General features: G+C 36.3%; 1 pseudogene; it reads left to right on the plus strand.

The window, feature by feature from the left end:
* Positions 1 to 10730: 10730 nt before the first annotated feature.
* On the plus strand, positions 10731 to 108021 carry LOC123950442 (annotated as a pseudogene).
* The last annotated feature ends 36158 nt before the right edge of the window (positions 108022 to 144179 follow it).

Consider the following 144179-nt stretch of genomic DNA (forward strand, 5'->3'; position numbering starts at 1 on the left):
TCGGGCTCTCTGCATGGCAGTGAGCCTGCTTCCCTCTCACTCTCTCTGCCTGCCTCTCTGCCTACTTGTGATCTCTCTGTCAAATAAATAAATAAAATCTTTTAAAAAAAAAAAAAAAGACCTGCGCTCTAATCCTGCATCTTCAAACCACCTAAGTCTTTGATGCCATCTTAAAATTGAGCAAACCTGTTGTAAAAATAAGAAGCTAGAAAAAGAAAATTTGATATTGTTATGTTAAACCATTTCTATGTTTCAAGTGTATTGATTAAATATAAATTATTTTAATAATTTTCTCTTTATTCGTTAATACCTTTTGAATGTCTATATCTGTGATGTATGTGCTCACACTCTTGACTTCATAGGTCATCAGTACTTTTCTATTTATTTTATGATTTTGTTTCAGTTTTTTTTTTGAAATGGATTGAAATCTATGCATCAGAAATCATTATGGAAAAATTAATATCATTAAATGTAAAGAAACAAAATAATAAATTTATATTTATGTACAAAAGGATTATTTTCTAAAGCATCCTCTGAAAATTGAGCAAAAGAGAGTGATAGATATAGATAGATTTTTGTCTCATAAAGAAGGAAATAAATTGCATCCTTCTTTAGGTACTTTCCAAGTACCTAAAGTACTTTCCTTCTTTAGGTACTTTTCTTTAGGTACATTCTGACTTGGTTCCATTAAGATTGAAGTACAATAAAATGGGATTGTGTAGAAAATGGTCAAGAGGAACAACACCATTTTGGAGAAGACAGCCAAACAGTGAGGAATTTCTGTGTTTTTTCCTAAGAGAATACATACGAATATTTGTATACAAACCTCTAGATTTCTGCTTTTTTTGAAGTATAGTTGACATACAATGTCAGAGTTCCATTAAAAAAATTGTCCAAGAACACTTTTTCCCAAGAACATTCTTATTATTTTGAATATATGCACCAAATTCCATGCATTTTCTATTTATAATAAACATAGGGATTGCTATTAGCCTATCTGTATTTAATGTCTACCTACAATTTTCCAAATTGTGCTCATTTTATTTGGAAAAAAAAAATGTGCCATGCTAGTTATCAGATGGCAAGTTATCTCATAGAAATCAATCTCTATTTTAAAATTGCTGAATATTTTAAAAATCCAAGTATGTCCCCTGTCTGGCCCTTTAATGGGTACTTGTTGTCTTTATTTGTTTCCCTTAAAAGTCTGGTGATTGCTGAAAGAAAAACGAAAAGTACATGTACTCTTCATTGAGGCAGAAAAAGCTCTAATCGTAAAGTTTCTGACCAGAACAGGGTCACCTACACTTAAATTTTCTGTAAACAAATAAGTGCTGAGATAGCAGATAGACTTCCTTAGTGCTTTTTTCCCCTAGTAAAATCAGTTTGAGATAAATTGCAAGATAAATAAATGTCAAATAACAATTCCCATGACTAGTATTTGAACTGAATTTAATGATTATTATGAAGACAAAGCTGTGATAGGCCTCTGTGTAGAATGCTTAAAGGGGGACAATATGAAATGATTTTAGCTCGGAACCATTTTAACAAATGAATATATTTCTTAAATTGCCACATCAACCAACCCTTCTATCTAATTATGGCCAGCAAAAAGGGCTACAGATTAAGTATCCCAAACCCTGAGTCATTATTTTTAGTTGACATGTCCCAATATTCAGTTAATAGACCCAAAAAACATTTCACTCATTTCAATATTCTAGGTTTCCATTTTTCATTTGGTTGAGAATATAGCAGGAAGTTGCAATATAACAGGAATGTTCCAAGTCAGACATTCTCTAAGGATTTGATTCAGACTCTGATTTTATTGGCCATCAATACTTGAACTATTTTCCAGGCGAATATTCTCATGGTTTCTTCTCAGAATAAAAATGTAAGACAACTATCACCCATTGTTTACAAATGATTTAGTAAGAAAAAACATCAGTAAAATGTGTGCTATAGCAAACAGTGGAATGGTCTAGGAACATGTGATTCTCTAGTGCCACCTAGAAAGCATATGCCTCAGTACTGATCAACACAGACCAGGGCAACACCGTTCTCAGGGAGAAAAGTCTTAAATTCACTGATTATCAAAAGGAATTTTAGAGTGACACTCTACGGAAGTATTTATGGAGAACATAAGAATATAATTTCAATGTTTTAAAGTTTATTTGGGTATTAAACTTGTCCTTTGGAAAGCTGTATACCTGGCAACGTTAAATCAGTTTGTTTCCTAGTAGACATACATTTGTTGATACTCTGTCCACTTATTTTGAAGGAACCTTTAAAAAGTATGATAAAACTTGAAGCTGCATTTGCTCTCTGCTATATATCACACAGTCATCTCCATTTAGTAACCATGGAGGACATTTCTCTTTGGGAGGATATAGTGGTATTTTACCCACCAACACTAACTGCATTTTCCTTTTTGCACTGGATACCAAGGTTCTCAGAGCCATACTTACGGTCTACTTTTAGGAAATGTATAGGTCTTCATTGACTCTCCTATACCTTAACTATATTACTGGCATCAGCTCTCTCTCAAGATCTGCCTTAATTCCTTTACCTAATTTTAGGGTATTCATCTGGTCATACTGAATCTTCAGAGGCTGCTATGAATCCAATTTTGAACACTGAGGAGTTACAAAAATTAGTTTATACATTTTTCCTTTTGCCATACCACTTTTTGGAGATTATGAGCTAAATAAGGAATCATCAAAAAACTTTAGAAAGTCCAGAGGTTTATTTTTTATTTATTTTCTTTTTTGCCTAAAATAGTCTAATGTGCTTTTCTTTTTTCTTTTTATTAAATCTTTTATTTAAACTCAATTTAGTTAATATATAGTCTATTATTGGTTTCAGGGATGTTCAATGTACTTTTCAATCATTAGTCAGCCCCTTAGAAATTCACAAAAATACGATTATAATCACTTATTTCAGGCAAAGGAATAAGACAGCTTTTGCAAAAACAATCAACCTATAAAAAGAGAAACATTCAAAGAAGTAAGTTTTGTGCTTCTATTTTTGTGTTTCATGTAGTACCAAACAGACTGTGGCAAATACGTGTTAACTGATTATTCACTTTTTTGGCATAGATGTCCTTCCTTTGCAAGTGATTAGTAGTCATCTCCAACAAAATGTCCCAGTCTCTCACATTCAGGATGTCCCCAAAGTAACGTTATCTTCTGCATCTCTTTCCTAGATTTTCCTATATTGTTGCTGCTAAATATGGAAGCACAGAGAAACCTTTAACTTTAACCTTTCATCATCCCGTAGACACAACAAGTTGTACACACTGATTCTAAGTCTCCAAATCCTCTGTTATTTCTCATTTTTAATATTAGCATTCTACCCCGGGCCACCACTACATTTGCTTGAGTGTTCTAAAACAAAACAAAACAAAACAAAACAAAAATAACATTTTCTGTTTTGTAATCCAAGGCAAGGGATTCTTCTCTAATGAACTCAAATAAAAAGGGGGTGGGTAGCTACTTAAATATACAAGGGAGTATTGTAGGTACAGAGGACGTGAGAAACCAGACCTCACTCTGGACATTACATACTGTGGTTCAGTAGGTTGAGCCTCTGCCTTCAGCTCAGGTCATGATCTCAGGGTCTGGGATCCAGCCCTGCACTGGGCTCTCTGCTCAGCAGGGAGCCTGCTTACCCCTCTCTCTTTCTGCTTGCTTCTCTGCATACTCGTGATCTCTGTCTGTCAAATAAATAAATAAAATCTTTAAAAAAGAATCTTCTTTCATACAATGCCAATCTGGTTTTCAAAATTTATCTCCCCATTCCTTTCCATTCACTTTGCACTTCCACCCCAACCTCACTAGTCATAATTTTTTGATATATCACTTTTTTTTTCGCCTTCTGTGACTTTCTTCACACCACCCTTTCTATATAGGCCATACCCTGCTTTTAACTAAGCTCTTGTATTCCACCATTGGTGCTTTACAAATCCAGTCTGTAGTTTGCTAGTGCTGCCCAGTGAAGTACCACAGACTTGGGACTCAACAGAAATTTTCATCACAGTTCTGGAGACTAGAAGTCCAGGATCAAGCTGGTGGCTGTGCTGATTTCTTTTAAGGCTTCTCTCCTTTTCTTGTCTTTCTTCAATGTCTTCACATGGTCTTCCCCCTATGTATCTGTGTCCTAATCTCTTCTTCATATAAGGATACCAGTCATTTTGGATTAGGACCTCTCCATATGACCTCTTTTTGCCTTGATTATCTGTTTAAAGGCTCTGTCTCCAAATGCAGTCATGTTATTTTAATTATTTTTTTAAATTTATTGAGATACCATTGACAAACAACATTGTATAGGTTGAAGATATACCATATGTGGATTTGATACATTTATATATTACAATATGATTACCATCATAGCATAAGCTAACACCTCCATTACTGTCACATAATTATCATTTCCGTGTGTGTGTGTGCGCGCGTGCTAAGAACAATTAAGATCTAGTTTCTTAGGAACTTTGAAATTTATAACAAAGTGTTTGCCTGTAATCACAATGATATGTTACTACATCTCCAGGGCTTATTTATCTACCAGTTGCAAATACCATCACATTCTGAAAATACTGGGTTTAGGATTTTAACATAAAAATTACAGGGGGACATAATTCAGCCATAATACTATCTTCCAATTTTTTATGTGTGAAAACACTAATTCAGGTCTTGTTGAAAATACTCACCCAACCCTTCTTGAAATAAATTGTGGAAATATAACAGTTTCATCATGAGTATATTGCATAAAATAGAAGAGAGATATGCATATTTTAATATCCTTTAATAGCGAGTACAGTAACCTCAAATACGTAATCTTAAACAATCACATACAATTAAACTCTGTGTGATTGGGTGCCTGTCTGTATGTTAGCTCAGCCATCATGCTGCTGTGGAGATCTTTCCTGGCCATGTTCTAAGATCTATCTACTTGCTCTCACAATCCCACTGCATGTACAGGCATGTCCTTTTATTTTCTTTGTTGCTTTACTTGTTGCATTTCTCCATCACTCTATTTTAAGTACCAACAGGACAAAGAGCTTGTCTGTCTCACACATCCATCACTGAATCAGCTGTTCCACATCCACTACTGAATCAGCTGTTCCAACACAGTGTTGGGCACATTGTAGGGAATCAATGACTTTCTTTATTAAATAAGTGGAGGAAAAGTAGTGTCAGATATTAAGAAGTAAAATGGTACGCAAGTGAGCAAAAATGAGGCTGTTAAAAGAACAATTGAAAAAATCCAGTAATTCAATATATCACAATAAATCCTAATTATCAATGTACTGTAAACAGTATTTTGGAGAACAATAACTTTTTTTTTTTCAAAAGGGAACTGAATAATCACTAAGCTGGTAGGGAGCTGATTATAATTTAAATAAGATGATAGGGAATGTGTTACCACATTGTCTACAAACATTTTCATATCCATGGGGGGAAAAAAAACAATCATGTTATCTACTTTCAATATATAAATATTAAAAGTTTTTTCTCTTTTCTTTAGAATTTGTTTATCCTCCAGAAAAGGATTTCTTTAATATATTGACAATATATAAGTATATTATCATTAGATTTATCTAAATTTATCCTTCTATCTCTGTATATATATACAGACGTCGTTATAAATATCATTAAAGTAGTAAGCCGTCCATTCTGTGACTATAACAAATAAGGATGTCACAGTAAAGTTTTGGGAAGAAGACCCATGCTTTTAATCCCATATCCTTTTCATGAATCTAGTTCATTGATGCAAAATATTAAGCCATTGAACAAGAAAATAGATTCTATGCTGGAAGTGGTTTCTTTAGCGGTAGGAAATTTGTAGCGCTGAAGACTAGGTTGAGGATAAAGTTCAAAATAACCACTGAAAAAATAACATAAGGATTTAATTCTTTCCCAAGGGAAACTGTAAAGAAGAACACATAATTTAATGCTAATCTAAAAGATAATGAGAGTTAACTGTGGAATAAAACTTTCAAAAAGCTTGATGTACATGTAATCTTTTAGCTGTTTTTATCAAAATCACAGCTGAAATTGCAAGGGGATTTATATATATCTTTGTATTCTGCTTTAAATATTTTTTATTGATTGTAAAGAATTTTGCATGGCTATGTGTTCAAATGGCTTTTGAATTGCCACATTGACACAAACTTCCCTTTTCCTTCTGAGTTTAATATAATAAGGTTCCAATAAAATAAAAAAATGAACTTAGCAACAGGTGAAAGGCAATGCCTTTGTCATTTTAACAATACAGATACACCTTATTTCTTCGTTTAAATATTCCACACCTTGTTTTTGCCACTTTCCTTCTTTCAGTTTACGTACTCAGACAATAAAACTAAATGTTATATTATCAAAAGGATAACAAAATTATTTGACTCAATTTGAAATTAAAGTTGAACAAAATGACAATAATTATTTCTTTTCTCCAATTGCTATTTGGTACTGTTCAAATGAATTAGAAGCTTTTTCAATTTTATGTACTCTGTATGCCAGTAGGTGGTGGTAGTATTTCCTACAAGCACTACAATGCTGTTTTCTTTAGTAAATAACCCCAAAATAGAGATCATTTTCAGATCTTCAGAAATTCCTAGAGCAATACAGAGACTTCAGAGATAATCTTTCCTAAGTTGTATTCCCAGACTCTGTTTAAAAGCAAAGCTAGGCATTTTAATCAGTGTATCAGATTTTGGAGGGTGGAAGGGAAAGCCTCTAATAAATTGGGGGGGGGCAGATTTAATTCCACAGCATTGACCATTACATTTTCTTTTCTAACAGATGCCAGCCATTAAATTGGAAAATTGAAATAGAAGATAAAAGGTGGGTATGCGTATCCAGTTAGTGGGTGATTTTAACCAGATTTTCTCCTTCATCATGGCTCATTTGCATTAGGAATACTTGGAAAAAGACAGCTTTTGTGGACTCTTTTCTGTGTTTGTTGCTCCTACAATGTAATGCTATTCAAAGGGTCTGATTGTGCATTCAGATATCACATACATATTGCCCTGAGCCGGGGATTTCCTGTTACTGTGAACGATAAAGATTCTTTCCTATTTAACGTACAATTCACCCATTGTGTCTACATATGTGAAAGGGCACCTCTGTGGGATATCCATAAGCCAGGAAGAGACCAAGAAATGAGGGCATGCAGTATGTGGCAGATTGCAGAAAAGAGGTACAGTTAGGAAGGGGAAGCAGAGAGGCAAATTCTAGAGATCATTCCGTAAAGCAGCTGACTTGGTTTGAGATGGGACTGTTTGGAAAGTTATCTGGGATTAAGGGCCTTCTGAACTACATTTGTAATGAGTTTGCCTGATCTTAATTTAATCTAACTTTCAGGAATCTAAAATACCCCTTCCAGTTCTTGGTCCAATTTTATTTTTAGAAATCAGGAACTGGAAGAATATACGGATACATGATTCACATTTAGAAAGCCAAGATCTCTTTAAATTTAGATATAAAGATGGGAGGAGAATAGTTTAGAACCATGTTACTCTTCAAATCTGCTCCTTGGCCTCGCAGACTCACCTGGAAACTTGTTAGAAAAGCAGAACCTCTGGACTTGCCTTCCCCCAGACCTATGAAACTTGAAATCTGCTGTTTCACAGGATCTCATGAGGATTTAGATTCCTTCGAAGTTTGAGAAGTACTGATTTAAAAGATTCCTAGTTTACAGAGCTGCTTATTCTTTTGTTAGGGTAGAGAAAGCAAATGTTAAGTGGTCCTTTTTTTTATCACACACAGTCTCAAGAGACTATCTCACTTAGAGTATGACCTTCAGTCACTCAAGGGCCTCATTTTCCTATCTTCACCCTATTTGGGGATTCTGTTTATACTGTAGTAAAGAATTAAAAGGAGGGGTGCCTGGGTGGTTCAGTGGGTTAAGCCTCTGCCTTCAGATCAGGTCAAGATCTCAGGGTCCTGGGATTGAGCCCACCATCAGGCTCCCTGCTCAGCAGAGAGTCTGCCGCTCCCTTTGCCCCTCTCCCCTGCTCATGCACTCTCTTTCTCTCTCTCTCAAATGAATGGATAAAATCTTAAGAAAACAAGCATACATTTTTAAAAAAGAGAGAGAATTAAAAGGGAAAAAAAAAGAAAAAGAAAAAGAAAAACGGACAGATGGCCAAACAGAGGGAAAAAAATCAGGAGGGTGCTGCAATTTTAGGGATGACTGAATCTTAAAGATCATTTAGTTCCTTGGTTCCCCTGTCTAAGCAGCCAATGGTGGTGTCCTTACATATTATGCTTCCGTAAGGACTTGGTGACTAAAGTGTCCTGAAAAGCTTTGTACATAAAAACTGGTATTGCAGCTCTTTTGAAGCTGAAAGCAAAAAAAAAAAAAAAAAAAAAAAAAAAAAAAATCCCAGATAGGATTAAGCACCAAAATTTTGGAAAAGTGGTTATTGGCAGCAGAATGGAAGCAAATTAAGCTTGTGAGTACCATTGAGTTTTTAGTTGTTCTATAAAGTTAAAATGAGTCTGGAAGTGTTTAAAATTAAGCTTTTTAAAGCAATTTAGTCAATTATTATTGTTAGAAATGTCCATCTATTTTAAAAGGCAAGAATAACCCATTATGTTACTGTATCCATTCCCACTTTTAAACTTCTTGAGCAAAGGAAATGCAACAATAATTGTCTTCTAGTTTCAATATCTTCCATGATATAAGAATGACCCCCAATATTTGTACCAAATAAGTATTAATACAATTTTTAAAATTTTGAACTTTATGTAGTTTATTAATTCATATTTCCTCAATTTACAATAAAGCTCACTCCAAAGTTATTTTGCCTAAGATATCAAAAGAAATGTAAGCAATAATTTGGAACTAAAGCAGTATTATACTGCGTATTCTAGGACCTAGTGTGACACATTTCTGATAGAGAAAAAATGCAAATAACTACCTGTTGTCTTATTTTTAACCAGAATATTTGCAGTGACATCCTGTTCTGATTTCAGTTTATTTTTAATCTCATTTAATGGGAGAGAGCTACTTTCTAAAATGGATTTGAGACATCAGGAGTGATTTAATCAATCTTCTACTAAAGGAAAATAGTTTATTGAAGTGGAAAATTCTTAGTGTTCAGAATAGTCATTAGGATTGGTTGCTTATACTAAAGGAGTCTTCCTTATGGGTTTCTTTAATTGCCCTCAGCATAACCCAGACTACAACCAGCCTGGATAATCTTTCTTGTTTCCCCTACCCTGAACCTTTGTAAATGGTTTATCTATAAAGAAACCCTTCTAGAAATATCAAATTTTGAATATGGCATATGTTTCATTTTGGGACACTGACAGATTCAGGAGTATATAAAAATAATTTAAAAGAAAGATTTAAACCAAAGGAATTGAGGTGTTTGTCAAATAGCTTGTTAGTAGCAGACCTAGAGAAAAATCCCTTGATTAACAACCCCTACCTCTGCTTTTTCTCTATAATAACGCAGGAGATTAGATGCAGAAAGAATCACTTCCTGAGTATATTCCCCACTCAGTGCATTCAAAGAAGATCATGATCCTTATCTGGAGGCTATGCACTATCCTGGGTCAGTTTCTCGGAAAGGCATTCAATGGCCCAACACCAGACCAGACATACTAGAGTGTCCGCCTGACATAAGAAAGCACGATTTCCCTTAATATAGTCACCTTAAATTTGACTTAAATGTAGTTCATGCAACACATTCAGTATCAATGACTTTTCATGGCTTTGTGCCTTTTCCTACTTTTTAAAAAGATGCTAGAGATAGAAAAGGAAGTTGAGATCAGTTTACTTTTGCAAAAACACACATGAAATCATTGATGAAATATTTTTCAGACCATCAGTTTTTATTTTAATATAATTGTTTATATATACCATGTAATAGCCCTTCAACAAAGTAATCGTGGGATAAAAAATCAATTATTTCATAAGCTGTCTGCTCATTTTATGTACATACAAACACATACACTTTATTTACATATGCATTTACACATGTACCAGCTACATATATACAAACACATACACAGATGCATATATTCATTCAGTCATCCATCACACATTAAGATGCATTATAGCCCTACACTAATTTCTCTATTTTGAGGTGAGTGGAGAAACTCAAGTTACAAAAGCCTGGAGAATCAGAGTGACCATGTTCTCTTGGAAACCAGGGCAGGGGGAAGAATGTATTAGGTCCTAAATAAACACTTGAGGATTAGTTGAGCAAAATTATCAGTAGTGAGCTTCTCTGGAAACACTGCTTACCATTCCAACATTTTAACTTTGTTATTTTCCATTTTAAATCCACATTGGTGTCAAGAAGACTTTCTTTAAATATAATAAATACACAGAGACATTATTAAACTTTGTCAACTAGTACATTCTCAGGATTATCTAACCTCAGGGTAAGGAGACACAGTGATGATAGAGCACCAGATATTGCTACCGAGAGTGGATAGACTTGGTGGAAAATGAAGCTAAATGGCCACAAAGTCAAATTTGACTTTTCCCATAGGATAACCCCAGCCCAGTTCTGTGAGTATCCAAAACCCTACTTGGAAGTTTTCTTTGAAAGCCTCATTAAATAATTCTGGAGCTCACTTTGCTCTTGTGACTTGAAAAAAAAAAATGGTATCATTTCACTGCTCTTTAACCTTACATTAAGGACATACAACCAGCAGCACAGCAATAAGTCCTAGGGCTGTCCTCTCTAGGCAGGGTGAGTGAGGTCTGTCCCTGAACCCATGGCGCAGGAATTGGCATCTACAAAGGAAGTGGAGGAGGCCTGGGGGTGGAATCACGAGATTGTGAATAAGGTAGGCAGGCATGAAAAGTCACTGTGCAGGAAACAATAAAGTCATAGAACTGGGTGTTTGTGCAGCACGTCGTGTGGGAGTAGGAGAAAAAGTCTTTTTTCTTGGTCAGGAACCAAGTTGAACAGTTTGCAAAGACCAGTTAAGTCATCTGAAGTGAAGCAGTTGCTGCTGCTTTGGGGCCCAGTTGCCTTTTCACACATGGTTTAGCTTATACTCTATTCCTTGGGTGGAGAAATAATAAACTGAGGTTGATCAAAAAAATGTCTCTTCCTCCATATCTGTCCATGTTGACTCAATTCTCATCATTTATCCCTTTGAAATCAACTACGTATTCTTTCCTGCTCCATTTTTTTTTTCTTTTGCTCCTCAGAGAAAAAGGTGGCGATCTTAAGGAATGTTGCATTCAAGGCCTTCACAGACACAGAGAATAATTAGAAGGTGTCCTAACTACACATCCCCACTAGCAGGGAGGTATCCATCAATGGTGTTATTCTGAGGTTTGTGAAGGAAGGCCTTTTTCCCCCAGAATCATCTAGGAATCCGTGCACGGATTAGCCATTACAAGTCATGGCCATTTAACATTTTTCCTTCTTTCTTCTTAAACAGAGATATATTTGTTTAAACTGGAAAACATGATGTTGACAAGAAACAAACCAAATTTCATTTGTGTGAGGAAAAGACATTTTATTAATGACAACTTAATAGTGCACTCTATGTTTGTGTGTGTATATATGCTTTATTTCTACTTACTTTGAAATGATGTGATCATTAATTTAAGGACTCCTTAAAAACCACGACTAAAACATGTTTTTCTTCTCTAATTATAAAAGGACTGTATTCTTCCTATCCATGAGCATGGAATGCTCTTCCATCTTTTTATGTTTTCTTCAGTTTCTTTCATGTATGTTCTGTAGTTCCTTGAGTACAGATCTTTACCTCTTTTGTTAGGTTTATTCCCAGGTATCTTATGGTTCTTGGTGCTATAGTATATGGAATCGATTCTCTAATTTCCCTTTCTATATTTTCACTGTTAGTGTATAAGAAAGCAACTGATTTCTGTACATTGATTTTGTATCCTGCCACATTACTGAATTTCTATATGAGTTCTAGTAGTTTGGGGGTAGAGTCTTTTGGGTTTTCCATGTAAAGTATCATGTCATCTGTGAAGAGAGAGAGTTTGACTTCTTTTTGCCAATTTGAATACCTTTTATATCTTTTTGTCGTCTGATTGCTATTGCTAGGACTTCTAGTACTATGTTGAATAACAGTGATAAGAGTGGACATCCTTGTCGTGTTCCTGATCTCAAAGGGAAGGCTGTTGGGGTGCCTGGGTGGCTCAGTGGGTTAAAGCCTCTGCCTTCGGCTAGGGTCATGATCCCAGGGTCCTGGGATCGAACTCCGCATCTGGCTCTCTGCTTGGCAGGGAACCTTCTTCCCCCTCTCTCTCTGCCTGCCTCTCTGCCTGCTTGTGATCTCTGTCTGTCAAATAAATAAATAAATAAAATCTTAAAAAAAATAAAAAAAAGGGAAGGCTGTCAGCTTTTCCCCATTGAGGATGATACTCCCTGTGGGTTTTCCATAGATAGATTTTATGAAGTTGAGGAATGTTCCCTCTATCCCTCTACTTTGAAGGGTTTGAATCAGGAATGGATGTTGTATCTTCTCAAATGCTTTCTCCGCATCAATTGAGAGGACCATGAGGTTCTTCTCTCTGCTCTTATTGATTTGTTCTATCACATTGATTGATTTGTGAATGCTGAACCACCCTTGCACCCCATGGATAAATCTTACCATTGTTAAAATGTCTATACTGCCTAGAGCCATCTATACTTTCAGTGTCATCCCAAGCAAAATTCTACTGGTATTTTTCAAAGAGCCACAAATCCTAAAAATTGTATAGAAGCAGAAGAGACCCTGAATTGCTAAAGAAATGTTGAAAAAGAAAAACAAAACTTGGGGGATCACATTGCCTGATTTCAACTTTACTACAAAACTGTGATCACCAAGACAGCATGGTACTGACACAAAAACAGACACATAGACCAGTGGAACAGAGTAAAGAGCCAGATATGGACCCTCAACTCTATGGTCAAATAATCTTTGACAAAGCAGGAAAACATATACAGTGGAAAAAAGTCTCTTCAATAAATGATGCTGGGAAAATTGGACAGCTCTGCATAGAAGAATGAAACTTGACCATTTTCTTATACCATACACAAAGATAAACTCAAAATAGCTAAAAGACCTCAATGTGAGTCAGTAATCTATCCAAATCCTAAAGGAGAACATAGACAGTAACCTCTTCAAGAACGGCCACAGAAACTTCTTTCAAGACATGTCCCCAAAGGCAAAGGAAACAAAAGCAAAAATGAACTTTTGGGACTTCATCAAGATCAAAAATTTCTGGACAGCAAAGGAAACAGTCAACAAAACAAAGAGGCAATCCACAGAATGGGAGAAGATATTCACAAATGACACTACAGACAAAGGGCTGATACTGAAGATCTATAAAGAAATCCTCATTGGGCACCTGGATGGCTCAGTGGGTTAAGGAATTGCCTTCAGCTCAGGTCATGATCTCAGGGTCCTGGGATCAAGCCCCGCATCGGGATCTCTGCTCAGCGGGGACCCTGCTTGCCTCTCTCTCTTTGATGGCCTCTCTGCCTACTTGTGATCTCTCTCTGTCAAATAAATAAATAAAAATCTTAAAAAAATAAAAATAATAAATAATAAAATTATTAAATAATTTTATAATAAAAATAATATAATAATAATAATATAATAATATTATAATTATATATAATATATATATAATATATAATATTATATAATATATATATAATATATATATTATATAATATTATGTATTATATATATAATATATAAAATTATAATTATATAATTATATAATAAATTATATATATATAAATATATAATTATATAATTATATAATAAAATATATAAAATAATAATAATAATATAAAAATAATAAAATAAAAATAATAAAATAAAATATAATAAATAAATAAAATAAATAAATAAAAAAATAAAATAAAAAATAATAAAATAAAATAATAAAATAAAAAAAATAAAAAGAAATAATCAAACTCAACACACACAAAACAGATAATTACGTCAAAAAATGGGCAGAAGACATGAACAGATATTTCTCCAAAGAAGACAGACACATGAAAAAATGTTCATCCTCATTAGCCATCAGGGAGATTCAAATCAAAACCTCATTGAAATACCACCTTACACCAGTTAGAATGGCCAAAATTAACAAGACAATAACCAACAAGAGAGAATGTGGAGAAAGGGGAACCCTCTTATACTGTTGGTGGGAATGCAAGTTGGTGCAGCCACTTTGGAAAACAGTGTGGATATTCCTTAAGAAATTAAAAACAGAGCACCCTATGACCCTGTAATTACACTACTAAGTATTTACCCCAAAGATACCAGTGGAGTGAAAAGAAGGACCATCTCTATCCCAATGTTCATAGCAGCAGTGGTCACAGTTGCCAAACTGTGGAAAGAACCAAGATGCCCTTCAACAGATGACTGGATAAAGAAGATACAGTCCATATATATAATGGAATAGTATGCCTTCATCAGAAAGGATGAATACCCAACTTTTGTATCAACACAGACAAGACTGGAGGAGATTATGCTTAGTGAAATAAGTCAAGCAGAGAAAGTCAATTTTCATATGGTTTAAATTACTTGTGGAGCATAAGGAACAACATGGAGGACAGGGGAGATGGGGAGGAGAAGTGAGTTGGGGGAAATCGAAGGGGGAGACAAACCATGAGAGACTGTGGACTCTGAGAAACAAACTGAAGATTTTAGAGGGGAAGGGGTGGCAGGTTGGGTGAGCCTTGGGTGAGTGGTGGTGGGGCACATATTGTATAGAGCACTGGGTGAAGTACATAAACAATGAATTTTGGAACACACACAAAAAATTAAATTAAATTTTTAAAAAAGAACTATATTCTAATTATAGGCATTAAAAAAAAAAAATAGAACACAATCCCACTCTGGGAAAACCACTACTGATACTGTGATTTATTTTTTCAAGATATATATATCTTTTCAAGATATATATGTGTGTGTGTGTGTGTGTGTGTGTGTGTGTATATCTTCAAGATATAGGTATATATATAGGTATATGTGTATACACACACACACACACCCCTATGTAACTGTTTAAGCACAAACCACATTATGGAGTTAATAAAATTTTATCAGGCTATTTTCTAATTTAACTGTTTTACTACATAATATTTCTTTTCCATTTCAGCATATTTTCATACTATTCTATTACAGAACGCTGTGCATGGGCCTAAATTCAGCCAATAATCCTGTTTATAGAAGAGTGTTTGTTTTTTCACTGGTTTGTTGGATATTGATAGTAATCAATAATCCTGCAATAAACAAGTTCATGCTTAAATTTTTGAGTTTTTGACAATTTTTAAAAATTTCTGGAAGTGGAAATACTGCAAAATAGACATAAAAATTTGTTCATAACATATTTTAAATGCTTAGTAAACATTTCCAACTATTTCTACCTTGCCATAAAGTTATGAAAACTAAATATGCCTTCCAGTAGCTTACAAGTAGCCTGTCCCACAAAAATCTATTGTTTTTGCTAAAATAGTATATTTGATTTAAATTTATTGCACTGCTGATGAGAATGAATTTTTAATAGTACCTTGGTTATCCCTATTTCTTGCTTTGTAAATTGTCTGTTCATGTATTTTGCTCAATATTTTATTGGCTAATGGTATTTTTTATTGAACTCAACAAGTTCTTTATGAATTTAAGAATAACACAACATTTCTATTAGATGAAGTGTCAAATTTTCCTTAGTTTTTTGTTTACTTTCAAACTTTAATATGTTGCTTGCCATTTAAAAATTCCATTTGATGTTTAAAATCTATTGATTCACATTTATAGATTTCTCCCTTGTTTAGCAATTTTTAAAAAATTCTCTATAATCACAGATTGCGTATTCTTCTAAAATGGTTCTATTTAATGTTTTAATTTAACATTTTAAGCAAAAGTAAAGGCAAATATTTGTTAAGTAAAAAATTTTTTCTAATGTTTTAGCATCATTTAGTAAGAATCAATGCAAGAAGCCATTGAACCTTGATGTCAGCTTAGTCATATTCCAATTCTTTTGCTTTGATTTTTTTCTGACCTACATTCTGATATGTTGATTTGTTTATTAATTTTACAGCAATGCACACTTTTAAATATTTAAGTTAAACAATACATTTAAATATTTTATAGCTTAAGAGTCTGCCAGTTCTTTTTTGTTTGTTTGTTTGTTTTTTAAGATGCCATGAGTGGCTTATTGTATTTAATTAAAGCATACATTTTTTATGTTCATAGAGCATCTCCTTAGTCTTTTTGTTTTAAATTAGTATTTTTTTTCTTTGTGGATTTGTTCTTTTTTTCTTAGGATGATGTATTTTACTAGGATCAAATATGTAACTAATACAAAGTTCAAGACTAAACTTTAGAAGAAACATGTCAGTGAAGTTATGTGCCCATTGTCACTCAACAAGCCAGTAAATTATAGCTCTGGAATCAGAACTCATGTTATTACAAATTTCCAGCCTGATGCTTAACCCACTGAAACTCATAGCTGTATTGTTTATAGGCTGAAAAAAGGCCCACTGTGGGGCTCCTGGCTCGCAAGGAGCTTTTCCTACGCACTGTGGAGAGCCTCCCTATTGGCTTGCAACAGTTTCTTAAAGCCTCCATTTTAGAAAGAGAAGGAGCCCAAGACAATACCCTTACCATACTGTCTTATCTTTGTAAGTTAAAAAATAAAATAACGTTGAAAATCTCTTTGGAGAATGCTATTATTGAAATAGACAGTCTCTGTGGGGGTAGGCTGGGGTTGAAAAGGGCAGCTTCCTGGAATGTTATGGGGGCCTAATGATATGTCTGTGATATAAAACAGTTTCTGATATTTTCCAAATGCGTTATTGTTCATGTTTAAGTGATTATAGGTGTGAGTTAAGCCAAACTAAATATTCTCTTTCCACAGTTTACTTCAACTCATTCTAATCCCTCTTCATGCAAACTGGTCCAACTTTGACTTGTTTTTTCTTATGTGGGTATTAGATCATTTGGGCAAAATTCACTGGGTGAAAGAGTGTGGAAACTAAAAAAAAAAAAAAAAAAAGGAGAAGAAGAACAATGCAAGCAAAGACTGTGGTTGGTAGGAGGTAAGGGGCAGGATTGATTGCAAGTGTTCTAAGAGAAAAATGACACATCCAACTAGGCATCAAGAATCATTTCTTGCCAATGAAATCTCTGAAGCTGTGGAATCATCTCTAAAAGAAATGATTGAAACCTCTTGTCTGAGCCACTTAAAATTGCACCTAATAAAGCTTTTGAGAACTCGATACTGTTAGTAAGGGATGATGACCTAATAAGTCCAGTCCATTGATTCTGTGACAGCCTTGGCAAGACCCACTCATGGAATAACTTCATAATCAAATCTAAGACACCCTGCAAGCACTATATAAATTCACATCTCCGATTTTTAGATGACTATTCAGATACATACTTGTATTCTTAAAAATACTTTTCACTCACAAAAGACTGTATTCCTCTATCACTGGAGAAAGAAATGATTTGAAAATAAAATACAAACACAAAATAGTGATTTATCAAATTATAACAAACAACAGCCTGTTGCTTGTTTCTAGCTATTATTCCTAGGTATTGTTATTTCAAGACTAAAAACTATGGTAGATACTCTATCATTATTTTATCAAAATAAAAGTGAAGAAGGAAGAAAAACACTCTAAGCTGACAATTTGTGTATCATATTTCATCATGATGTGATTTAAAACAGCTGATCTATTAAACACTCAAATTAGACTTTACAAGCAAATAACCAATTCTACCTTGGCTTTAGCATTGCCTCTGGCACATTTATAATATGAATATCTGAACAAAATTATAAGAGTCTCCCTTTTGGTGCCTGGGAAACTTATTAATGATTTGACATTGAAGGCTAGGACTTCCTGATGTGAAAGTTAGAACTAATTCTTGATACCGGTCTGATTGACTGAACTTTGCGTAGTTCAACAAAAAGGCTAAATTGGCAGCTCCCTCCTTTTAGCAAATATTGGTTCCCTTTCTAAATCCTTTTATGTTCTAAATTAACCTGGGGATTTCCACCTTGACTTCTTTAGTTGCAATGAGAAATGATATTCAGAAACTTTGCTCTTAATCTATCACGTGGGACAGAATTTGGTTTCTATACTCATAAGCTCAGAGCCCTATTGAGAGCTTCTAAGTGGTAAAAGGAAAGGAAATTGGAAGGAAGAACTGAAGATATTTTTCTCCTATGAATTAGCACAAATACGGATTTATAGCCTACACATGTGTTTTGTTTTTACTGATGGTTGTAACTAGGGACACCTGTAAGACAGAGCCAAAGGGGAAGAATTAAAAATAAATGGAAGGAAAACGTAATAATAATAGCTTCAGAACTTGATTTGAAGCCTAGTATGTGAGACTTTAAAATTCCCCTTTCCTGGAAAATGTTTTATCATTTAGCTTATGTGATTTAGCATACAGTATAAAGGCTGAAATATAACAACATTTTTTAAAAGATTCTTTCAGTATTTCCAACGGAAATGTTGAGCTAAGTGTAGAATTTGTGGGATCAGTTAGCTTATAAATAATGATCCTTTATGCTGGCATTGGGAAATCCTTGTTCCCACAGCTAGTTCAATAAAGCAATTAATATCAATAAATGCTGAAGAAAGCAAATCTCTATTCACTTTTGTCTGGATTAGTTAACATGAAAAAGATCCTATCGCTCTCCTGGAGTATTTAAACTTCCCATAGGACGACATTCTAATGAAAGGTAAATAAAGTATGTTTTTGGCATATGTTCCTCTTGTCATACACTATCTACTTATCATAAGGTGGTTGACCTTGTTCCTCTCTACAGAAATTTTTACTGGGCTTTTTCATTTAGGCCAGTCTCTTGTAATACACTTGTATTGTAAATATACCTTAGCATTTTTTCCTCTAATATCATTATTTTTGCTTTCTGTTTAATTTCCTTAAAGAAAACATAGCTTCGAAAATTGAGATATATTTGCTTCAATATAATGCTTACACATTCCATGCAAAATAGCTCATGCAAACTCAGGGTTTACAGAGGATATTTGAAAGAAAGAGATCTTTATGTGACAGGGCATGTTTTAGTGAACCTCTTAAAAATAATCTACACAATGAAGAAATGTGTTGTCGAGGTGATGGGTGAGATCTAATTGACCCCATTGATAGAAAAGGATTTGTACATTCAAACTTCCAAAGATCAGTATTCAGTAAATCAATGACATGGAACAGCCTGAACTTTCACTACATTTGGCTAGATTATTTGAGATTTCACACACAAGCAGTAAAAAGCTTTAAAGATATTATCCTGTAGCGTCCAAGAAATGCAGTAATAAGGTAAGAGTTGAAATGCGTTGTTGGCATAAGAAACCCATGGCTCATACTCGATTTACAACACACCCAGTTTCGTCAGAGTTGGCATGCATGCACTCTTTCTGACAGTATGGTGATAACATACTACAAGAGTTGAAGCTGCCAATTCTTACACCTTCATTCTACTAGCAAAGAATTTTAAAACAAAATTTCTATATTACAACAATACCACACTGCTCTGTTTTTACCCTCAATCTGATAAATCCATTCTGCCTGTTTATAAATTTGAAAAAAGAGTTAGCTAACTTTAAATATACTTACTAAATAAATGTCTGTATACTTGTGAGTTGCATATACACTGAATTTATATACAGTTAAAATTGGCGATGAGGTGCTTATAACTAAGTCATAAGCAGGTAATAGTTTAATTCTGTAATAGAGTAGTCATCTCCAATCAGTGCCTTAAAATACAAAAATATAAACAGAAAAAACATTTTACTCTCATTACAATATGCTTAAAAATTTATCTTTCTATGCATGGGAATTGAATAAGCAAGAAGACAAAATTTTGTACAATAGTTACATTTAAAAAATTACATTCTAGTAAAGCAAGGGATTTTTTTTTTAATTTAATTTAATTTTTTCAGTGTTCCAAAATTCATTGTTTATGCACCACACCCAGTGTTTTTTTGAAGAAGTTAAAGATTGCTTCTGTAATGTTAAAAGGATGTTTTTTATGTGGATAAAGAGTCATCAGAAGAAAATCATACCATATGAAAAAATGAGGTGACTGTTAGCATTTATTGTTGTTCGACTTTCACATTACTTTATTCTTTTAAAGGGTTTTATGTTTAATCCAATTAAAAGTATACTTTAAAACATTTTATGTGTAAATTAAACTGTGTTCAAAAGTGGTTAAAATCCTCGATGTTTATATCAAGGGATTGTTAATACATTAAAGTACAACATGTATTATTTAAACTTTTTACTTTGGGATAATTATAGATTCACATGTAGTTTTAAGAAATGCATATGATCCTGTGTACCATTTACCTAGTTTTCCAGTGGAAATGATGTGTATAACTAAAATACCATGTCACCAGTAGGATACTGACATTGAGACAATCCACTGATCATTTTCAGATATCCCCTGTTTTGCTTGCACTCATTTGTATGGGGATGGGTCTTTAGTTCCATACAGCTTTGTTATATGTTCAAATAACTATCACCATGGTCAAGGTACTGAAGTGTTCCATAACCAAATTCATCTCTCATGTTGTTCTTTTATGATAATGCTCACTTCTTTTTTCCCTTCTCATCCCATCCTGACCATTGACAATCATTAATCTGTCCTCTATTTTAAAAAAATATCATTTTAAAAATATTATATGATTGGATCTTACCATATGTAGCCTTTGGTATTGGATTCTTCCACTCAGCAAAATTCATGGGAGAGTCATTCAAGTTGTTGTATGTATCAAAATTTGTTTCTTTTTATTGCTGAGTGATATTTATTCCATGATATGGATATACCACTGTGTGTTTAGCCACTCATCTGTTTTTGTTTTTTTTTTAAAGATTTATTTATTTGACAGAGAGAGAGATCACGAGTAAGCAGAGAGACAGGCAGAGAGAGAGGAGGAAGCAGGCTCCCCGCTGAGCAGAGAGCCTGATGTGGGGCTCGATCCCAGGACCCTGAGATCATGACCTGAGCTGAAGGCAGAGGCTTAACCCACTGAGCCACCCAGGTGCCCCCACTCATCTGTTTTGAAGGACATCTGCCCCTCCCCAAGTTTTGGCTATTATGCCAAGTGCCAAAAGTTTTTCCTTTTTTGTACTGAATTCTTTTATGATTATATTATGTTCAGAAAGCATACTCTATATATGAGTTCAATTTTTTTAAATGTGTTGAGGCTTGTTTTATAATCTAGGACATGGATGCTTGAAAAAATGTATATTCTACTGTTGTTGGCTGGAGTAATGTAAATGGTAGATAGAGAGATATAAATTAGATCCTGTTCATTGATTGTATTGTTCAGATCTACTGTATCCTTCCTGATTTTCTATGTAGCACTTCTGTCTGTTTCTGAGAGGGGAATTTTTAAGTCCCCAAATATAATTAAGAATTTGTATATTTTTCTCTATAGTTTTATCAGATTTTGGTTCAGTATATTGTAACTCTTGCATATGCATTCAAATCATTAGAACCTCATGGTAGGTCATTTTATCATTTTTAATGCCCTTCCTTGTCACTAGTTAATTTTCCTTGCACTGAAGTCTATTTACATGATAGAATGACAGCCACTCCTGTTTTTTTTTTTTTTTAAGTTAATATTTGCATGGGTATTTTTTCCCTATTCTTTTATTTTGAACTACACATGTTATTACATTTGAAATGAATTTTTTTAAATAGCAAATAATTTAGTTATATTTTCTTATTGACTGCTGATCTTTATCTTTTAATTGATGTGCTTAGACTACTTATATTTAAGGTAATTATTGATATGTGAGAGCGTAAGTCTGCCATTTAAATATGTTTTCTTGTTTCCCTGTTTCTTTTTCTTTTTCTTTTTTGTGGCTCCCTGTGGGATTTTGAATATTTTTTAAATTAATTTATTTATTTTTTCAGCGTAACAGTATTCATTGTTTTTGCACAACACCCAATGCTCCATGCAATACGTGCCCTCCCAATTACCCACCACTTGGTTCCCCCAACCTCCCACCCCTGCCCCTTCAAAACCCTCAGGTTGTTTTTCAGAGTCCATAGCCTCTTATGGTTCACCTCCCCTTCAAATTTCCCTCAACTTCCTTCTCTCCATCTCCCAATGTCCTCCATGTCATTTGTTATGCTCCATAAATAAGTGAAATCATATGATACTTGACTCTCTCTGCTTGACTTATTTCACTCAGCATAATCACTTCCAGTCCCATCCATGTTGCTACAAAAGTTGGGTATTCATCCTTTCTTTTTTTTTTATAAACATATAATGTATTTTTATCCCCAGGGGTACAGGTCTGTGAATCATCAGGCTTACACACTTCACAGCACTCACGATAGCACATACCCTCCCCAATGTCCATAATCCCCTCCCCCTCTCCCAACCCCACCTCCCCCTAGCAACCCCCAGTTTATCATTTATGGTTTGTCTCCCTCCCAATCCCATCTTGTTTCATTTATTCTTCTCCTATCCCCCTAACCCCCCATGTAGCATCTCCATGTCCTCATATCAGGGAGAGCATATGATAGTTGTCTTTCTCCGATTGACTTATTTCACTAAGCATGATACGCTCTAGTTCCATCCATGTCATTGCAAATGGCAAGATTTCATTTCTTTTGATGGCTGCATAGTATTCCATTATGTATATATACCACATCTTCTTTATCCATTCATCTGTTGATGGACATCTAGGTTCTTTCCATAGTTTGGCTATTGTAGACATTGTTGCTAGAAACATTTGGGTACATGTGCCCCTTCGGATCACTATGTTTGTATCTTTAGGATAAATACCCAGTAGTGCAATTGCTGGGTCATAGGGTAGTTCTATTTTCAACATTTTGAGGAACCTCCATGCTGTTTTCCAGAGTGGTTGCACCAGCTTGCATTCCCACCAACAGTGTAGGACGGTTCCCCTTTCTCCGCATCCTCGCCAGCATCTCTCATTTCCTGACTTGTTAATTTTAGCCATTCTGACTGGTGTGAGGTGATATCTCCTTGTGGTTTTGATTTGTATTTCCCTGATGCCAAGTGATGTGGAGCACTTTTTCATGTGTCTGTTGGCCATCTGGATGTCTTCTTTGCAGAAATGTCTGTTCATGTCCTCTGCCCATTTCTTGATTGGATTGTTTGTTCTTTGGGTGTTGAGTTTGCTAAGTTCCTTATAGATTTTGGATACTAGCCCTTTATCGGATATGTCGTTTGCAAATATCTTCTCCCATTCTGTCAGTTGTCTTTTGGTTTTGTTAACTGTTTCCTTTGCTGTGCAAAAGCTTTTGATCTTGATGAAATCCCAATAGTTCATTTTTGCCCTTGCTTCCCTTGCCTTTGCCAATGTTCCTAGGAAGATGTTGCTGTGGCTGAGGTCGAAGAGGTTGCTGCCTGCGTTATCCTCAAGGATTTTGATGGATTCCAAAGTGGGTGGCATCACAATTCCGGACCTCAAGCTTTATTACAAAGCTGTCATCATCAAGACAGCATGGTACTGGCACAAAAACAGACACATAGATAAATGGAACAGAATAGAGAACCCAGAAATAGACCCTCAACTTTATGGTCAACTAATCTTCGACAATGCAGGAAAGAATGTCCAATGGAAAAAAGACAGCCTCTTCAATAAATGGTGCTGGGAAAATTGGACAGCCACATGCAGAAAAATGAAATTGGACCACTTCCTTACACCACACATGAAAATAGACTCAAAATGGATGAAGGACCTCAATGTGAGGAACGATTTTGAATATTTTTAAGGATTCTATCTTGATTTATTTATTGAATATATCTCTTTGTTTAGTTTTCTTAGTAGGTGCTCTAGATATTACATATATGTGACTTATCACACTCTGGTAGTGTCAACATTTTACTTATTTGAGTCAATTGTCTGGAATTTAGTTTCACTTATGTCTCTTTTGTTTCCTCACTTTTAAATATGATCATCTTGAATATTACATAGTGTTATAACTTTTATTTAATCATCAAATATGATTTAAAACTGATGAAGAGAATAGTCTGTTTCACATATCCATATATTTTTTAAGATTTTATTTATTTATTTGACAGACAGAGATCACAGAGAAGCAGGCAGAGAGAGAGGAGGAAGCAGGCTCCCCGCTGAGCAGAGAGCCCAATGCGGGGCTCGATCCCAGGACCCTGGGATCATGACCTGGGCCAAAGGCAGAGGCTTTAACCCACTGAGCCACCCAGGCGCCCCTCACATATCCATATTTTGACTCTTTCTGTTGTTTGTCCTTCCTGACGCTATAAGATTCCTTCTTTTACCATTTTTTTCTCTAAAGAATATCTTTCAGCCATTCTTTAAGCATAAGCTTGCTAGTTACAAATTTTTTAGTTTGCTTTGTCTGAGAATGTCTTTATTTTCCCTTTCTAAAGATTTAATTTGTTTATTTGACAGATCACAAGTAGGCAGAGAGGTAGGCAAAGAGAGAGAAGGGAGGAAGCAGGTTCCCTTCTGAGCAGAGAGCCCCATGCAGGGCTGGATCCCAGGACCCTGAATCATGACCTGAGCCAAAGGCAGAGGCGTTAACCCACTGAGCCACCCAGGTGCCCCTATCTTCCCTTTCTAAAGGAGAGTTTCTCTGGGTAGAGAATTTACATTTGACAGTTGCTTTCTTTCCATATTCATGAAATGTGCCACTTCATCTTGGCCTTTGCATTTTCAGGTAAGAAACTTGCTTTAATTTTGAAATGGCCTTCTCCCCATAGTTAATGTGGTAGTTTTCTCAAGCTTCTTTCATTTTTTTCTTTGTCTTTAATTTTCAGAAGTTTAATTATGATGTGCCATGCTATGGATTTCTATAAATTTACCTTATTTGGAACTTTCCTAGACTCTTGAATCTGTATGTTTATGTCTCCCACCAAATCTGGGTCAGAGTGGCTGCACCAGCTTGCATTCCCACCAACAGTGTAGGAGGGTCCACCTTTCTCCACATCCTCGCTATCATCTGTCATCTCCTGACTTGTTAATTTTAGCTGTTCTGACTGGTGTGAGGTGGTATCTCACTGTGGTTTTTGATTTGTATTTCCCTGATGTTAAGTGATGTTGAGCCTACTGTTAGCCCATGACTTTTTCATGAGTCTGTTGGCCATTTGTATGTCTTCTTTGCAGAAATGTCTATTCATGTATTCTGCCCATTTCTTGATTGGATTGGTTGTTCTTTGGGTGTTGAGTTTGATAAATTCTTTATAGATTTTGGATACTAACCCTTTATCTGATATGTCATTTGCAAGTATCTTCTCCCATTCTGTTGGTTGTCTTTTGGTTTTGTTGACTTTGTTTTAAGAGGGTGTGATATTGCTGCTGACACATTTTTATGACGGTTGCTTTAAAATCTTTGTCAGATAATTAAAACATTTGGTTCATCCTTGATTTGTCCTCAGTTGATTGTCTTTTTTAAATTTAAGTCAATTTTCCTGGTCCTGGTAAATTTTTCTTATTTTTCTTATTGTATTTTGTGTGTTTTTCTTATTGTATTTTGGACATTTTGGCTATTACTTTCAAATATTATGGGGCCTACTTAAATATTTTATTTTACCAGGCAGTCGTCTCTTTAGGTTTAGCATACAGATCCTGTTTTATATTTGTGGATTGTAATTTGAATTGAAATTTAATCTATAAAGTGTTTGTGATGGTATTTTGGTTAACCTGGTTTATTTGTTGTGATGGAGACCCCACTAGTCCCTGTTTGTGCAGCCTAAGCCAGAAGGAGATTCTGTAGTCCTGGCCATCATGGGTCTCTTGCCAGGGAAGGGATTCTATGGTCCACAGAGACAAGGCAATTTCCTATAGTACATCACTTGTGGTAGGATACATCTTGCTTGTTCCACCCAGCCACATGGTATCTCTTGGTGGAGAAGAGGAGTTTCAGATTCAATGGAGAAAGTGTACAGTTCAGCTGACCTCTTACTATCTGCAGGTTCCTGATCAATCTACCTTGATTGTATTCCTGACTAGCTTAGAATTGTTAGCAGGACAATCCAAAGGAGAAATGAGCCTACCTATGCCACTTTTATTGTTAGGTTGGTTGTTAAAAAATGAGGTGAATAGGTAATCTTTTTCTTTCAGGTGGTGAGTTATAGGATGTCCTGCCACTTTCTGTTCCTACAGTCCTAGAATTTCTAGCCAGTTTTCCTTCTTCTTTCCACCTTTCAAGTTCTTCCTTTGCTTGCCCATTGCATTATTTCCAATAGTTATAGTTGTACTTAGTTAAGACGAAGGAGAGAGAAGTCTACTTTATATTTTCTAGCTGGGATGTGACACAGTGTATTTGAACTTTTAAAAGACGATTTTTTTTCAGAAAGTAGACAAAAAAATATTCCAACAGAGTACATAAAAATGGTAAAAATGAAGGAATATGAGAAATAAGTGTTGGGGAATAAGAGAAGGTCTGATGCTGAGTATGCAAGACAGTAATTGGAAACAATATTTCAGTGTCACAAGTAATTTCATACCATAAAGAGTAAAGCAGCTTACATATTATGTACATAAAGAAATAAATTTAAAAACTGAATATTTTGATAAGTATCAAGGTAGCAGTAATGTACTATTTGTGGTAATTTTGGCAATTTCCCTAAATCTTTAAACACATGGTCCAAATAAACTAAAAGGAGTAGCTACTCGTTCAGTATTCTTTTTGATTATGTAATCGTTGTTTATTGGCACAATTCTAAAAATGATTATTTTATACTGATTAAAAATTTAATAGCCTAAGAATAGCATAAACTACCTTGAAGAAAAGAATAAAATTATATGGAACACATAATAAGACATAATAAATCTAGATGAGTGGAAACATGTAGGTCAAAAAATACGCAAACAAAACAGAATGCAGGAGTCATGTACAGTTGCTTCTTACATGTTGAAGGTGGTACTGCAAGTTAGGGAGAAAAAAATTAAATAACTAGTGACAGGGCAATTGTGTAATCAAACAGAAAGAAACAAAGGAGATTGGGCCAATATTTCACAGCACAAGCAAAGACAAATTCCAGATGGATCATAATCTAAATTTGAAAGGTAATACATTAAAGATACATAGAAGAAGGCCTTCATGAATTTGAAACAGGCAAAGATTTTTTTTTTAAGCAGAACAGAAAAGCACTGACCATTAAAGAAGAGATTTGTAATTTGGAACATATTAAAATTTAAAAATTCTGTTTGTCATTAAGATAATATTAAGAGAGTGAAAAGAGAGGCCAAAAAAGAAGAAGGAATTTACAATGCATATATACACCAATGGACTCTTATCTAGATTGCATAAAAAGACAATCCAAGGTGACTGGGTGACTCATCTGGTTGAGTAGCCAGCTCTTGATTTTGGCTCCAATCATGATCTCAGGGTCCTGGAATTGAGCCCCACATGAGGCTCACTGGAGCCCTGCACTGGGGCTTGAGCTCAGCTGGGAGTCAGCTTGAGGATGATCTCTCTCCTTCTGACCCTCCCCCCACTCACATGTGTTCTCCCTAAATAAATAAATATATCTTAAAAAAAAAAAAGACAAACAACCCAATCAAAAAATTATCAAAAGATTTGAATACTATTATATTAAAGAATTTGTCCAAATGGTTAATACATACATGAAAAGTTGCTCAATTTCATTATTCATCAAAGAAATTAAAATTAAAACCATAAATGAAATATACTACACATTTGCTAGGATGGCTAAAATGAAAAAGAAGATTAAAAATATCAAATGATGGCAGAAGTGTGATGCAACTGGAATTCTCATACATTACACTTGATAGTTTAGACTACAGAACTATAAATTAATTCTTTCAGTTTGTAAAAGTATCTGCTGTACCTAAGATGTAAGCATACACATAATCCTGTGACTCAGCAATTCCATCCCTAGCTACACGTATGCATATACAGGCACCAAAATACAGGCAGAAGAATATTTGTAGCAGCTTTGTTCATTACATGTAAAAGCGGGAAACAAGTCAAATGCCCATCAACAGAAAAATAAGCAAGCAACCAACAGTGTATTTATATACAAGATATCATAGAGACAAAAGAGAAAAAATTAGAAAAGAAAGAATTACTGCCACAGACAACATACAGACATAATTTCAAGCAAAATAAGCCAGATACTACAAAGTACACACCCTATGATTACTTTTGTTTAAAGTAATAAAAAAAAAAAAAGAAAGGAACAGTCATGATCTCTATAACAAAAGTCAGAATACTGACTTAAGTTTGGATGATTATTTTTTTTTAAAGATTTTATTTATTTATTTGACAGACAGAGATCACAAGCAGGCAGAGAGGCAGGCAGAGAGAGAGAGGGGGAAGCAGGCTCCCTGCCGAGCAGAGAGCCTGATGCTGGGCTCGATCCCAGGACCCTGGGATCATGACCTGAGTCGAAGGCAGAGGCATTAACCCACTGAGCCACCCAGGCACCCCTGGATGTTTATTTCTTGAGAATGAACATGACTGAGGCTTCTGAGTTCTTCACTATGTAAACATTTATTGAGCTATACACTTAATATTTATGCATGTTAGTGTATGTGCACAATAACCAATTAAAATCTTTACCAAAAAACTGCCTGCTATTACTTGAAAGCTATATCAAAACCATTGTGAATGACTATTAAGATAATGTGGAGAGAAAAGATCCAGAAATATTTCTAAACATTATTTAATTTATATTCCACATTAAAAACAAAACAAAACTGAGGAGGATATAAGTAATTAGAAATTAGAGGGTGCAGATTTGAGTCAGGACTCCTCTGCTTACAAATGATAAAATATAGCAGGTCACAACAATTGCATCAACTTTTTCATCTGTAAATTGTAAAGTAAAACACCTGCCTCAATCAAAATTTTGTGGTTGGTAGTATCTGAAGGTGACTTACAAAGTGTTATAAGTTTAACAGTGTTGTACTTTTTAAAACAAATGCAATTGAGATAGGTATTTCATGTTATTGAAACAGTATCACGTCATGATTTGGAATGCTTAAAAGAATAAAAAGAATGCTAGGTATTCTGGAAACGGGATTCAGGAGGTGAAATAGGGAAGGTACAATTGACCAGCGTTTTGAGAGATTTCAATGCAGTTTATACAACTGAACATAGAGCATTTTCACTTGGAAGACCATTTCATAGTTCTGCTAAACTCATTTTTGTCTGAAATAGACTTCTTTGTACATAATTCCATTCCCCTGTCTTCTTATTGTTATACCTATCCCAGAGAATTGCTGACTGCCCAGATGCCCCACCTTCTAACTTCATTGTCTTCCTTACAGCTCCCCTCATTCTCTCCACTCTGCATAGTAACCAAATCCTTTTTTAAAACTCCCAGTCTTTCTCAGATCATCCACTTCTTTCCTCTATCTTATCACTACCTAATTCAGACTGCCCTCATCTCTCATCTCTTTTTATACAATAAGCACTTGACTGACATTTCAACATTTATGAGAGTTTCCACGCTGTGGCCACAGTCAAATGGCAAAACATGGCTCTTGTCACTGCCATATAAAAATTCCTCTATTGGATGAGAGGTGTCCCTAAGATGAACACATGTTCTTAGTCATAGCAAAATTATTTTTCATTATTAGATCTCTGTCTACTACTTTCAAAACTGATTCTTATAATCTTGTTAGTCTACTGTTAGCCCATAATCAAGAATTTTTCATTAGGCCCTAACTTATGTTAGAGTATGTGAGGGAAAAAAAATGTTATTTCAATTTGGAGCTTTCTTATTGTTCATTTGTTATATGCTTCCTTTGTCTGGACCCTTTCCTATTGCCTTTCATCCTTTCTTGCATCCCTTTACCAATTTTGATGCATTCTCAGATTAGACATCAAAACCAAGAAGCCTTCTCCAGGCAAAACTGGGTGTGGATACTGTTATGTGCTCACATATTACCTTAGTCTCCCAACAAATTGTCTTGCAATTCTACTGGTGAGTTCCTGACCAGAAAACAATCCCTTCAAGATCCAGGCTCAAATCCTACTTGAATCTCCCCTATCTGAGAGAGTACTACATATTTACTAGGCACTTGATGAAAATGTCTTAAATAAATGAATGACTATATAGGTATCATAATTGCTGTACAGTCTGTTTGACTCTCTTTAGTACACATATAAGTATAGTGAGATTTCAGCAGGGTGGAGATATAATGGGGAGGAAATTTGGAACTCATAGAGAGGAATAATAATCTGGGGGGAAAGCCACAGGAAAAATGGGAGAGGGGATGTCTCTGAATGATTGATGGACAATTACCTTCCCAGGTACTCTAAGTAAAACAAGATACTTCTCCTTTACTAAACTGTCTAGAATTGTGAACATTTTTTAAAATAAGCCAAATAGAATTTCAGAAAGGAGAGATTAATGAAAGGCTTCAAGAATAAAGAGTAGTCTGGAGACTGAGAGTTAATGGAGATTATAGCATAACTATCAGGAATGTGAATTACAATCACGCTGAAACCAAGTGAAAAGACTCAACATATCTGTAGTCACCATGAATGAATAAAGAATACTTGTAAGCCAAGAATTTAGCTGCATATGGGTAAAAAATAAGCCACAGAGGTACTGTATTAAGATTGAATATAATTTGTTATTAATAATTTTAATTAGGGGCACCTGGATTTCTCAGTAGGTTAAAACATCCTATCTCCCAGAGACAGACTTGCTTAAACTGTTTAGTTGGGATGGACTAACCTTAGGACAAGTAAAGTTTTCTAATGAAAAGAGTGATTTATAGAAACAAATAAACTATGCTTGACTCATATTCTGCATTATCAATGGAGTGGAATGTTAGCATCATCTCACAACTGTTCCTATTAATCCCAAGTCTGAGATGTTGAGCAAATCATCTGCTTGAACAATGATTCATGATCAACTACTCTCAGGATTGTATCTAACATTATAATTTCAGGAGTAAGAGATAGGATTATGCAACCTGAAAAAATATCACTTGTACATTTAGAAAATAGTGCCACATACTGGGAATATCCACACTTGCTATACCCCCTTTTATTCCAAAAAAGCTTGGAAGAGATTTAACTGTGATACTTAATCAATCACAATTTGCTAATGATATCAAAGTGGCAGATTCAAGTGCACTTTAGATCATTTGAAAAGCCTTTTATTTTTCATGTATTCCCTTTGTCTGGTGTAGAATAACCTTTAAAACTCTGTCTCAACCCTCTCTTCAGTGCAAAGACAGAGACTAATCACAAATGGGAACTGATTGCTGTTCACCAAACTTGAAATAAAATGCAGGACTAAAGCTTTATATGCAGAGAAGATAGAATCCTCTTATCTCATATTGAATATGATTGCTGCCTCTCTCCCCACCCTTTGACATTCATTACCATATTAAGGACATTTTTACAGAGAGGGGAAGGAACTGTAGATTTAAATTTGAGAGTCATATTAGTTCTACCAAATAGTTCTTTAATTTTTGTTTGTTTTACCTGATCTAACTGGTCTACATGTGCATCTTCTTTCTCTAACTTTTCTTAGAAATTATGGCAGTGGCGTGATCTCCACCTGAAAATAATTTAAACTCCTGGATTGTATATGAAAATAAAAAGTGATTTAATTACCCGATGCTGAATGTCTTGCTACTTTTCAGAAACACGTATGTACAGAACTCTGCACTTACTGTTCATATCAGAGATCGTGCATACTTTCCCTCTGGGTTAATTCATGGGTACCAGAGCTTTTATTTGGCTTGTAGTGTGTATATGCATGTATTCTAAATATATACATACTATACTAACATAATCATCCAGATTTTTGGCTTCTCTTGAACACAGTCAAAAGATCCAATGTCCTATCAGAGAAATTGCTTTTCTTCTATAAGTGCGATCCCGCTGTATGTTGCTATTTTCCTCTGCCAAGCCCCTCGTTACCCCTGAGTGTTTTCTTTCTAATTTCTAGAAATATTTTCTTTGGTTACCCCTGCTCTATACAGATAATCTTACTTGTTAATTAGTGTTATGGGCTCAGTTGTGTTCCCTTCCTCAAATTAATACATCTCTAAGCTCCAGAACCTTATAATGTGACCATATTCAAAGATAGAGCCCTTACAAAAGTGATTACATCAAAACGAGGCCATGAGGGTGGCTATAATCTGATCTGATTGGTGTGTTTATGAGAAAAGGAAATTTGGACACACATAGAAACCGTGGGCAGATATGCACAGGCAGACATGACCAGGTAAAGGGGCACCAAATGGGCATCCATCTGCAACCCGCAAAGAGAAGTCTCAAAGGAAAACAACCAGTCAACACCTTGATTTTGGACTTCCAGCTTCCAGAACTATAGGAAAATAAATTTCTGTTTAAGGCATCCAGTTTGTGAAATTTTGTTATGGCAGCTCTAGCAAACCAATACAGTCAATAACACACACACACACACACACACACACACACACGTTGAATAGCTTTTTACCAATTTGCAGAATCAGGATCTTGTTTTTCACCCAATTGGAATGGTGTATGTCAACATTTAGAATATGATGTTCTTAGTAACACCCTTGATGAAGCACCATGAGAGGATAGGTCTTTCAGAGACCCAAAGGTAAAGAGAAAGGAGAGATGTGCCTTGCTTAGTAGAAAAGCCAAGACAGAGAATTGAAAGGCTGATTTCAAACATGAGCCTCCAAACAACAGTCACTGTAAAGAGTGAAGGTACTAATAATTTCTAAAGGTACTAATAATTTCTAAATTATATATATATATAATTTATTGTATATAATAATATATATATAATATATATTAATATATATAAATATAATATAAATATATATATTTAGTATATATTTTTGCATCTCATGGGTAACTGCATATTAATACTTCAAAAGGGGTAACTTCTTATGAATGCACAAAATGAAGTTAATCATTCCCCTGAGGAATTCTTCAGAGGAAGCAGCTAATTGAAAAGCATCATAAAGGGAAATTGCAACTAACCAGGGTTTAGCTAATACAGGTGAGATAGGTCTGATTCATAGCCCCTTTCCTTCTTCTTCCCAACTCCAGTCAACTAAGGATCTGCTGGGACTAATCATTTTGTCAATTTTTCAACTTGTCCAATCTATTCTAACTCTCTGAATATCTAATATGAACATTCTCACCCACTTAATATAACCTCTTCCTTATTCTCTTTCCCAAACCATTCTATACTTTAATTATATTTCCTCTGCTTCTCTTTTTCAAAAACTTCTATTGTCTGAAAGAGCATACCCCAGCAAATCAACTTCTGAACAGATCTGGCTACATAATATGTGGGGACATGTGTCAAATAAAAATGGAGCCCCTTTCTTAAGAAACAGGAAAAAAGTATAATGACAAGTATTAAAATAAGACTTTTTCTTTTAAAAATAGTTTATTAACAATAAATTAGCAATTAACAATAGATACATGAGTAACAACGACCTTGCAAAATGAAATTGCAAAAATGTAATATTTTGGTATAATTTTATATAATACAATAAATAATAATACTTCAGTAATGTGACAACTTGATTGGTGATAAGATTTTCCTAGCTTCTTTTTCAGAAATTTTGTATATTTAGCCATCAACTCATTTTCAATCAACATAATTAAAGGTGACTTTAGTCAATCTTGGCAAATGTAAGTTTGCAAATAATTTTTGATAATTTTTATGTTTTTATTTTTTTTAATTTTTATCATGTTATGTTAGTCACCATACAGTACATTGTTAATTTTTGTTGTAGTGTTCTATGATTTGTTGTTTGTGTATAACACCCGGTGTTCCATGCAGTACATGCCCTACTTGGTACCTACCACCAGGCTGACTCATCCCACCACCCCCAAACTCTCAGTTTGTTTCTCAGAGTCCACAGTCTCTCATGGTTCGTCTCCTCCTCTCATTCCCCCACTTCACTTTTCCTTTCCTTCTAATGTCCTCCATGTATTCCTAATGTACCACAAGTAAGTGTAAACATATAATCATTGACTTTCTCTGCCTGATAATTTTTAATTATATCAGAAACAGAAATGTTTCTGATAAATTATTTTGAAATATACATTTTAGTATATCTAGGGCTAATAATTCTTGAGAAACAGTTTTCTTAAGAGACAGTTAACACGTAATATAAATCAGTTTCAGATGTCTGTTGTAACTAATAATATAAATTTGATATAATTAATATTTTAAATGTAAACTTATATTTTAATTTAATTTTATATTTTATTTTAACGTTTTCATTGATATTTCCTAAAACTACTGGTTATTGTACAAGGCACAAGAATGGCTTCATGACCTGTATATAATTCAAAATTTCAAAATACCTGTGCATGTATTTTGTTTATTTTATTTTATTTTTATTTTTTTTCCATTTTATTTATTTTTTCAGTGTAACAGTATTCATTGTTTTTGCACAACACCCAGTGCTCCATGCAATAAGTGCCCTCCCTATTACCCACCACCTGTTCCCCCAACCTCCCACCCCTGACCCTTCAAAACCCTCAGGTTGTTTTTCAGAGTCGACAGTCTCTTATGGTTCACCTCCCCTTCCAAATTTTTTTTTTTTTTAATAAACATATAATGTATTTTTATCCCCAGGGGTACAGGTCTGTGAATCATCAGGCTTACACACTTCACAGCACTCACGATAGCACATACCCTCCCCAATGTCCATAGCCCCCTCCCCCTCTCCCAAACCCACCTCCCCCCAGCAACCCCCAGTTTGTTTTGTGAGATTAAGAGTCATTTATGGTTTGTCTCCCTCCCAATCCCATCTTGTTTCATTTATTCTTCTCCTATCCCCCTCACCCCCCATGTTGCTTCTCCATGTCCTCATATCAGAGAGATCATATGATAGTTGTCTTTCTCTGATTGACTTATTTCACTAAGCATGATACGCTCTAGTTCCATCCACGTCGTCGCAAAGGGCAAGATTTCATTTCTTTTGATGGCTGCATAGTATTCCATTGTGTATATATACCACATCTTCTTTATCCATTCATCTGTTGATGGACATCTAGGTTCTTTCCATAGTTTGGCTATTGTAGACATTGCTGCTATAAACATTCGGGTACACGTGCCCCTTCGGATCACTATGTTTGTATCTTTAGGGTAAATACCCAGTAGTGCAATTGCTGGGTCATAGGGTAGTTCTATTTTCAACATTTTGAGGAACCTCCATGCTGTTTTCCAGAGTGGTTGCACCAGCTTGCATTCCCACCAACAGTGGAGGAGGGTTCCCCTTTCTCCACATCCTCGCCAGCATCTGTCCTTTCCTGACTTGTTAATTTTAGCCATTCTGACTAGTGTGAGGTGATATCTCATTGTGGTTTCGATTTGTAGTTCCCTGATGCCGAGTGACGTGGAGCACTTTTTCATGTGTCTGTTGGCCATCTGGATGTCTTCTTAGCAGAAATGTCTGTTCATGTCCTCTGCCCATTTCTTGATTGGATTGTTTGTTCTTTGGGTGTTGAGTTTGCTAAGTTCCTTATATATTTTGGATACTAGCCCTTTATCGGATATGTTGTTTGCAAATATCTTCTCCCATTCTGTCAGTTGTCTTTTGGTTTTGTTAACTGTTTCCTTTGCTGTGCAAAAGCTTTTGATCTTGATGAAATCCCAATAGTTCATTTGTGCCCTTGCTTCCCTTGCCTTTGCCGTTGTTCCTAGGAAGATGTTGCTGTGACTGAGGTCGAAGAGGTTGCTGCCTGCATTCTCCTCAAGGATTTTGATGGATTCCTTTCTCACATTGAGGTCCTTCATCCATTTGGAGTCTATTTTCGTGTGTGGTGTAAGGAAGTGGTCCAATTTCATTTTTCTGCATGTGGCTGTCCAATTTTCCCAGCACCATTTATTGAAGAGGCTGTCTTCTTTCCATTGGACATTCTTTCCTGCTTTGTCGAAGATTAGTTGACCATAGAGTTGAGGGTCTATTTCTGGACTCTCTATTCTGTTCCACTGATCTATGTGTCTGTTTTTGTGCCAGTACCATGCTGTCTTGATGATGATGGCTTTGTAATAGAGCTTGAAGTCCGGAATTGTGATGCCACCAACGTTGGCTTTCTTTTTCAATATTCCTTTGGCTATTCGAGGTCTTTTCTGGTTCCATATAAATTTGAGGATTATTTGTTCCATTTCTTTGAAAAAAATGGATGGTATTTTGATAGGGATTGTATTAAATGTGTAGATTGCTTTAGGTAGCATGGACAATTTCACAATATTTATTCTTCCAATCCAGGAGCATGGAACATTTTTCCATTTCTTTGTGTCTTCCTCAATTTCTTTCATGAGTACTTTATAATTTTCTGTGTATAGATTCTTAGCCTCTTTGGGTAGGTTTATTCCTAGGTATCTTATAGTTTTGGGTGCAATTGTAAATGGGATGGACTCCTTAATTTCTCTTTCTTCTGTCTTGTTTTTGGTGTACAGAAATGCAACTGATTTCTGTGCATTGATTTTATATCCTGACACTTTACTGAATTCCTGTACAAGTTCTAGCAGTTTTGGAGTGGAGTCTTTTGGGTTTTCCACATATAGTATCATATCATCTGCAAAGAGTGATAGTTTGACTTCTTCCTTATCAATTTGGATGCGTTTAATTTCTTTTTGTTGTCTGATTGCTGAGGCTAGGACTTCTAGTACTATGTTGAATAGCAGTGGTGATAATGGACATCCCTGCCGTGTTCCTGACCTTAGCGGAAAAGCTTTCAGTTTTTCTCCATTGAGAATGATATTTGCGGTGGGTTTTTCATAGATGGCTTTGATAATATTGAGGTATGTGCCCTCTGTCCCTACACGTTGAAGAGTTTTGATCAGGAAGGGATGCTGTACTTTGTCAAATGCTTTTTCAGCATCTATTGAGAGTATCATATGGTTCTTGTTCTTTCTTTTATTAATGTATTGTATCACATTGATTGATTTGCGGATGTTGAACCAACCCTGCAGCCAAGGAATAAATCCCACTTGATCGTGGTGAATAATCCTTTTAATGTACTGTTGAATCCTATTGGCTAGTATTTTGGAGAGAATTTTTGCATCTGTGTTCATCAAGGATATTGGTCTGTAGTTCTCTTTTTTGGTGGGATCCTTGTCTGGTTTTGGGATCAAGGTGATGCTGGCCTCATAAAATGAGTTTGGAAGTTTTCCTTCCATTTCTATTTTTTGGAACAGTTTCAGGAGAATAGGAATTAATTCTTCTTTAAATGTTTGGTAGAATTCCCCTGGGAAGCCGTCTGGCCCTGGGCTTTTGTTTGTTTGGAGATTTTTGATGACTGTTTCAATCTCCTTATTGGTTATGGGCCTGTTCAGGTTTTCTATTTCTTCCTGGTTCAGTTGTGGTAGTTTATATGTCTCTAGGAATGCATCCATTTCTTCCAGATTGTCAAATTTGTTGGCGTAGAGTTGCTCATAGTATGTTCTTATAATTGTCTATATTTCTTTGGTGTTAGTTGTGATCTCTCCTCTTTCATTCATGATTTTATTGATTTGGGTCCTTTCTCTTTTCTTTTTGATGAGTCTGGCCAGGGGTTTATCAATCTTATTGGTTCTTTCAAAGACCCAGCTCCTAGTTTCATTGATTTTTTTCTATTTTTTTTTTGGTTTCTATTTCATTGATTTCTGCTCTGATCTTTATGATTTCTCTTCTCCTTCTGGGTTTAGGGTTTCTTTCTTGTTCTTTCTCCAGCTCCTTTATGTGTAGGGTTAGGCTATGTACTTGAGACCTTTCTTGTTTCTTGAGAAAGGCTTGTACCGCTATATATTTTCCTCTCAGGACTGCCTTTGCTGTGTCCCACAGATTTTGAACTGTTGTGTTTTCATTATCATTTGTTTCCATGAATTTTTTCAATTCTTCTTTAATTTCCTGGTTAACCCATTCATTCTTTAGAAGGATGCTGTTTAGTCTCCATGTATTTGGGTTCTTTCCAGCTTTCCTCTTGTGATTGAGTTCTAGCTTCAGAGCATTGTGGTCTGAAAATATGCAGGGAATGATCCTAATCTTTTGATACCGGTTGAGACCTGATTTGTGACCCAGGATGTGATCTATTCTGGAGAAGGTTCCATGTGCACTAGAGAAGAATGTGTATTCTGTTGCTTTGGGATGAAATGTTCTGAATATATCTGTGATGTCCATCTGGTCCAGTGTGTCATTTAAGGCCTTTATTTCCTTGTTGATCTTTTGCTTGGATGATCTGTCCATTTCAGTAAGGGGAGTGTTCATGTCCCCTACTATTATTGTATTATTATTGATGTGTTTCTTTGATTTTGTTATTAATTGGTTGATATAGTTGGCTGCTCCCACGTTAGGGGCATAGATATTTAAAATTGTTAGATCTTCTTGTTGGACAGACCCTTTGAGTAGGATATAGTGTCCTTCCTCATCTCTTATTATAGTCTTTGGCTTAAAATCTAATTGATCTGATATAAGGATTGCCACCCCAGCTTTCTTCTGATGCCCATTAGCATGGTAAATTGTTTTCCACCCCCTCACTTTAAATCTGGAGGTGTCTTCGCGTCTAAAATGAGTTTCTTGTAGGCAACATACTGATGGGTTTTGTTTTTTTATCCATTCTGATACCCTGTGTCTTTTGATTGGGGCATTTAGCCCATTAACATTCAGGGTCACTATTGAGAGATATGAATTTAGTGCCATTATTAGTCTGTAAGGTGACTGTTACTGTATATTGTCTCTGTACCTTTCCGATCTACTACTTTTAGGCTCTCTCTTTGCTTAGAGGACCCCTTTCAATATTTCCTGGAGAGCTGGTTTGGTGTTTGCAAATTCTTTCAGTTTTTGTTTGTCCTGGAAGCTTTTTATCTCTCCTTCTATTTTCAATGATAGCCTAGCTGGATAGAGTATTCTTGGCTGCATGTTTTTCTCGTTTAGTGCTCTGAATATATCATGCCAGCTCTTCCTGGCCTGCCAGGTCTCTGTGGATAAGTCTGCTGCCAATCTAATATTTTTACCATTGTATGTTATAGACTTCTTTTCCCGGGCTGCTTTCAGGATTTTCTCTTTGTCACTAAGACTTGTAAATTTTACTATTAGGTGACAGGGTGTGGACCTATTCTTGTTGACTTTGAGGGGGGTTCTCTGCACCTCCTGGATTTTGATGCTTGTTCCCTTTGCCATATTAGGGAAATTCTCTCCAATAATTCTCTCCAATAGACCTTCTGCTCCCCTCTCTGTTTCTTCTTCTTCTGGAATCCCAATTATTCTAATGTTGTTTCATCTTATGGTGTCACTTATCTCTCGAATTCTCCCCTCATGGTCCAGTAGCTGTTTGTCCCTCTTTTGTTCGGCTTCTTTATTCTCTGTCATTTGGTCTTCTATATCACTAATTCTTTCTTCTGCCTCATTTATCCTAGCAGTGAGAGCCTCCATTTTTGATTGCACCTCATTAATAGCTTTTTTTATTTCAACTTGGTTAGATTTTAGTTCTTTAATTTCTCCAGAAAGGGCTTTAATATCTCCAGAGAGGGTTTCTCTGATATCTTCCATGCCTTTTTCGAGCCCGGCTAGAATGTTCAGAATCGTCATTCTGAACTCTTGATCTGACATATTACCAATGTCTGTGTTGATTAGGTCCCTAGCCTTCGGTACTGTCTCTTGTTCTTTTGTTTGTGGTGATTTTTTCCGCCTTGTCATTTTGTCCAGATAAGAGGATATGAAGGAGCAAATAAAATACTAAAAGGGTTGCAAAGACCCCAGAAAAATGCGCTGTAACCAAATGAGAAGAGACCCCAAATTGTGGGGGGGAGAAAGGGGATAAAAAGAGGTTCAGAAAAAAAAAAGAGAAAAATTTTAGAAATAAAACAAATAAAGAAAAATATAAAAAAGAAAAAAATATATATATATTTAGATAAACTAGTCAAAAAACGTTAAAAAAGAAAAGGGTAAAAGTTTTAAAAAATTTAACAGGAGAAGAAAAAAGAAAAAAGAAAAAAAAATTGAAAAAAGGAAAAAAAAAATTGAAGTAGCCACAAGACTAAAGAATCATGGGGAGAAAGCCATGAGTTCCGTGCTTTGCTTTCTCCTCCTCTGGAATTGCGCTGCCGTCTTAGGAATTGAACCTACTTTCCTTGATAGATGAACTTTGTCCTGGCTGGATATTTTGTTGATCTTCTGGGGGAGGGGCCTGTTGTAGTGACTCTCAAGTGTCTTTGCCTGAGGCGGGATTGCACTACCCTTACTGGCGGCCGGACTAAGTAATCAGCTCGGGTTCGTTTTTGGGAGCTTCTGTTCCCTGAACGCTTTCCGTAGAGTTCTGGAGGATGGGAATGAAAATGGCGGCCTCCTAGTTTCTGGCCCGGAGGAGCCGAGAGCCTGGGGCCCCACTCCTCAGTGCGCCCCCAGAGGACAGCACCCAATCACTCCCGTATCCCCAGCCTCTAGCCGCGCTCCGAGCTCACCCAGCCCGTGACCGGTTCAAGGTAACCCCGAGCTGAGAGTTCAGTCCTCGGCTCTGTCTCTGCAGCCGGCTTCTCCGCTCTAATACCTGCGAGCTCTCTGACACTCCGACACCCCCGATCCTTCTGTGACCCTGCGGGACCTGGGGCCACGCTGACCCTGCGTGGGCTTCACCCTGGTTTAGCCTCTGGAGCAATGTCCCTCAGTGGAACAGACTTTTAAAAGTCCTGATTTTGTGCTCCGTTCCTCCGCCGCTTGCCGGGAGCCGGCCCCTCCCCCCGTGGTCTATCTTCCCGTCCTTTTAGATTCACTTCTCCACCAGTCCTACCTTTCAGAAAGTGGTTGATTTTCTGTTTCTAGAGTTGCTGTTCTTCTTCTCTTCACTCTCCCGTTGGATTTGTAGGTGTTTGCAATGTTTAGATAAGCTATCGAGCTGATCTCCTGCTACCTGATGTAGCCTCAGCCTGCTACTTCTCTGTGTGCATGTATTTTGTAACTGTAGCTTTCAATTACAAGAAAACAACTAATTTTAAAATTGCTTTCTTCATTAATAATTGATTCATCCAAAGATTCATGTGAAAATATTGTTCTTTTCTGTCAAATGTGGCCATTCTAAATTTAGTTTCTATTATATCTGTGCCTATGTGCTTTGAAATATGGCAGCATAATGTAAACTGAAAAATTCTATTATCTCTCTTTTATCCTTCACTGCAGTGTTTGTACGGACATTTTTATTTTCTGATAATGCACAGAGAACATTTAGTGCCTGATAGCTGATTGGCCTGCACGTGGCTCAGGCCAGGTCTTTGCCATCTATGAGATGTTGTAGGCACAGACTTGTGGGCTTGGTGCTGCCCCATTCAAAGCCTTCCACTCTCAAGGAGCCATACCACCTCCCACCATCTCTGCTACTATGTATATGTGCTGCCGAAGCGAGCACACCATCTCTGCAACTATGGCTACGGTTCCGGTCCTTGCTTCTGCCAATCTGGAACTTGGTTCACACGTGACCACTCCCTTGGGGCCTAGAAAACCTAGACTGCCTCTAGATGTGTATTTGTACTCTGGGGTCCATGCCAAATGCTTGGCACATTATCTTTCTTTCCATCCTGCATCTCCTAAATTCTTTATCCCATTGAATTGAGACATCATGCATTCAGTTGCCCAAGGGAGGTGTCCAAGCATTCCTTTGATTCTTCTCTCTTATACAACTTCTTTACCAATATCTAAGCTTTCTTATTTCCCATCTTACTTGGAATTGACAGCAGTATTTTATATAATTGAGTACATGTATTTGATCAATATCCTCTCACTTGATTTTTAGAGCACTACGCTCTCTTATTTTCTTCTACCACTCACTGGTCATTCAATCTCCTGTGCTTGTGATTTCCTTTTCTTCTCCTAATCTCCTAATGTTGACATTCTCCACAGCGAGGTCCTCAGCTCTCTTCTCTTCTCTACATGCACTCACCCCCTTGGCTATTTCATGGCTTTAAATATTATCTCAGCATTGATGACCATCACATTATGTCTCTAGTCCGGACATCTTTTCAAAGTTCAGATGCATATATCCTTCTCTGCTTGGATGTTCAGTACATGTCCCAAACTAAACTTCTAGTCTTCCCTAAAGCCTGCTCCATGCTCACCTTTCATATTTCACTTAATTACTCTCTGCTCTCCTTGCTGGCTGGTCAAAAGGGGTATTTTCCACAAACTTAATATCCAGTCTCTCAAGAAATCCTATTAGCTTGAACTTTAAAATAAATCCAGCTTCTGGCCACTTCTCCTCATTTCCATTTCCATTTACCACCACCACCCTAGACATAGCCACCACCATCTCTGGCCAGAATTCCTGCCATAGTTTCTTAAATTTTGCAGTTCATTCTTGTTCCCCTACAATCTAATCTCCCTGAACCAGTCAGTATTAAATCTCTAAACATGAGAGTCCAATCATAACATCCCTGCCCAAAGCCTAAATGTCTCACTTTCTTGCTCAGGGTAAAGCTGATGTACTTACAATGCTCTACCAGGTCTTTAGTGATCTGGTTCTATTACTACATTGACTTCTCTGGTCCTCATGTTTCTCTAACATGTTAGGTGTGCTTTTCCTGAATTAGGGCCTTCATGCCAACATTCCCTTTGACTTCTATGCTGTTCCACCAATTTTCACATGACTCCAAGTCTTCTTTTCCAAGTCTTCTTCAAGCCACCTGTCTTCTGGCTTACCGAGTTTTGCACTTATTCTAATACACCATTCCAGAGAGACCCTTTCTACATTTCTGATATCTGTTGGTAGGTATGGCCATGATTGACTCTCTTCTTTTAAGTTACCTTGAGAACTATGGAGGTAACACCTCTTTTAAGTAGCCTCTTCAAGTTTAGAGATAGAATGAACAAAATGTTTTTGTTTTTTTTTTTTGTGGTCGCTTCATGAACCTCTAGGAATTTACTTACAGTGTAAAGAGCTACATATGTTGAATTCTCTAAGGATAACTTGTTTTGCAGAACTGAAGACACAGAATCCAACAGAAGACATGGACTACTCTTCTGCCAGCTGAAGTCCATTTCTGTAGCAGCAGTGCAGGGTCCCTAGCAGCTCTTCTATTTAGGTCCTGCTGTGTAAATGATGAAATGGGTGGCCATATTAAATCCTTTTGTCAATATTGCTTCACCTGTTCAGCAAACTTTACATTTTTGGAGTTCCTCCTTCAAATCAGGCCCCACAAGCAGGAAAATAGTTTCTGACAAAAGATTCTTATCTGCAAGACATTCATTGCTGATATTCACTGTGGTCGTATAAATCGGTAATGCCACATCTCTTTGCCAAACTGGCACTTTTTCACTGACATTCTTATTATTTAAAAAAAAAAAGTCACAGTATTAGAAGATTTAATTCATCTTCACACAGGTGGCCAGCTCTCTGTACCTATCTACACCCACAAACTGGAAAGGTGTATCTATGGGATCTATGGAATGGAAATTTCAGCTTGTTTTTTGTTTTTTGTATTGTTTTGTTTTGTTTTTTCCAAATTCCACCACAATTCAGTATTCACTAGAGACTTTCGAGCATTCTGGTGGTCTCATCTGGTAGCAAGTGAGGCAGGTGAAACTCCTTATGGGAAGTGACCAAGCATGTCAGAGTGTCTATCACATAATAAAAGCTCAATAATTACTTTAATTACTTTTTGTATTTTTTGCCTAACATCTTTACTTAATCATATGGTTATATTTCTCATACTTCATTATAATTGCCTGCTCACTTATCAGAAGCCCTGTACTAAACTATTAGTTTCTTGAGGGCAAGGAATAAGATGAGTTTGCATTCATTCCCCCAGAATCTGTAAATGAAATGGTTGATTGAATGAAAGCCCATATAAATCAGTCTCAGTGTTCTGTATTACTGGATAATTTCAAGCATTGGGTGGATAATGATTCAAGAAGTTAATAGAAAAGGAATTAGATTAAATGGCCCAATATCCACACCTATGCCTTACATCTGTGAATGGCAATAGTGCTACCTATCAAAATATATTTCATATTTTGAACACTGAAGTATTGCAAAAGTAAAAATGATCAAAAATGGTGTATTATTTTCAGTTTATTATATGTATTAAGACAGAAAAATAGACTAGTTATTTTAAGAAATCTGTCAGCAATGGTTGAAATAAAAATGTTTTCTCTTAGCATTATGTTATCCAGAAATATTAATTTATCATATATTACTTTCTTCAAGTGTATTAGTGTATTAGTGTATTGAACATTACTACTGTGTAAAAAGAGAAATAAAGGATTATAGATTAACTAAGAAAGTATAATTTTATAGGAACCTTTGTATGTAAAAACATATAGATGTGAAAAATCCATAAGAACTTTTTATAAAAATAAAGCTATACATAATTATCAATAATGACAAAATTTAAGAAGGGGAACATACTGAATGACTACAGTATATATCCCAGAGAGTGGTTTATCAATTTTCAGTTATCTTGTGGGAGATTTCCCAATTTTATCCTACTATAGTTGAAAAATTTAAATTCAGGTTATAAGGTGTGTCTTATTCCCTAATGACAAAGCTTTAGACTTTAGATTTTATGAAATGAAAACTTTTATGATATTAGAACAAATTCATATCAACATGACAGTGGAAACATTTTCCATTTGTGCAATTTTCCCATTAATCGTGTAGGGTAGGTTTCTCCAATCGGAATGTAGTTGGTGAGAGAAGGGGTTTAGGTTACACATGTACCGTGCAGAAATTTTTCCAATGATAGAAGAGTTCTTTATGGTCCAGTATGGGAGACACTAGCCACAAGAAACTATTTAACACTTGAAATGTGGCTGGTGCAACTGAGGAACTGAGTTTTTAATTTAATTTAATTAAAATGTAATTCAAACTATATGGCGCTAGTGGCTACCATATTGGACAGTGCAAATCTAAAGAAATAGCTCTTATGTTCTGAACCAGGCCAGAAGATAATAGACATTTCTAATCTATCTCTATATTACATGTGAAAATACATTAACTGGTACGTTTCCTTGCATTTTGAACATGGTGTAAGAGTAAAACTCCTCAAGATGCCATTTTTATAAATCTGAATTTCCTTGGAAAGAACCAGTGATGAAATTTAGATATATGAAAATTAGGCTGCTTTCATTATAACTTTTCATTATTTTGGCATGCAGAATGTGACATGATGTAACACTACATCATAACATGTGTTCATGTATTTATATTATGTCATCAGTTTGAATTGTTTATCTGAGAGAAACAGTTATTTTAAAAATGCAGATAAAGTAGTGACTAAAATGCTCTGTCAGCATCCATCCTATTACTCTATATGTGCCACTTTCTGTATTTTCACAAGACACATAAATGATGAAAAAAATTTATTGAGAAAATATAACATAAAATTAATTTTTGAAAAAGCATAAGCTACAATACTGGTATTATTAGAACTGATGTTTTCACAGGTGGAAAAATTGTTTACTAGAATTTTTAGAACATATTATTATTGAAATTGAACTAGATAATATTTAGGTTTTGAAAGTATATGCACATTATCTCATTAACCTCTTAAAGCAGGTGTCATAAAGTAAATATACTTTGGAAACTAAACTTACAAATGTTACTAATAAAATATGTTAATATTGACAAAATAGAATAGCAGTTATTTTACTATCATTTTATAGTCTCTATCTATGATATCTGTCATTATTTTGGATGTTTAAGTAAGTGAAACTAACCCCCAAATAAGCAAATATGTCTGCACTCTTACTTCAGGATGTTTTGTTGTTGAACAGAATTGACAGCTTCTGTGATCCTAAGATTTTAAATTTATGTTCCAAACAGACATACATTTCATGGATAATATAAAATAGACCAATGGCATTCTTTACCTTTCAGCAATGCATTCTTTAGTGAAAGTGGGATTACTTTTAAATATTACATTTTAAAAGACAAAGAAGTTTAATGTGAGTAAAATGTAATCATAAATTTAAAAAATGTAAAATGACAAGATTTTGGAGAAATTTATATTCCAGGAACTTAGGCTAATACAGTTACTATAATTGAATGTGAAATTTAACTCCAAGTTTTCTAGAAATAAACATTTTTTAAAAATTAAAAAGAAAGTCCCAAATGTCACATAGAGTGTTATAGATGGTTATGATATTGCAATGAAAGTGGATGAGTAATTTGACATTTATAATATTTTCCTTTATATTAAAATAAATGTGTGACAATAAAAATTTATTTTTCTCAAAACTAAATTCTAAAAGTAATTTATTAATAATCTTTATTTGAGTCATATTGAACAACATGATGGGATATTCCTCAAAAGTGCTTTAGCAGAAGATGCAAGGACATATTTCATGTGATCATTTCACTTGGATGTTTTATTCTATGGAAATAGGTTAACAATGTCCAGGTATGTGGATTTCTGGTTCTAAACTGATTTTTCATAAAGCATAGAAATCAGAAGAGAAATGTTTAGTTAGCAAGTGATTCAGCCATCCTTTTTCAAATATAAAATCTCTAAACTATACTTTCAGCAGGAAGGTTATAGGAGCCCAAATCTGATCTGTAATAAATGTATGGAGACAAATGTGCATTAACAATATTAATAGTTAATAATTCCCTGCTCTCTGTGCAAACTGTGTGTCATAACACAGTATTTACTCTGTATCAAAATTATGGTTTATTCAATGGAGAGGGAAAAAAAATCTTATATGTGTATAGGAGTAGATCAGAGAATCTATTCAAAACTACTCAAATTAGTAGTATGGGATCTTCTGGATTAACTGAATAAATTTTCACTTGGCAAGCTAGATTTCCACATCACAGAACACAGACTAAATTAATCTGGCAAAAAAAATTGAGAGATATGATTAACCACTTTGGCCATTAAATTAATTATTACTAAACCTTGGAATATCTAAGATTTGCATGGTTCTACAAGGATTTAATTAGTATGTAATACCAGGCCAATATTTGAATGACTACAGTATATAGTAATTATAATCAAATATCACTCTGTTTAACTTTTATTTTCTTTTTGGTTATTTAATGATTCAACTGGAAGTTTTGATATAAGGATAAAATCTTCTAAAAAAAAAAACAATCTTATGGTATAGTATATGTGACTATGGACTTCAGGGAGATTTGGCATCAAAAGCTAATTCTTGCATTCAAATTTTCCTCATTTGACAAAGGCTATGCTTTAAAATGGTCTTCAAGTTTATTCATCTTTTGTTCCTCTTAATATAAATTATGTATTTGAATTTCTGTCTCTTTTGCAATAGGAATAATACTCAAATTCATGAAACTTCCATAAATTAACAATTGGATGTTTCTCTGTGCCTCAATATAATTGGATCTATACTTCCATTAAATAACAATTGTGCTGAATTTTATTTGTTCATAAATTTGTTTTTCAGCCTTAGCTGCAAACTGGAAGCAATTGGGAAATTTTATAAACACTGATGCCTCACCTCCCTCTAACCCAAGATTCTGATTTAATTGGTCTGGGGTCATATCTAAACACTAGTAGTGTTCAAAACTCTCCCAATGATTCTTATGTATGGCCAAGTTGAGAATTACTGCTCTCAACTGTGAGATTCTTTTTTTTTTAATATTTTATTTATTTTATAAGTAGGCAAAGAGGCAGGCAGAGAGAGAGAGAGAGAGAGACAGAGAGAGAGAGAGAGAGAGGAGGAAGCAGGCTCCCTGCTGAGCAGAGAGCCCAATGTGGGACTTGATCCCAGGACCCTGAGATCACGACCTGAGCTGAAGGCAGAGGCTTTAAACCACTGAGCCACCCAGGTGCCCCTCAACTGTAAGATTCTTAAGGGTAGGAATCATGGCTTATCCATCCTTATATTTGCTTAACACAGTGCCTGCCATATGTATTTAATTTCAGAACATATGTTACTGGATATTATCCAATAATAAAAACCCAATCATGTAGTTAACCTCACAAAGGTATTCCAAGTCTTTTTAAAAAGCCAAATTTTAGCTATCCTCAAGGCTTTAGGTTTTCCTTTCAGCAATTTTCATCTTCTTTCTTAGGATCAAAATTTATTTATTTATTTATTTTTGTCCTTCATGGATAAAACAGAAAACAAAGAAAATATGCTATCATGTTACCTACTGAACAAAAACTAAATATTGTGATTAATTTCTCTTAATAAAAAAAATAATGTAGCCTCTCCTTTTTCAATAGGATCTCTCTTAACCCCTCATTCCTTCAGTATTTACTTGACAATTAAATAAATTATATTTCTAAATGTCACGTACACAAGATTGGCTTGCTTTAGAAATAAATTATTCTCTGTTTAAGCATTTTGAACCAAAACATCACCTGAACATGATTTTAAATTAGTGGTTCTCAACCAAGGGCATTTGACAATGTTTGGGGACATTTTTTGTTGTCATAACTTGGAGGAAGGGGAATGTCGCTGGAATCTAGTAGGTAGAGGCCAGGGATGCTGCTAAACATCCCACAATGCACTGGACAGCTTTCACAATGAAGAATCATTGGCCCAAAATGTCAATAGTACTGAGGTTGAGAAACAAATGCAAATTAGATATAAATGCAAAATAAACATAATTATTTTTAAGTAAATTATATTATTTTTCCATGGTCTCCTTTCATTCTAAAGAAAAATCAATGAAATGACCAAAATTTATGCTTGCCAGATGTGCTGATATGGTAAGGTATCAGAAATAAAAAAATCAATGCATTCTACAGAAATGGAACTATGGAAACATGACAAGAATTTCCACCATTGAAATGAAAAGTCACTAGTGGCTTCATGTTTCACTCTAGTGAAATGTAAATTTCAAGGCCAGTCTTGCTCTAGATATGTTGTGAAATTTGTCACCATTCTCCCTTCTTTGACTCAATACACCTTCTGTTTTCAAGATGGCACCATTTCCCCCAGGCGTTCATTCATTCATTCATTCATTCACAAATTTTCCTCTATTGTCCTGGTGATCCCTATGCTTTCCTCATTGTATGAGATTGGAACCTTCCACTGATTCATCTACCAATAATCAAACTCCTAGCTAGAGCCATCTATAAACCTTCCCATCAGAATTTAATGCTTTGAGTGATATCTCTAGAGTGTATGGTATGGTGTGCCATCCATATACCCCATTCGAATGGAAGCACTCTTTCCACCAACTTTCCACCACCAAGAGTGGTGGCTACTGAGAGTTCATAGCTGCATCTCTCTGTGAGGATTGCCTTTGCAGAGGAAGCCTGCAGGGAGTGAACAGCATATGAGAGGCTACAAAAACCCAACCATTTTGCATTAATTTGGGACAGTTTTGAAGACTTTTTCCAGATTTAGGACTCCACATGGTATAGGTATTGGCTAATACCTCTATTATAACTTTCCACAGTTCAACTTTTCCCTTGCTGAATACTGACATCCTCAGTTCATTACACGTGTTCCGGGGAACATCCCCACTAAAATTCCTGCTTAAATATCTCAATATCATAGTATGCTTCTGGAAAAAAAATATAGACCTAAGATAATAATATCCTGGAATGGGATTTGGAAACTTGCCATCCTTTGGTTTACTGGCACTGAGAATTTCATCACTAGTGATAAGTGCAGTATTGATAATTCCTGACATGTAATATGGTCAATTATTAAAGTTTCCTTTGTCTGTGAACAGGTATTTGTAAGGACCTATTTTATATGTTAGCCAGAGGCTTCCATTGAGGTTAAACAATAACCTTGTTGTTTAACCCTTAAACTGTCCCTGCTCCCCTTCCCCCAGGGGACTTACTTAAAAACAAGTCCCGGAAACCAGCCTCAGGTAACAAAGCTCAAATACAAGGGTTGGTCAGGCCAGGTGGAGGCATCTGATCAGTGGGGGGGCGCATACTGTCTCCTTAGTTACCAAGGACTATAGGCCCCTGCCCTTTGGTCACCTTTTGGGTGCCGATTCTGACCAAGTGATAAGCTGGTTCAAATGTCTACTAGGGTAAATTGTAGTTCAATTGGTCACCTAGCATGACTGTGCAGCTTTCTCTGTGTGTTACAGTTTCATTGGCCACCTGTGCGTGGCCAGGCCCAACCGCATGGGCTTTGCCCTTAAAAGCTAGTCTGTGAAACAGAGAAAGGTGGTCCTTTCTGTAAGAGGTGGCCCTCACAGGTCTGTTTGACAGTGGGTCTGATTCTTGATGCTTGGCGTGAAATAAAGCTTTGCTTGACCTTCGCTTTGCATCAGTCTTGCTCCTTTAATCACGGACCCATTATTGGGGCATAACAGTATTAAATAACAATGAAAGGGAAGACAATGGTCCGGGCAATACTTCAGGTGTTTGAGAGAAACAGAATATTAATTGTAAAGACTTTCAAGTTGGAAGGGTATTGTTAAGTGTATTAGATAAATAAAATGATAGGCTGAAGATGATTATTGACAGTGTAAACAAAGTATAAATGTCAAAAAAGTGCTTGGGTAGCATATTAAGATACAGTCATTCCTCGCAGCCAGAAGGTAGAAGAAATGAAGCATCAGGCCCAGCACTTACTAAAAACTGATTTTGAGAGAAGGTAAAACTCTCAATCCCCACATCTGCTACACCAGGATTAGAACACTGATCTGGAACGTGTGGGATACTGAGACTTGGAATAATTACATCTGGGGTTGGTGCACTTAAGAATTTTAAAATGCCAGATCTTCCTGAACATCCTGGAACTATAGTTCATTATCCCTACTAAAATCTAGCTTTCCTCTCTTGGTGAAGAAAATTCAAAGAACTTTGTTTTGTATTCCAACACAAACATTTTTCAGGGTCTACCACCACCTCTCCTCCTAACCAATATACCAATAATAATACACCATCCAGGGTAATGCTGAGAGCTGCAGGTTCCAGCCAATATGAAGACACTGAAGACAGCATAGAGAGTGTATGGGACAGGGTATTAAAAATGACGGATTAAAGGGGATGGAGTAGAAAGTTGGATAAGAAAGAGTTTATCCATATAAGAGCATTCTTCCATGGCATAGCATTTGATATCCTGGCAAGGACTCAGAGAGATGACACTAATATGATACTAGAATGTCTCTTAGAAGTTTGAATAAAGCTTTGGTCCACCCAAAGTGAAGTGTAAATACTGGCTGCCATGGCAAAGAGTGAGTAAGAAGTTGAAAGATTCAGAAAAGTGGGAATGCTAACATGGATATATCATATAAAACCAAAAACTCACTAGCTAAAGATTAACTAAAAGAGAGATCAAATCCCCTGTGAGGAAAGACTGCTATACCGTGGCAAGTCTATATAGCAAGGTGTTTTCCATCCTTCTCAAAGGGATCTATGACCATTTTCTTGTTATGTTTAGAAAGGGGAATACTCAAACATTAGAATTACTTTTAGACACAGAATCTAAGTTGTCATATATATGCAAGGACCTGGAGTTCACTATACTTTCCATGTTAGAGTAGAGACATAAAAAGCCAGGTAATAAATCCATGTCCAGATTGTAATAGGTCATAAATCTAGGTCCAGCTTGCAATGGGCCTACTTTTTTCATAGATCCACTCGGTAATCATTTTCCTGAGCTGCAAATGTACAATTAAAATTGATATGCCTGTTTGAACTGTGAGGTAAGAGCTATCATAGAGGAGAAGGCACAGTGGAAGCCTTTGAAACTGCTACCCACCTTCAACAAACATGTTAAAATAAAACAATGTTTCATCTTAGGAACAATTAGAGATTAATAGAGCCCTTTCAGACTTAAAGAATATAGGAGTGTTAGTCCACATCACATCACTATTTAACTCAAGCCTATTCCTTAACAACAACAAAACACATCTGAATTGGGTGGGGAACATGAAAGAGCTCTTCTACTTGTCAACATATAGTACAAACCCATGTGAGGGCCATTTGGTCTGGCCGACCCTGAAGGTACCTCTGTTGAGAAAATTACCATGAAGTGTTTATAGTAAGTCCCAACATGAAAACCACAATTTAAAGACCCAGGGTTTTTGAGAAGGACTATGCCATATGTAATGGAAAACCAGCTTCTAGCCTATACTATGTCTGGGCAATAATGGAGCATTTGGTCATAAGACATCATATGACCATGTGTTCAGAGCTATACATTCTGGATTCTCAGATCAAAAACTGATAAGCCTTGGTGAGTCCGACAGCAATCCATCATAAGATAGTAAGTGTTATAGCCAGGATCTGGCATAAGGAGGGCCAGGAGGCACAAATAAGTTGTGTAAGCAGGTGGCCCAGACCCCCATATCAAGTCCCACTGTTGCTCCAGTGCTTTTCACTCAGCTCACATGTATGGCCACGTGGCACACAACCCATCTGACTGACTGACAGAGGATGAAAGAGTCCCAGAATGTGTTGGCACCTACATTAATACAAGCTGAAAATGTGTCGCTGTGACACTATTCTCCAAGAACAAGAGTAGCTTTGCAACAATGCGTTAAAGGGGCCTCTTTCCAGTAGACAGAGCTTCGCATGACCTACCTAACCATCTACTTTGTGTGTAAGGAGAAATGGCTTGAGATAAGAGCACATGTAGAACCATTAGCAGTGATGACTATTTTGTCTGGTTAGTCAAGGTTCTAGAAGTAAAAGTATTGGAAGATTAGAGACAAGATCTGAAAAAGAGGCATGTGGATGGAGGCAGGAAAGTGAATACAAAGGTAAAAATCTTTGTATTACATATTATTGCTCACCAGAAACATTCAAGGGAAGAAAACCAAAAATTAACCACGTAAGCACAATGACTTAATCAACCTCTATCACTGACGAGAATAATAGCCTCATCAACAGAGTAGCCATGGTGGTAGGCATTGAGTCAATGCATGGGCTCAGAAGTTGGTCTCCAAAAAAACAAAACAAAAACAAAAGAAGTTGGTCTCCAATTCAGCAAGTCAGACCTCTGTACAATGTCCAAATTCCAGCAAAAGGGAGAAACTTTGAACCTCCTTCACAATACCATTCCCTGGAGAGACCAGCGTACTACTGACTGCAAATGCATTATATTGAACTCTTTATGCTGCAGTGGAGTTAATAATTAATTTTGACAAGCATTGCACATATTTGCGGTACAGATTTTCCTCTCCTGCCTTAGCCAACACCGCCAGCCAAAAATTTAGACTGAGTTTATTCCCAATGATAGAGGATACTGAATAAAGTTGCTTTGTATCAAGGAGTCAGCTTTACATCAAGGAGGTGCAGCAGTGGGCATATGACTACAGCTATAACATATTCCATACTACCCAGAATCTGTTAGCCTAATAAAATAAAAAGTCAGTCTTTTGAAGGTATAGATTTGAAGGCTGACTAGAATATGTTGCCCCCTGAGGATGGGACACTTCTAAATGTTATATGGCCTAAATTGTCCTCAATAGCTAAAAATACATGGGTTCAAGAAACAAAGGATGGAAGCAGGAGAGTGGTCAACTTACTATCATCCCCAGGGTCCCACTTAGGGAATCTTTGCATTTTATCACTGCAAATTTAGGTTTTATGAAACTCAAGCAGCAATATCCAATAGTAATTTTTGTAATAATGGTTATGTTCAATATTGAAACAATTTAGAACATACATAGCTATTGAGCATTTAAAATGTGGCTAGTGTGACTAAGGAACATAATTTTCTATTTAATTTAATTTTAATTAATAGAAACATAAATTTGTGGAGCTACACGTTTGCTGCTGACTACAGTATTGGACGGCTCATGTCTAGGGTGCTAATTCCAAGAGAGAAATGGTTTGGCCAGAAAACATAGCAAGAATCCCACTGAACATTTAAATTTAATCTATGACTTCCGTTCAGTTACGTTAGCTCCTCATGCCAAGAGGAGAAAAGACCAGTAGAGGGATCACCGGATTCTAATCAGATCCATTGATTCTAATCATTTGCAGGAGGAAGAGTTTTTGACATATAATGGGGTAAGGAAAAATAGGATTATTACCTAGATGATCCCCTAAAGTGTCTTTTGGTACTTCCTATGAATTTTTTCCCTAGGTGATTTTTTTCCCCCCTAGTCAATTTTTGACAATATGCAGACAAGGGCAGTAGTCAGGGTCTGGGAAGATATAATGAGATGGCTCAGAACTTTCAGAGATTATGTTCAGAGTCACCTAAACATGTAAGCTACTTAGAGCAACACCAATGTCAGCCAAGAGTGAAGACAACCTAGGGTAGGTAGTATAGGGGCAAGATGAAAATGGTGAATTGTAACCTGAGAACAACTGTAGTAATGATAGAGATACAGAGTGCTGTAATTCTTTCAAATAATCTCCTCTTATAGACTTTTCCAGAAATGAGATCAAACAGAATCAAGGAGTTTTTCTGAGAGGGGAACTTTCCATGAGCAGAGATTGGATGCATATTAATGGACTTTATGGTGAAACACTCAGATTACCCTTTGAGGAACAAAGCACCCATTTCTTCAGATGACCAGAGTGTTTGCTGCTAAAGACTCCCACTTTCATCCTCTTTAGAGAAGAAACTACTTTGCCCAAAGTTATGTCTGCTCCGTGGGACGAGTCACATCCAATGACTATTCCTTAGGGGATACAGAAGGCTTTTATAAATACCTTTGCCTCCATTTGGGATAAAATAGGAAGGGTCACGCCAGCTGCAGAACTCCTTGGGGCATCAGCTGAGGCCTCTTGTTTAATAAAATTATTATTCAGTGTCTCCCCTACACAATTTCTGTTTCCTTCACTCGTTATAGCTCTTGTTCCTGAATGTATTCTCCAAAAGATCTTGTCCAATGATCTCAGAGTTTGTTTCTGGGGATCCCAGCCTAAGAAAATAAAGTCCTTGCTTTATCACTTGTTCAATGAAGCACTAGTTGCTTCAGATCTCTGCTGTCTCATTTGAAATTTGACACTTCTCAGAATATCTTGGTCCCTAAGAATGCTATCACCTGTAGAATATTTGGAGTTTTCGTTTTCTTCCTGCCCTATAGTTCCTTCTCTACTCCCAAAACCAGTTTCTGATTAGGGAAGTTTAGTCCAGGCAAAGGTTCCTACTTGCTTGTGGTTAAACATTAGACACATTGACTAAATTAAAAAGCAAACATAGGTGATTGACAGGGCTGTCAACCCAGTGTTTCCCATTCACCCTAGGCCCAGGTAAGTTTTACAATATCTGCACTCAAGGTCTGCACTCAATATCTGCACACAATATCTGCACTCAGATCTGCACTAGATCTCAAACCATATCATTATTTCTCATGGCTCTGGTTTCACTTCCTTTGCTTCTGTGTATCATAACATTTTCCTCACTGACATGGTTTCATAGTTTAGAAAACCATTTGTACCATCCCAGCTGGAAGGTTGTTTTGTTTTGTTTTATTTTCTCTGCATGTATGTTTGCTTTGTAGATGTGCATGGTCTCGTCTCACAGATCCATCTATTTGATCCTAACTTGACAGCTGATATAACCTCATATTATCCAGTCAAAATACCCCCCTCATCACTTGTGAGAAGGAGGTTTTTGAGGATTGATATTTGTTTAAAAACAGAAATCTATTATTGCCTTAGACATGCCTTCTGACACTAAGTTACTAAAAGGTCATTAAAGATGAAATTTTACTTTGCATTTATTTGTTCACCTGAATTGGACTTTGATATTATAACATCTCTATCCAGTCTGTAGCAATTGTTGTGAAGTTTTGAATCATTAAAACCACTGATTTTTGCACGTTATACAAAGTGTAATTTACAATTTACCTTGAAAGAATACTTAACATACAAAGTGATTTATACAACTTATTTGTCTTTACAGCTATATATGAATAGGCAATCAAATAATATTTTGGGTGTTTTCCTCTAGTTTTTTTCCCTCCAAGTTCTTTCTATCTCCACCTTTAAAGAAATCTGTGCAGATAATTGGCCTGTGATTTTTGCCTTAGAGAAATGCTATTGTACTATAGAAAAAAAAAATAATAGAAACATTTTAAAACTTCCTGGCTTTGTAGACATAAATCCAATTTAAAAATGTGGGGTGTCCAGGTGACTCAGTCGGTTAAGCATTTGCCTTGGGCTCAGATCATGACCCCAGGATCCTGAGACTGAGCCCTACCGGGGGCTCTCTGCTTAGCGGGGACCCTGCTTCTCCTCTCCCTTTGCCTGGCACTCTGCCTACTTGTGCTTACCTTCTTGATCTCTATCAAATAAAAAAATAAAATCTTTTAAAAAATATATCCTGGGGCACCTGGGTGGCTCAGCGGGTTAAAGCCTCTGCCTTCGGCTCAGGTCATGATCCCAGGGTCCTGGGATCGAGTCCCGCATCAGGCTTTCTGCTTAGCAAACAGCCTGCTTCCTCCTCTCTCTCTCTGTCTGCCTCTCTGCCTACTTGTGATCTCTATCTGTCAAATGAATAAATAAATCTTAAAAAAATAAAAAAATGTATCCTTTTTGATTTGTAAGCAGATATCACCATAAAATAGTGTTTTTGAGATAGAAACTGCAAAAAAAGAGAGGGAGACATTTCCCAAGGAGAGGAAACATACATTCCCCTAGCTCTGGAGGTAAGTGCAATGAAATGGGAAATAATGAACCACTGGTGATAGTTGTGAATGCCCCCCAAAACGTTCCATTTTCTGAGCGTGTCTAAGACAGAGCCTGGTAGAGATGACTATCCTGATGATGGGCATGAGTACTAGGTATCTGGGCATACCCCCCTGTATGGTTCTGGAGTAACAGAAAGAAAGGCAGGATTGAAGAGCACAATGAACTGAAATGGGGAGATCAGCAGTAGCCTGTTGAACTAATGGCAATAAGAAGTGATTTTTAAGCATGTGTCTTAACAGATAAATGGCTGCTCAAGCAGATAAATGGCTGCTCAAACTTTGGCTCTTTAGAGCTTTAAAATAGAAATTAAGTTATATCTTTAAAAAAAAAGATAGAAAGAAAAGGAAATCATATGAGTTATAATTCCATTGAGGGACCTGACGCTGTCAAGGACTAAATTATTTTCCTAAGGTAGTACGAATAATGGTGGTAAAGAAGAAAGAAGCATTCAGCTTTTCTAAGTCCAAACTGATATAATTTCTCTCTTCCTTCCATCAGTAATATATATTTACTTTAAAAAGTAACGTTAGTCCCCCAAACCTATAAACCCAGTCTACTCATGAAAAAAACAAAAACAAACAAAAAACCAAAAAAAAAAACAAAAGACATAGAACAAGTATGAATTGGAGGTCATTCTACAAAAGACCTAACCTGTATTCCTCAAAGGCACAAACTTCCACATAAGATAAATACTTAGAAGTGTAATGTGTAATAGAGCAACTGTGACTAACACTGCCATAGGGAATGAAGGAAAGTTATTAAGAGAGGAAATCCTAGTTCTCATCATAAGAAGCAATTCTTTTCTTTCTTTTTATTATATTGAGATCATGGATTTTAACTAAACCTATTGTGGTAACCATTTCACAATATATGTTAATCAAATCATTGTGCTATATACCTTAAACTTACAAAGTGCTATAGTATCCATTATTTCTCAATAAAACTCAAAAAATTAATGGCAGTAAACAAACAAACAAATAAGCAAACAAAAAACAGAATTGTGTTTTGTAGAATTCTGAAAAAGTGTCCCAACAAAGAGGAGTAAGGAAATGTAGTAACTAAGTAGAATGTGATATCCTGACTGAGGTCCTGGATCAATAAAAAGACATTAGGCAAAACCTAAGAAATTTGAATTAAGTATGAGTTTTAGTCCATAATCATGTATCACTATTGGTTCATCAATTGTGACAAATGTACCATGTGAATCAAAGATGTTAATAACTTGGGAAACTGGATGGGGGATTATAGGCATGTTGTGCTGCTATCTCTCAAACTTTTCTGTAGTTCTAAATCTAATCTAAAATTAAAAGTTTATTTGAAAAAATAAGCAAAAAAAAAGAAAGAAAAGGAAAAAGTAACTGGGTATGCTCATTCTGGAAATCTACATTTGTTTTAATACTTCACACTCTGACCTCTACGTCAGAAATAATTTCTCAGAATAATAGTACATCCCTATTCCATTTTTCCGTAATTCACGCGCGCGCGTGCATGCGTGTGTGTGTGTGTGTATATGTGTGTGTGTGTTTCAAAAACCCTACCTTGGATTGAGTCCATGTGCTTTCAATTTTTCATTTTTACTCTTGATGTTTGTCTCATATCGTAAGCCCAGACTATGCTACTATAAATATAGATAGATGAATAACTAAATCCACAGAAATATATGACAGACACAATCACAGACACAGTAACACACAGTTGTACTCATATGCATGCAGATAAACACACACCAAACACCTCAGTTCTCAGATTCAGAGATGAGGATGGTTGAAAAATCTTGAGTATAGGTATTTGTTATTACTTGCTGGGAGACTTTTGTAAGTTATTCTGTATTTTCTAAAATCCGTTTTCTTATTTGAAAATAGGGAAAATAAAACCTATATGGAAGAGATAACATTTAAATTAGTGACAATATGCCAGTAGAATGTCTGACCCATAACAGGTGTTCTACTTTATTATGAAGTGCTGAAAATCTAATGGCCAGGTTCAAATTCATGGTTTCTGGTCAACTACAATGCTCAGTCCTGTTCCCCTATTCATCACCTCTTTAGGCTTTTCCAGCAGCACATCTATTATTTTCCCTACTCATGGAGTTCTTATATATGTGAATCATACATGTTTATGTCTGAGGAATTGGTATCTATGCCCCAAGAAGTAAACAGCTGCAGGCAGAAGATGACCAGGGGATCGGAGAGACGTGGGATCACTGTAGTGTGTCTTAGATATAGGAATGAAGACAAAAAATTGGATCATGAGTATTTGCAACTTAAGAACCATAGGAACTTGAAGTCCTATTGCAAAATTTACTACTGGGGAGAAGAGAGGTCAGGGATAGACAGATGTTCTTATTAATAACAGCCATTTAAAGATGGCTTGGACTCTACAGGCCTGAAGATACTTAGAGCAGTTTCCTTGTGTGCACTTGCTTGATTCTTCAGAGACTCCCTTCTGTGCGCCTCTAAATTCAGCTTCCTCAGTTTGGACAACGCCTCCCTTTAAACTGGCAGCTCTTGAGCTCTGCCAAGTTTCTGCATGCCAGCAATATAATTCACAACATTTTTTGTCTGGGTCTATTTTCCCTGGTATCTTACCCCATCAGACTGTATGGTTTTTAAATAACCTCAAGCCAACATTCCCAATGGAGATTCCCATCAGTTCCCTGGAGATTCATTTACTTTGCCTGCTTTTTGAATGGGAGCACAGTTCTTTCACTGATTCTCCTCTATGCCACGAGAGGCTTTACTTTTCTAAGAATAAAGCAGGAACTGATCTTCTGGAAGTCTCATTGTAGGCTTATAGTCCTTACTCTCTTTGTGGTTTTACTAAGGGCTCTCTTACGAGACATCCAGAGATGCAGGAACCATCCCACCAACATACCCAGAGGGCAGATATGGAATAGAGCTCAAATGACAACGAGTTATTCTCTAAAGAAATGCTCTACACATTTTCCCTACAATCTATTCTCTTGACCCCCTTTTACTTCTTAGTAGACGCAACAGTTCCTGAGTTAGCTATTGGTTTTCTATTTTGAAATTCTACCTGTGGTCTAAAATCTTCTTTGTAATATAGCATCTTATGGACTCCAAATTTCACATCTATGTACTACATAGGTGATGAGGCAAACTGGAGAATACTAAGGTACTTTTCTCAATGGAAATTTATTAGTATTCACCCATGTACAGAGTGAGCCCTGACAAATGTGAATCACAGTGCAGTTAATACTGGACCTGCTGAAGGTTCAATAGACCTTTGCAGACCACTGTGAAGGTTTCTCAAAATTTGTAGTGATATTTCTTTGGGGAAATAAGAATTAATTTCTAAAAGAAAAATTGACAAATACTATTCTGGAATAAACTGATTGTAAGTTAAGAACTTGCTCAAATTGGTGATTGACCTGCTATCCAAACCCTCAATGACCTTGACAGAGAGGCACATTCTATATTCTATGAAAATGTGTGGCGGGAGCCATGGTATGGGCTAGGATCTGAGAACAAACTGTTGACCTTGAGAGGAATGACAGTCTCAACCAACTGCACACAAGTTTAACAGTCTTGTCTCAGTAGACTTATACTTTAGACATCTGAACAAATTAGTTTTATTTGATCTGAACAAAATCTTTACAAATCAGAACAAAATCTTTACGTTTTTGAAGATGTTTCCTTAAAATTATCAATCTAATTTATTCCAGCGATTCAATATTGCTTAGGTGAATCTACAAAGTGAATTCGAACCCATGTAATCTGTGACTTGAATGTGGACAGCTCTATATTTCTTATGGTGCCTTGTACTTTGGAATTTGTTGATAAATGCTTTTTAAATTTATTCATCTTGCCCATCACTACTATTAATGAAAGATAATATAAATGGTCTTAAAATAAATACAAATAGAAGTTCTAAATGGTCTTGCAAAGGAAGACATGTGCAGTCATATTTTATGCACAGAATGCATTCTTGAAGACTTCACATAATTTGAAACTCATAAAATTCAAAATTATTTTTCTCATAGGGAGGAACATAAAATGAAAATTGCATTGTTTCAAATTCTTCATCAAAATTGAGAATCCACTAATATTTTTAATTTATTATTTTAAATTATCACAACCAAAATTTATGTAAAATAATACCCCACTTTGTATATGTGAGCAATCACAAGGTTACAGGTATGTGTGTGTCTTGAATATATGGGGTTAGATCATTCTTCAGTTTGTGTGTTTACAATTATTAGTAATAATTCTATTAGTACTAATATTCTATTAGTACTAATATACTAATATTCTAATATTCTAATATACTAATATTCTATTAGTAATAGAAATCTCTATATGACTGTTTCTAAATAAAAACACAGTGTTTTCTAAAGTCTACGTTTGTGAGAAATGAATATTAAATTAGGAATATACATCTTTCGCCAATTTAATCTTCTTTGTTTATATCCAGAATGAATGAAAAATCTTTCTTAATTTCCAAGTTTTGAGCTTAGTCCCTGTGCCTCAGTGGTTAAAGGGAACATCAAGCCTTGAATTTGCTTCCGATATTAAGGATCACAAGACATCTCAGGGAGAACTGGGCGTTGACCGGCAGCCAAGTGCAGAAAGCTTAAAAAGAGTGCCTCAGTTCTATCAGAGTATGTATTTTGTGGTCTGTTAATATTTTGCATTAAGCCAATTTTGAGCTATTAAAGTTTTTCTTTTCTTCCTTTTATCTCTTTAAGTTTGCTAATCATCAGGAAGCACTTACTTTCATCTGGGGTTTGTTTGCATTGATTGTGTTTCCTCAGGTTCTGGGCTTCATAACTAAGCTTTCAGAGTTAGTATTAGAGGTGGCTGCTGTGCTGAGCTGCTGGAAAGTACTAACTCGACCCACCCCCACCCCAGACTCTTCCTTGGGTCATGAAATTAAAAATAGGGGCATAATGTCAGACAGGAGGGAAAATATTCCTACTCATTTTATATAAATAGGCTGACCTGAAGATATGTGCTGGTCATATCCATTAGGAAAGTCGTTCATTATATTCAATTATGGTGATTTATTTATTTATTTATTTATTTTTACTGTGGGCCTTTTGAATGGTTTTCTACCTATGTTTGAGGTCCTTTTTTGAAGATCTCTCACATATCCCTTCTCTTTTTCCTCATGGTTTAGAATCCTTTGTTCTATCAACCAGGATGCCAGTGAGAAACATTAAGTACACTCAGCATACTTTAACTGAGAACAGTTTAATGGAAAGACAAGGATGAAGAAAACCAGCTAAGGTGCTTGACCTATGGCTGCACTTGAGCAGTAGGAAGACACTGCTAATCCTAGGCCTGAGGGAAAGACGGGAGCGGGGAGTATTACTGGAGTCCAATGAGAGATGGAACCATGGACAACCACATGTCCCAGATATCCAGTGGGGAAATAAATAACCAACATCTCTCTTCCAATCCCTTATATTTGACCCCATATTCTGCCATTTATCTGCAAATGAAAGTCCAGTGCAACAATAACCAAGTGACAAACAAAACAACAACAAAAACAATCACAATACAACAATAAATCTGGCAATGCAGTCTGTAGAAGTTACTTTCCCATCACAGAGCTGGGCAAAGGGAGGCAGACAGGGTATCTGAGGTAGAAATGGAGAATCACCAGCTCATCTGTTCTCTTACTGATCCTAAATTAACCATTGCTTGCGAACTCCCTCCATTTGACCCTCTCATCTTGTTTTTGCTTTTCATTTCTAAGCAAGGTGTTTTGGTCTGTTTGGGCTGCTGTAAAAATAGACCACCATCTGGGCAGCTTATAAGCCATAGACATATATTTCTCACAGTTCCGCAGGCTGGGAAATCCGAGGTCAAGAACCCAGGATTGTTGTGTTCACTGAGAGCCCTCTTTCAAGTTCATGGTTCACATCTTCCCTTTGTGATTTCACATGGAGGGGGTTTGGGGGAGGATCTCTGGGATCTCTTTTAAAGAACACTAATCCCATTTGTGAGGACTCCAACCTCAGGACCTAAGCAATTCTCACAAGCACATCTCCTAATACCAACATTTTTTGAGGTTAATATTTTAACATATGAATCTTGAGATGATGCAAACATTCAGACCATAGTGAAAGGGGAGTTTTTCCACTCATTTTTGACTTATTAAGCACAACTATGCCATCTGCTATATACTAGAACTGGGAATAAAAAAAATAGATACAATTGAACATTTGGAAAGAGTGTCATGACAAGGAGCTTGTAAAGGAAGGTTGAACGAGAGACGCATCAATATATCCACTGCTTTTCATGCATCCTGCCACTTTCCAGCCAGTCATCTATGTCAGCAACCACCTTTGCTCCAGCCCCATTTCTATCCAGGGACCCTGCCTTGCTATCCACCGGAACACTGAAACTCCATCCTTTGTTCCCCCAACACATATACATTTGTTAGCTTTTGGAATATAATGTTGTAATGTTAAGAAAACCAATTATAAGTAAAAAAGATAGAAAATAGGAAATTTAAAAGAAAAAGAAAAAGAAAAAGAATGTGCTTTTAACTCTTTGTCAATTCCCCAACTTCCCTAGGGAACATATAAATATAAATATAAATATAAATATAAATATAAATATGCATAGGCACAAAGGTAACCTTAGGGGGGAAAACCCAATGAAGATGCTTCAGGTAACATTAGTAGACGAGAAAACAGAATTCATATTTTGACTATCACACTCAACATTTTTTAGAATGTATAGGGGAGCCACAGGCAGAAAAGCCCACATCTCACAACTCACTTCTAAGACCCTTACTTGGAACTTTCCACATCCACTAGCTCATGACTGTGTGTAGCTATGTCTTAAGCTCCTGGAACTACTCCCATTTCCACCACCAAAAATATGTTGGAGGGAAAGGACAAAAGTACATTTAAGTACCCCTATCGTACTGCAGAGTGGGGAAAATTGCTATTGAACTCCAAAACATTTTGCCATAGACACATTGTTTACACAACACAGCTGCTGGAATGGCTCTGATGACAGGAACTTATTAAGGCCTCTGGGGGATGATGAGATTTGTTGAAATCATGATGTCTGCTGCCCTTGATTGATGCTCCATCACCAGTCCTAGGCTTCAGGCATACTATGGCTTACACAAGTTTTGTAGGCTGAATTGCAAGCCCATTCCCAGTATAAAAACATATCAGTCCCTTGTTTGAAAGCTTTCAGTGTTTTCTACAGCCTGAGAGAGAAAATTCAAGTTCCCTAACAGCAGACAGAAAGTCTCTTATGATCTTTTATCTCCACAACTGTCCCAACTAGAAACACCTTAATAACCATAGACCATTTCTTCCCACCTTCTTACTTCTCTAATTAGAATGCTTGATCTATTTCTGTTTTAGCTGTAAGATTCCTCTTAGGCATTACCTCATCCCTGAAGTCTTCCTTGATTTCTTTCCCCTTCCCACTTACCTGGTCTTTGTGGAACTCCCCCTAACATTTTCTAGTTTCTTCTGTCAGTGCTATGAGCACGTTGCATGCCAATGGAGTCCCATTATCCTACTGGAGATCTGTCTCTATTCCACAGGCTTCTATAGACTGCATCATTCTATCCTCAGTCATAGCTTGGTTCAAAGTTTAGTCCCACAAATCCATGACTTTCAGTAGAGATCCAAGTATATTTGGCTTTTCATAAGTATAGTAATGTTTCTGGGATATAAGAGACTCCAAAGAGGAATAGCTTGTATGACTCTATTTTTTTCTTTTTCAACATCATACTGAGGTACTCAGCCTCAACGTCTTCCACAACTGACCTTCCTATTACATGCCCTACCCAGTTGTAGACAGACAGATACAAGGGGAAAAGGACAATTTATTCTACCACTCTGACCTCTTTGGAAGGAAGTAGCTGTGACAGTCTGGCCTGACTTCCTCCTCACCCTAGGGATTCTGGTATATACAATTTTCTCCAGCTGATGATGTTTTCATCTCCCTGAAAAGACCATGAATTCCTTGAGAGTAAGAATTCTGTGTGATGTATCTTTATATCTTCAGTGTTGAGTATAAAATATAGAAGAGAGTTGATTCCAATACTGAATATCAGTATCATTTGAGGAGAACATGATCTTTAAATTCTAAATAACCACTGTACAATAGAATTTTGGATCATACCTCCTTGACCACTAAGGAATGCTGTTTTGTGTTAGGACAGAGAAGAATTGCTGACTTCAATATGGTCTTTAGGAATCTACCAGTCACAACTATATGTTTCCTAGATATCCTCCAATTGGAGATTTCTTAAATAAGAATCTTGAGGAACACCTGGGCTAAGCATCCGTTAAGCATCAGGTAAGCATCTGACTCTTGATTTCAGCTTTAGTCATGATCTCAGAGTCTTGATATGGAGTCCCACATTGGGCTCCACACTCACCAGGGAATCTGCTTAAGATTCTCTCCCTCTCCCTTTGCCCCTCCCCCTGCTTTCTCTCTCTCTCAAATAAAGAAATCTTAAAAAAAAAAAAGAATCTTGTAATTAGCTTAATTAACAGTATTTTTTATTAAGGACATATGAAAGAGATAGAGATTGCTTTGTTTATTGTCGTTGGTTTGCTTCAAACTTTTGCCCTTTGTTTTTCTTCAGCTTTTACATTTCTGCCTTTCTCATAGGTACTTTGAGTTTTTTTAAACTCCAACTTCAAGAATATCAGCAAAATAGTATATTGGAAATGATCCTCTGAAGTTGCCTTAAATAATATTAGCAAGTACTGTAAGTATGATATTCTGATACCACTTTCTGGTGCGTGTGTGTGTGTGTGTGTGTGGTTTTCTTATACCACCAAGCAATTCTATGACATCAAATTGATGCTCTAAAATTCACCTTAATTCTGACACTATCTCCCCAGAGACAGCATCAGATTCCACGGGTTAAGGACTCAGTCCCACAAGACCCCTCTCCACTTCAGATGCCAATTGCCAGCCTAGGTTATTACCTGTGCTTTGACCAACTGACTATAGACCAGAGGTTTCCACGGTCCCACCCTGAGTCTGATTAATTAATTTGCTGGAGGTGCTCACAGAATTCAGGAAAGTGTTTATTCACTAGATTATTATTATCCTTTTTACAAAAGATATTAAAGGATGTAAATCAAAGGCCAGATGAAGAGATACATAGGGCAGGGTCCCAAACAAAGAAGCTTTTGTCCTCCTGGTGTTTGGGGGTGGCACCATGGCATGTAGAATCATTCTGGTTCTGCCACCATTCTCCAAACCCCATTCTTTGTTTTTTTTTTATGGAGAACTCATGAGACACTTTAATTAAATCATTGGCCATTGGTGACTGATTCAACTTAAAGAGTCTCTCTCCAAATAAATAAGTAAAATCTTTAAAGAAATCACAAGATTGGTTATCCTGGCAACAAAATCCATTCATAGGTGCAAAAATCTCCTCACTTACATAACAAAAGGCACCTTCGTTGTTGTCATCCTTTAGGAAATTCCAAGGGTTTTAGGAGTTCTGGGCTTAGAGACAAGCCTAGACTAACTAGAGACAAATACCAATATATATTTCTTATTATAAATCACAATATCACAGCAAGTATCTATTACCTTACAGGTTTCTTAAAGATGAGAAAAATACTATGGCTATGTATGTTTTCAGATGGAACTACAATTTATAACTCAATTTATGAGTAACCAATTTTATCCCCCAAAAAGCAAACCTACTTTTTTTTTTTATTTACACAGGAGTGTGGGTATGGGAGTCAGAGTAGGATTTAATTTGGTAATGAACATGGATACGAAAAGTCTTTCTCAACATTAGCTTGTCCATGTTGTTCTTCTCAGTGTTTCATTAAAGAAAAAAATAATGTTTGTTATCATGTATTGAAATCATCTTATATGCCAAATGCCTGAGTAAACATATTCCCTTATATAATATGAGCATAAAATTATAGAGAAGATGTGAAGATTTTTCAGATACAGAAGCATATTTTGGTCTAATGTCACAGCTTATAAAGGTTAAAAAGAATGTAAGTCCCAAGTAGTAAACCATATTCAAAAATGTTGTGGAAGAAGAATTTCCTCTGCCCTTCGAGGTCCTTCTAGCTGGATTTAGACTCAAATTGACATGAGACACCGTAACAGGGGAAAATAAAATTTAATACTGTGCATATGAGGAACACAAAACTGAAATTCCAAAGACAGTCTGACAACAAGATGCTCCTGTGACTAAGGAGAGGGTAAGGGTCTGAAGATACAAAACAGCAAGAAAGATCATTAGCAAGAAAGTGAAAGGAGGTGTTTGGAAAACAAAGTTTGCTCTGTTATGCAGATTAGTTTCTTAGGTAAAGAGGAATCTCTATTAATAGCTCTTTTAATAAAAGAAGCTAAATAATAATATCTTCTTTTAATAAAAGAAGATAAAAGGAAGTTGAAGGAGAAGTAGAGAGCTTTTATGAAATCTGTGGATTTGGATCACTTTTAACCTAGAACAATGTTCATACCAAAGTGGGCCATGTTGAGGTGGCTGGCCATTGGCTCCTGCCATTTCTTCTAAATTGTTGTTTCTTAAATCACAGAACTCTTCATCTTAAACTTCATAGGGCTTGATACTCAGTAGCAATCATAGCAGCTTCCTAAAACATTATTCTAGTCTGCACTGAATATTTATGCAATAAATCCTGGATAAATAATCCCCCAAATCTCTCCTTTTTTTGTTTGTTTGTTTGTTTGACTTTATATTAAATTATTTATTTTTCCGGTCCAAAATAAATGCCAGAATTTATCCTTCAGAAATGAATCCAGTATGGCTCAACCATAGTTGTGGGCTCCTTGGATTTACTTGGTTGTCCAGTAATTAGATTCTTTACTCTTCATTTGTCTCAACATAGAGTGAGTTTAGTAGTTTATTCACTATTTCTGATTAGACCATCTAAACTTGGGAGAAGCATACATCTTAATAAAATGGCTATGATGACCTTGCAAAGTATTGAGACTTAAAATGACTTGAACCCCACATAGGCACTGCTTTCTGGGCACTTTATTGTCATGGAGGAGCTCCGCCAAGAAAATTAAAAACAGGTATTTTCTTCCCAAAGTGCCAAATATTTCTCCATTATGAAATTTCCATGAAATTCCATGGAATGTCTCTCCTGTAAAATGAGACTCCATCCTTGTGCACAGCTGCAATACCTGGCAACTTCCCTAGCCCTGGGAAGCTAATAAAGCAAACAACAGCTCTACTGGCTGTTGAAACCATGAACAAGTCCTAGAAATGCCAGCGTACTGCTGCTTTCACCACGGAACACGAAGAGCACACCGATTTTATTACCTGCGTAGTCTCAACGAGCAGGATGCTACTGAAAGGACAATTAGACAGTGGTTTATTACAGGTGTGTCACGTGCCCAAGTAGAGAGAATCTGTGTTCTTTTCCTTTGTGACAATCCTTGACTCTTTCCGCAAGGATGACTAAGTCATGAAGAAAAGGAAGAAATCGGTATTGCATGCTTAAACATGTTAGGATTCAGTCAGCCAAGATGGACATAAGTGTTTTCTAAGTGTCTTCCTTCCTTTCCCTTCCTAGGAGAGCAATATGCCATCCTTTGAACTAAAAATGCCCCTGACCTACACTGAAAATTAAAGATGAATGTTCTGCATATCAACTGCAATACAAATCATCTCTTATCCTCTTGAGTTTGCAGAGAAGATAACTCTTACTTCATTTGCTATAGGGCGGTGTATCTTTTTGGCATCTTTCACAGTACTGTGCTGTTCTGGACTCTGTCCAGAGTCAACAGCTGAGCAGCATGATGTAGCCTATGATTCAAAGGCCCAGGGCAGAAGGGAAATAATTCCCCAGTGCCACTTTGTATTATCTTGCTTTTTACATAAATAAATCAACATCCTCTGAAAGATATTTGACCATGTAGGTAGTAAATTTAAGAGTTTGCTTCATGTGAAGATGAAACAAGTGATATTACGCCCTTTAAAAATTGGTCACTGTTGAGAGAAGAACCACATGTGTCAGAAATTATTTTTAAGATATGCATTTGGGGAAAAAAATCACTGTTATCAGAATGTCAGGTTCTCCCACAATGGATTTTTCCCACAAACATCTTTTTTTTTTGACTACTCTAAAAATATAACTGCTTTAGAGAGTAGATTTGAAAAAAAAAACATTTTGTTAAGTTTTATATATTTCATTCAAGACCTTAGCAAATAGGTTTTAAGATGTATTTAATTTAAGTAACATTTTAATGCATTTAAAATGAACATTAACCTGTAACATACAAACCTACAGTGGAGCAGCTTTCCAGCTGTGCATTGAAAAATCCATATTGGATTAGACAAGGTAAATATAACCCAGTTCATGATTCTTAAATATACCTGACATTTAGTGTTGGAAACATATAGGATCTATTGCTACTACTTAGTCTACAAAGAAAAAATAAGTATTGGACCCACTTTTAAAATTATGAGGTACCATAAAAATTTTGGCATTCTGAGGACTCTCCCTGATTTGGAGAGAGCTGGAAAATTTGAAAAGGGTTAGAAATCTCAGTCTTATGGTAAACTGTGCTCACCAGGATCTAGAACCCTATAATGGCCTCTCCTTATTCGTGGGGGATATATTCTAAGACCCCCCAGGGGATGCTTGACTATGGATATTACTAAACCTCATAGATACTATGTTTTTCCTATACATTCATACCTATGATAAAGTTTACTTTTTAAATTAGGCACAGTAAGGGATTAATAACAGTAGCAAATAATAAAATAGAACAACTATAACAATATACTGTAATAAAATTATGTGAATGTGCTTGCTCTCTCTCAGAATATCTTACCGTACTGCACTCACTCTACTTGTGGTGATGTGAGATGATAAAATGCCTGTGTGATGAAGCGAAGTCAGATGAATGATGTAGGCACTATGATTCAATGTTAGGATGCTGTTGATATTCTGACAATATGTCAGAAAAAGGATCCTTTTTGCTTCCATGGTTGACCACTGGTAACAGAAACCAGGAAAAGTAAACCCTAAAGGAGGGGTTACTGTATTAACATCTTGGGGCAGGTCATTTTTGTTGTGGTTGTATCCTGTGCTCTGTGGATGCTTAACAGCTTCCCTTGCCTCTACCCACTAGGTGCCAGTAGCACCCTCCCAGTCATAACTATCAAATATATCTCCAGATATTACCATACGTCCTAGGAAGGAGAGGCAAATCATTCCTAGCAGAGAACCGCGGCTCTAGGGAGGAAAATGGGGCATGTAACCTCACACAATTTGAGGAGCACATTTCCCTCCCTGTGTAGAATGTTCTCTGCCAGGCTGTTATTGCTGAATCCCCAAATGTTGAAAAGGTGCTCTTTCTCTCTTACCATCTGTGTGGTTTCTGGGTCTCCTCTCAGCTGCCTATTTATTGCCTTCTCTTCATGTCCCTTTATGTTACAAAGTGAGTCCAGTAAGATTTAATACTAGATTCTTTTCTCTGATTCCCCCTTTTTCTACTAATGTCATGCACACTCATGGCTGTTATTCATACTGTTTTTCCTCTAGTTCAGACTTTCCTTTTCTTTTCTTTTTCTTTCTCTCTTTTTTTTTTTTTTTTTTTAAGATTTGATCCATCTGATATATATACATAGAGAGAGAACACAAGCAGGGAGAACAGCAGGCAGAGAGGGAGCCTGACATGGGGCTCAATCCCAGGACCCCGAGATCATGACCCAAGCCCAAGGCAGATGCTTAACTGACTGAGCCTCCCAGGTATTCCTACTTCAGACTTTTCTAAGCACCAGATTTCCATTTATCTTCTGGAAACTGTGCACTGATACTTGAAACATAAAATCCACTTACCTAACGGTGATCATATTTCCCCAAACCCCTTCATGCTTCTTGTTCTGTTAATTGTTATTGCCCTTACCAGAATCTAGGTATCCTTGGTTTTAAAGTAGGGAGCTGTCTCTTCATTATAATCCACATACAGTCATTTGTCCATAAATTCAGTTATACGTACTGTCCCATCATTTCTACCTTGTGAAAACTTCCTACGCCTATACTGTCTTTTAGTGACCTCTGGATCTATTCTAATTCTACTCCAGGCTCTCATTTCTACTTGACTTCTGTTTAACAAGATTTACCATTACCTGACAGCCATTTCCTGCCTCTCTCCTATGTACATAGTTCTATAAGGAGATCCTTCCCAAAGCATAATTTTGATTGTCACTTTCCTTCTCAAAACCAATTTTAATTACTCCTTTGTCTCTAGAGAGTTGAGACCTCCATGATCTAGTTCAAACCTTCTAGTTGTCTTTTTGGTATTTCCTCTGTACTTAAAATTTCAGCCCAATGAATCTTATCTGAAGATACCTTTGTTTCTCACATTGCTACTTTTCCTTAAGCTCTTCTCTTTAGCACTGATATCCTTTTTTCTCTCTGCCAAAACAGTCCTACCTAAGCACTGTGAGTCAGAAAAATGGCCTTAGGACTATTTCCAATCTCACATGTTTTTCTAGAATCTTGCTCTATCAGAAAACATTATCTATTTCTCAGCCTCTTGAAATTGAGCAGACCTTGTGATTGTCTTAACAAAAAGAATGCAGCTCAAGAATGCTGTGTGACTTCAAGATTCGGTCCCAAACAGCAATCTGGCCTCCACCTTGCTTTCTCTCTCCAGACACTTATCCTTGGAATTCCATGACTGTGTTATGAGGAAGCCCAAGAGATGCCTACCCTAAGAGATGCCTATGTAGAGGAGAAATGGGTCCCCCAACTACTGGCCGCACTGAACTCCTATCAGTTATGTGAATGAGAGAGTGAGCCTTCAGTTGATTTCCCCAGCACCCAGTTTTTGAATTTTCCTGCTAAGGAGCCAGAAAACATGGAGCAGGAGAGACAAGCCATCCTCCTCTACCTGGACAAATTCTGTGAGTTTAAGTGATTGTCTTAAAATGGCATTGTGGGATAATTTGCTATGCAGCCATAGTAACTAGAACACACTTTTAAGTATTATAGAAAGAAATAAAATCATATTTTCCCCATCTTCATTCATATGTAAGAGATGAGACCATTGTCTCATGGAGAAAGTTTCTTACAGTGTCTTAAGATGGGAGAGAAGGACAGAAAAAACTGAAACATACTGATGAAAGTGATGACTAGAGGGAAGAATATATACAAATTATGGTTGCAGTTTTAACAAAAATCTACATAATATTTTGAGTATGATAATGTTAGGTCTGTTCATGATATAAAAATTTAAGCTTCTGTCAACTTTTTGGAGAATTTCTACTTAAAGTGAAGGTATTTTGCAAATGCAGAACAGCAAATGCAAGCCTATGTACAGGCATAAATCTCAAAGGACAGATTTTTCAGGTAGATAATAAAATGTCTCCTGTTACTATACAGTTTAAGAATTTGTGTTTTTGTGGATTGCCTATTATACATATCACTAGAAGATGTTTACTCTGAAGAAACATTGGTGTTTGCAGGTGTATCAAAGAATACTAGCCCAGTTTCTACCCGGCTGCCTTTGTATTATGAGTCTACACGGGGCCGAATCACAACCCTTTCCTGGCTGATTTCTTTCTGAGTAGTGGTCACATTAGTTTTTCTCTCATCATTTCCTACTGAGCTTCCTTCTCTTTTACTGTTGATGTTTCTTGTAGTCAACAGATATCCAGTAGGACTTTTGGTGTCCTTTATTGAATTACAGTTGAAACACTATTTTTATTTATTTATTTAAAGATTTATTTATTAGAGAGAGAAAGTGTGCATGAGTTGGGGGATGGGCAGAGGGAGAGAGAGGCAGAGAGAGAGAGAAGCAGACTCCCTACTGAGCACAAAGTCCCATGCTGGGCTTCATCACAGGACCCTGAAGGATCATGCATGACCTGAGCAGAAATCAAGAGTTGGATGCTTAACACACTGAGCTGCCCAGGCACTCCTGAAACACAACTTTTAAAATAAGGTTACTGTAACAATTGTGGAATAGCTAATTTTATAATAAGTTTTCTTAAGGGACTTAGGAGAATGATTATGCTTACACAATATCAGGTGTGAAAACATATTTGAAATGAATCAAAAGATACTTTTTCTGTATCTTTAAAATACAATGATTGATTACAAAACAAACACTCAAAGCCCAATGAATTAGGTATAATTATTCATACATTGCAACAGTGAAGGGGGAGAACCTTCTTTTATTTGAACATTTTTCCAGATATGGAATTATTTATTTTTTGCTGTGTTTTGCTTCACAAAATTTTGTTTTAAATTTTTAAGTGAAATTAATATCTAACAGAGTTCAATCAATGAAACGATTGAACTATTTATAAAATTAGGAATCAAAACTTAATTTTACTATATATATAATTATGCTAATAATAAGAAATATAATAACAAATGTTTATTGAGCACTAACTATATGCTGGACAATGGTGGACATTGTTTAAGAGTTAGTTTCTCAAATTTAGGTAATAACATTTAATCTGCACAATAACTCTAGGGGATAAGCACTTTATTTACTTACTTATTTGGGGGATAAGCACTTTAAATTTCCCTTTTTTTCAGATGAGGAAAGAGTCACAGGGAGATTATATATGTATATAATATATATACATATATATATAAAATATATATACATATATAATATATATATTATATATATACATATATATAATATATACATATATTATATATACATATATATATTCATTCTTGATATTTGTGTGTACTCTTTGTAAGCATAAACACCACACACACATTATTATAGTGTGTCAAGTTTTCTAAAGGAAAGACACACCACTAGTTAACTAGCATATTTCCTGCTTTGTTTTACAATGAATATAATCCAGTTCCTGTCTAATAATTGTCTTCCGTGAAATGTCCATTTTTCTCCAAAAATGGTCCTTGAATCGAATGTTCTAGCTGAGGGGCTCACTGTTGTAACGGTTCCCGCAGCCATCAGTACATTAGCTCCAACTGCTGCTGTATCCATTGCCATTTATGTTTCTCCCAGGAGAGTTTAGATGAAAAAAGGAAACTGTTAGTGCTAAGTGTGTGCCAGGTTTGAATATAATCTCTAAACACATTCTAGCTGAGCCTAGAATGAGAATATTTTCTCTTATTTTCAGTGGGCAAAATACTATGTTATAGAGTACAAAATTTTAACACATTACAATAAAAACAGCAGTATCATAAAAATGCACACTCTTATGAAGAGAGAAAAGATTTCATTTGGAACACTAGTTTTGAAACTAAACTCTTGGTTCCCAAAATTTAAATATTGGGGACCCAAAAATGCAAAAATCAAATTTGGTTGCTGAATTTTTTCAGATAGGTCTTCCCTGACAGCAGGTAACAAACATATATGTAATTTCAAAGAAGGGGTTTTGGGTTAATTAAAAATGAGAATTTTTATAAAATTCAATTTTACCTTAACATTGCCAATTTTTATCTATAAAGCTAGTCATATGAATTCATAAATTTTTATCATAAAGCTATTCATATGAATTCATAAATACCTACCCATATATATATCTTTGTCTATTGTCTTCTTTAAATGTTTTATATTTTTTATACAATTTTTACACTTTTTATACAATTTTAGACAATTATACAATTCAGTTTTATTGAAACTTATATTCAAAGTCGCAGGGAGGGTTTCATGCAAATCCTAAACTAAGAAGACTGGGAGTCATGTAAGTCTTTGGAAATTAAACCCTTCATCTTCCAAATGTGGTGTTATTGCTTCAGAATGAGAGAGTTAAAGGCTGAAACCTGCTGCTAAATGATCTTGCTCAATATGTTTGTAGGTACAGCTCAAAGAGAATCCAAGGGATTCCTCCCTGTTTTTGTGTGAGTAGGTGATGCTTCATAGTAGATATGGGGAAATCTGACACATTCCAAAGAAAAAAGATGGTGCACTGTTATCTTGAGCACAATTGGGAAAGGTATAATTAGAGAGTGGAATCAGAATAACAAAGGAAAAAAAAACTTAAAAAAAATAAAAGTAGAATAAAACAAGAAACTGTGAGTAAAGATTCTGGGAAAAGACTGAAACTAAATGTAAGCCATCCTAATAATACCCAGCAAAACCACAGCCTCCTGGAATTTTAAATCAGAAATATAATAGCAGAGTAAACCCAAATATAAATGACTTAAATAACAATTCCAGAATCCCACAAAACCATCCATTCACTCTTCCATTTATCCACTTGTTAGGATAATTGGTAAACCAAATACAGTATTGTAGCCCTCTGACCATCTGAGACACCAGAAGTCAGACTCTTTTCTAAATCACAAAAGTACTATTAAAAGCAATATTGAAAAATTTAATGAGATGGGATAATGCAAAGAGCCAGTCTTGGTAAATGATTAAGTGACTGTTATGTTTTTATTGGGTTTAGTGCTTCTGGTATATATATTATTATGGCACTGTGTAAAAGTGATACGAGAGGAATTGTTTTCTCCTAGGCAGAGAACTTTTACTTCTTTTACTTCTGAACAAAAAGCAAAATACTACCCTGTCCTACAACTGTGTCCAATCCCTTACATATTTTTCCTTTGCTTTCTACTCTTCTTCTTTTTTTCTTAAAGTTCCAAACTTAAGAGATTTGATGAATGAATATTCATGTCTAGGAAGTACAGTTAAATTTGAGGGATATTGAAGGATGGTGTTGAATCATTGCAATGAATTGTACTTCTTAACCATAGGTACTAGGTACATAGCTGTGTTAGACTGGTGGTACTGATGACCTGAATATTTACCCATCCTTATAGTCATGCCCTTTGCATTTTCTCTGAAAAGAACTAAAATCTATTGCCTATTCATTGAATCTGGACATAGACATGTGATTTGTTTTAGTTAGGGAGGAAGAATTTACTTTACCCTTCAAGGTCCTTCTATCTGAACTAAGAATCATATTGACATGAAACAGATAAACAGGAAAAAATCAAATTTAATAGTATAAATACAAGGAATCCACACTGTTATGGAAATTCTAAAGACAAGCAACATGGTGTTTATATGAGCTAAGGAGAAGGGTGAGGGTCTGAGGGTGTAAAGGGGAGAAAACCATTAGCAAGTAGGTGAAAGGACAAGCTTGAAAATGAAAGGTTTCCCTGTTATGTAGGGAAGTTTCTTAAGTAAAGAGGAAAGTCTGTTTATAGCTCTTTTTTTGATAAAAGCAGGCATTTGAGGGGGAGGTAAAGAACTTTTTCTGAACATACTAGGTTTTGATTGCTTTTAACTCAAAACAGTGTTCATGCCAAAGTGGTCCACCTTGGGGTAGCTTGTCCTTGCCCCTAAACTTTGGTCAAAAGGATGTTAGCAGCCTTTATATAAGCAAAGGCCTAAAAAAACTGCTTGTAAATTTCTACTTATTCCCTTGGAAGCCTGCTACACAGAGTTCAATTATCCATGTCAACAGCCTTGTATATCAAGAAACCCCCAGACTATTAAACAGCTGACCACAGATACATGAGGGACTCATAGAGCCCAGCAGATCCCTGCAGAGATGAACCAATTCCCAACCTACTAGAGACACGTAAGAAACAACAAATGTTTGTATTGAGCCATTAAAGTTTAGAGATGTTTGTTAAGCAGCAATAACTAACTTTTACAAAACTTCAAAGATTCATACTCTGCATCCTTAAAAGCAATATCTTTTGGTACTTGAATAAGGAATTGGATTTGGCCTCTGCAAGACAGAACTTTAAAAACATTAACATATTTCACCCCCATATCTTATAACGTGAATAATATTAAAATCAACATTTTTTTTTTAAATTAGAAAACCAAGAAATAGAAGGATTAAGTAATTTCCTAAGATCACAGATTAGGTAGAGCCTGGCATTTAGTCCAGGTTGTTTGATCCCAGTGCATGGGATTTTAGCTACTAAGCCATATTAAATAAGACTACAGCATTTTGGTAGAGCATTAGATTTTTTTCAGGTATAAGCTAAAGTTATTGCTTCTTTCATTTGTCAGAATTTTCTTTAATGTGATCATTTTACTATCCATTTTAAATTTTTTAAAGATTTTATTTACTTATTTGAGAGAGAATGAGAGTGAGAGCAAGAGAGAAAGACAACATGAGTGGAGCAAGGGGCAGAGGGAAAAGCAGACTCCCCCCTGAGCAGGGAGCCTGGCTTGGGGCTCAGTCCCAGGACCCTGGGATCATGACCTGAGTCACGGGCAGATGCTTAACTGACTGAGCCATCTAGGCACCTCTCCTTTTAATATTTTTATATAAGCCATTGAGATAATCCATGGATTCTTTGGATAAGACCTTGAGTCAGCCAACATAGAGAGTATCATTTTGAAAAACTAGCCAGAGTATCAAATAAATATAGTTGAGCTTCCTTCTCTAGAATCATACAAGTATGAATGCTTTACCAATAAGGCAAAAATAAAAATAAAAATGTTCAATGATTTTTAAGGACATTTAATCTAATTTGTATTCTTTCCCTCTGCTCTTGACTTTTGTTTAATGACTTTTGAGAACAAAGTTTAAGCAAGTACCTATCAGGCACTAGGAAAGAATTCTCCAGTTGATAGAACCCACTGCCCATGCAGCAGTGAATCTAGGGAAATACCCATCTGGGAATCAACAGGAAATCCTAACACCTGACTGATTCCACCTGTTCACCCTGACTCATTCCAGGCACAGCTGAAGTGATTAACAGGGTATCATATCCACATCCTGTGTGGGGTCTATTTCATAGCTCCAGGGATTCCTCCCTTCCTGGATGATTATTTCCCACTGTTTTAGGGAATAAATTTATATAAATCTGTAACATCACTAGGAAAGAGTGAAGAAAAATATCAATAATAATTGGGAAAGTAAAGAAAATATTAAAAATAACTGGAGATGGAGAGAAGACAGATTCTGTATTTTAAAATACAAAACAAGTGAGTCTGTATTTTGAGAAGAGACCAGTTGCGTGAAGAGCTGAGTCAGACCTTCAGAGTCAAATGACAGTTGATCATTCCTTCTTCCTCACCGCAGTGTGGAATATGAGAGCAAAGGGACCCTCACTGGATTTAAAGGGCAATAAATACAGACCAACTAAAAAGAAATATTTTCTCACACAGCATATAGTTAACCTGCAGCATTTCTGCCTCAAGGGGTCATTTAATTAAATAATCTACATAGAATTAGGTAATTTTATGACCATTAATAACATTTTTAGTGCTACAAAGTGAACATGGTAAAGGTAAATCAACTCCCATCTTCCAGACATAAGTTCATAGTCCATAGAAGATAGGAAAAATTTTGTTTCCATTTGCAAATAACATTGGACCACCCAGTAAACCCCACTGACTTCCTTATGAGTAACAAGAGAGAAACTTGGAGTAACCTCTCCTTCAATTGTGAAAAATTGACCCCCACTCAAAATTCAACAGTGATGCCAAAAAACATTAATGGTTGAATCCATATTGGCAAAATTTGGAGATAACTATTTTCTGTATTATATTTTCTACCCCAGTAAATGTTTATAACAACAAAATCTATGAAAGTAGGGAAAATAAAGAGAAGTTAAAGGTGGATGCAAATAGTTTTAATTACACCATCAAGACAAACAAGCAAGCAAACCCAAAACAATAGTAGAGTTTCAAAATTTACTGACGCTTGGAATTTGGTATGTTTCCTGACAGGTATATTTGGTTATTGAAATATAAGGAGACTGTTTTCTAAGAGGAAAGATGTATTAGTAGGATCAAGCTGCCATGACAAGGCATCATAAAGTGGGTGGCTTAAATAACACCACTTTATTTACTCACAGTTCTGGAGCCTGGGAATTTGCCATCAGGGTGCTGGAAATTTCAGGTTCTGTTGAGAGCTCTCTAATGGTTTGCAGACTGCCACCAGGTCCTCATATAATGTGTCCTCATGTAATTGTGTCCTCATATAAGGAAAAGAGAGGAGACCAAGCTGTCTGGTGTCTCTTCGTAGGTGGGTACTAATCCTACCCCACCCTCATGACCTCATCAAAACCTAATTACCTCCCAAAGGCCCTATCTCCAAACACCATCACACTGAGAGTTAGGGCTTCAACATACAATATTTGGTGAACATAATTCAGTTGATAGCACAAAATATCAACTAAATATCTAATTTAGTCAATAAATACACAAACTATTATTATAATAACCCACATATATCCAACTCCTACTACTTATCAGGCAATATTCCAGGCACTGGAGGCACAAAAGTGCCTTCGTCTTAAACTGTGTTCCCAGTTCAGTTAAGGAAGTCCATATACAAACAAAAGATACTAATGCAATGTTTAAATAACATAAAGAAAGAATATATCTAATGCCTTGGGATCCACAGAAGAGAAAGAAGGTAGTTGGGAATCTAACATTTAACATTTAAGCTTAAAATACAAGGACAAGCTTGTCAGGCTGACATGAGTTTTCCAAAAAGGGCTGCAGTTAAGAGTAGTTCCATCACCCAGCATGGGCATAGGATGTACCACATTCTAGACAAGACCAGTAAGACAATGTGGCTGAATCTCATCAGTGACAGGGAATTAATAATATTCATATGAAAAAGTAGTCTGAGGTGAAATGTGGGACCAATGGCTTTCTACAGAATGTCAGAAAGTCACATTTCTAAACTGGAGGATCAGCAATAGAAAAGTATTGTGTTAGTAAAAGAGGAAATCTACTCAAAAACTGTTCTCACATTTCCCACAAGTTTTAAGGGGTGCGCTACCAAGTTACAGGTCGGCAATGTTCACTTCTCCAGAATTTTGAAATAACGTTGACAATGGGAGGATCTGGAGCAAATATTCAATTTTGGGACATCCGCACAAAAAAAACCAGGTGTGTGATGGAGAGACATAGCTACCGGCTACTGGGCAGATGGATTATGGTTCTCCATACCCTTGCTGCAGATAAAGAAAGTTGGAAATAAATCATACTGGCAAGGGAGTTGACCATATTGAATCAAAGTGAACTAATATGGACAACCAAAAGTTCCTTATAACTCATTTTTACACCTTATTCACACTGCCACTAAATAAGACTTTTGCCAGATTTGAGATTTAGACACTTGCCAAAACATTTTCATGGCACAGCATTCGTGGTTGTTTTGAAGGTTCGTTGCAAGGGGCCAACAAGAGAAAGGAAAATATGTGAGGTTATTATATAGTTCAAGTGACTAGATTAGCCTTAATTAAAATTACGAGTCTTCAAAAAATATCAAGTATCAGAAATTTACATTATAGATGTGATTTGAGTCATATGAATGTTTATTATCATTTTTATTGATTGAATACACCGTACCTTTTTTCTTTGCTGTGGTAACCCTGATTGTAATTATTATAAACATTCAAGAAAATTTTTAATTAAATTGTCTTTTATGTATTTTTCTTCATATAAAGCATAAAACTAAAAATGAGGTAAAGCTGAGGTATTCCCATTCTTTAGTTGTGCCATATTTGTAACTATGAAGACTATGGAATTCTGTGTTTTAAAGGAATTTAAAAATTTAAATGATGAGAAAAATCAAACTGAGGTCACATTGTCATCTTCAAAAAACAATTATGATATTTCATCAGAGTCATGTGCTTTTTTTTTGTTTTTTATTCGGTCCATCTTTTTAAAGCTGTGGTTTATTTCTTTCTTTGAAGCTGTGGTTTGTTACACTCAAATGGACAAAGCACCTGAGACCTATGTGTTTAATTCTTTGGTCAATTGGCCTATAATTTGGACATATTTTCTCCTATATTAAACGAGCATCTTCTACATACTTAACTCACCCACTATTACAGTATTCTGTAGGAAACAAATATACCCATTTATTCTGGATCATCTATTTAATATAAATTTTAGAAGTCTTTTCCTTCCTCATATTTAGCTCCATCACATAAATATGAGTACAATTTCTCAAATTGGTTTCTAAAACTGAAGAGCATATTTCTAGAAGACTGTAAGTACCATACAAAACAAACAAAAATATGAAAGTCCCACTTATGAAGCAGAAATCATATCTCAGAGCATAAGTTCTCTGTGGGTTATCTTATTCAATAAGTTTTGAAGTGACTCAACCCTAATCCTGCTTCTGCTAGTTGTCATGCTTACCATAAACACAATTTTATAATGCCTACCATAAAGAAAATTTAAAGGTGCTTGTGAAAAACTCACTATTTATCCTCTTTAAGGATCACAACAGAATTTACAGTACCCACAATCATTCTCTTTTGACTGCTTGCTTCCCTTTTTTTCCGATCTAAATTGTGAAGACTATTAAAGAATACAATAAGGTTATGTAATGGATTTTAAACACACTTTATTGCAACAATATAAGTTCCATGTACAGTTATAAGCAATATGGCTGTACTTAATAATTTTACATTACAAGCATAATTGTGGTATCAAATTAGTAATTTTCACAAAGTACTTGCATTAGAAATTTGTATGATACAATATATTTCAATTCTCAGTTGCATAGGAAGATAACAATTTGTTTAATAGGAGGACTGGGGATACTGTTCATACTCTTAGATCTGATTGTCCTGCTTTATACAAAGCTTAGGCTCCTAGTCACAGAATTTTAGAACATGAAGAGTCCTTAGAGATCAAATAGTTCAACAACCTCATTCCACAGAAAAAGAAAGTAGAAGTTAAGGGAAGTGATCTGACTTAAATCATGTACCATAGCACATTAGTGACAAAAGCTAGAATGAAAGCACTTCTTATCTTTCTCAAGATCATGGGGAGGTAAGGGGAAAAATTTAGATCTGTAAATCTCATGCACAGGAGAAGGTTAGACTCAGGCGCCGAGGGATGGAAGATGGGGAGCATTCCAACTGGTAGCTGTCAAGCAGAAGAAAAGGAATCAGTAAAGAAGGCTGAAGGAGGAGTAGCAAGTAGAGTGACAAGGAAATCAAGAGAATGTGGGATTATATGCCCTAGAAAAGAAATAAGGACTGGGTCTGTATTCAATGCTGCTGAAAGTTTAAATCACAAATGCCAGCTGAGGAGACCACTGGTTTAGGAACATGGCAATCACTGGTTTCCTGATAATTGAGCCTTGATGGGTGGTTAGACCAAAGCCTGACTGGAGTGAGCAGAGGTGAGAAAGTGGACAAAGTGACCAGAGGCATTAAACTGAGGACTTTTTTGTATGGTAACGGTAGCAGTGGGAAAGGAGAGGTTAAACAAGGTCTTCATTAAGCTACTTCTTCGAGTTTGTACTCCCAGTAATGAAACAACAAAGATTAAATTGCCAGGGGAAATCGGCTTGACATTAGTTACAGGGGGCATATTCACAGCACTTTTCGTTTTATTGGGGGGGGGGGTTGGTGGCAGTGTGGATTATTAGTTAACCATCCATTCTAGAATGAAATGTGTGCTCTGTTTATAAAATTCTGTTGGAATCCCTGAGGGTGAGAGGATGTTTTCATTCTCCATTCTGTCTTAACCTAAAGCCCCAGCCAAACCCTCAGAAAACAATCCCTGATTCCCTCTGCACAATCCTCACTAAGACACTCCATTTCTAGAGCAGTCCACCTTAAAGACTTGCTTCTTCTAGCAGGGAGCTCATCAATATCGGCACAGCCTCGCAGGCAGCTGGGAGGCCCGTCCATTAATGAAATGTTAATGACTGAATTAGACCTGTAATAACTGAAGTAGGAGGCACTGCTGTGAGTCCATTAGCATCAGCAGACCCTGCTGAGGAACAAGTAAACACTGCGCACAACGAGAAAACTTTCAGGCAGAGGACTTGGAAGGGTTACACAGGTGTTTTCACATGGAAGACGACGTTTCCCTGAAATAGGATTAGTTTATTTAGGAAAACTAATTCCAGTCACTATATTTCTTCAGACAAAAATAAAGAATGCAAGACGGATGGCGTCCTTACTCAAGAGTGTTTTGATGTTTTTAATTCCAATATTGCACAATTGTTTTCGCAAAAACTGTTGAGGATAACTTACACTTGTCAGGTGCCAATTATTCCCAATGACAACTGGTCTTCTTTTCCTCTTGCCTTGTTCTTTTTAATGGTTTGCTTTTACTGTGCAGATACTACCTTCTTTTAAGTTTTTTCTTACTTTTAGGTTTCAAGTAAACCCTACAATCTTTTCAATACTGCCTATCCGTTTTCAGAAACAGAGGGAACAACAGAGGGGATTTAGGATACTTTTAAAGGCTTGATTACTATAAAATGATTGTGGAATTCACTCCTGAGATGTAAATATAAATCATATGGCATATAAAGTGAAAGCCGTTATGTATTAACATGTAGCTCAATTCAATAATATATTGTTCTTGTAATAAGCTTGAAGATTTACCATTTTTATTTAAACATATATTGCAATTCAATAATATCTGAATTGTAGCAACTTGATGTGAGGCAAAAATAATTGCTATCTCAAGTTATTACAAAAGACAGAACAGCTATGGCTAATTCTATTAGAATTCTTTATTATGTCTACTGTTGGTCTCATTATTGTCCCATATTCACACTAGGAATGCTAATCACAGTTAAAAATAACATATAGGTGGTTTCAGGATTGGACCTTAGGGTTTGCTAGGCATATGTTGTAGAATACATATAAAAAAGCTATAAAAATCAGTATCATATTGTTTTGGTTAAATCACATGTTCTATATCAGATGAAGTATTTAATAATGTATATCATAGCTTATGTTTAACCTCAAGCCCTTAATTCTATTTTACCTACTTGATGTGTGACACTAGAAAAGTCATTTAACCTTTCAGGGATTGATTTTAATCTTTAAAAAGAATGTTTTATAAAGGATAATATCTATAGATACTTAAACTTTATATTTATATGAACTTAAAATTTACATAATTATGTTTCTGATATATTAAAAATTAACAGGTGGGGGGTGGCTCAGCCATTAAATGTCTGCCTTCAGCTCAGGTCATGATCCCAGGGTCCTGGGATCGAGCCCCGCATTGGGCTCCCTGCTCAGCCGGAAGCCTGTTTCTTCCTCTTACACTCCCTTTGCTTGTGTTCCCTCTCTTGCTATCTCTCTCTGTCATGTAAATTAACAAAATCTTTAAAATAAACAAATAAATAAATAATAAAATTAAATTACATTAACAGGTGGGAATAGAACACGAGAGAAAGTGAATTTAAAAGATGAATTACAAAGCTATCAGCCAATTCTTCTCCACAAAAAAGGAAAAGTCATATCAGGGGAACCCAAATTCACAGGAAGAAATACAGTCTACATGAGCACAAAATAAGTATTTTAACAGAATTCACAAACACAACAAATCATAAAACATACTTGTTTGAACAAACTGTGCTCTAGTACAGCCCTTAAGAGGTCAGATATGACAGGAACAAAGGAGAATACTTGCATGTTTCTTCTCTAAAACCAAAACGTTGGTTTATTATGCAAATAATTTTCTCCTTGATTTACATGTCTGGGGTGTTGTGGTTAACTTTAGACCTTAAAACACACACACATACATACTCCCACACACTCCCACACATACTCCCATACATATGCACACACATACACACTCACCGTCTTGGTTCCTTGAAATCTTTGTCAGTTTTCTTACATCATTCTAGCTTGTTATCCGAATTCCGGAGGAGAAGTTCTTCACAGTATTTACAAATAGCAAGCATGACACTTGAGTTGAAATTCATACCATGTGATGAACTGGCATATAGAGATGAGGTCAGTGACAAATAGTAACACCTGACAAAAAGGATCATTTTGATTACAGCTAATGGAATGTTTTTCTTCATTCAGAACTTCCAGAGTCTGTAAACACTGCCTTACAATTTTAAATGGATAAGAAAGAGAAATCCATCAAGCCCAAATGGTACAGTGATAACTATGAATATGTAATTTATGGATAATCTATTGGAGGTATTTTCCAGAAGAGCCAAAGATCAAGTATGGTACATACTGGTAGTATAAACACCATATGAGTTACTACAAAATAATAGGCTCATAAAATCACTCACAATAATAATAGTGAGTTTAAAGCCAATTTGAAGCAGTAGGCTATGAGCTTCATTTCAGCATTTAAGACTGGATTTCTGCTCTATTGCTAAACAACTACTGATTTCAAAATCAAACATCAAAAGGCTTTTCATGTGAAATGTACTCCCCACCTTTTTTTTTTTGTTTTTAGTTAAGTATTATTTTGTAGAATAATGAGCAAATTATCCTTAAAGATTTCTTCCGTACAAATTTCAAGGGAAAAGTCTAAGCATATCTATTATTTTTCAATAAGGATAAATTCCCATTAGTAATATATATGTAATCATTCCCTATGTCAAAGAATGGGATTGAGGTTATGAAGAAGTATAGTAAATGCTCCATGCTTTAAAGGCTCCATAATTCTAAAATATTCACAGTGTAATAGAATATACAAATATCCTATTATTATGGAATAATAATGTATGGCTTATCCTACTGTGAAAAATAGCATGAAATTTTCCAAAGTAAGATTAAATCAGGATTCAATTAACTTTGCTCCCAAAGGATTGGTGAAGCCCAATCATATCAGATGACTTAGTGGAGATTCTAGGGTCCACAAAGCACAGATGCCATTCTCCTTTACTTGGAATAGTATTGGTCCTTTTTCAGGTTATGTGAATATCCATTGGCCCTTGCTTTAAAGAAATTGTACTGTAGAAATCCTAATTAATTGTAATCTAGAAACCCCAGCAACGATACTCTCTTGTTTTACCCCTTGTGTTATTAAGACTTAGAAAATCTTTCTAATACACTAAATTATGGATGGAGAATAAGGCTTTGTAGCTAATCAAAGAGATGTTTTATTGATTTACACATTCCTTCTTTTATAAAATTATATTAAACACCTGCTATGTACAAGACAGTTCTATTTATGTTCTATGAGTACATTGCTGTTGAGATTTTCAAAGTTCAATAGGAGGTATCCATCCACTCATTCATTCATTCATTCTTTCATTCATTCGGCATTTTTCCTGAACTCCAGTATCCCAATCGCTGTTGTAGATATAGAGACACAGACATGAAGGAAGCTGTCTAAAGTCTCTACTTTCGTGGGGATCACATGTCCCCCATGGAGAGACTAAAAGTGAAATAGAAATAAATGTCACAAATTAAACAATGTGATGTAATATTGATAGGAATCAAGAAGAGAAATAGAGCAGACTGAGTGGAGAGTAAGTGGCTGAGGTCCTACCTTAGATAAGGTCGTCTGAGAAGGCCAGTTAGGGATATTTAAAGCAACACCTGAACAATATATTGAAATAGAGCTTCGAGGCATAGGGCAAAACAAGCCCCCTGGGCCTGAGGTGGGGATGTTCTCAGCATATTGCTAGAAGAGTGAGTAGGTTAGTGTGGTTAAAGTGGAATGAGGGTAAGTGGAAAGTTATGAAGTTGATCAAAGGTAGGAAGGACATGCTAAAGTTTGGGGATTCTACTCAAAGTGAGATTGAAAGAAGATACAAGCGAGGGACCACATCTTCATTGCACAGTTGTTTAATGCCATAAGAGGTAAAAATACATTAACATAGAAAAGAGAAAGAACAAAGTCTGACTTCACTAAGAGTGCAGATGTGTTGGAGGAGACTGGGGAGGGTCAAGAACCTGTAACCCAGAGGAAAGTATGATCACACTGAGTTGGTGGTGAATACAAAACCTTTGTAGTTCAAGAATCATCACACACGCTTTCTCAGCAATTTAACAATGTAATGCATGCTTTGCATGCATGTTTTCAAAGATTTATTTATTTGAGAGAGAGTGCATGCATACGTGCATGCATGAGTGGGGGGAGGGGTAGAGGGAGATGGACCGAGCATCCTCAAGCAGACTACCCAACGAGCACAGAACTGGACCCAGGGCTGGATCCCATGACCGTGAGATCATGATCTGAGCTGAAACCAAGAGTCAGACCCTTAACCGACTGAGCCTGCATGTATTCTTACTCTTAATTATGATTGGTACACCATGACTTGAGACAGATAAAGCTCCGAATGCCTTCAGATCACTTGACCAGGAAAGCAGAGTGGAAAACCCAGCCCACTGCCGACTAGACAGAAAAAAAGACCTCAGTGACGCTGGACAGAGGACAGGAACTGTGGAAGCCAGTTACCAAGTGGGTTTTAGACTTTTATACCTTCCATGCTCAAGACGATAATGTTTTCTGCTTTCATTCTCTGATATTTTTAACCCAGGAGAACAACTCCCTTGATATGGTAGAAATGATTCTGTCTCTGGTTAGGATTTATTCAGCAGAGATTCCTATTTACTTGTCTGTCTCGGAGTAGTTGGCCTACTTTGAGGAGTACTTTCCAATTGCTCTGCTGTTTCTCAGAATCACATTCGGTTTCCAAATTAGATTTTATTTTGTAAATGCCTTCCATTTCCCATTGATTTCTTGAGCTTTCTAGTCTATCCTTTGTGAAGGAAAAGGAAAGGTTACAGTTTTTCCTTCAGGTTAATTCCACTCAGCTGAACTAGCCAGTGGTGACTATAACTATGTGTGAAAGCAGAACTCCCAGTGTTCAGATGTAGAAATTAATCATCTGCTTACTAAAAATCTAACTACTAAATTATCAGACATGTTTTATATGCCAGCAAATCTGAAATAGTGAAACAGACATAGATGGTTCCTACATCTTGCTTTGAGTTGCCTTTCATCTAGAAATATTTTTCCTTATTTTCCTCCTTGCAAATTTGCATTCAAAAGGGCCTAATAACTGTTTCCTTCTTCCTCATCTGTGTTGCTAGTCACACGTTTGAAATGCAATCAGAATGTAAACCCTGTTGACCCTAGGAAAAGCAACTTTCTGGTGTTAGTGCTTCTGCTGAGAGCAAAGAAACGTTTTAATGACAAAAGCAAAGGCAAAGTTCTCCTCCTTGGGTCACTTTCATCAAAGTGGGTGGGCACAGCACAGCCCTCTCTAGGCCCAGAAAGGGAAGAGCAAAGCAGAGAAGGAGCGAAGGGATTTTACACTATGCTGGATAGGTTCAAGTTGGATGTGAAGAGCCATCGTAGTATCAGTTCAGTGTCGCTTTCTTTGGGCCAAGGGGACATATTCTGGAGAAGAAAGAATGAAAAGATAACAGGAAAAAGTACGCACTTGCGAATAGAACTATGTGCCCTGCTAAATTTCTCTAAATACACAGACTCATTACAAGCTCTGAGGAAGGGAGAAGGCAAGTAATTGCTGAGTTCTTACTTTGTACTGTGTTCTTCATATGGATGATCTCATTTTATCTTCACAAATCACTGTGAATTCATCTCAATTTTGAGATGAAGAAACTGAGGCTCAGGAAATTAATCAGCTGACATTTTGAACTACGTGGCTCTAAAGGCCAGCTCCCGCTCCCTAGGCCACTGTCCACGGGACTGTAAGCAGTCTGGGTTCCAAGTATTCGAATGCTATACAGGATTCTCTATTTTTAATATGATTTTCAGGTGATTGTTCTAAGCAACGAGTTCTGTCAATCACAGCAACAGGCTCTGCTGCCTCTCAGAGATTAAACATCTCATCCCAGTGTGAGGAAAGCAAGGGAGCCAGCAAGCAAACAAACAAACACCTGGTTGTAAAGACAATGCATCAAGGACACCATTCAGTGAGTAAAAGAAGTTATTTTTCTGAATTGTCAGAAATATGTCTTCAACTCTTCAGAGCAAGACAATGCATGAACATGGAATTGCAAAGGGAACAAATAAATAGGAGTATCCCGTGCTGGTGACAGAGGTACTTTAGAGGGTCAGAGCAAACAGCATAGACATTTAAGATTTCACATGGAAAATAACACCTTGGCTAAGAGAGAAAAGGGAGAAAGAAATAAAGAAATAAAGTGAGGGGGCGCCTGGGTGGCTCAGTGGGTTAAAGCCTCTGCCTTCGGCTCCGGTCATGATCCCAGGGTCCTGGGATCGAGCCCCACATCGGGCTCTCTGCTCGGCAGGGAGCCTGCTTCCTCCTCTCTCTCTCTCTGCCTGCCTCTCTGCCTACTTGTGATTTCTGTCTTTCAAATAAATAAATGGAATCTTTAAAAAAAAAAAAAAAAAAAGAAATAAAGTGAGGTGCTGATTAGTAGTGAAAGATCTTAATCCCCTCCCCTCCATAGCTGTGTCAGTGAATTCTTAAAGGTGGAAGTAAGAAGATCCCTACAATAGGGAACCAAAGGAATAGAGCTGATGTCTCTGTGGAAGAGAGATATCCATTAGCCTGCTGTAAGGCTGACTTGCATGCCCATTCAAGAAAATAAATAAAGTTTAAGGGGTGGCGAGGGATGTCAATGGATTATGAGTTTTAACCTAGGAGGCATTAGTGTTTGCATACCATCGTCGTACTGCAAGGGGGGTTTTGTGATATTTTCTTTCATTTTAATTTTTTAGATATCTGTGGAGAGGGTGCTTTTGCTGTTTTCCAGCTATTTCTGGGAGAATGCAGAAAAAGGAAGTGTCCCAGCCCTCTCTTTACAGACCCCACTCATCACTTAGTAACTATTAAATCCTCTCCAGGCCAACACCGTAGTCAGCGGAACCTGATCATGGAGGCTTCTATAGCTTCAGGTCATTTGGGCAGGGGCACAGAGGGACTGACAATAACACCAACGTCATGGCCCTGAAAATGTTCATGAAGTAGTTCCCAACCTTGCTTGTGAGGACTATCATATAGGGAGTTTGTTTGTTTGTTTGTTTGTTTTAGCCTAATACCCAAGCAGCACCCCAGACTAATTACTTAATTCATGATCTGTGAGAGTGAGGTCCAAGAGTCAGTACTTTTGAAACCACCAATGTAATCCCAATAAGCACCAAGTGTTGAACGCCACTATTCTCAGATTTTGCCCACTCTCAGAGTGTAAAGGTTTTATCAACATAATGTAGAAAAAGGAGGTTAATAAACACTAGTCCTATAAATATATAGTTTGTTGTTATGTATTTGCTTTGAAAAACAGAATATATTCATGTATATCATTCTTTTAATTCTAAATCAATTCTTATTTCATGTACCAACAAAATATGTTAAAAGATCTCCCATATTATTCTAGAAAAAAATGAATTACTGTTAAAAAACATCAGCTTTTGACCATACACTCATGAGCAGGTTGTGATTTTCAAAGGTAGCAGTTATAGAACTAGTGCCTAAACAGAAAACCTCTCCTATTTAGCTGATGCAGTATTATAAAATTTGAAAGAAAATAAAAAATATATATAAAAAACTTTTTAATAGTAATAATCACTAAGTCAGTCCCAAATTCTGGATCAACAATTGCCCTTTTTCTATAATGTCACGGGAAGAGGGACTCTTTTCAACATAATCTTTTAGAGCATCTGGTTTTTCAGGAAACTAAAATTTTCTCTCTCCTTCTCCCTCTACTATTGTCTTTGTTTGCTGTGTTCAGTGTTTAGGCTGGCTGGCTATCGTAGGGAGGCCGGATAAAAGAGGACATGGGATCAGTAGAAGCTATTCTATCCTGCAGAAATTCAGCTTATTAGTTACTCTGGGCATCTTGATATTCAAATTTCTCATTCCGGAGGTAAGGAAAATGTTAGATTGAAGGCTTTAAGGCTCCTCTGCATCACATATGTTGTAAAGAAAAGAAATCTGAATTAGGAGTCAGGGGCTAGTGTCAGTAAGCATAACTCTTGAGTTAACAATTTGTCCTATCTTGAATGAATCACTTAACCAGCTTTCCTGACAATTTTGTCATCTGTCCACTAAGGGGCTTGTACAACACTGAAGGACTTAGTCCCTTCTAACTTGAACTTCTTATGGCATAATTTTCCATCTGTGACCTATGGAAATAATTTCATTTTGAGGAGTTTGATGGCAATTCATTTCATTTGTTATAAATCAAATGTAGGGTGAATAAACAAGTTATGGAGGGTTCCCAGAAGAGACTGGAAAACATTTCTTTCCTGTAACTGCGCTGTTTATAATTGCAGGTTACACAAATTTCCATATTATTTCAGTTGCAGAAGCTCTGCTCAACATTGATTTAGGGCATTCAGATTATATTAAATATGTATGTTCTATGAAATAACATTATATGTACATATAATTAAGATCCTGGTGCATGTTTTTGGACAAATAGTGTTGCTGCAATGAAAGAAAAAGAAAGAAAGAAAGAAAGAAAGAAAGAAAGAAAGAAAGAAAGAAAGAAAAGAAGAAAGAAAAGAAAAGAAGAAAGAAAGAAAAGAAAAGAAGAGAGAGAGAGAAAAAGGCTGTGCTGTGTGTATGTGTATGTGTGTGTGTTGGGGGGGGTGGTCAAAACCAAACAAAACCTCAAACTCCAAAAGCTGCATAAATCAAAGCTTAAAATCTGACTGGTAACAGCAGGACCCAATCCACGAGTATAAACTGACAGAGGTGTGTTTTCCAAAGCTACTCAACCCACTTGTATACACAAAGCTTGAATTTATTGGGCTTCGCCGAAACGACCATTTGCTTCTATGGCTCAAGCTTTGTTTCCTTGAGAGTTTCCCAATCTGTCTCCCTCTTGAGCAAACTCATGAGATGTGTTCTTTTAATCCAAACCAAGTGCATTCTTCTTAGTCTTTCTCCTTTTAAGGTAAAATGGATTTTAATTCATGTTAATGCCAATGAAATTTGGCATATTCTAATTCCAAGGCATGCAATTTCTTTCCATACAGCTCTTTTAGGATAATGATCTCTATATATTTGAAAGACAGAATAATCAGGCTTAAAGATTCTTCGGAAGGTCATCTAAGCCCTATTCCTGCCTTCACACACATTCACTCTTGAACATAGGAGGGAACTTCTCAAAGCTCTCCTCTATTTCATGGAAACAATCCAGTTTCATCTGAATCAATCGTTTTAACAGGATGTTCCTATTTACTTCATAGCACCTGAATTATGGTCAAAATATTGGACCATACAGAATGACAGGCCTGGGTTGGAATCAAAGAGGAAGCAAACTTCCTCACTGCTATCACTTTGACCAGGCTACACATGGGGGATTTAGGCTGACAAGTGTTCCCATTTTCTGATATGCACATTTTTTCAGAGACAATCTGTACACTCTGTGAATGTTAAACTGATGTTGTACAAAACTGGGTAGCTCAGTAGTGTCAGCTTCATATCTTGTTTTTATGCTCCAGGTCACAGTCCTTGGAAGAGTCTCTATTTGCAGTAACCAGATAAGATGGCAGTCCTTTCTACACAGTACTTTTTGGTGCATATGGTGAAGTATTCAGCTGATTTTTTTTTTTCCTCTATGTTTTAGGCTTTATCAGTGAGGATTCTGCTAACTCCAACCTACTGGGACACAAATGCAAAGAATGCTTATTTTCGAGGTGCCTGGGTGGCTTGGTCAGTTAAGCATTGCCTTTGACTCAGGTTATGATCTCAGGATCCTGGGATCGAACTCTACATCAGGCTCTCTGCTCAACAAAGAACCCACTTCTCTTTCTCCCTCTGTCTACTTGTGCTCTCTATCTCTCTGTCAAATAAATAAATAAAATCTTAACAAAAAATAAATAAAGAATGCTGATTTGCCAACATGCTCTCATCTAGGGTTTCAAGCAGAAAATCAAAGGCCTTTGAGTCTGTTCTTCTTTCTTTTTTTTTTAAAGATTTTTTATTTGTTTGAAAGAGAGAAATCACAAGTAGGCAGAGAGGCAGACAGAGAGAGAGAGGAGGAAGCAGGCTCCCTGCTGAGCAGAGAGCCCGATGTGGGACTCGATCCCAGGACCCTGAGATCATGACCTGAGCTGAAGGCAGCAGCTTAAACCACTGAGCCACCCAGGCGCCCCGAGTCTGTTCTTCTTCATATATGAATCCAACCCTTCTTCAGACATTCAAATTAGAAAAAGATTGGAACACCTCTAAAATAAAATACATATACGATTAAAGTATACATAAAAAATATCATGTCTTTTAGCCTGCCTTTTGTTAGACCTCTTATTTGCATTATAAGAATATCCATTAACCCAGGAAAAATTTCAAACTACTTAACAAGTATCAGATAAAAGTCAACCAGTTTATCTTTGATTCATTTTTAAGAAATTTACCAAAATAGTTTGTGCTTGTGGTTGTAACCAAGAGTTGAAAGAATATATGTGTGCTTATTTGTGTGTATATTCATACACACACACACACACACACACACACATATATATACACAGAGAGAGAGAGAGTCTAGTGCAGGCAATCACATGGTATTAGGATATTTGGATATTAAGATATTGGGCCTACTCTGATGGCAAAGGACTTTTAACTATGGCTAGAGCTTTGTCTGAAGTCAAAGGAGTATAATGCTGAGCATACACCATTTTCTGTTTTATTCAAACCATCCTCTCTCCTTGACATATTGTTTCTTATATATAGCCATGCTAAAATATCTCTTAATCTTCAAGACTCAGTGAAATCGTCACCTCTTGCATAGAACAAGCTCTTCTTCCTAGAAAATCTCATATCTCTCTGTCTTCTTTTTATATTACCACTTGCTTTTGGTTCTCTCTTGGTCCATGGGCTTATTTGTACAAAAAGCTTTTTACTATGATCATCATCATCATCATTGTCATCTGTATTCATCTCTCTTTCTCTCTTTTTTTTTTTTATATTTTATACAATGCTTAGCAGAATACTTTGAATGGTGTATATATTTACTGTGTATTTTTGAATGCACAAAGGGAAAAGTTATAACACTTTTATTCTTTGTTACAGTGAAACAGCACCTCTACTGTACTTTTTTTTTTTTTAAAGATTTTATTTATTTATTTAACATACACACAGAGAGAGAGAGAGATCACAAGTAGGCAGAGCAGCAGGCAGAGAGGAAGGGAAGCAGGCTCCCTACTGAGCAGAGAGCTTGATATGGGGCTGGATCCCAGGACCCTGAGACCATGACCTGAGCCGAAGGCAGAGGCTTAACCTACTGAGCCACCCAGGCGCCCCTCTACTGTACTTCTTAACATTCTGTTTCCAACTTAAATGAGAGAAACAATTTGCTCTCTAAGGCTGTACATCTTGCTCCAAACTCAGGTTCTGAACTTAAATTAAAAGCTGGCTCCTTTTCAATTGAGAATCACTTAGTTTTATTCTCTGTCTTCCTCAGAATCCTGAGCTACTTTGAAAGTCCACGAGGATTCCATCAGAAGTGCATGGACAGGAGAATCTTAGAGCTAGCCATCACGGGTATTTCTACAAATTGAGTCTAGAGTTTCTGAGCTTTATCGGGTAACAGAGGATCATCCACAGGCCAAATGGTGAAATTATAACTAGGATTTCCACTTACATCGAAATAGACACCCCAAAACAATAATGTTCTGAATATCCATTTGGTTAAAGATACAAGTGGCTTGCTTTGTTTCACATAGAAATCTTCCCTGTGATCACTAATTTTAGCAGGGCTCACTGAAGGAGTTGCCATGAGGCTCTCAGAAACAGAGGTTTATTTTATTTTTACCATATCTTAGGTTAGAGAAGAACAACATTAGCAGATGTCCACCCTATTAAAATATAAAGAAATGTTAGTTACACCACATAGTCATCTTGGCCACACTTGAAATTTTGGTCCCAACTTACCAGTTTTTATTTGAATTTTTGCTGAAAATTCCATTGCTTGGAAATTGTACAGATGTGTTTAAGATAATAAACAAAGTCTAAATATGATAAGGGAAATGATACTAAATTGATTTTTGAGAGTCTTTCACTCATATGAAAAATGACAAAGCAAATGGCATAATGTGTTAAAATATTTGCTACATATATAACTGGGAGCCATATCATCTTACATATAAAGAGATTCTGCAGATTAACAAGAAAAATATTTAAAATTAACAAAGTAGCAATAGGCAACTAATTGAAAGTGTTACAAATAGTTAATACATATATGAAACGGGAACCCAGTTCTGTAATAAAATAAATTGACTGTTTTAAAAGCTCCTATTTAACTCAAATTAAATGCTACAAAGTTTGAAAATATCTAGAGTTGATATAATTTTATCACCTCTACATTTACAATAAATCTTACAACTGAATTTCTGCATGTCCTTTGACTCAGGATTTCTACTTATGGGAATTCATTATAAAACTTCTCCCATAATACAAATACATATGTAAAAATTTATTATAATATTGTTGAAGAACTCAAGATTCTATCAATGGAAAAGATTAAAATAGTTCATTACATATGCATATTGGTACATGGATATGATATGAGAATATATGGATATCTTAAATTTATCTTAAGAAATAAACTAAATAAATTCAATATATTGATATGTCAACAAAGTATACTGAAGAACAACATGGATTGTATAATCTCTTATATAGAAATCTGGAAATTATCAGTGTATATAAACAAAATAAAAATTAAAGGAATATGCATAAACCTTTTGAAGAATGGTCTTCTCATGAGGTAAAATTATTGAAGATCTTGACCTTCTAGAATATATTCCTCTGCTTGCCTTTTGCACACATTTATGTTATGTAAGTGTGAAAACAAAATATGTTTTTGTTCATAGAATTTAAATAACATCTATCTAACAAAGTACTGTAGTGTTCAAATTGGTACTGATTATAAGAGAAATTCACTTGAAAACTAACCTTACATGTATTTGATGAATATTAGTAATTAATCTATACTTTTCAGGGCATTAATCCTTGCAAGATATCCAACAATATTATTAAAAATTCAACAGAATGATTACTATTTATAATTTTATTATTTAACACCTTTCTTTAAAAATCAATAAGATATAGTTAAACTCTCTTCTTATAAAATTATAAAGATTTCTTCTGATAAAATTATAAAAGATTATTTCTCCCACTGAGTATGAAGTGAACCTAGAAATGCACTATATCCTAGGATAAACTCTCATGTCCCCAGAACAATGATTAAAATAATTATTAAAAAAGAAAGGATCCATGAAAAGGCCAATGTGACCGTTTTTCATATCTTTTAAAATGGTTACTCTCTTTTGAGACTCACTATATTTTTATCACATTCTACTCCAAATAGAAAAAAAAAAAAAGAATGTTCTGTGCTTTTAAAAAAATCTAATATTATTTTTATTTCACTCTCCCTAAAATTGCATTGCCACCAGTAGCAGATAAATCAGTTGTTGACTTTCAAGTGGGCAGAGGTTATTATTGTTCTTTGGTAGGCATAGATTCATTGTGCAATTAATATTCTCTCTGGATTTGTGAGTAACACATCATTCTACTTTTTTTTTCAGCCAGACATTAAATATAATAAAAAATGTTATGACTGGTCTTTTGCCTCAAAGGGATTTTATAAGCTTCAAAAATATATTTAAATACATGTAAAATGCAACACACTACTCTGACTTCCATATAATTCCATAATTTACAAAGATAATTTGATATTTTAATGAAAATAGATATGCCAAATAAGATAATGCTCTTATACTCCATAGGGAAAAAAATACCTTTCATATATTTAATGCTTTTTAACTACAACATAACTAGTGATTCTCACTTAACAAATACTGTCTCTGAGACAATATAAATATAAAGAGGAATACAATCTCTACTGGGTAGCATTAACCTTTACTCAATCATTAAACAATGAGAAATATTGGACTGTTTTTGTTATGGATTAAGAAAAAGCTTTTGGATACAGATAAACATTTGTCCCTGCTGGAATCTCCTTCAGCATTAATGCATCATTATGCCTGACCAGCCCTAGAAACCTTGGAAAGACAAAATATGTACATGTTGGTTGTTAAGCATATGTGATGTGTTTTGCTTTGTCACCTGGCAACCAAAAGATTTCTGAACTTTGCCAAAATCCAAACTTTTGAGACTCTTAAGCTGCTTAATTTTTATATTCATAGAATGTAACCCAAGGTATATTTTTGCTTGGAAAGCTACTTGACTTCTTGAGTTTTGATAGATTTTGTTTAACTTAGATTGTTTAACGTTATTGTTAGGCATGACAACTTCAATTCAGGTCAGAGTGCGTTCTAGTTCTTGAGACCTACATGGATGGTTGATGAATCTTAAAAATCTCACAGATTTCAGGTCTTTATTAGGACTTGATTTAGCCAGGAGAAAAAGGAATCAGAGGATGAGTATCCTAACCTTGCTCAGCTCTGTTATTTAAATTAGCCTTGAGACTTCAGAAAATCATGGAATCCCTCTGGTCCCAGTTTCTTCATTTGTAAATTCAGGAGGTTCATTGAAAAAGTTCAAAGAGTCCTAAAACATATTTGAGGTGTTTATTTCCTTTTTCAAATCAGAGGAATGTAGAAGATTTTCAGTCTAATGACACATGAGTACACACACATTTTATTTTTACCCACTTGATTCTTTTTTTGTTTTTAAAGATTTATTTAGTTAGTTGAGAGAGAGAGAGTGAGCACTTGTGTGTGAGAACAGTGCGGACAGGCAGAGAGAGAGAGAGAGAGAAAGAGAGAGGGGTCTTCAGTAGACTCAACCCTGAGGCAGGGGTTAAAGCGGGGCTTGACTGGGAATTGACTGGGCTCCACTGGGGCTCAATCCAGGACCCTGAGATCACAATCTGAGCCCAAACCAAGAGCTGGTGGCTCAATGGATTGCTCCACCCAGGTGCCCCATATCCTTACCCAGTCAATGCTTTATCCCCTCATTCCATCCTCAAACCCTCCAGCACGTCCAATGTATACCTAATACTCCTAAGACAGAAATCTGGCTAAAAATGCATTAGAAGTGTCATAAACTTAAAAAAAAAAATGTTTCTATAGTCATTATTACTATTCACCATCAAAGATATTGAACTATTTTTCTTTTCTTCCTCTTAAAATCCCCCTTCCCTTATTCCATTTCTAATATGAGCCAAGGATAAATCATGCTACTCTGATTTAATTTGGTTACCTGGATCTTTACAAAAAGAGGACTATCCTGGAAGACTGAACTGAATTGTGGAATCAATTAATTGTAATTGGCAAATCTTCTATAAATTCTGTCTTTATAAAGCATCTAAATTGCATTCCTAAATAATACATCAAATAAGGATGAATAGTTTCACTATCTTTAACATTTGCTTGAATGATTCAAAGGATATAGGGCCTGTAAGTCAGAGCCTATGGCAAAATAGACACCAGAGCGCTACATAATTTGTGTTTGGTCAGAGAAAGACTATTCAGATTTTTGTTATCCTAATGATAAAAAAAATTGTTCTTGCTACTTGTTCCAGTAAAAGAGAGAAGTATTCTCAAATGCTAAAACAATAGTAGTTCCTTTGGTGAGTGATGCACCACTTCGTAATAATGCAGTACATTTTGAACAGATCTGTAGTTTTTCAATGACAAACATCAAATAGAAAGAAAAAGGTTATGTCACCTTCACCCTCACAGTACTGTCATTTATATGCTATCAGCTCATTAAATTCACATTAGGATACTCCATGGGACTTGAGTTGCTATTAGTGCACCTAAAATGGCATAACAAAATCTCAGTTCACTTTAAGAGAGATGGCATTGCGACATTTTGTATTTCATCACTGAATTATTACAGTCTCAGATGCATTCTGCTGTGATGGTAATGGAAGGAGGAGTACAAGAGAGGAAAGCTGTCCATTTGTTGTTCCCCAGGGAGAGAAAAAGCAAAGTTTGATTTAAAAAAATTTAAGGAAGTGAAAGTAAAGCATTAACAATTTAACCTCTGTATCAAGGCTGAAAATATACCAGTGAAGGCAAACGTTACATTTTGAGATAGACTCTGAGGAACTAAAGGTAAAGTGAATTTTTTTGAATGCCTCAGGAGTTTGGCTGGTTACTTGGTTTATGTTGACAGGTGGATGGCCTCCTGGACTCCATATTATCTTTAAAAAGTACTCACTGGTAGTGCTGTCCTTTTCTATTCTGTTTTCACTGGGTACATCCTTGTGAAAAAGTATCAGTAGGTTCTTACAAAGAAATGATCCTGTGACAAATATTGTGAATGTTGATAGTTCTGTTATGATATCAGAAGTTTTTCATGATGATGAATGAAAGTTTATTGTCTTCTATTCTGACATACATGTTTCTATCCAAGATTTCATGAAACAATTTTAGCACCACTTACAATGATCAAATTGTGCATTTGTCAAGTGTGTAGTCATCAGGGGAAGAAGCCTGGCCTAGCAATGGTTTACATGTGATACCAGGATTGATGTTTTCTTTGAAAACCTGTGCACTCAGGAGAAATTTCAACCAATGGAGAAAAGCAGAGTATATGCTTAATGTAATATGTGAGCACATAGAAAAGGAGAAATAAGCATGTTTATTATGAGATGAAATCATGTAATAGCACAACCATACCCTTTTCTCAAGATCATTTCTTAGTGAATTTGAATAGAAAAAAATAATTATAAATCTTTATGTTGTCTAGGATATTTAGAAGTAATTACCACAATATTTCATGACTGAGGGTTTATATTATATCACTATTTGCACAATTTTTAAAATTGTAGTTGTGCAGGCATTTTAGATTTCATGATTATTGCTTTTTTTTTTTTTTTTGGCAAACCTATTGTCAATAGGTAAAAGAAAATGTATCAACTATGTAGAAATATAAATGCCTGTTGCTTGTTAGGAGATTTGGGTTGTAGCTAGAGCTCGGCCATGCTGGCAACTCCAATCCAGTGTAAGTTTTCTCACCTGAAACAATGATGGGTCAGAAAAAGATAATCATTCAGATTCTCTATAATTCTCAATAACTGTGTGTTCTAAAAAAAAAAAAAAAATAGCAGAGTGTTGGAAAAAGAAACCCAACAGGAGTTTGAGATATTGGTCTTTGCATGACTATTAACAACCTGAGAAACCTAAATTAGCCATTTATTTGCTCTGGGACTTAGTTTGCTTTCATATAACATAAGGCAAAATAATTTCTGATCTCTAAAACATCTTGAGATCTAAAGTTTTATTACTTTTTATTCTCCAGTCCCTTCGTAGCTCTATCAAATTTTACCTGTGCTATTGGAAGAGGCACTAAATAATATAGAGTACCCATCCTTCTTTGTGGAAATTACATTTAGTATACCGATCTATTCCCAAGAGTTTAGAAAATGTTGTTTGGTATGACCCAAATAAACAGCTGCAATGAAGTCCCCTAGACACAAACTTGTGAAGCAACAAGGTTGTTTTTTGCCTCTGTAATATCACAATTTCACACGACGTTTTAGCTTCTCCACCTCAGCCAAGTTCAGTCATCTGGTTCATGTCTAACACCTGCAGCCATCCTAATAAGATAACTCCATAGCCATCCTAATAAGATAAGGAAAATGAGACCTACACCGGATAAATGACTCATCCAAGGTGACACAGCAGAGAGCTAGGATTAGAATAGTTTCATGAAGCGTTTGTCCAGCCACTGTCCTGTTCTCCTTTATGTCTCTTTCAGCCTTTACATGACTGATGGCAGGTGGAATCTTTTGTGGGAGATATGCCTATTATTGTAGGCAATGTTAAGAATGATATTGTAGAATGGTAAGACTTTCACAGGATATGAAGACTCAACTGGCACTGAGGACGAATTTTTCAAAGAAAACCAATTCATTTTGGGTATCCTCTGAAATGAATGAGTAATAGATTTTTTTTTCTCAACTTGAGAAGAAGTTCTAATCCATATTCAATACATTTCATGCACACTTGGAATGACATTCTGAATCTTATTTGTCTTTATGTCTTGAAGTCGCCTGCAAAGCCTGGCCATGAGGTGCAGACCTTATAAACATGTCCTACACTGAATCATTGAGTCTGACATTTTTGAAATAAGCTAGTGTTTGTTGTTGTGTACCCTGCAGGTGTGTCCTTTTTCTCTTAAACCATGTGTGTGTGTGTGTGTGTGTGTGTGTGTGTGTGTAATAGCTCTACATCAATATAAAGTGTATTTTAGTTATGTAGCCTGTACTTTCATATCATTTTTCTTAAATGCAGAGTACCCAAAAATGTATGAATATGGTCATAAATGTCGCCTCGTGAAGCTGGCATCATTCAACGTAAAACAAATGAGATTAGCCATTCGTAGCAATAACCTTCCCTAAGAGGCTGTTTTACGTGTCTTGATGGTAAGATAAATGGGTTTCCTAAAATTCAGCCAGGAGCCTATGGAACTTTCCCCAAACCCAACCGGGGACACAGCAATCAGGTGTGTAAGTAATGAAAAACAACCTAGAAAGTAATTAACTGTGTGAAATACTTACCAGAAGGAAAGTTTATCACAGAGTCTTTTATTAAGTGATAAGGGATTTTTTTATTTTTGGTTTTGTTTTTTAAAAAAGTAAATACTAAAATTTGTCAGTGCTTCCTCAGCAATGCCCCAGAAAGAGGGTGCTTGTTTTTTTTTTTGTTTGTTTTTTGTTTTTTGTTTTTCCCCTTAGCTTCTTGAAAGGTATGAATCTGAAATGCAGAAGGATGCAACAGTCTACCTCTAATTAAACACAGTATTCCCCAATATCTTCCAATTCCCTTTGTTTCACCTCTTGACTCACCACAAAAACTATCTGATCTTACTGTGATTTCCCAAGAAGACTTTTACTGGGAAATAGCATGTACTTTCCAGCTGATGCGAGTATCCTGTTACATAGCGCAGTGCGTTGTTCCATGTAAGTGACTAAATTGGCATTCTTGTTTATAAATCTGTTTCCTGTAAGCTTATTTAGCATTAATGAGTCCTCTAGAGTCTGACCATCCCTGGGAAAACTGATAAAATAGCGTTCCTCACTAGGCCAAGCCAAGGCCCACACCCTGGGTCTGAAGTAACTCCAGCAAATATTATTTATATGCCATGCGTTTCTGCCAGAAACTGCAATTCCACCAACCTCTCTTTACTCCTGGTACTTACAAGGGAGAAGAAGTCTTAGGATGAAGACTTCACTTTTGGAGATCCACAGTGTATTTTATATAATAGTGGATTATAGAAGGTGAGTCTGATGAGCATTGTAAAAACCACTATTTCTCAATACCCTAATTTTTTTCATGTGACTCATATTCAACTTTCTGGGAATATACAATGGAAAACTTTGCTTGGGGGATAATATAGTTCTAGTGATCCTGAAGAATACTTGGCAGTACAGCTTCTCATCAGGAATTTCTGTCTCATTTGCATGAAGATAAAAAGGAAAATTTCTCAGCGTACAAACCCCAATAATGATAATGTCTGACCCTGCCATAATAAAGCTACTTTCAGCTGGAAGCTACATCGAGAAGACCTGCATTAGATCTGCACTAGTACTTGGCAGTGTCTTCTCCTGACATTTTGTTAGATTCCCTTTTTTGTGAGAGGGTTTATTCTTAACAAGGTATCCAGAATACAGGGATGCCTGGGTGGCTCAGCTGGCTAAGCATCCGCCTTTGGCTCAGGTCATGATCTCAGGGTCCTTGGATTGAGTCCTGCATCAGGCTCCCTGCTCAGTGGGAAGCCTGCTTCTCTCCCTCTCTCTCTGCTCCCTCCCTGCTTGTGCTTTCTTTCAAAAACATAAAACCTTAAAAAAAAAAAAAAAAAAAGGACCCAGAATACAGCAGCATTTAGGGTAGCTGTAGAACATCAGTAAGGATAGTTCTGTCACAAAACTTTATCAGACTTAAAAAATATCCAGAGTCATTGTGTATATATACCTCAGTCACATCCTACTGTGCTGGGATCAAAGGGGGTACCCAATAAATGTCACCCTTCTTTCTTATCAGAGTTCTGACAAATAATTGTGAAATACAATAAATAAGTAACAGATGAAACCCAATGTTCTTCTTATTTACTGACCAGATGGGAGTCCCTTGATTAGAGTGCCAGCCACTTGGACCTGCCAACTGAACTTTTGAATTTAGGTTGAATCACTCACCTGGGACCAGCAGGTTGGCCTCAGCAGGTGGGGAAAGGCAGCCACTGCTGCTCCAGTAAAGGAGCTGTGTTCTCCTTGTGGGAAGAAAGTGGTAGAATAGTCCTGAGAACAGCTGCTTCATTCCTCAAGTGAAAGACCTCCGTCTGCGACAAAGTCAGTGAAGAGGTGAGAGAAAGTCCTCCTCTGTGTGGAAAGGATAGTCAGGAACAGGGAATTAAGATTTCCTTCTAACACACTATTACACGATTTCTAAAATATAAGACTTAAAGTAAACATTAAAAAGAAAAAAAAATACTGGTAAAATTTAAACACAGTATACTCTTCCTACAAGACAGAGCTGACAGAAATTTGTTAAGTGGACAAGTAAATTATGTAAATGTACCTGTAGCTTGACAAGAGAAGAAAAGATAAAAATGCAATGAGCTAAGGACTTCCATGCAGACAGAAGAGTAATGGGACTATCCTCCCTTACTACCAGAAATGCACTGATACTGTAACAGTGGTGTTAAGTGATATGAGTTTCCTAGGACTGATGTACCATGGTTTTTGTCTTGTTTTGTTTGTTTTCATTGAATTTATTCTTTTCTCAAATCTTTTAGAGAGGTCACCGGTATCTAAATTAGTGGTTGTAAAAGTCTGAGTATTAAATGTGTTTCAGCTTCGACTATTGGGTTGTCTAAAATTAATCAAAGTATCAACTTAAATTGCAGTTAGATGGATGATAGTTAAAAATGCATAAAACCACAGATTTAAAAATCATTGGATTGATAGTAACTAATTTTCTTTTCCCATGTGCAGGATATATTCCTTTAAACTTATGCATCTCTATATGCTTCCTCAGTAACTGTTTATTAGTTCCCTAGTTATAACATGCTCTGTCTTTGCTATAACCTAGGATTCAAAATCAAATATGATGCTGTTTTTGGCCTGGAATAGTTTTGATTTTTGAGAGAGGGGGTGGGGGAAGAAAGGAAATCAGTGATCATCATACAGTGAAAGTTTTCAGGGTGGTGGTATGTAGGGTGCTATGTCCTGTGGGAGACACAGCATCTGCGGCAGACTGGGCCATCAAGAGATCTGGGCAAGTTGTGCTTGAGATAAGCTTTCATTGCTGCATGTTTTCTTTTTTCAGCTTCCATTTTTATATATTTCAAGAAAAGTTATTCTGAATAACTTGGCAGTAAATTGAAGATGTCATGCATCTTTACATCATTATCTTTGTGTGTATTTCCTAAAAACAGGACATCTCTTACATAACAACACTGTGATGATCAAAGTCAGGAAATTTAATATTGAGACAGTGATACAGTACTATTATCTAATCTATGATCCATATTCAGAATTTTTCAATTATCCTAATAATGGGCTATGTTTACTATTTTCCCTCAATTCCAAGATCTATTTGAGAATCGCTTGTTGCAATTAGTTGCCTGATCTCTTTAGCTTCTTTTAGTCAGTCTCTATCTTGACCTTGATATTTTTGAGAAGTATTGGACAGTTATTTTGTAATTCAATTTGCATTCATTTTATGTTTCACATGATTAAATTCAGATCATGATTTTTTGCAGGATCACCAGAGAAGTGATAATGTGCCCTTCCCAGAAAACCTGTGATGTCTGCTTGTACTAACATTTGGCCACTTGGTTAAGGGGCTGTTCTCTAGGTTTCAACACTGTGAAGCTACTCTTTTTCCCTTTGTAATCAAAGAGTGTTAATGATTTTAGCAGGGGAAAGTTGGGTAGTTAAAAAAATTTGAAAAAATATATATATTTATATTAGTTTTGGGGTGTTATAAATAAAACTGCCATGGAAAGAGCCAGGCAATGTTCCTGAGTTATCGGGGAAAGTCTCACTGATAATATGGTAATAAATTTGAAGAGAATAACTGTTCCTAACATGGAGACCAATTTGAGTGAGGAAATTTTACTTGAATAAGTTAGAATATGTTTGAATACAAGAATCAGAATACTCAACCCCAAATGGCCTAAATGATGGGTTTTATTATCTTCTGTGAGAGGTCTGGAAGTAAGTTATCCCAGGGTTTATCTAACGGCTCAAGTTTTTCATCAAAGAACAAAAATCTCCATTCTTTTAAACTATCATTTTCAATATATTCACATTGCCTCAGGTTTGTTTCATTATGGTCATGAGATGCCCCCCGTTGACTCTCGAAACCACTGTTTTATGAGTAAAGAAGGATGAGTGACTACTAAGGAGGCAAAAACAGTAGTGCTTTCCCCACTAAATGAGACCAAAATTATGGGAAAAGATCGTGCTTCCACATTCTTCAAGCGACACATTCATTACAAGAAAATTATTTGCTTTGAAGTGTCCACTTCACATTCTTTGCGTAATTAGCCATTATACTATAAAATAGTGACGGTAGTTTGCTTCTGCTTAATATGCTACATCTGTTATCTGAATGAAAATGTTCTCATCTCTTCCAAAAATGGAAGATAAAAAGTTCCCTTATTTGTCATATTCTTCATAGATTGATATTAATCTCTCTTCTTGTTCCATGACAGCCCTATCTAGTTATATGTTCTAAGAACTAAGCTGCAATTATAACTTTCACTAACACTTCTTATTAAAAAAATAGGGAAAATTGTATAGAAGGATAAAGGAAAAGAACATGCATGATTATTTCAGTCAATACACTACAGCTAATATTTACCACTTCCTTCCTCTTTGTGAAAATTTCATGTTACCTTTGTCCTCAGTCTGAATTTGGGATGATAGAGCTTTTTTTGATTGATAGGATGAATCAAACCTTTCCTTCTCAATGTTCTATGTTTTAATGACTCTGCTGTTATAAATTTATTACTGGTTTCTCAAATGTTTTAAGTTATCCATGGTGTATAATGCTCTCTGTGTTATCTTACAGGTGACACAAATAAAATGAACCACAGTATAATTATAAAGAAAATGGTTATTTGAATGGTGTCCTATAGAGTCATTATATGGAAAGCAAACACGACACATTCTGTTAGGAGTTAAAGTGAAGATGAAAACTGCCCCAAGCTGAACTAATCAGATTCTCTTTGCCAGAATTTATAAACTAGGACTAAGAGATTCCAGTTTCAGTCTGGCTGGATTTCTTGAACAGAAGAGATATAAAAACTTGAGATGGTAGTGTAATGTACTTTAACAATACTGGAAAGCAACAAAAACCAAATCTGCAGAGAGAGAAAGAGAGACAGAAACAGAGGGAAAGAAAGAGACAGAAGACAGAGAAGAATAGACAGAGAGGGCTACCCTAGGTCTAATGGTGTTCTAGGGCAACGGGCATGTATATAGGTATATATATGTTTATTGCCTAGCTCTAGTCACTCTAGAGAAGCTTGAAATGTAAAAATCTTTGGAACTTAAAATTATTATCCTTGGAATACAAAATTTGCATTATTCTTACAAATAATCACTCACCTACTTTTTTTAAAAAAATCTTTGATTAATTTAGCTTAGGTTATTATATTTTATTTGCATTCAGTGAGTTATGACTCTAGCAGGTCTTTCTAAATTACTTTAATCTGGACATCCTGGACATCTGCCTTCTGCCTCTACAGAGTATGAAACATTCCTTCAGGAGTTAGGGAAGAATCTCATCTACTTACTTTATTATATAAAATTATTTTGCCCATATGATCTTGACAAATTCACCTGAAATCTGTAGGATAAAACTTTAGCAAACCATTTTCTCCCACTAAAATAAAAAGGAATGTCTGTTTCAACAAGAGATGAAAAAAAATTTGCTCAGTATTCTCTATATGAAGAGCCTACAACGTGTAAAACTTGTCATAAATATCTGTGGAAGATAAGACTTTATGAATTTCAAAATAACTCTCCATAACCCATCATGGGATTATTCCACACGCAGTTGATTTAGGGGTAACCAAATTGTTATGTCAAATACTTTTACTTAAAAAATAAAATGTGGAGCCTAGAAGCATGACTTTGGAGACACTAGGTAGAATTTAACTATGCGCATAGTGCATTCAAATTACAGTCAGATGAGATAGCTCAGAAGTTTGGTTATTTACTTTTTGTGTTTAAAGACTCTAGCAAATATGTCTAAATTCAAACTTGAGGAGAATTAAAATATTCAGTATTTTCTTCTATTGAAGTTTCGGGTTTCCAAATTGGTCATTTACTATACTGTGCTCCACGTGGCTTTTTTGAAACATCTCTCACACATTCATATTGCATTGTAAAACACATGGCAGAAATTAGTCTTTTGACTAGGGAGCTAGCAATAATTTTTCAATGGCAGGTGAAATTAACAAAATTACGTCTCATAGGAAGACTCTCTTTCATGGTACTGGGACCATTTGTGATACAAAATAGACTTTCTTCATTAAATTATTTGTGACACTCTCCAGGATATTGAACTACCAAGAGAGTTGTACTAGCTATTTTTTTAAAATGGGTATTTCATTGATTTAACATATGTTGGACATTTATGCTTGTATTTATTTTACTTAATTATAATTCCTTCGAACTTTTGCCCTGAGGTAGTTTTAATGTGAAGGCCCAAATCTGAAACTTTTAATGAAATAAATTTTCTTAGTAACATAATATTTTCCTGGAAGGATAAATATTTTTCCAAAAATAACTCATTTAATCATAGGTAATAACTTTTGCTTTGAGATAATCAGCAGAAGTTTTAAATAATTTAATGGATGAAGAAGGCCCATGTATACATATAAACACAGTTGACATACACATAGACATATACATACATAAACTCAACAAATATTGTTGAGTGTCCACCGTGAAATAGTACTTGGAAATCTAACAGTGAACAGCTAGTTTTGGCTTCACTCTCAACAACCTCATAGTGGGAATATATAGGAAAAAGTTTCAATAAGCAATACACACTATAAAAATAATAGGGAAAAAAGGGGCAAGAGAACTATGTATCAGTGCATGTTTATGTAACTACAAGTTCCTCCTGATGTATTTCTTGTTTTCCCTCTAATCACATCTATGCTCACTCGGGATTTTTAGAAATAAGCCTTTTCTTTTCTAACCATACTCAAATATTGCATCAAAAATACAATATTTCATTCTTCCATGTTTACATACATATTATTTTTTTATGCTTGGAATACCCATCTTCCCAAATCTTATTCTCATATGTAAAGCGCAAGGTTTTGTTTTTATTTTTTCCACTTCGGATGGAAATTGGTACGAGACTTCCCCTCCAACCAAAAATATACAGGTAGGTGTTTTTAAACATAGGACAATAGACAGAATGTGATCCTAAAGAGAAGTAAAATATATGGAAAGCTGCCCGCCCAGGCCGCCGGACTGGAAGCACCAGGCTCGAACCCCATCCTCCTCGTCTAGCCTGAAACCGGGGCGCTGACAAGAAGCCGGCTTACCACTCATTTCTCATGGATCCGGACACCAAACTCATCGGAAACATGGCACTGTTGCCTATCAGAAGTCAGTTCAAAGGACCCGCCCCTAGAGAGACAAAAGATACAGATATTGTGGATGAAGCCATCTATTACTTCAAGGCCAATGTCTTCAAAAACTATGAGATTAAGAATGAAGCTGATAGAACCTTGATATATGTAACTCTCTACATTTCCGAGTGTCTAAAGAAACTCCCAACGTGCAATTCCAAAAGCCAAGGTGAAAAAGAAATGTATATGCTAGGAATCACTAATTTTCCCATTCCTGGAGAGCCTGGTTTTCCACTTAATATGATTTATGCCAAACAGCAAACAAACAGGAAGATGAGGTGATGAGGGCCTACTTACAGCAGTTGAGACAAGAGACTGGACTGAGACTTTTTGAGAAAGTTTTTGACGCTCAGAATGATAAACCTAGCAAGTGGTGGACTGACTTTGTGAAGAGACAGTTCATGAACAAGAGTCTTTCAGGACCTGGACAGTGAAAAGAGTCTGGGAAGACACTTTCCACAGCCGTGAGCAGCATTTTATAGCAAAATGTACACAGTTTTTTGCCTTTATTTGATAAAATTTTATACAGAAGAGAGAAGAGAGCAAAGTGAAGAGAAGTGTCTTCACTCAAAGAGCTCTTTATCAAGAATTTGGGTGGGGGAGGGAAGAATGGGTTGTTGAAGGGTGATTTGAACTTTCTGTAGTATTAAGCTGGTGCTTAATAAAAATTAAGTAAGGGGGCGCCTGGGTGGCTCAGTGGATTAAGCCGCTGCTTTCGGCTCAGGTCATGATCTCAGGGTCCTGGGATCGAGCCCCACATCGGGCTCTCTGCTCCACAGGGAGCCTGCTTCCTCCTCTCTCTCTCTGCCTGCCTCTCTGCCTGCTTGTGATCTCTCTCTCCGTCAAATAAATAAATAAAATCTTTAAAAAAAAATAAAAATTAAGTAAGAATAAGAATAAGGAAAAAAAAAAATACAGAAAGCCCCAAGATCACCTCACATCTCTGCTTAGTGGCACTATTCTACCTTAGGAGAAGGAGAAATTGCTGAGGTAAGGGAGAGAGAAGAGAGTTCAAGGTTGTTGAATGAAGTGACTGGTTATTTGACCTGGGTTTCTGGAAAAGGAGGCATAAGAAACATGGCTTCAGAAAGAAAGTTCGAACCACCGATAAGAATAAGAAGCATGGATCGAAAGTAAAAATATAGCATTGATCATGATCTATATTTATTTCTTTTCTTATATTTTCTGCTCTTAAGATAAGCTCTGTGAAGGCAGCGCCTTTTGCCTCTTTTGTTCATACTATATCCTTAGTATAAGAATGACTCATGGGGCGCCTGGGTGGCTCAGTCAGTTAAGCGTCTGTCTTCAGCTCAGGTCATAATACCAGGTTCTTGGGATGGAGCCCAGCATCAGGCTCTCTGCTCAGTGGGGAGTTTGCTTCTCCCTCTCCCTCTGTGGCTCCCCCTGCTTATATTCTCTCTCTCTCTCACTGTCAAATAAATAAGTTGTCAAATAAGTAAGCAAATAAAATCTAAAAAAAAAAAAAAAAAAAAGAACACTCACACACAGTACATGCTCAATAAATGTTTACTGAATGACCAAGCAATCTCACATAACTGGAAGTCTCAGGATAAGGCAAGATCACAGAAAATGAAAACTGTGACTTCAACTTGCTCTTCTATGATTCTCTTTAGTCAATTTTTGTACATGTGTCACTCAGTGTTCAAGCTCTCCTTTCTTTGGCCAAAAGCATGATTACCAACAGCCTCTAGGATAGCACGTCCCCTTGTCTTTGCAATGGAATAGGGAGAAAGCCACTCTTTCATTTGTGGAATGAAACTCTTCTCTTCCAGTGTTTGGGCTGCATTACGTCAAGAGGCAACACATGGAATAAAAATAACCACTATTGGAATGCGACTCATTGATTAGATTAAGTCTCAGTTCCTGAATCTGACTTTAGTTTAGGTTTGAAATGAAATGAGATTAGATTATTAGATTGATCAGGATTAACATCTGGGTCTGGATTTCAGTTTGATATGTTATTCCTTCTGCCTGATGAACTTCCTTTAACATTTCTTGCAGTGTAGGTCTGCTTGCAACGGATTCTCTGTTTTTGTTTGTCTTAGAAAACCCTTATTTGTACTTCTTTCTTCCAAACTATTTCTTGCTGGGTAAAGAATGATGAAAGTCATACACACACACACACACACACACACACACACACACACATATATTAAATCATAGTTTCTCATGAGAGATCAGCTATAGTACATTTGTTTCTCTGATTATCATGCAGTTGCTTCAAACATTTTCTCTGTCTTTTGTTTTTAGTATTTTTAAAATATGATATGCCTAGGTATTTCCATTTGCACCCCGCACCCCCGGCACCCCACCAATCCTGAATGGGATTATTTATCCTGTTTGGTGTTTTTGAGCTTCTTGGTCTGTGATTTGGTGTCTAAGATTAATTGCAGAAAACTCTTAGCCATTGGCCACTATTGTTTTTAAACATTTCATCTGTTTCATTCTGTCCTGATTCTCCTTCTAGGATTCCAGATAGATAATTGTTGGATTTTTTAAATATTGTCTCACAGCTATCAGATGCTTTGTTGTGTGGTTTTATTTGTTTCTTTGTTTTTCTCACTTTTTTTCTCTTTGTGGTTCAATTTGGGTAATTTCTGTTGAACAATTTTCAAGTTTCCTGATTTCTCCACTGTATTGAGCTTACTACTTAGCCAGTCAAAGACAACCTGTATCTATATTACTATGCTATTTATTTCTAGCATTCCCACTTGATTCTTCTTTATGGTTTCTTTCTTTCTGATGAAACTAGCCATCTAATCTTGCATGTTGTCTACTTTTTCCATCTGAGAGTCGGTAATACATTAATCATAGTTATTTTAAATTCTGTCAGATAGTTTCAACATATTTGCCACATCTGAATCTGAAGTTTCTATTACTTGTGTTGTCTCTGTTGGCCCTGGGTCTCCCAGATGTAGCTTTCAAAATGTTCCTGCTCCACCTCCGCTGTAGTTCTTGCTAAGAAAATACCCCTCTCCTTTCTTTAGAACTAGAGGATTTTTGTTGCTGTTCCCTTTGCCAGGTACGATAGATGTTCATCAGGGCCCTAAGAACAAGTTTTGTTGCTCCTTCCTCTGTAGATTAAAACTTTTGTTCCATAAAGGAGATGGGGGAGGGGTGGGGGTAGGAAATTGTTTCTTGCCCCATCTGCTTTCCTTCCTAGTCCTGTAGGAGAAAAGCTGTCTCCAGACCCTTCCTTATTTTTCCCTAGTATCACCTGGTGTGTTTCATGGAGAAAAAAGGCTGTTAGAGCGTGAATGTCTCTCCCTGTATCTGTGTCTGCTCCTCAAAAAAAAAAGCCTTCACCTTCTACCACCATTCTGTACTCTGCCTCTGATTTTACAGTTATTCTAATTAATTCCCAGTGGTGTCCAGTGACATCTGCCATAGGTAAGTAAATGCTTGCTTAAATGTCTCTCTCCAGTTTTCTGGTTAGCTGTTTGTCTTGCAATCTCATCTTTCTATTGGGTTTATAACAACCTGTAAATTGGCAATTTGTCTTGCTTTTTTATTTCTATAAATACAGGAGCAGTACTCCTAGTTTTCCACATCCTACAGCAGAAATAAGATTCAACAAGACTAGAGACAAAAATATTGTTAAAGAATTACATGTTGTACTCAAAGGTCCCATTTTCTTCAGAAGTCAACAATTCTATTTATTTATTGTGAAATTTGTGACAGTAAAAATGAAAGCGCAAACTCTATTATAAATATATTGAGTAAATTCATAAGTCCCATGAAGGGAACATTCAAATTTAAAATTTTCTCTTTAAGATGCCATATATTTAAATCACCTGGACAATAATTTCTGAGAAAGCACTTTAGTATAAATAAAATATGTTACCCACAATTTATGTTATTGACTGATTGTTGGGTAGAATCTCTTCTGAAAAATTTGAAAATATCTAGAAATTATTACAGAAATTATAACTGAAAGTGAAAGAACATTTTCTTTCTTCATGTGTTTCAACTTTTTTTTTTACTTTTTTAAAGATTTTATTTATCTATTTGGCAGACAGAGATCACAAGTAGTTAAAGAGGCAGGGAGAGAGAGACTTGGGGAAGCAGGCTCCCTGCTGAGCAGAGACCTCAATGCAGGGCTCCATCCCAGGACTCCGGGCAGCTGAAGGCAGAGGCTTTAACCCATGAGCCACCCAGGTGCCCTGAGTTTCAACTTTTTACATATGGTGGCTGATTAAGGTCCATCTGGATCTTTGGGTTCCATGACTAATGTTGGTTTTCTCTGTGACCAAATCAAATGGAATCTAAGAGAAGGACAGACTATGAGTGTTAAGACTGTAGTAGGCCGTGATGGTAAAAGATTAAACAAATGGTTGGGTAGAAGTAGTAGTACACAGAGAAGGCAGAAACGAGTAAGACATAGTGTAAGTGGTGTTTATAATGTAGTCCCTTTTTGGGGACTACTATTCCGTTTTATGTGTAACTCAATTTTTCCTTTTGGTCCCAGACAGTGTTTGGAATTAGCTAACATTGGATTCTTCATGTATCTGAGGAGGAAATGTAACCCTTGAATACCTAGAAAAATATTTGGTGATACTGAGCCAAAACCAAAAGAAAAATGGGTACATATTTTCTTAGGTCCTGGTCCCTGCAAACAATTATTGATCAGATGCACATTCCTTAAATGTATTGTCCCATCAACCTGTTGTTAAACTACATGTGTAGAAAATACTATGTTATCTGTATTTAAAAAAAAAAAAAGTTACTGAAAGATGTTATGTTTTTAAAAAAAGGGAGAAGATTTCAACAGCAAATTGGGGTTTTGCCTCCCGAGTCTAATTTAAGAGAGAAAGACATAAGGAGAATAGTACATCAAATATGGGTTTTAAAATATTATTCTGACACGCCATTCTCCTTTGGCATGAAGTGCCATAACTATGTTCTTAGGCAGAGCTAAAGTTCCTGGTTTGTTAAAGGAAAGATTTTCACTCAAACTTGCATAAAAGGCCAAACTTGATTTTCAAAGCTTAATGAGAGGTAATCAGATGTATCAAAATGTTTCTTATTTATCCAAGAAGTTTTTAGTACATTATGTAAAAAACTTAGAGTGTGAGAAGATATATTTAGAGACAGTATTTAAATTCAAGTGATTAGGAAACACTAAATTTTACCCTTAAACACTGAATTTTACCCTTAAAATTAAGAGGAACCATAAAGATCAAGTCTAGTCATACCCAAATGTGGTCCATGGATCAACACTCACAGAAATACCTGAAAAACATTAAATTTAGAAAATTTTAGTATGTGCCTGAGAGAAGATTCAGTATATATTCTGTGATTGCCTAGAAAGTAAGCTTCATTTTGGTGTCTTAACCAGAATTTAGGATTACTACCTATATTCTAATTCTCTAATTTCAATTATGGTCTTAAGTTATTAATCTTTAATGATGTAAGATAGTTGTATTTTGGTACAAACAATGTTTAAAATGTTAGGGAAAATATCAAACATTTCTGGCTTCTCGCTATAAAATTATAATTATTTTTTTTCTCCCTACAATTAAATTGAAGAGATGTGAGCTTCTATTCTCTTGCTAATTTACAAGATCACCATCTAGTGGCAAATTTTTCCTATAACAAGCACGAAGTCCCTACAGCCCAAGAAGGGTTTCTCAAGATTGCATGGCCAGGCAAATCCATCTGAGACACAAGACGTGGCAGTGTGATTTTGACCAAATCAGGCAACATTGTACAAGTAGTAATATTCCTCCCAGATTTATGAATCGTGAAGTAATAGCTAGGAAAAGAGTAGAAGACACAAGCTGCATGATTAAATTAAGTTATTAAAGGAGAGGAAACATAATAGATTGCTTCATTTTCTTTTCATTCTGCCCCGTTCACATTGACAAAGTGTCATACTGTTACTATTATAAAGAGAGATTACATGACACGGCCATAAGGAAAAAGGAATGAATGGTAGGAATAAGGATAAAGCACTGAAGAGCTTTTTTATTTAATACTTTTTGTAAGTTCTGCTTATCTCCTACAGAACTGGGTAGAGAGTCTCCCTGAAGCACACTCTATACCTACTTCTCTTTACTTACATTCCTTTAAACCATTTTAGAATCTTCCTGAAGAACAGAGATTTGTCCTGTGGAAATACTGGTAGCACCTTCCAATCCTTGCAATACTAGTTGCAAGCATCAACTAAATTTTGAGACTTTGGGCAGGTTGGTTTATAGCTTGAGTCAGCAGTCATGTACATGACAGGTGGTGACAGGTGGAACTTGGAGAAAGTGTGGATATTATTTCTTGGCCAAAATTAACACTCACATTAAGATTCTGTTGTGCCTTAAAATTCCAGTAGTAGGGATTAATTCCCACAAATAATTGTACTTCCTAGGGATCCCTAATTTTTCTTCATTTAAAGTGTCATATGTTATGAGATACAACATTATTTTTCATACAACTAAAAAAAGGGGGGAAAACCCCTATCAATTTAATGATGATAGTCTTTAATTGTAAGACTATCCCAATTTCAAAGATGTTAAATTACATTTTAAAAATATATTTGTGGGGCATCTGGGTGGCTCAGTAGGTTAAGCCTCTGCCTTTGGCTCAGGTCATGATCTTGGGGTCCTGGGATCAAGCCCTACATCAGGCTCTCTGCTCAGCGGGGAATATGCTTTCCCCTATCTATCTGCCTGCCCCTCTGTCTACTTATGATCTTTCTCTGTGCCAAATAAATAAATAAAATTTTTAAATATATACATACACATTTTATTTATTTATTTATTTATTTTTGGTATTCCTGAACATTCCTGAATGGTAAATGAACATTCTGGTAATGAGAGAGAATTGAGAATGAAGACTCTGATAACACTAACACAAACTGAAGCATTGGTATTAACCAGCAAAAGCAAAACCCTAAGGAAATAGATCATTGGATAGCCATGTTTTGATAGAAGAGGAAGAAGAGAAAGATAAACTCCAATTGCTTCACAAGGTTGACTAAGCCCAGCTTTATTTAGACCGTACAATTGCCTTTGAAAAACTCCTTTTAGCAATGTTTATTTAAAGAGGTCACTATTTGAAGTTAGCATACTGAATTCCATAGCTGTTGACCCTTTGGAAAAATAACTGACTCTGAGAAAGGTTAGGAAAGGTGGGAAGAGTCTATGAATAAAACCTTTTCAAACTAGGAAGAGGTCAAAGTACAGCCTGATCAAAGACACAGATGAAATGCAGAAGTATGTAGATAAAGGTAAAATAATGAGTACTGGAGACACCAATAAAAAGAGAAATGCATTCTTAAGTGGCTAGGTAGGGCTGCACCACTAGGACAGAGCTCTCAGCAGTACTGTGGGAGGCACTTGACCCAGTCCTATCCACACACAGCAGCAGCAAAGAAAACAAATAGAAAAATGTAGATTGTGAGTCTCAATTCTAAAACAGGTCAGCACACTGAATGTCAGAGCTCAGAGTAGAGGTATGGGGATAATCTCATTTTCTCTTGGAGCTGGATGACAGTAACACAACTTCCTTTTTAACTCAGTGAGTAAAACAAAAGTAACCTAGAAATTCTCTCCTCTCTCTCAAGAAAAAAGAATAAACTAATGCTGGAGCAAAACAGGACATTATTGAAAAATGTGTTTCAAGGGAATAACTGTGCCCAATACTAGAATTATGCAATATCTACATATCACTTGAAAGATTAGGAAAATATTTTCTTTCCTAGATTGTATTTTCTCAGGGTTCTAAAATTTATCATCAAATAATAATTTCTTTGTGCTTTCATAAATGTGTGTGTGCGTGCGTGTGTGTGTGTGTGTGTGAATTTCAAAATTCCAACAAAGTAAAAATGTCCAAGGTGTTATGCCAAATTCCTTAGTAGGTTTGTTTTATTTGATGAAGTTGCTAAGGAGCTTTAAAACCATGTAGCATGACCACCCCTTGTATGATTGACCCTAGGAAGTAAGAGTTATGGGGAAAGGAAGGAGGACCTTGGTGAACTAAAGTCTTAGAATTTAAAATATGCTAGATGCTCTGCTAAGTATTTTATGTATAATCACTTAATTCTCATCAGAACACTGTTAAGTAGATATTATTGTCATATTCATTTTACATAAAGAGAAATTGAGTCCCAAAGATATTAAATAACTTGCTCAAGTCAGTGGATAAACTGAGTCAATCCAGGTCATTTATCTCAAATTTCTGTGAAACCACATTAAGATATGTGGGAAAAAAAGAAACACTGTACCAGTGTTTGGAAAGACACCAAGTCAACTTTATGTCCACCAGAATATTTTCCCAGAGTTGCCCATAAATTTGTACTATTTGTTGGATTTTACTAAAATTAGCTCAGATTTTCCAGATTAAGTTTACATCTCTTGAATTTTTATGGTAAGATAAGTTATATCACATTAATTTCATCTAATGTACAAAATAACCCTGTAATATGGATATTTTAGTAATCTTCTCAGATTCATATAGTTGGTACATAAGAGAGCCAGGACTCCAACCCCACCACTTCTGATTTCACATTCTAGACTTCTTTCAATAAATTATAATACCTTGAATATATGTTTTACCTATGAATTTTGAAAGGCTTTATGAGCTTTTTCCAAATATTTGCTTTTAATAATGAATAGAACAAGAACATTTTCTATTTATTCTCTCTGAATTCAGGTTTTGAGCACATTTTTTACCAAATTCATTCACGACTATAATTTCAAAAATTCAAAGTCCTGTAGAGAAAAATTAGATAAAATTTTATCTTTGATAAATGAGATAAAGTTTTCTTTGGTGAATAAGGTAGGTCAAGGACTTAGTTATAGAGAATATTAGTATCTCTAAGAAATGTGCATTGAGAGTAAGAGTCAGACTATGCCATCCAGGAAATTTCTTCACACATTCACAAATAGTTATTGAACATGCTATGTGCCAGTACTTTCCACGTACTAGAAACACAAAATGTTGAAAACTGATGCCCTCATGGAGCTTACATCACACAAAAAGAGGCAGACAAAAATGAGATAACACTGAGGGAAAAAAAGAGGAGTGGGCAAAATTTTTCTGTAAAAGGGACAGAAATTAAATATTTCAGTCTTTATGGTCCAGATTGTTTCTGTCACAACTACTCAGTTATGCCCTCATAGCCCAACGGCAGCTCTGGACAATATGTAAACAAGTGGGAGAGGCTGTGTTCTGATATAACCTTATAAACTAATGGAGCTAGTCAAGCGGGTAATGAGGGAAAAGCTTTCCAGAAGAGGAAACAGGAAGTGCAAAGGCACTGAGACAGGAGCTTGTCATGTGTGTGCGAAGGTCACCAAATAGGCTTGTTATTTGTAGACTAGGCTGGAGGGAGCAGGCATGGAACAGGAGGTATGGTCAGATATGTAAGGCCTTATAGAGCAAAGTAAGAATGTTAGGTTTTATTATGTGTGAAATGGGAAATCATGGAAAGATTTTGAAAAGAGAAGACATATATATGTTTTATGTTTTAAAATCATCTCTCTGCACCTGCATGGATAGATTCAAGGGTAACAAGAAGCTGCAAGAATGATGAGGCAGTGATTTCAGTAATTGGTATGGGACAAGATGGTGTCTTGGCCTAGAGAGGGTGTGATCTCACTGATGAGAAGCAGTTGAATTCTGGATGGATTTGGACAGTTTTGATAATAGGATCTACTCATGGACTGGATGTGTAGTGTGAGAGAAAAAGAGAAGCAAAGGATGAGAGTTTTGTTGTCAGGAATGGGGATGGAAAAGACTATGGGAGGTCAGGGATCTTTTTTGTAAGATTGATTTATTTATTTTGGAGAGAGAGAAAGTGAGAGAGCAGAAGGGAGGGGTGGAGAGAGAGGGAGAGAGAGAATCCCAAGCAGAGCCCCATTGAGTGTGGAGCCCATTGTGGGGCTCTATCCCAAGACCCTGAGATCATGACCTCAGCTGAAACCAAGAGTCAAAAGCTCAACTGACTGAGCCACCTGGGGGCCCTAAGGATATTTTTGAGGAGGCAAACACACATCAGTTGTTCAGTTTTATATAGATAAAATGTTGGATATTTAAAGTTTGAGATATTCATTAATATACAAGATATGCACTGGTTCCCTCTCAGTCAGTACCCAGCAGATATCAATAAGTAGATATGGCAAAGAGGAGAGTAGAATCCAGAACTTCCTTATTTATTGAAATCCATATAGTTATGATTAAGTACTACCTTGGGACTTTTGAAGTAAGACATACATACATGAGACATAACCTTGCTTCTGCAATTTAATAGATAAGCAGGCATATATTATTGTTTAATGTCTGTTTACCTTAATACTCTCAATTGAAAACAGAAACAATTGTGCCAATCATGAGAGTTATGAGAATATACTGAACAAAAAGCACTGAACAAAATGCCTCACAAATAGTAAATGTTAAATAAATATCTGATGTGGTTATTATCAATTGTAAAGAGAAGTGAGTACTCATCAAACGTATTGTCTTTAACTTATCAAATATAGTACTCATTTTAAAAGACTTCCAGGAACATGTAGTTTTTGATATATTAGGTTTGGATCTACAAAAATTATGATCTAAGAGTTCATTTAGCCTACAAGAAGATAAGGACTCTTGGATTATTTAAAAACATTTGCTTGCTGTAATTTCACACGTTAAAAAAGGCTATCCCCAAATAGGCTTGGTATCACTTACTTTTTTTTTTCATTTTTTTATTTTAAGCATTAAAGTTGGACATATTATTGTTGATGGCTAGACCAAGGGATTTAGGAAAGAAAAAGGAAGGAAGGAGGGGAAGGAGGGACCAATGCAAGAAAGTTGCCGTGAATAGGAAACAGGTTTCTGATTTTCTAGAAAATAGCTTGTATATACATTTATTTATTTAGAGAGTGGGGAGGGGTAGGAGAAGATGGAGAGACGAATATCAATCAAGCTCCACGCTCAGCACAGAGCTGGACACTGGACTCCATCTCACAACTCTGAGATTTGAGCAGAAGTCTAGAGTACAGCCCTTAACTGACTGAGCCACCCAGGTACGCTGTATACACTTTTGTTCTACAGAACTTCCTTCTCTCTGTCTCCCCTCTCTCACAAAATTGTCATATATCACTCTGCAATTGTTACCCTGGGTGATAAAGCATGACAAGTAGACCGACTTATTTCTTGATGCAAACAGATTCTCCTTTGTGGTTTAAGCCTCTCAAAAGAATATCTAAATATTTGTATCATCATATTTTAGAAGGCAGTAGTGGTATTATTTTCATTTGTAAACTTCTATTCTGGTATAAAACATTATTTAGGTTCATGATGTGCATTACTTGTGTTGAGGTTCACTTCCTCTAAGGAATTTTAAGGACAAAAACATACAAATGTGAATATAAATTACACAGGCTTTAACTGAAATGTGCTGTCCAGTTTCTCAACTTCATATGGTCTAGGGTGTTCTCTGAAAGATAGAGTGCCCTTGATAAAAAGATGGCTGAAGATATGTCAGAATATCAACATCAACACTTGGTCTTAGCTTAGTCGTATTAGGATACTAGTTTATCTTTAATATATTAATCAAACAAACAAAAATTGTACTCAGCAAATACCAGAGAGGCAGTGTAGAAGATTGAATTATAATTAGGATTCTGATTGATGTGATTTTGAATTGCGGCTTCATGACTTGCTATGTGACATTTGAAAGTTATTTAACCTCTCTGAGATTTGGTTTTCATATTTGACAAATAATTACAACATCTTAAATTTGGATGAAAGAATTAAATGAAAAAAAAAAAGAAAGAAAGAGTGAAATGCCTTGTAGGAAGTATTAGTCTGTTGGATGGGATGTTGGACTATCATTCATTCTTATTTAAGAAAATGACTACCATCATTCCCATTTAAGAATACTGCAAACCAAAGTTGGAAAACTAAACCTAACAATTAAATTAATATTCATGCTAACTAATGTATTTGTTATAGCATTTTAAATAGTCAAATTCTCATTTCTCGCCAAGAAAATGTTCCAATATTGTTGTTTTTCAAATTAAACTCTCCCTGTCTCTCCTCCCCTCAAATAAAACTGTATAAAATCACCATTGACTGATGCAGAGCAAAAATCGAGTTTAATATTTCTCATTTCCTATGCATAGGAATTAGGTTCTATGAATGCAAAGGGCCTCTATAAAAGTATTCAAGAAAGTGTGTGGACTAGAGTGAAGAATTATGCCTCATGAGCATGAAACTGTGAATACAGTTCTTAGAGATATATTTTTTATTGATTCATTTCATAGCAAATTTTAAGTAAGGTAAGAAGTCAGTGGTAATTTACATGCTCTCAAATGCTAGGGTGGTGGAGGAGGGAAGGCATTTGTGTTATTTGAAAGATTAACACTGGAATAAAAATGGCAGAACATCATTGCAAAATTGACAATTAACCACTATTTGCACATATTCTCCTACACTGACTTCCATGTGTTATTATGCCAGTCCATTATTTGAATAGTTTAACTGGAGTCCTTTTTTTTTTTTTTTTCCTTTCAAATAGGAAAAAAAGAATGCTAGTGGAAATTTCATTTGTAACATAACTTAATTCTGGATTTTACTTTTGATTACAGCCTGGGTTTACTTTGATGTCTTCAAAATGAATTTCAAAGACCATTTATTCAGTAAATTTTGAAAGTAGAAACATACTGAAACTTTTATCCCACTTGGTAAGCAGCCATCCTTTAGTTTTATCCAAGTTTTCCTATGAAAATGCCAATCGGGAATAAAACTGACAAATATATTCAATCAAAGATGGAATTTTTTTGCTCTTAAGTTGCAAATGGCCTCATTAAAATAAAAGCACCACCTTAGGGATTGCATAAAGTAGAGTATTGGTACCTAAATGGTATTTATGACCAGGCTAAATGTAAAGTGAATTAAAATTTAAAGGATTATAGTCAGGTAGGCCACAGACATCTGTAGAGAAATGTCCATTAAGAAGATGAAAGAAGCAGCAGTCCCTTGTGACAGGCACATGTCAGGTTAGCGGTCAGCCATATCAGCCATACCTATACACTTAGTGCCATAGCAAATGAGAAACACATTGCCCAAGGAGGAAAGTACTTAAAAGATATTTATTTTAAACGAAGAAAAAAAAAATAGCGAAACTAACATTTTGGAATTCATATCCATCATTGTCATCATACTAAAGGCAAATGGCGAAAATAAGATGTGGCTGATAATAAATATTATCACATATGTGTTTATAGATGCTGTATACACTCCAACCCATGATTGTATTTATAGAATCAATTGAAAGCATAGTCTTTAAGAGTGTCATTACGTCTATGTTGCCGCAACCACAAAGAAGAGCTGCTGCACCCTACAAATAAAGACCTTGTTTAATAAAAAATAAATAAAATGTGAAAAAACCTCTAGGGTGTTAATACACCAAGGGATTTATTCCTTTAATAATGTGAATGACTCAAAACCAGTCACTATTTTTGTCATTTTCATGACACAATGCTGTCCTGTGCACACAGCATACATATCTTTCTTGCATCTGCCTCATTAAAATCAAGAATTCTTTTAAAATGGTCATCAAATGCTCTTAAGTGATGACTCATGGACACAAGAAATCAAGTCTCTTAATTAAAAGAGACTATTTCTCTCTTCCATTCCCTTCCTTCCCCTCTCCTCCCGTCTTCCCCTACTCTCTTCCCTTCTCTCCTTTTTTCCCCTCCCCCATCCTCTCTCCCTCTCCTCTTTCCTAGTCTCCTGCCCTGCCCTGCTCTCCCCTCCTCTTTCCTCCCCTCCTCTCTTCCTTATTCTCTCTGTCTCTCCTATGCATGGGAAACACCCACCATTAGTGTCCCATAAAGTATGCTCAATATATTGTTTTAGGAAATTAGCTTTGGCATTTGATGTAGCAAAAGATAGTTGAAGTTATTTATTGCAGAGAAGGCATCTCCGTCTCTGACCTATATTCATAATCCAAGCATAACTGTTTCCCACTCTGTACTTTTAAAGACAGTTCAGAGAACATTTTCCCTACTGAGTGTGCAACTAATATTCTCTAGGAATCATGGCTTCCCAATCCAGTTTTAAACTAAGGAGCCCCAGATGCACCCGTTGCCAAGCAAAAGCCACTCTCAAATATGGATTTGTGTTCCCCAAAATACAGAAAAAATAGTGTTTTGCAATCTTATTTTGCCTTGGAACAGAGTCTTTCATCATGAGTGTTTTATTGCTAGTTCGTTGGACATCTCAATGCTGTTTGGGTCATCCTCCCCGTCTTTAAGAATAAGCTGGTTTAAAGTTGCTCTTCTCCTACTTGCATCTCTGTTTTCATTCCCCGTGTTCATTTCAATAGACTTCCTTGGTGGGTGAAATCTTTGACGCCGGAAATAAGAAATGGAAGGGAATGGCTCCAGAATCACCATTTCCCAAGCCCAGGATCTTCCAGTTGGCAACATACTACCACAAACCCCTTAAATTTATCTCTAGTCTTTATAAAATGATTGCTAACTGCATTCTAGATTGTGAATTGGCCTGACAACACAGCCATACTAGAGGGTGTGCTAAAAGATGTGAGGTGAGTATTGTCTTTAGGACAGGAACTGAAGCAAAACCCTGGTAGACTTATTGAGGGACATGTGGTGAGTAAATGGATTAGATATATGTCAGCAATCTCAGATGGGCAATTAGGGGTCTAATGAGAAACAAAATGGAGATAAGTGGACCAGGAGATAGTTGGAAAAATAGAATGTACTCCAAGATAATCAGGGGAACAAAATGGGGATAGTTGTATCATAGCCCAAAGAAAAAGACTTGGTCAAATTTTTATATATGGTGTGTAAATTTCTAAAATCTATTTTTTTTTGTTTGTTTGTTTGGATTCTAGAAAAAGTATTCTGCTGCTTACTTTCATTTCACATTTAAGCAGCTCTCTTCTGGGGCAGAGGCTCTCCTGAGATGACCTCCTACCTGTGCTCCCTATTAGAAACAATGCTGTGGGACTCTTATACCCTCTCTACTATCAACGTGAACTTGACATCTATATCTTTATTGCAGTACCTTGCCCTCAACTCTGTTGGCTAGTTTGTTTTAATTAAAATTATTGAGATACCAGGTAAATAAAATGTGCATGTTTTCTTCATTCAGATTCTATATTGTAAACCATTTAAAGAAGATTTGAGTTAAAAAATAGCAAGAATTTCAGGTGGAAAAGCAAGGCAATGATGGTAGTGATTTAATTCTCAGAGAAGCTCCAATCATGTACCCACGCCGCTGGCTACTCCATCTAGATGCAGGTCTGATACAGACCTACATACACCACATTATTTCCTTTTAAACAAGCTACCTGTCTCATCAATATATGCTTGGTCGTTTTCTTCCAAAACTCTTTTTTATTGGATACAATGTTCTGTGAAATATCAAAAAGAATGCTGAATATATTTAGAAGTAAAGGAGATGTCTTAATGTGTTTTGGCTATGTCAAAGCATGTGTCCTTGATAGGGAAAAATTTTCACACCACTTCAATCCCAGACTTGACTCTTCAGGGAGCAATCTCAGATGGCCTCATTAGAGAGACGTTAAATTTGGGCTAGCCTCAAATGGTCTCGAGTTTGATTTCAGCTTGCCATCTCTAGAGATTGTAATCTGAATTAGATAAATCGTTTGGAATATTTTTCTTTATCGCTTCTCTGTTTAAGGTGTGTACTAAAATGGATGTGATGTTATAACCAAATAGAAAGCATAAGCAAGAAGAGACCTGCACTGCTAATAAAAATAGTACAACCCACAAGTAACTAAAAAGTTGCTCTAAAACATTTCTTTATAATTTACTCAGAGGCTTAAACTTAGATTCTGTCAGGTTTGAAGGAAGGAGGAATTTCAAGAATGAGGGGGGCTCTCCACTGAAAATAAATGTCCCTCACTAAGTCTCTCAAGGGTTCAGACAGAAGCTCAAGTTGGTTTGTAAACCTCGAGGGTCAGAGGTTCGAGGGGAGAGGAGTGATTGTCACGTCCAAGCCATATCTAGCTCATCGTTATTGGTTTGTTTAAGAAATGTCAGGCATTTCCTCTTCCCAACCAGGACAGTCCAAATAACAAAACTTGTGTTTAAACAATTCAGAATTTCAGCAAAATATCAATTTGCCTTTGAGTTTAAAATAATAACAAAAAAAGGTGTGGAATAATTTAAGAGAGGGAAAGAAGTCTCTTGAGGTGACTATTATATTGTGTCACGTTAATGTTCTTAAGCCCTGGGTACTTCACTATAGTGGAATGTGTATTTATTGAGAAATGCTCTTCTCTATGTCATATCTCTGTGCATGAAACTATTATCTAAAAATAGATATTTAAAGTAGTGTCATTATTAAGATTGGGGTAGGGGAAGTCAGCATGTTCTTGATGAAAATAGCACTGGAACCTACCCTTAAAATATCAAGAAAATACCATGTTATTTTTATCATGTTTTTCAGAAAGTAAACCTGAAAATGTGAAAACGAAACAAGCAATGTGTGGAACTCAGTACCCAAATGCTTCTTCCTGGAGCTGTGGATTTGGATTGACTAGGGCACACCTGGACTTAGCCCCAAGGTTTGGGGTCCATTTCCAGGCCAAAACCCCAGTTTCCAGTTCAGGGCTCCCAGATTCCATTAAGAGTTCCCGTGAATCAGGCAGGGCTAATTCAGTCTTGAACAATCAATCACTCTCAGTCCATGTTGTGAGTGGGAGTGATTGATGGTTCTCCTCTGGTCATGGCTGACCTAGACGTAGGAAGTGGACCTGAGCACAATACCTCATGTGTGAGTGGCTTATTTGGAATCAGTCAACTGCAAGGAACTCTCTTGTGTCTTCCTTGGTCCTTCCCTTGATAGACCCATAGCCTCGCGGCCTTTCTGTGCAGCCTCCTGCTTGTTGCAAACTACTGTTTCTCTCTCCTTCCCCTCACTCTCAGAAAATAGCTGCGTGTTTTCATAGCTAGACCCCATTTTTTTCCTCACACGTTCAATTGTTCTTCTATATGATCTTCAACTGTTAGAATCTGATCTGCTAATTCGTCTGCTCCTACTCTTCTCTCTTCCCAAACCTGGGTTTTTGCAGTAGTTGTCTTTTCTCTTGTTTTCTCTTGGAATTGTTACAAAGAAAAAGAAATGTAATTTGAACTTTTTTTCTCCTCTTTCTGACATTGTTCTTTTGACAATGAGGTGTGGGGGGTGGTAGGGAGGAGGAGGAGGAGAAAAAAATATCTCCAGGGTTTTGTGAATTAGTATGTTTTGTCTGCCGTGTTTGTAGCTAGTTATCTTCCATTCTCGGGAATATTCGTGTTGCATTTCAGAGAATAGTGTACCATTTTGTAGATGTTATCATAACGGCCTTTTCACCCAGAAGTACCACGGCTGTTACAGTCACTACAAGGAAATGCTCTCCCACTCATTTCTCTGATAAGAAGCTGCCTCCCATCCTCGTACTTCCCATGGTCCACTAGCTGGACTGAGACATTTGCAGCAAGGGCTTCAAAGGGAGGCTAATAATGTGCATAGTTTTCAGGATTGTTATTTTCCACCAAAACTCACTGAAGTTGTGAAAACCCTTATGAAAAATGATTAGAGAAGTTGCAAAAATTCACAGACAAACACAAGGCAAAACTCAAAGCAGTGCTTTTCATCATTTTGGCAAAGTGAAAAAGGGAGGGTTTCTTTCCTGTCTCATGGCAAATCGTGATTCCAAAGCACATCCACCACATATATTTATGAAATTTTTGACAGCTTCCTTTAAAGGGGAAAGCACAATTTCAGTCATTCAGGGAAAAGCAGCTAGTGATTTTCTCATAGGTTACAAAGGAAAGGGTGATCATTATTTAGTGAGTAGCATATATTCACGTATGTATTCAAAATAAGGATGTAAATGAATATATAGTCTTATAAGATGATAATTTGAGAAAGAATATTATAATAATATATAACATGTATACACATCATGTGTATGTTCAATAATATATATACATATTAAGAATATATATATATACATATAAAGGAGAGAGAGATATATATATACACTTTCATAGATATAGATATATGAATTGATATAATTCAAAAGAACAAACTATTTTGTAAAGAAAATAACATAAGTACAGAGTCTCTTTAAAATATATTTGAATCTCTTAGAGGAGGGAAATGTTTTTCTTGAGAAACTTACAGATTGATAATTTCATTTAAATAATAATTGCAAAAACATTCTATGTTCTTTCGTAACATCTTTTTTTTTTTTTTCCCTTTTCTGGTCTCTGCTAGGAAGTGCAAAAGACCGTAAATAACATAATACCATGTTAAACAAACAAACAAAACAACTAAGGGGGTCCATCTCCATTTGGCTCTGTCAGTATTTTCAGTAAGGGTTGGCTGGTCAGCCTGTTGGGTTACTTATACTGGGGGACAAAAAGCAGGCAGTGTGGCCTAAGGGACAGCAAGTTTTTGCCATGTGGCAGCATCATATATTTGGCCTCCTTCGTTGGCTCAGAGCTGCAGGGACAAACTCTCCCCTGCTTTGTCCATGTGCAGCCCAGCTGAAGCTCACCCAAGAAGAGACTTTACCCGTAGGGAGGGGTAGCTAAGAGGTTCTAGGGCAGAGCTGGCCCACTCTGCGCAGTCATTCTATTCCCTCGAAGGTCTCAGTGCTACCACAGAAGCAGGATTGTGTAAGCCATTGCTGAAGCACAAATATAATACTTTCCTGTCGGCCATGTCACCACCCTTAGACTGAGAGCTAGGCTCACGTTGTGGTCATTAGAACAAGAGGACGTGGAAGTGAGTGGGAAGGAAGCAGAATTTCTTCCATCACATCCTGAAGACAATGTTTCTAGCTCCCTCTCAGATAGGAAAGGGCATTGCTGCTAATTTTTTTTTTTTAATTGAGGAATAAAACCATTTTTTGAAATTAGAGTCATTAAATGTACATGTGGCTTACAGCGCAGGAAATGTCATGGTTCCTAACCAAATAAGAGCTAAGGAACTATCCAGTTATTTTTTTATTAGTAGTATCTGCACATCAGAATGTGTGTATTAATGTTATTTGATGAGATTATTGTCAAGCAAAGGATATGCTGGAGAGATAGGATTGCTTTAATGCTAGGGACAGGCAGATGCGTATCAAATGTACATAAACATCCAAAAACAGATAAGAAAATATTGGCCTTGCTTCAAATGAGATGGAGGCAAAGATAGGCAAGAATTATTTATCAGAAATGAAGTGGAAAAAGATCAGGGCCAGGTATGTAGAAGCTCCAGGGTCTGCAGTTGCAAGCAAATGAACAGTAACGTTTTAGATACAAGTTATTGAAGTACTGCTATACTTTGTTAAGTAAACAACTAATGAAAATATATGAGAGGTGAAAAGGTAAAGATGTTGTCCATCATTACCTACAAATAAAGAGTAATTGAGCATATTTTGAGGTTTATTCCCTTCATAACTGTGAAGCAAGATTAATTTTAAAACAAACTCTCATTTCTGTACTAGTGGCCTTAAATCCAGATGGTGGTATTCTTTTTCAGCCCAGAGCATGAGAATAGCTTTTCTGCATAGAATTCAGAATATCTAAGGAACAAATGGTTCTTGAAGTTTGGCATGACCCTTCTGTACTGGGTAAAGGAGATCATGTTTATAAAATGTGACCACAATGTCTTCTGATGACGTATTCAATGATTAGATCAATGACCCTTATGTTTCTTAGACTACAGTATATTAGATTTTATATGTATCTATCTCATATATATATATATCTATAATTCATTTGTATATATGATAGACAAAAAAGTAATTTTAAATATTGAAAACCAGGATGCCTGGGTGGCTCAGTCAGTTAAGCAGTCGACTCTTGGTTTCACCTCAGGTCATGATCTCAGAGCTGTGGGACTGAGCTCTGTGTCTGGCTCCATGCTCACCAGGAAGTCTCTTTCAGGATTATCTCTCTCTCTTTTCCTCCCTCTGCCCCAGTCCCTGCTCACACACACGCTCTCTATCTCTAAAATGAATAAATAAATCTTTAAAAATAAGTAAATAAAAATATTGAAAGCAGTTTCAGCTTTTAAAAGGTGAAGATTTTAGTTAAGTTTGGGGGCAGAATTTTTTTGTTCCGAGAAAAGTACATGAGTGGGTCATTCAGTTACAGAACTATAAAGAAAGCATGGGCACATTGTTCTTGAGAAAAACTGAACTGAAGGCAGTTGCTCAACTGGAGAAGCTAACTGTTCTATGTGATAATGAAAATTTGGTATAGGTTTAAAAGACTACTGCAGGCTTTGTAACTTTCAGGAAAATGTGTCTATACTATTATTACCATACAGGCTTAGGAAAACCTAGATTTAGGTTTTCCTAAGCCTGTATGGTATTTCTTGACTTTGTTGCATTCTTGCTCAAAACGTGAGGGTTTGAAGTTTACCAGAAACTGAAAGAAGGGTTTGGGAGAGAAAGATCGGGAATCAGATTCATCCAGCTTGGCACTGGCTGGGCTCTGGATACTCTGCATGTGGAGTTCAAGATTGATGAACTTAGATATTGATTCTAAGTTTAAAAATATTTCTGGGGCTGGCTATGTAACCTTACCACTCTGCATCAAATAAGTGCATTGTCACACTTCCAAACATTTTTGAAAAAGGTCTATCTCAGGATAGGAAATAAGAACTTGAGAGACAGACCTCAAACTGGAGTTGTAATGCACTTTTCCTCTTTCCGGAGCCTCATAGGGTTAGGACTTGATGAGTGGAAGAGTGAACCAATTTCCACTGGCCTTGCAATTAGGTGATAGACTAGAAAATAGTACTTAATTAGGGTTCTCTGTTTGTACTCCTTCCATTAGTATTAGGAATGTAGAGAAGTCCACCTTGTTAAAGAGAATGAATTCCAGACTTGGAACTGAATAAGGTGAGAAAAGGAGGTCATCTCTTAAACCCAGACAGGTAGCATAACTCAACATCTCCCAAGAGAGTTATCTCTGGAAGATTTAGCAAAAGCCTCAGGGAGAAAGTGAAGAAGTACATGAGACGTGTCACATCATCAATTTATTCCTGGTGTTCACTTGGCAGTCCCAGGATTGCCTATTCTGTATTAACCGCAGTTGCAGTATCCTGCAATTCAAGTCGGGAACTAACTATCTAGATTTAATGTCCACCCCACCAGTTAAGGACTCAGTCCCCCATGAGACTTACCCCACTGAAAATGTCAGCACAAGTTAGGGGGTCCCCATGCCAACCATACTTCTGATCAACTGGTTATAAGTTCAGGGGTTCCCCTGGCACCCTAAAGTTGGATAATTCACTGGAATAACTCATGGAACTGAGCAAGGTGATATAGTTATATTAGTATTTTTATTATAAAGGATGTAATTCAGTAATAACCAAATGAAGAGACACATAGGATGAGATCTGGGAGTGTCCTGATCTTAAAACTTTCATGCTTTCTCCATGATAATTTAGGCATACCATCCTCCTGGCACATCAATGTGTTCACCAATCAGGAAACTCCACTGAATGTCAACATCAAAATTTTTATTGGTGTTTGATTACATAGGGTAAGTGATTGAATCAGTGCTCAAATGATTGAATTCAATGTCTGGCCCCTCTCTTCTCTATTTAGGCTGGCTCAAAATCTCAACCTTATCATTAGTGATTGGTTTTTCTGGTGAACAAAGCCTGACCTAAGGCTATCTCTGGGTCCACTATAACCTGTCTTGCTAGCATAAACTCAGACGTGAACCTGAATAACAAAGTTCATGAGTAACAGACATTTCTATTACTCATGAAATTTCAAGAGTTCTAGAAGTTCTATGGCAGGAAACCATACAAAAAACAAATCCTTTATTATATAGCACACCTTTCTCAGATGTGGATAGAGATGATTAATGGGACTGTCTCCCAGTATTCAAAGAGAGTGGAAGCCAAAGCCATGGAATATGGACAGATATCTGATCATGTTGGTCATCACTTTGGGGAGAAACTTAGGTAAACCGGATAATACTTAGGAAATGGATGTTGTTTGTTTTTCAAGGCACTTCCTTCTTGGTTTGAGCATTGGCATTATAAGAGGAGGTTTCTTAAATCAAATACAGTCTCTGAATATGGGTATGAAGCCAAGCGTGTTAGTCATGCAAATCCGGTAAGCAATCTGAGGACTTTTTTGTTATTTATACTTCTAGTCATCTTCCTGAGCATATTCTGATTTCCAGTGAGAGAACACTTACAGTCCTCAAGTTTGTATTGCTTATGCATTGTAAGCTAGTAAAGTTCTGTGCTGTGAAAAGTTAGGTACCTGTGTAGAAAAGTCACAGACTAGGAGAGCTGCAGATAATATTTTTTGAAACGAGGATGTAAAGTTCAAAGAATTGCAGGAGCTCTGCTATTAAATTTATTAGAAAAATGGTACAATTTGAAAAAAATCTCAAGTGAGACATCCATCTTTTACATGTATTTACCCCTAAACCATACTTCATAAAAATCAACAAATGTCTTGTACTGCAAAACCTTCCTGGCATTGCCCAGATAAGCATCGACTGCATGAGACAATGACTATGCTCATTAGAACTACGGGGAATGCAGGCCGGTGTTCAAGGAAAACCACATGGAGTGTCACGTGTTAGGCAACCATTGGATGCACTGTTTGCTTAGTCTCTTTTTGGCTGATGAATGAGGTACCACTTTGAAGAAACAAGGCGCACAGTACAGATGCCATCACTGTGCACAGGAAACTGGCAAAGAGCAGTTAAGTGATTTTTTAAGTTTACTCAGAAAGCCAGTAGCAGAATTGGGTCAAAAGTTTCAGGTTTTATTATTTCTGATGCAAGAGAACCTAGAAGAAAAAGTTTGAAGGGTTAAGGACAAGGTCTTAAACTGATCATTTATATTGTTTTGTTTACTTTTATGTCATTAAACCCTTTCTCAATGGTCTTTGTAGATCACTAATAGATTGATTAATGCCTAGATGTTTTTATGCTTTTTAGAACTAGTTCATAATCTCCATCTTTTTATGTAAATTTAGGTCTTAAACTGATCATTTATATGTTTTGTTTACTTTTATGTCATTCTACCCTTTCTCAATGGTCTTTGTAGATCACCAATAGATTGATTAATGAATGCCTAGGTGTTTTTATGCTTTTTAGAACTAGTTCATAATCTCCATCTTTTTATTTAAATTTAGTTTAAAAAAAGAAAGAAAACACGAAATCCTTCTGCATAGTCCAGGATTGAGGGAGGAGAAGGTTTTTTGAGTCTGCTACCTCATGTCCATTGATTTTGTGGTGGAAGTGATTTGATAATCTAGCTGTGGTTCTGTTTAACCTTCTGATCCCTGGGTTTACCTATAGGGATTTTTTTTTTCTTTTTTTCTTAACTCCCCTGAATAGTTACAAGTAATTATTTCTTTGTAGGAGACATTCAAAAGAATTTTTTAAACCAAAGGAAAATGTTCTTGATCTGGTACCTTTGCTTATTTTTCTCATTTCCTTATAAAAAATTGAATTAAATTTCCTTTTATAAAGGGTTTTGTTAGTTTGAATATTTTTTCATCTGAAACACATTAAGTTCTTTAGATACTTAAGAGTGCATAATTACAAATGTATATCATTAAAGCAAAGCTATATTAATTAATACAAAGCTGCCCCAGGGTCTAGTAGCTTGTGGAGACCCCAGCAAAACTACTTAGAGACTCCTTTCTCCTTTGTCTAAACATGTTGATTTCTTTCTTCAATTTTAATTTTGTAACTTAACGCAAAGTACATTTTGGCAATATGCACAATTAGTTTATACAATGTAAGTCAGGTTACTAAATAATAAATAACAATAGTAAAAAATAATCACAATAGCTGTGGTTCTATCATTAAGGCATATTTTTTCTAGTAGTATATATTATACAATATATAGTTAGTTTAAACCCAACCAGCACAATAGTCATTTTCATTAAGTGTTGTTTTCTTAGGTAAATCCACTACTTCAAATTCAAGACAAAATATTTGCATGAAGATATAAAAGCTGAATTGAGTTTTTTCTTAGATTCTCTGTAGTCTAAAGAGGGGAAGACAAGTCTACATTTGTGCGTTGTGTCACAATACAGATTTCTACAAAGGGGTTCAGTTCAATCATTTTAAGTGTCTTTGGCTGTCATATTAGAGTTGATTTTATAGTAAGAGCTACTGTATACAACCATAAACTAACACCAGAGTCTCCCATTAGAGTCCTAATATACGAAAAGAGTAACTGATGCATTAAATGATTTTTATGCCATTAACTAACCTGAACTAACAAAAGATTTCCTAGTGGAAGTTTTAGGGGGGCTTCTTGAATGATTGGATAAGCATAGTTTGTAGTGAGCATACTGACATAAGATAAATGGGGGCTTTTAGAGGTTTCTGAGCCTCACCACGAGGGGCATTTTGGGCTGGATAATTCATTGTTGTGGCAGACTGTTCTGCACATCATAACACTGTAGGTTGTTTAGCGGCCTCCCGAATCTCTACTTACTAGAGACTGGTAGCATCCCCCAGACTCACTGTAAAGACCGAAAGTGCCTCCAGCATTGCCAGATGTTTTCTGGGGTACAAAATCATCCTGACTGAGAACCACTGGTTTAGAAGATGTTTAGAAATAGGTTACATTCCATGTTAAATATTTTACTGCTCCTGTACTTAGGGTTTACTTTATTAATTGACTCAGCAAACATACTTCTTCCTAATACATGTAAAGCCCACTTAGCCCAAACTCTGAGTGATTTATCTCAAATTCCAAATTGATATAGTCTAAGTTAATTAATTGTATTGTGTAAACCTAATAAACATTGCATTAACCAGAAGTTCAGATAAGTTTATAATGTTTTTAGGCCACTATACCAGCTCTCATTAGTAACTCTTAGTCTAAACAAAGCCTTGCAAACCGTGTTATAATTTGTGCAACAAAGAAACATGAGGCAAAATGTTAATTCCGTTGTGGTTCAGCATGTTACCCACTGGCCGGTCATGTCTATTATCAGATATAGTAATTGGCTAGCTAGTGTAGTTGTAATTTTTCCAACAAAAACTAAAGAAGTTCTTGTTGAGGGAATATCTTTAATAAGAGTGTTCTGGGAGCTCAATGAAATATGTGTCATTTCTTCTGAAATCAGCCAAGTGGTTGGAAGAAATCGTGAGAATGTGAATGAAACGGGGAAAGGCTTGGGAAGAGCATGGGGACCAGTCATGTGAGCCACAGAAATTGTTGCTTTTCTCAGCTCCCCTTCGTTTCTGATGTCCAAAACAAAGAGCCTGAGCTCATCTCTCTATTTCCCAGCTGTAATGATTTCATCCTGTTCTTTGAGTATCTTCACTGGCCTGCTGTCTTTCAAGTAACTCTATGCTTTTGTCTTTACTCTAAATGCCAACATAGGCTATTTGCCAAAAGATCCTCAGACGCCTGTACTGTTCTTTATAACCTCTTTACTGAGTCCCCTTTCTAAGTTCCCTCTTATTAACCTTAACATTTTCAACATTCAAATTTCAAAAGCAAGGAACTAGTAGCTTATTTACCAGATGGTCTTTTGGACTTTATAATAGTAACTAAAAAGACTGGAAAGCACTCATTTCTCAGCTTGTCTTTAGAAGACATGGTGCAATAAGACTGGGATAGACCCTAGGGATCATCTGCTACAACTTCCCCCCAGATGGGAGCTTTAAGCAGGAGGCTCCAAGTCAAACAGACCTGAAATCAATTTTTACCTCCATTTTACATTACAGGAGTGAAATTGAACAGGTTCTTAAAGTTTGTTGGGTCTCAACATAACTATTTTAAGTGAGAATAGAGATCCTAAGTTATATGAGCATGTGAGATAATGTACTCAATTTTCTGACACATAGAACATAATTAATCAATATTTATTTCCTTCTTATTATTCCCTTTGGAGTAAATCCTGCAACAAGTATCTACGATTGGTATTCCTCATACCAATTTTACTAATTTATTTAGGTAGTTTTGGCTAAGTAATATAGGCACTGGTTAAAAATTCAAATACTGTAAAACATATTCAGTGAAGAATAAAGTTTTCTGTGAACAACAGTCATTGTCATGTTTTTGTGTGTGTAACCAGTTAGAGATAGCCTATGTACATGCAAATGTACTCACACGCATGTATTCTTGTTTGACACAAGTTGTAACATCCTGTGTGTATTCTCCTGCATCTGGAATTTGACATGAAATCTTTAAACACTTAAGGGTACTTGTATTATCGCTATGCTTACTTTTCTAAGCAACAAATCCCCTCAGTTTCTCTAAAATTCATCTACCTATGTATGCATGTATATCTATGCTTCTCTCTCTATCATCTCTCCATCCAACTACTCATATTTTTCACTGCCTTGATTACTGTCTTTAGGCATTTTTTTTTCTTTGTCAGTGACTTTCTTAATCTTGGTACCCCAAACTGAGTACTATATTAAAAAATACAGATCACTATAGCTCTCTTATTTATTTATTTATTTATTTATGATTTATTTATTTGAGAGAGAGAGCATGAGCTGGGGGGAGGGGAAAAGGAGGAGGAGAAGCAGACTCCCGACTTAGTGGGGAAACCACACGGGGCTCAATCTTATGACCCTGAGATCTTGACCTGTGCTGAAAACAAGAGCCAGACGCTTAACCGACTGAGCCACCCAGGTACTTCTTGGATGTCTCATTTAAATTCCCTGTGTTTCTTATGTAAGAATATAATTATTAAATATAATATTTTATTTAGATGTGTCTATTTAAATCTGAATTTTAAAAAATACTACTTATTCATAAAACATATTGTACTGAATGGTACTAAAATTATTGAAATATTTTGCATAGAATCACTCTTGAATCCAGGTGGAAGATTCTCTGAAAAACATAAGATTATATCTTTAGTTTGTTATAAATAGAGTTGAATATGTTATCACACAAAGACTCATTTTATCTGTACAGTAATAATAACACTAATGAAAATAATTAGCAATGATCCAGCTGACAGCAGTATGTCTACATTCTTAAGCTTGAACATGACAGTCAGTTGAAATATCTAGTGATTTCATAGTTCAGGTAGAGCTGACATTCTAGATTTAAAAAGGGACCTCATTAAGCGTCTGCCTATGGCTCAGGTCATGATCCCAGGGTCCTGGGTTCAAGCCCTGCATCAGTCTCCCTGCTTAGCAGGAAGCCTGCTTCTCCTTCTCCCATTCCCTCTGCTTGTATTCCCTCTCTTGTTGTGTTTCTCTCTGTCAAATAAATAAAATATATTAAAAAAAAAGTTGCTGCTCTCTATCAAGAATGTTCTCTAGAGAAGAGAGCTTAACAGAGAAATTGGTTCAAAGTTCTATCAGTATTTCTGGAAGAGATTAGAAAGTAGATTTCTAAAAGAAAGAAGGAAAGAAAGAAAGAAGATTTCTTAAGAATGCAAACAGATTTCTTCAAAATGCTGTGGAGAATAGCTGTTTCTCTTTAGATGGGGACTGTGATGGTTAGTTTTATGTGTCAGCTTCACTAAGCTATAGTGTTATATAGCCTTCTCCTTGTTTCTTTGGAAAATCCTGACTGATAATTAATATATGGGCTAACATTAGAAATGTAAATAGAAAGAAAAGGGGTCAACACATTTGGTGAGAAATTTCTTTCTGAATTCTAGCAGTGCTAGGATCTTAAAAAAAAATACACACACACACACACACACACACACACACACACACACACACATATATAGAGAGAGAGAGAGGGAATTGCTTAATGTAGAATTGAGAAGAATCTCCTGAAGGTACCCCAAAATAGTTTGGAGTGCCTTGTTTGATTAAAAATAAACAAAAAACCCCACTAGCTATTGAGAAGACATCCAAGGACCCCGTTGAGAAAAAGATGGAAACTAGAGAACACCATGTAGTAGGGGTAACAGTGAAAGACAGCTTTAGACTTCAAGCATCTGGAGGATTACTACATTGGCTCTCATAGCTATACAAAATTCAGGACTTTGCTCACCATTGTTCTTTGAGCATCATGGGACATTGCAATGCTCCTTGCAGTGCAATGAACACTATATGTCTAATAGAAGTTAATATATTAATATCTCATTATTTGCATAATTCTTTTTTTATATTATTTTTTATTTGACAGACAGATAACATAAGGAGGCAGAGAGGCAGGCAGAGAGAGGGAGAGGAGGAAGCAGGCTCCCCACTGAGCAGAGAGCCCGATGTGGGGCTTGATCCCAGGACCCTGGGATCATGACCTGAGCTGAAAGCAGAGGCTTAACCCACTGAGCCACCCAGGCGACCCTCATTTTTTACATAATTCTAAAATATATCATAGAGTTTGACAAGTTTGGAAGGGCATTTTCCCTTTCTATTTGTGCAACAGAAAGTTGCTAATCAAGTTAAATTTGCATAATATAAGAAGAAGTGTACAAAGGTGTGTTCCCAACTATGAAACAAAAGAACTCACCATATCATATACAGAGTTACTAAATGTTCTTGGTACCTGGCTCATAAAAGATGCTCCAGACAGGTGAGTGGCCACAAAGCACATCTTAGAAAATGTCATGGACATCTCCCCAATGAAGACATACAAATGACCAGCAGACACATGAAAAGATGTTCATCACCATTAGCCATCAAGGAAATTCAAATCAAAACCACATTGAGATACCACCTTACACCAGGTAGAATGGCAAAGATTAATAAGGCAGGAAATAACAAATGTTGGAGAGGATGTGGAGAAAAGGGAACCCTCATATACTGTTGGTGGGAATGCAAGTTGGTGCAGCCACTTTGGAAAACAGTGTGGAGATTCCTCAAAAAATTAAAAATGTACCCTATGACCCTGCAATTGCACTACTGGGCATTTACCCCAAAGATACAGATATAGTGAAAAGAAGGACCATATGTACCCCAATGTTCATAGCAGTAATGGCCACAATCACCAGACTGTGGAAAGAGCCAAGATGCATTTCAACAGACGAATGCATATGGCCCATATACATATGGTCCATATACATAATGGAATATTACTCAGCCATCAGAAAGGATGAATATCCAAATTTTGTATTAACATGGATGGCACTGGAGGAGATTATGTTGAGTGAAATAAGTCAAGCAGAGAAAGTCAAGTATCATACGGTTTTATTTACTTGTGAAACATAAGGAATAAGATGGAGGACATTAGGAGAAGGAAAGGAAAAGTGAACTGGGGGAAATGGGAGGGAGAGATGAACCATGAGAGACTGTGGACTCTGAGAAACAAACTGAGGGTTTGAGAGGGAGGTGGGTGGGCGGATGGGTGAGGCTGGTGGTGGGTATTAAGGATTGCACTATTGCATGGAGCATGTATTGCACTGGGTGTAGTACATAAACAATGTATCCTGGAACACTGAAAAAATAAAATTAAAATTACAAATATACATAAGCACTAAAAAAAGAGAAGAAAAGAGAAAATTTTAATATATCTGCTTTGCAGTTATAATTTCTTTTCTCCAAATCCCCTTCATTTTGTAACTCATTTCCTAATCAACAGCATCCTGGCAGTCCCATTAGGAAGTCCAGTTGGGAAGAGGCAAAATAACCTAGCCAAGACCATTTCTTAATTTTAAGCATAAGCCAAAAATGAAACTCAATCATCAGTGAGTGAATCAGTTTTGCTAAATGTGTTAAATGTTTGTCATATGATTTGATTCTATCCTTTAATTTTTATAAACTTCAAGTTTGCTTCTTAAGTCAAAAAGAGGAAGGGGTATAAAGAGGTCACTACAGGAGAATTTTTTTTTAAACTGTCATTGGTGAGTTTTTATTTATTCACCATGGGAGGGCTTTAATGACTGCACTGCTTTGTTGATGGCATGGCCATGTTTGTATTGGTCTTTCTTCTGAATACCTAGGCAAGGCTCTTTCATGTTGCTCACACATTGCTTAATTTTGGATCAATGCCAAATTCCCCACCTTCATGAATGATTAACTCATGTAGCCTGTTGCTAATAATGTGTGCACTTGATGGCAGATGATATTTACTTTGGACAGGGTGAAAGGAGACCTTGGATGTTTGATCAGGGTATAGTAGTACGGAGCATGTGTGGGCACATGTACTGGGGAGAAGACTGCGGTCCATCTCCTCAGGTTGCCCCTCATTTCCCTTTTGCACTGTCACAGGAAGGGAGTCTTCAATTCATTTTATCATGCACAGGTTGCCTTCAACTCAGCCTTGTCATTGTGATTCGTCACACTAATACTCTGTCTTTTTATGTGCTGAATCTCATTGAAGTCTCCATACACCAGGATGGTGCCCCAGGGTATATGCCTACAACAAAGATTGCAAACATAGTTTAAAAGGAAACACCGTAAAAGAGAAAAATAACGTCGCCATTGCTACTAGAAGCCAGTTCCTACAAACCTGGCAGGTTTTCCAACTTCAACCATAGCTGAGTTACAAGGGCAGCTTTCAGCTCAGCCAGCTCTAAGTATGATTGTGTGTAGCCCCACGATGTCATTACCTTTCTTCTTCCTCTTCTCCTCCTCCTCCTCCTCCTCCTCTTTAATAGCATTGCCCTCCTACCTAACCTTCTTCAATTAAGAGGTAGGAAGAATGGAGCTTCTCTGTCTTCCCTTAGCTGACTTGTGAAATCTGTGAGGAGCAGATGGAGCAGACCACCCCACTGCCAGAAGAAGCAATGATTCTGCCTTCGGCCATGTTGTGGGACCACATTACTCATCTGGCACTTTCCCGTAGCTCAGCTGTCCATAACTCCCTTCTAATCATTTTGGACCATACTCAAGCTGCAGGATTCTTGGGTGTGTGCCCTGCAACTGCATGGATCTCACCTTGGGAACATGTCAGAAATTCACATACCCAATAGCCCCACCCACTCTGGAGACCCACCATAGGTAAGTCTGCTGTGGGCTGTGGGAGTCTGTAGTTGACTAGCATTGTAGATGATACTGATGCACTGCTAGGGGTGGCATTTCCCGGTTTACGTGATGGCATTTCTTCAGTGTGTGAAATTCTGGTTACAGGTACTGTAATCCTAAATGACAGCCTCATTTGGACAGCAGGAGCAGGAGGAAGGGAGAGTTTCGCCTATCGAGTACTGAAAATGTGCTAAGGGATGTGCTATGTGCTTTATTTTTGTAACCACTTCTCACAAAATGCTTAAAAGTAGATTTATCACTCCATTTTAATGATGAAAAAATTTTTACTGCCATCATTTTCTCTACTTAAATTAGAGGTGAGATGACTTTGTAAGGGCTTTCCCCTAATCTATGTTGTTGTGCCTACTTTGCTATAAAATTTAAACAGTAGATTGGCATGGCATCCACAGTCAGCGTTGTGTGTGTGTGTGTATGTGTGTTATTTTCTAGAGAAGATGGTTCATTCCATGTTTATTATTACTGTCCTATCAATAACATTACAAATTATACAAATTTAGTTGCTTAAAACCACACAGATTTATTTTCTCACAGTTCTGTAGGTTAGAAGTCCAGATAGGCTTGACTGATTCCTCTGCTTTGGATCTCACAAGGTGGAAGACAAGGCATCAGCTGGCCTGAGCTTTTGCCTGGAGGCCCTTGAGATGGTGGCATGGAGATGTGCTTATTAGCAGAGCTCAGTTTGCCATGGGTAGAAGCTGGGGTCCTTGTCTCCTGGATGACTGACAGCCAGGAGCTTCTCTCACTCCCAAAAACCACTTCCATTCCTTGTCAGGTTGTCTTCTCCATTTCAAGCCATCAAGGCACATTCGTGTTTAGAACTTCTGACTTTCTAGTCTGCTGCATCTCTTCTGTTTCTAACTAAAGAAACTTCTCTGCATTTTAAGCCTCACGTGATTAGATTGGGCCCACAAAGGGTAATCAACCTATCTCAAGGTCAACAGATCTGTAACCTCATTTACATATGCAAAATTCTTCTTGCCCCATAATGTAAGTTAACCAGTGTTGTGATCCAGAGAGGAAAGATCACAAATATGAAACTTCTACATACAATAACATAGAATAAAAACTTTTTATATCAAGACTCCCTTCCACTGATAACTTCAGGAAATCCCATCAGTACTGAAAATTTGTAAAGAGTAAGTACATGGCTTTTTGCTGGTATCTGGCTCATATTAGGAGTTTTAATAAATGTACTTTTTTCCGAATTGAACAAATAGTATATATTAGGAAGGGAGAGTAGATCCAAGAATAATTAGAGCTCTTACATACCTAGTTGTCTCATCACTCTGCTTAGGAAATACTCTTGTGGTCTTGAAATGTATTTTTGAAGAGAGTAAAGCAGATAGAGACTTGTTTTCCTAAGACTTTTTTTTCTCCTGGATTTTTTTTAACATTCCCCCTTCCCTTTCTTTAAAGAAAGAAAGTGTTAAAACTTTAAATACAGTAGACTTGCTACATTTCAGTTAGGGCTGGGGTGAGGTGGCTGGATGTACAATCTTATTTTCTTCCACTGGAGGAGTGAAGATGCCCTGGAATGCAATGCAAGGCTGAGCTCAGAGACTGGACGGTAAACAGATCTGACCCAGCGATTGGCTCTAGGGGTTCATGAGGCTAAAGAAGATTCAGACTGAGAAAGAGGTGGTAGCAAATTGCCTCTGAGAGCCTGGGGAGGGGCAAGGGGAGGAGAGAATGGAAGCATGTGTTACCTGGTCTTGGTGGTATAACAGGTATCCAGGGGAAGAGGTGAGACAGGGCAGCCGTTTGCAAAGATGTCCTCTAGCTACCCTGTTCTATCTAGGTTCAGCCTCACTTATGCTGACACACAGCTCATCATTTTGAGGTTACAAACCTTGGGGGAAACTTCGAAAGCATCCAAAACATCCAAAAAGCACATTTCAAATAATCTTTTCAAATTAATTAGTATCAGAAAATTGACAAAGGGATGATGGGCAGCAGGAACACATTTCTTAATCTTCCTTTTGTTTTTGCTCCCCTGACCCCAAATGCATACACTCCGCAGGGATATACTTGCTCGTCTGCACTTGGTTCCTCAACCCATCCAGAAGTGTTCAAACTCAGTCTGATAAAAATCTATATGTCTGCCTTCTGGCTGACACAGTTCTCTTCTGCCTATGGGCAGGCATAGGAAAATTTCATGTTCATATGAATCACAGTCATTTTCCTATTGGGGTGGCTAGTGCAATCACATCCTGAATTAGCTATTTAGAACCATATCTCCACATATTATCAAATGTTCAATGGTCTGGGGACAGTGGTTTGGATTTTATATCCAACTTAGTACTCATTTTTCAGAATAAATTAGGCTTAAAACTCAATGGTGAGACTTTAAGCAACTATTTAGGCAATGGTCTCTCATTTTACTGTTTTAGATAGCTCTTAAATCCAAAGTCCATGAGGAGTTCCATTGTCTTGTTCAGCAACCAACAAAGATGAGGGCAAAGGTAAATGCTTATAAAAATATATAATTATTATAAATATTGGGATACCTGTGAGCAGAAGTGTTACACAAAAATTTTTCTCATCCACGATCTTTGCAAACATGCAGGAAGATGATGATAATTTTGTGTCACCTAGTCATATGAGCATATATAGAACCATGTATCTTCCCTTATATTTTATTTTTGAAATAGATGAAAAAGTAAAATCCTTTTAAACTGAGGTAGTCATGCCAAGGATATGTTTTTAATATATTGTTTTTCTTTGAACATTTCATTTTTTCAATACAAATTGCAAAACAAATCTACTCCATTTTCATTTCTTTAGTAGGGAGAGGCTTATTAGAAAAAAAGAAATGGATAATGGCTAAACTAAGGAAAGCAATTAGCTTTGCATAAAACACAATGTACCATAGTAGTGTATGCAAACTCTAAATAAGGCTTTTTAGTTTAGAGCAACCAAAACACTTATGCCAACCTAAAAATAACTTTCTTCTCATTACTTTGAGCCCACAGTCAGCAACACCTAGAAGGACAAGAAAAAACAACCCATAAATGGTTTCATAGATGTCCTGCAGTGAGGTTGAATTGTATGTTTTTAATTATACACATTAATGTCTCCTAGAAAAAAGTGCCCAATAACAATGCTTTCTCAAAGGTAATAATACTCCAAAATAACCTCCAAAATAATCATTTAACTGTGTATTATATGGGAGGTCTTTGAAGCAGTGGAACATTTTCTAATTATCTGGCAAATACTTTTAGAGTACATACAAACTTTGCTCCTGAATATTGGTCTTTAGCGGGGTGTAGCTATAGCTTCTCCACGTAAAATGCATGGTCCAGTGAATGGGTGATATTCCTGTGTAACGTGTGGTATTTAAATAAACAAATGGATTAAGGATTATTCTCACACACTGGAGAATGACCACGGCCGCCTTCTGATTCAAGTGCCACCTGTAGAGTCTATGAAACACTACCAATATCATTCAAACACTGCCCACCCTCTGACTTCCAGAACATATGCCATCAAGATTTCATTTCTTTGGAATAATTTATTTTCCTTTCTCTAAATCTAGTACCAGTTTAGAATAATCTTTTAAATTTGGTTACTCATCATACTTTTAATGGATTAATTTTATACATTATTTGCAGACTGGAAGTTAATTAATGCGCTCTGCTGTGGGTCATAGAGGGAAGTGGATAAGTGGGGGCATTAAGAGCATGAGTAATTGGCAGGCCTGGATGGTTAATACCACTGGTTAATTCTGGCATATTGAAAGCTGTATAGGCTCTTAACACCTGAAGGACAGGAAAGGTATAGCCGGAGAAGAAAACAAGATATCAAAAAAGGAGAAGAAGAACACTTTAAGTGCTTTAAAATTTCACATCATGGCTCATCTTAGATCATTAACAATCATGACCCCACTTCCTGATGGACAGTAGAGAAAATTTAATTATGCTGCATTATGATATATAGTACAATTACTTTGACTTGGTAAGAAGAGATCTAATTTAAAAAAAAATAGTTTTCATTACTTTTTCAAGGATGGTGTTACTCATTCTATATATTTACCCACAAAGGAGCAAAACCAGGCTTTTCTGAATGTATATATAGGATACTCTTGATTGAGGACTTTATTTTGTTATTTTATTTATCAGGTCTAAAAATGTCTCCTTCCAAATGTAGGAAATCTATAAATTTCATTATTTCTCTATAACTAACTAAATTTTTTAAAGGTCCCTAATATCGGTGATGGAAATAAAAACTTTACATTTACTCATTCAATGCATGCTATTTTCTTTTAATTTAGAAGAGTGCCATCATCATGGGTAACTTGGTCTGTTCAGACTCCTATTCCTTATTCTCATTCTCATTTTTGAGATGAGGAACACACATAGGTGCTGACAAAAACCTGACCAAATGTAACAGTGGCCTGCTTGTGAGTGATGAGGCAAGGCTGTGAAAGTAAAGACTTTGAAATGAAAAAAAAATATTGAGTATCTGTCCCATCTAGCACATTCTCTGAGTTACATGATTCTTTTTTTTTTAAAGATTTTATTTATTTATTTGACAGACAGAGATCACAAGCAGTCAAAGAGGCAGGCAGAGAGAGAGAGGAGGAAGCAGACTCTCTGCTGAGCAGAGAGCCTGATGTGGGGCTCGATCCCAGGACCCTGAGATCATGACCTGAGCCAAAGGCAGAGGCTTTAACCCACCGAGCCACCCAGGTGCCCCCTGAATTACATGATCCTATAACTTTCCTCTACCCATCCACCCACCCATTGCTTTTGCGTTGTTTGACAGCTATGAAAGTTGTAGAAAATTTAAAGCAATGTGAATGTTTCTTCTCCATAGACCTGTAAATGAATTTGGTGTGGTGGAAGGCAATTGATTATTGTCTTGATATGGAAGAGTTTAACATTTATTATAAATTTATTTTAGCATATCTGATTACATCAGTAAGTGGGTGCTCTTTTAAAACTTTGCAACATGTTCCTCACTCCCTCATTAATTAAAGAAAACATTTGATGCACGTGGATTGTACGTTTGTATAAGGACTATGATTTTAAGGTTAACAAGTCATTCTCTCATGGATCCCACCAACCTCTGCTTTAGATGGTTCTTTAGGCCTTCCCTGGCCTCTTGTTGCTTTCACTGTTTAAATATTCACTGATGTAGTAACTAGAGTTCTGTTTTCATAGCTCAGTTGGAAACCTGGGAATCCCACCTTGCTGCTTTCACTCCCACTCTCACTGGTAATGAGTCTTCCAGCTAATCCGTGGCATTACCCTGCTAATTTACCCCTTGCCATGAAGATCTCATGGAATATTGGTGAATCTCAGTATGAGATTGGTGAATCTCATTTCCCTATTAGAGGCACCCAAGAATTGCTCAGTGTCTATATCTAAGAAGAAAAGAGTATCAGGATATAATTTCTCATAACTCATTTTACACTCATTCTTCCTCTTTGCACCTGTATACATGTAAGGATGCCCTCCTCATGTTAGAGTTCTGAATGGATTCAGTGACAGGATACCCTTTCTACTTTTTTCTAGAACTGTCCGTTTTCCTTTTTTGTTTGTTTATTTTTGGGGAGGGGCAATTTCTGAAGTGCTCTAGTAGCATGATCAGCAGATTCTTTACTACTCCAAACCTTTCTCCCATACGGCACTGTCCCCCACCCCACCCTGTGCTCTAACTGTGCTATATCTCCCTTCCCAGTAGGCAGAACT

This window comes from Meles meles, chromosome 9 (assembly GCF_922984935.1).
Source record: "Meles meles chromosome 9, mMelMel3.1 paternal haplotype, whole genome shotgun sequence".
Classification (NCBI taxonomy): Eukaryota; Metazoa; Chordata; class Mammalia; order Carnivora; family Mustelidae; genus Meles; species Meles meles.